We start from the raw sequence: 121,896 nt of genomic DNA, 5'->3' as shown, positions 1-121,896 counted from the left end.
ACATCTGTCATGTAACTGTATAATTTAACTGCAACAAAATTTGGATACATCTGTTTTCCATTTTAATTGGTTTGCGAGGACAGAGTTACGCTTTTTGTTAGTAATTATGCAAATACACTGGAGAAGGCAATGGCACCCCACTCCAGTGCTCTTGCCTGGAAAACCCCATGGAAGGAGGAGCCTGGTGGGCTGCAGTCCATGGGGTCGCTAAGAGTCCGACACGACTGAGTGACTTCACTTTCACTTTTCACTTTCATGCTTTGGAGAGGAAATGGCAACCCACTCCAGTGTTCTTGCCTGGAGAATCCCAGGGAAGGGGAAGCCTGATGGGCTGCCGATTATGGGGTCACATAGAGTTGGACACGACTCAGGTGACTAGCAGCAGCATGCAAATACACAGGAAGGAAAACAGATTTAACTGCAAATTCATGTATTTTTGAACTTCTCTAAATACATATGTACACAGCAAAGCCATCACCATCACATTAGGATTTTATCTTTCATAATCTAGTCCACCTAAAAATGAAGTAGGCTTACAATTTCTCATCTTAAAGAAATGATTTGTGTTTATAGTTTCAAATTTACTATTTTCTTTAGGTTGAATCCATTTAAGAAAGTAGATACACCTCTTCAACTCTGTTTATTGGTTCTCTGAGGTGAACAATCATGAAATTAGCATCTAGATAAACTGGCTAAAGACCTAAGCCCCTATAAAAACAATGGGAGCAGTGTTAAAATTTCATAACTGCAGAAACTTTTCCCCTAGGGAACACATTTAAATCAACACACAATATCACTGCATCACAAATGGAGTTGCTGAAATCATGAAATCATTTCTGAAGGTCCAACAGCAATATGCTGAACAGAGTTTCAAGGCATCACCCATAATTCATCAGCCTGATCTCATTTCCAGGAAACTGGAAGTTGTGATAGGCTGTAAATTCTGGCTCCTTGGACTCGATCAGGATCTCAGCTGTCTCAGCCTCGTCCTCCATTCCTGCCAAGGGGAGCCATGCCTGGGCACCCGTAGTGAAGGCGGGGTGTGTAGCGGTGGAGACAGGAGCCCCAGCAAGCAGGGGGAGAGGGCCCTCCACCAAGCTCTCCCCGGCCTGTGTGCCCCTCTGCCGGTGTGCGCATCTACTGACTGGCTTTCTTTTCTGAGGGGAGACCTGTGAAAACCAACGGGAAAATGCTTCAGATTGAAAATTAAAGGTTCACTTCTCTTATTCTGGCTTAGGGCTAACATAAACTTTGAGGCTGGCAAGAAAAGAAATACTTTATTCATGAGCCCCCACAAGTTTACACTGAGGAATCAAAAGGTGGCAAACGGAGGGTTATTATTTTCAGCATTGACATATGCTTACTATTTCCCGAAATCACTTGTGGCCTCGTTCTAATCATGCCTGACGAGGAATGCTCTGTACTACTTCTCGTTCTTGCTGGCATTTTGGTGGCTCTGGCATTTGCTTATGAAAGTGAGTTATACATGTTATTATTAGGTTCAGTACTCAACCCACAAAGAGATAATTGCCAAATATACTACTTCAAAAATATGATACTGGGTGCATTATTGCCAAAGCCATAGAAAAGATCAGAGTTGGTAAGATGTAAATGAGTATCATGAAAACCAATGTGAAAAATTTGGAATTTTAGTAGAAGCAGGAAAAAATGCCACAAACGAGTGCTAGGGAAGACAAAATCAAAGAAGTTTACTCATGGCAACAGAATTATTGCCATGAATGCCAATATGAATGCCAAGTAATGGAGATTTCCTGATTGATGATAACGATTTAGTATGTTAAATGTTTTATATTTGCTGCCCTGCATTTGGCAATTTCAAATATATGTTAAACTAACATTTTAGTAACAGGAAGATAAGAAGTTACTTTTTCATGTTTAAGAAATATTATTCTGAGAACTGTGGTCACTACATAAAAAAATATCCACTGGAAACCACAAATCTTATAGAAGAAAACATAGGCAGAACTTCTTTGACATAAATCATAGCAATGTTTTTCGGATCTGTCTAAGGCAAAGGAACAAAAGCAAAAATAAGCAAAGACTTAATTAAATTGAAAAGCATTTGCACAGCAAAGAAAACTATCAACAAAATGAAAAGACAAGCTACTGAGTGGGAGGAAAATACTTGCAAATGATTTGAATAACACGGGGCTAAAGCTAACAAATATAAATAGCTCATATAACTCAACATTAACAGAAAACAATTGAAAATGGACACAAGACCTGAATAGACTTTTTTCCAAAGAAGCAGACGTTTGACCAATAGGCACATGAAAAGATACATCATTAATCATCAGAGAAATGAAAGTCAAAACCACAGTGAGAAATCAGCTCACATCTGCCCAAATGACTGTCATCAAAGAGACCACAGATAACCAATGTTGGCAAGGAAGTGGGGAAATGGTAAACCTTGGACACTGTTGGTGGGAATGCTAGTTGGTATAGCCGCTGTGGAAAACAGCATAGAAGTTCCTCAAAAAAACTAAAAATAGAACTAAATATGATCCAGCAATTCTACTCCTGGGTACATAGCCAAAGAAAACAGAAGCACTGATTCAAAGCGATATATGTATCTCAAAGTTCATTGCTTATAAAGATCAATGTTTGTCTAGGAATATATTTACCACTTGTATTTTCATATGTTCCTGTACATGTAAATGTACTTTTGCATTCTATTTAGTATTCTTGTAGCAAAATCACTTAGTTTACTGATAGGTTTTGACCTTTAGAGTATTAAAGGTGAAGTGGCATTTTTCCTACAATTCTTTTCTAACACTCTAGAAACAGGCATAACATTATCTGCCTCTAAATTTCAATCAATTCTTCTCTATTCACTAAGAAAGTAAAATATTTTATAAAAGAAAAATATTGCTTTGTTCATTGGTATTGAAAATTGTACAATGCATAGTCTCTAAGTTTCTGCTGTTTCTTACATTTCTTGAGTAGTTTTTACTGTTTACACTGGTTTTGTTATCTCTTCATACAACTGGGAACTGTAAAAAGTCCAACTAATCCAAGCCATTTACCAATGTAAAATCACCTGTAATGTTTAAATATAAAGACAGTTACAAAAAGACACAAACTGAAAAATATAGATTCTGACTTTCAGGACAGACCATTAGAATTTACTTAAATACAATAAGTGCAAAGTGTGATACTATTACATTTTACTTAATATGGCTTAGCGGTTACAATGTGGGGGCGTGTCTGTGTCCCAGCCAGTCACCAGCCACGGGGGGTTCGACAACTCATGTGATCTCTCTGCTCCTCAGTCTGCACATTCGCAAAACAGGACAACGGCAGTCCTCATTTCACACAGTTGCTGTAAGGTTTCGATGAGATAATAAACATAAAGCACCTACAGTAGTTTCTGGCATATAGTCAGTGTTATAGGGTGAACTGCGCCCTCTTCAAAGGATATGTTTAAGTCCTTGGCCTGTAAACATGTCCTTATTTGGGAATAGGGGCTTTGCAGATTAACATAAAGCTATACTGGATTAGCCTAATCCAATATGACTGGTGTCCTTATATATATAAGAAGGGGAAAATTTAGACACAGACACAAAGGGAAGACAGCCACATGAAGATAGAGACAGATTCAGGTTATGCTGCCCCAACCAGGGAACATCTGGGATGACTAAAAGCTGAAAGCAGCAAGGAAGGACGCCTCCCCGCCCCGGGCAGACTCTGAAGGGAGCTTGACCCTGGCAACACCTAGATTTTGGACTTCTAGTTCTGAGAATAAATTATGTGAGAGCATAAGTTTTTGATGTGATAAGACACCTAGTTTGTGGTATTTTGTTATGGTTGCCCTAGGAAACAAATTCAGCCATTATTCTATTAATTACTTATTACTTGACATTGGTAAAGGCCAGTTAGAATGGCTGGGCTTTGATCTTCTGTATTGTAAAGAAATAATGATGTTTGCTTACAACACAATCTTGCATGCTTACATTCATGCGGTTCCAAATATGTAAGAACTGAACTCCAGTTTATTAGACAAAGTTTAACTCTACACCATATGAGAATTTTGGAAGGTACAGAAGTGATTGGCATACAACACAGTCAAAAACCATAGCCTTATAACATTTCAGAAAGGAGTCAACAATGTGTTTTCAAGGTTATACTAACTCTACTGCGCCATAATTGTTTTGGAAACATGGAAATCATTTTGCATACCATTCTGATAATGGATAAAATGAGATTGAAATATTCTTTGTAAAATCACACGTTTAAACAGAAACTATAACCCATTAACATCTGTGGACTTCAAAGTAGAAAAATGCCATTACTTAATGCTATGCAGAGAGAAAGCCAGGAAACTCTCAAAGATTTGAAAACCTTTATTTAAATCTTTAGTTCTAAAAGATTTGCTTTTCAGTGAGTCCCCAAAGCATTCTAAAATAACCACGGCTGTACCTGAGAGCAAGGCTGGGGGTCAACTGAGCCGATGACTCTCCCAGGTGTACTAAATACCTGCTGACCCGATGCTCGGCCAGGGAGCCCTTCCCCTCTTCAGAGAGCCCAGCTCTGGACCTCCGCCAGCCAGACTCCCTTTCACTATGTGAGCCTGCCTCCCTTTAGAACAAGCCCCAGCACCCGCAAGCAGATTCTCTGCCAGGCAACCCTGGGTCTGCTTCCAGGCCCCATGTGGTCCTCTTCTGTTTGTAGGGTGGTGAGGGGTATATGGATGAAGTTGGGATTTGTCCGCTAGGCTGTTCTCAAATTCACACTCCAGACCCCTCCCTGGGGGAAGGTGAGAGGGCTCGGGTGGGGGCACTGCCCAGGTCTTTCCATGCGTGTTCTGGCACAGAGCTGATTGAAATCTGAGGGTCCTAAAGTTGACATTGGCCTTCCAGCTTCATTTATCAATAGGAAGATCAACTATACTTTGGGATTCCCTGGTGGCTCAGATGGTAGACTCTGCCTGTAATGTGGGAGACCTGGGTTCGATCCCTGGGTCAGGAAGATCCCCTGGAGGAGGGCATGACAACCCACTTCAGTATTCTAGCCTGGAGAATCCCATGGACGGAGGAGCCTGGCCAACTACAGTCCACGGGTCACAAAGAGTCGGACACAACTGAGCGACTTCACTTTCACTTTCTTTTGCACCCACTATACCTTTGAAAAATCAAAAATTACACATACTGCTCTATGTGTGAAAATCAGAGTCACCATTTCAGGTTAAATTATAATAAGAGGAATCACAAAGGAAGATGCTAAGATAAAAATATCCTACATATATTGGGGTCAGAAAAATAGATTTGTCATGAGTTGTAGGAAATTAATAAAAACCGAGAACTAGGACAATCTATAAAGCATATATACTAATTAACATTAATTTAAATATCCATATTTTTAAAAGGATCTTTTTTATTTAAAAATAAAATATTTAAAGTATTTATTATATGAGTAAAACTTAGAGCAATTTTCAGAAATAGTTTCTGTTTACAGATTATCAAAATCAGAGTCTCATTTTTCTACTCAATTTTGTTCCCACTGCTTGAATTTTGGTATTTCTGGCCCCAAACACAGGCCATATTGACTAGCACTATATTCTTGAATAGTGGAGAATAAATATATCAGTCATAAAATGAGACAATGGAAATATCTTTATAATAAAAAGATTTTTAAACCTATATTTTAAAAACAATACCACAAAATTATTTTTAAGAATTCTGAGCAATTGTGTTGGATCTACAAAGCAAAAGGAGCTTTCCAATTAAATGAAACAAAAACTAACAAGAATCCCTACTGAAATTAATTAATGGTACATGCAATGTCTGTGACAGCGTGATTTCAGAGCTTCTGCCAAGTCTCATGACCTGGCTTGACCTTGGAAATAGCATCAGCTTTGGAAACTAGAAGAGGAGCAGGTAGATTTTTAAGTAAGGAGTTTCTCTCTATGATGGTGCTGTAGTCAGGATCAGTCCTTTCCCCTGCTAAGCCACAGTTAGCTGCAGAGCTGTGTTGGTATGGAGGTCAGGTTTCAAATGGTAATATCCCTTCAGTTTCCACTGACTGCTCATGACACATTTATTACACACTTATTCTTACATGGGCTTCCCTGGTGGCTCAGTCTGCCTACAATGTGAGAGACCCGGGTTCGATCCCTGGGTTGCGAAGATCCCCTGGAGGAGGGCATGGCAACCCACTCCAGTATTCTTGCCTGGAGAATCCGCATGGACAGAGGAGCCTGGTGGGCTACAGTCCATGCGGTTGCAAAGAGTCGGACACAACTGAGCGACTAAGCACATTCTTGCATAGTTAGTACTATGTCTGTTACCTGTGACCATCTAAGTGTCAAATGAGAGGCACAGATAATACACGCTATGACTTCCTAGGAAGAGGAGATTATCGAGGGTTAGGTACTAGTCCCATAAACTATCCGATTATATCTATCATATATCTATATCTATCATATATCTATCATTTTAGAAAATTTTTAATATAGTGAGAGAGGTAGGTTTTCAAGGGCACTATAGGATGTGATTCAAAGCACAGGTTTTGAAGTCTTAATATACCTGAAATCTAATTCCAGGGCTAAATCTTCCTAATCAGTTTCCTCATCTGTAAAATGGTCACTTTATAGCATTGCTGTGAAGATTAAAACAATGTTTTAAAAGTACTCAGGTTGCTACATAATAAAGCCTAATTTTTTATTGTAATTTTGCATCTGTAGACCATGTCACACAACATGCTTTACATCACAAAGCTCTATATTTTTTAACAAATAGACAAAAATCAGTAGGTCTCACACACTGACTATAAAACTATATATTTGCTTATTATTTAGTTTCTGAAGGTCATCATAATTCATTCCTGTTTTATATAGTTATTAGGTTCTATGATATTGGTCCAAGATGAATACAATAGTGATGTATAAATGGCTTTATGATATTATTGAATTTTCTACTGTATAATTTGCTGTCTAGTGATTAAACTCCAACTCAAGAGAAGATATCTTCAATATTCATTCCAGATCAATATAATATAAAATGGGAAATTATAATTGGGTGGCAACTCAGCTATTGTATAATAATGGATTTCAAAAACATAGAGATTATGCAACAACCATTAAAGTTAATAGCATGCCTTTCAATTAAAAGCTCTCCATTAAGACTTGAACCCAAGAACTTTATTAAAGCCAGTGGTTATATTAGTAGTAGAAAAGAAAAAAGAAAGTACTATAGTCTTTTGATAAATATGTAGATATTTTATTAGAGAGTTCTCACTTTTTATCTTTCTTCTCCATAATGCTACTGTCAGCTGTGGCCTTTGCCACTCCCACTGCTTCTGTGTACAGTTGTCAAGGTTGTGTACTGCACAACTGTGGGAAGCTCCATTTATGTAGACTACCATGAAAAGCCCCTGGACTTGTGAAGTTCCCAACAGGAGAAACTACATATGGTATCCCTGGCCCCCTACTTCCACTCCATACTGGACTCCTTGTACTAGAAACTAGAATTCTGTGACCTCAGATATGAACTAAAGGAGAAAACATTTCAAGCATGGCCTAAAACTGGAATATGGCTCATTTTCAGCTTTTCTAGATAGATTCCAATATCTGGATAATAACAACTTAAAGAGCTACAGGTGTGTGTCACGTGGGATTTTTAAGCATGTAGCAGACATGGCTGACTTCTGCTTGCATGTGATGAGAACAGAAGTGGGATTATGATTATAACCCAGTTTATGCAGCCCACTTCTGGGTGGCCTCACGAGAGCAGAGAATCAAGCAACAGAATGTCTAGCAGGTTCTGAAAAGAAAGAGGAGCGTGATAAACCAGAGAAAAATAAAACAAAAGAGTATTCTTATTTGTGAGCACTTTGCAAGTGACTTTTTACTGTTTTCCAGCACACTTGAGTGGGTGTTGTGGGCAACTCTGGCCTAAACTTGGAGTCTGACATTTAGTCATTAGGGAACACGGCCCTGAGCTTTTGGTTTCCTCTGTCTGCCAGTGACACTTGAAACGTCTGTCTAGCAACCTCAACATGAAAGAGTGATGTGCGTCTGAACTTTGCAGCAGAATCACGGAACTTTGCTGTTGTTGTTGTTATAACAGAGCCCTGCTGGAATCTCTAACCCCAGATGGAATACTGACTCTGAGACAGAATAGGAACAGAAGTCAGGACTGAGAGCCATGCATTTCTGCACTCCAGCATTTTCTTTTTCTAAAGGAGTTTGATTTAACTCCAGGCGCATCACATTAGAGTTGTGTATGCAACACAACTTTATAGGGGATCCTCCCCAAGTCCAAGTGAATGCATGTCGAGTAAACATCCCCCCAAAGATCCTATTTAAATGTAAACATGAAAGAATGCTCAATCCAGCTGTGGTCTTACCATTTGCCTTGTGCTGCACATCTGGCGGAAACTGGTCAGGGGCATACCACTGGTAGTCTGGCTGTGTGGAACAATAAAACATTATTATAGCAACATGGGCTGCAAACCAAACACAGCGGCACATTAAAGATATAGCTATCCTATGTGGCTTTATTACCCAGGCAATGCAAAAGTAGTTGCATCCCAAACCTGTTGTCCTCTTATCTCCGTGATCACTGTTACTATCTCCCTACCCACCCCCTCCTAAATCCACTTAGTGTTCAGTCAGAATTTGGGATTCTGACTTTTTTTTTTTTTTTTGAAACAGATGTGTTTTGAATATGTGCAGAAGTATAAACACATTTGTAAAAACTTACTATAGCCCACAAATGAAACAAAAGAATTTATCATCAACAAATGCTCTTTTTTAAAACCCTCGCACAGGAGGTAACAGGAAGACCAAGACAAAAATGTACAAGTTGAATGTTTTCCAGTGGTCCAAGGAAGAAAGCTCAGCCAGGAGGACATGGCTTAAAGAGGCTCAGGATGCTGAAGCAGGGAAAACTTTCCTTTTGTCCTGTTCCTCTGCAGAAACTGTTCTAAGTTGCTTAGACAGTTTAGACTAGAGGCAGTGAGAAGACAGCGCACACTGGGATTCTTCTCTCGGGATTTCTCCTAGGTGTACGCCAATTAAGAACAGCTAGACATTGAACCTCAGGAAAACTGTCAAATGAATTGTGTTGAAATAAATATAAACTATGGGCTTCCCAGGTGGATCAAGTAGTATAGAATCTGCTTGCCAATTCAGGAGATGCAGGAGATATGGGTTTGATCCCTGGGTTGGGAAGATCCCCTGGAAGAGGAAATGGCAACCCACTCCAGTGTTCTTGCTGGGAAAATTACATGGACAGAGGAGGCTGGTGGCTACAGCCCATGGGGTTGCAAAGGGTCGGACATGACTGAGCGCAGACAAACAAAATATAAACTATAGACCTGAATTTCAAAATATAGGTCCAAGGCCAGAATATTTGCATTTACCCACTTAGAACAGAGTGGTCTCAGCTTTACCCACCCAGGAGGCTGGTCTGTCTTCCTGCTCCTCTACCTCTCTCGCCAAGACATAGTGAATATAAAGCTTTTGTTCTATTATTCAATTACCACCTGAAAATAACTCAGGAACATTTTTTCTAACAACCAGCCAATAGGGAGCATTTTACAGGCTGCCAGACCACTAAAAGTAGCCTAAAATTTTAATTCCTGACAAGACGCTAAGAAATACTGGATCTGGGGCAGACTGACTCCTCTTTACCCTCACTCAGACACCTAGGCTCTTGGCTCCTTTTGGTACATGAAAAAACTAAAAGAGGATATGAGATCATCTCTGTTTTTCATCTCCTCATTTATTTTTAGATGTCTCAAATAACACTGGATAAGTGACGTGAGCCTCAGTTTTATATTCTAGGACAGCTGCCAAAAGAAGATGAATATATCATAATTTTACAAACACTACTGCATGGACTTTAATTCAGGCTTAGAAATAAGCATGAAACATGAAATATTCTTTTAAAATGAACTCTAGGAGTTTCTGTAATTTTTATCCTTATACTGACATTTTGTCTAACTGAATACTGCTTGAAAATGTAGCCATTACATGACTTGGAGTCTGGTTTCAAATACAGACCTTTATCTGGTGACAATTTGATGTGATCTGGACTGCCTTATTGCTTATAATTGATAGAAAAAAACTCAAGTTGGTGAATTTCTGCCTTCTTGAAGATTTGAAGTAAACAGTCATTTTTACTTCCAGGCAAATTTGAATGACTCATTGGTTTTCTAGTTAACCTTCCACAAGAGCATTTCCCCCCAATTCCCTAACCTGTAGACAACTAAACTCCTTAGTAAATTTTTATCTCTTTATGTTTCCCAAAATATTAATTTCCTTCTATATTCTGAAAAAAAAAATTTAGAATGATAGCTGTGTTTGGAGATTCCCAGAAGTGTTTCTAACGAAAAGAAAAAAGTAAGTAAACAGGTAAAGAAAAAAAATGGAGGGGAGAGAGCAGACAGAAGCAGCAATCAACAGCAACACAAAAAGAACCAAATTCTCATCTGTGCACTGTGTCACACCAGGGTCAAATAAGATGCTCATTAAATTCTGACATCCTGCTGCCACCCAAAGAGTAATTATCTCCTCTCTTGGAAAAGGGCTTTTGAGTCACACTCAAATACAAAAGTGTGAGAAGTTTCAGGCAACTCTGCACTCCTTGACTGTTCTCCTAGGAAAATCCCAGTTAAAGTTTCAGATTCTTTGCATAATCAGAAATATGGTTAATAATAACTAAGGGAAAAGAGACTGTCTGAGCCAATCCAAAATGAAGAAAAATGCATAATTTATTTCCTGCATAATGATTCTATGTAGGTGAAATAGAGAATAGAGACAAATTTCCAGATCATGGGGGAGGGTGGGTGGAATACTGCCATTGAGAAGGAAAGGGAGGGTGTTTTGGATCTGACTTATTCAGGTTGACTGTTCAAATCAATTCCACTCACAAATAATTGCCTCACTGTTCACTTCATTTTGCCTGGGTAGACACAGCCATAGAAAGCAACTTAAGTGGGTCACTTTTTCTTGAATCCTTTAAGAATACCCTTTCAATTGGAAAATGTCAAAGACTATTTTGCACAGATGTAACCATATTCACAGTAGTTGAATATAAGTTTACAACTGAAAAAGGCATCTCCAAGACTGTTTTGTTATATTCATTTTGCTTTTCTTTATACACAGAAATGTCTTCTTTGGTAGAGTCAGGTGTGTCATTAAAAATGACCCATATCAAATGGTATGTTTGTTCATGGAATTTTAGCTCAATTTGATATCTTTCAGTGAATGTATTCATTTCTATATGTCCTGTAGATGCAGGGTTCCAAAGATACTTAGAGTGTACATTGACCACTGTAACTGTGCAAATCAAAGGCTAAGATAAATAAGGCTCTTTATGTAGAAAATAGTATGTGCCAGTATTCCAGAGACAGACATCATTTCTACCAAAAGAGAATATTAGCTCTTATTAGAGACATAAGCACTTAATTGTTGGAATGAAAGCTCCTACTTACTGGGTGCTTCTGTGGGTCCTGCACCGTCCCAGGGCCCATCAGTAGGTATGGATTCCTCAAGTGGAAATTCCAGCTGCAGTTACAGCTTGGGAAATACATCTGAGGAGAAGAGTGCTGTTAGTTCACCGAAAGCAGATGCCCCCTGCGGAGACACACTGACCCTTGCTTTATACAACCCCGAGGTTTGGTTGAAACCTTAAGGTTTAGCCTAAATCTGGCATAATCCAAATTCAAGATAGGAGGTCTGTCAATGCAGATACAGAGATAGATGAAGCCACAGGCCAATTATTCAAAGTGAAACTATAGTTATTTTTCCATGTTGAAGATACTAAAAATACTTGAAAATGTATATAGAGTTAACTTTACGTTTCTGAGTTATCGTCACAGAGTCCTCACTTAAGAAGAACCAATATTTAAGTCATAAAACAAATTTTCTTAAACTGCAGCCAGAGACTCCAATGACATAACTAATGTCCAGAGAGGAAATTAGGAATTAAGAGAAATAATATTCATTCCTAAGTCTACTAGAGAATCAATGGAATGGAATGCTCTAATGCCCAAGAAGATATTCTTTCTCAAAAGAAGGCAGAAGAAGTCTTTCATGTAGATTTCCACTGTTGGTGTAAGCAACTGTATGAACTATCAAGGAAATATATTTCTCAGGTGTTTGTAGTCTATGAAGAAACTTCTATCTGTATGAACACACGCTAAGGTGTGTGATCCTGTTGAAACATATTCTGTAAAGCATGTGCTTTTCTTGAGTGTTAGGGTCGAGAGGCCTTGGTGCCTAAGTACTATCTCTCCACTGACATTTTAGTTGATAATGAAAAGCTTGAGTTGTCCTAGGCCCTCTGTAGCAGAACAAGAATTTGCCTTTAATTGGGACCCCTTTAACTAGGGAATAAATGTGAGTAAAACTCAGACTCGGCATTTCTAACATGACAAGAAAGTTGTGAGTAAGGATCAACATACCTGTTTTACTTGTCTCTCTAGTTTTTCTTTCTCCATCTGACAAGCTTTTATCTGTGGACAAGATGAAAGCATTTGTGTATCAGAAAGAGCAGATGTCTTAAAGCAACTCCTGGCCCAGTTGGCAGGGATCTGCTCAGAAATTCAGGGGGTGAAGCCCTGATAACAATAATGCCAATAAAAATAATTGAGTTTTGGATTTTCCAGGCATAAATTGGTTCTATTGTGAAATATCCAAATGAAGTTTGCAAAGTTGGATATTTTAAGATTGTTATTCCCAATTATTGGGACCACTGCAATTCTGTTTTAGGTTGATGTATTTAGCTCTAAGTGTGAATGCAGATATAGACATAGATGTGGGTATAGAAATAGCTTCTACTGCTTATTAAATGTAATTGTACAGTCAACTGTATAGTCAAAAGCTTCCACAATAAATTTTAGAAGTTGCATATGCACTTAATACATGCCAGACACTGATCTAAGTGCTTTACACTTAAAAACTCACATTCAAGCCTCCAATACCCCTAAATGACACTTAAAATTTTTATTCCTATTTTACAGAAGAGGTCACTGAGGTATGAGATGCTGAGTAACTTGTTCAAAGTCACACTGTTATACTTCATCTGGCAGAGTCACCTCCCCTGAGTTCTCCCAACATCTGATACATCTAAGGAAAGCTGGTTTTTCTTGCACTCCTTAGTCATGCTGTTGTCATCCCTGAAGTGAAAGTGTTAGCCACTCAGTTATGTCCGATTCTTTGCGAGTTCATCGACTAAAGCCCACCAGGCTCCTCTATCCCTGGAAATTTCCAGGCAAGAATATTGGAATGGATAGCCATTCTCTTCTTGAGAGGACCTTCCCAACCCAGGGACTGAACCCAGGTCTCTTGCACTGCAGGTGGATACTTTACCATCTGAGCCCTATGATACCTTTCCAAGTCCCACCTATAGAATTCTCTCCTTTCAGTTCAGTTCAGTTCAGTTCAGTCTCTCAGTCATGTCCAACTCTTTGTGACCCCATGGACTGCAGCACGCCAGCCCTCCCTGTCCATCACCAACACCTGGAGTCTACTCAAACCCATGTCCATTGAGTTGGTGATGCCATCCAGCCATCTCATCCTCTGTCATCCCCTTCTCCTCCTGCCCTCAATCTTTCCCAGCATCAGGGTCTTTTCAAATGAGTCAGTTCTTCATATCAGGTGGCCAAAGTATTGGGGTTTCAGCTTCAGCATCAGTCCTTCCAATGAACACCCAGGACTGCTCTCCTTTAGGATGGACTGGTTGGATCTCCTTGCAGTCGAAGGGACTCTCAAGAGTTTTCTCCAACACCACAGTTCAAAAGCATCAACTCTTCTGTGCTCAGCTTTCTTTCTAGTCTAACTCTCACATCCATACATGACTACTGGAAAAACCACAGCTTTGACTAGATGGACTTTGTCGGCAAAGTAATGTCGCTGCTTTTTAATATTCTATCTAGGTTGGTCATAGCTTTTCCTCTGAGGAGCAAGCATCTTTTAATTTCATGGCTGTAGTCACCATCTGCAGTGACTTTGGAGCCCCCCAAAATAAACTCTGTCACTGTTTCCATTGTTTCCCCATCTATTTGCCATGAAGTGATGGGACTGGATGCCATGATCTTAGTTTTCTGAATGTTGAGTTTAAATCCAAAGTTTTCACTCTCCTCTTTCACTTTCATCAAGAGACTCTTTAGTTCTTCTTTGCTTTCTGCCATAAGGCTGGTGTCATCTGCATATCTGAGGATATTGATATTTCTCCCGGCAATCTTGATTCCAGCTTGTGCTTCTTCCAGCCCAGCGTTTCTCATGATGTACTCTGCATATAAGTTAAATCAGTAGGGTGACAATATACAGCCTTGACATACTCCTTTCCAAATTTGGAACCAGTCTGTTTTTTCATGTCCTGTTCTAACTGTTGCTTCCTGACCTGCATACAGGTTTCTCAAGAGGCAGGTAAGGTGGCCTGATATTCCCATGTTTTTAACAATTTTCCACAGTTGTTGTGATCCACACAGTCAAAGGCTTTGGCATAGTCAATAAAGCAGGAATAGATGTTTTTCTGGAACTCTCTTGCTTTGTCTATGACCCAGTGGATGTTGGCAATTTGATCTCTGGTTCCTCTGCCTTCTCTAAATCCATCTTGAACATCTGGAAGTTCTTGGTTTATGTACTGTTGAAGCCTGGCTTGGAGAATTTTGAGCATTACTTTGCTAGCATGTGAGATCAGCTGTTGTGTGGTAGTTTGAATGTTCTTTGGGATTGTCTTTCTTTGGGATTGGAATGAAAAATGACCTTTTCCAGTCCTGTGGCCATTGTTGAGTTTTCCAAATTTTCTGGCATATTGAGTGCAGCACTTTCACAGCATCATCTTTTAGGATTTGAAGTAGCTCAACTGGAATTCCATCACCTCTGCTAGCTTTGTTCATAGTGATGGTTCCTAAGGCCCACTTGACTTTGCATTCCAGGATGTCTGGCTCTAGGTGAGTGATCATACAATCATGATTATCTGGGTTGTGAAGATCTTTTTTGTATAGTTCTGTATATTCTTGCTGCTTCTTAATATCTTCTGCTTCTGTTAGGTCCATACCACTTCTGTCCTTTATTGAGTCCATCTTTGTATGAAATATTCCCTTGGTATCTCTAATTTTCTTGAAGAGATCTCTATTCTTCCCCATTCTATTGTTTTCCTCTATTTCTTTGCATTGATCTCTGAGGTGAGGAAGGCTTTCTTATCTCTCCTTGCTATTCTTTGGAACTCTGCCTTCAAATGTGTATATCTTTCCTTTTCTCCTTTGCCTTTCACTTCTCTTTTCTCAGCTACTTGTAAGGCCTCCTCAAACAGCCATTTTGCCTTTTTGCATTTCTTTTTTTGGGGGATGGTCTTGATCCCTGCCTCCTGTACAATATCATGAACCTCTGTCCATAGTTCATCAGGCACTCTGCCTATCAGATCTAGTCCCTTGATTCTATTTCTCACTTCCACTGTGTAATTGTAAGGGATTTGATATAGGTCATACCTGAATGGTCTAGTGGGTTTCCCTACTTTCCTAAATTTAAGTCTGAATTTGGCAATAAGGAGTACATGATCTGAGCCACAGTCAGCTCCCAGTCTTGTTTTTGCTGACCTTATTGAGCTTCTCCATCTTTGGCTGTAAAGCATGTAATCAATCTGATTTCAGTATTGACCATCTGGTAATGTCCATATGTAGAGTCTTCTCTTGTGTTGTTGGAAGAGGGTGTTTGCTATGACCAGTATGTTCTCTTGGCAAAACTCTATTAGTCTTTGCCCTGCTTCATTCTCTACTCCAAGGCCAAACTTGCCTGTTACTTCAGGTACTTCTTGACTTCCTACTTTTGCATTTCAGTCCCCTATAATGAAAGGACATTTTTTTGGGTGTTAGTTCTAGAAGGTCTTGTATGTCTTCATAGGACCACTCAACGTCAGCTTCTTCAGCATTGCTGGTTGGGGCATAGACTTGGCTTACTGTGATATTGAATGGTTTGCCTTGGAAATGAACAGAGGTCATTCTCTCGTTTTTGAGATTGCATCCAAGTACTGCATTTTGGACTCTTTTGTTGACTATGATGGCTACTCCATTTCTTCTAAGGTATTCTTGCCCACAGCAGTAGATATAATGGTCATCTGAGTTAAATTCACTCATTCCATTCCATTTTAGTTTGCTGATTTCTAAGATGTCGATGTTCACTCTTGCCATCTCCTGTTTGACCACTTCCAATTTGCCTTAATTCATGGACCTAACCTTCCAGGTTCCTATGCAATATTGCTCTTTACAGCATCGGACTTTACTTCCATCACTTTACTTCCATCCACAACTGGGTGGTGTTGTTGCTTTGGCTCCATGTGTTCATTCTTCGTGGATTTATTTCTCCACTGATCCCCAGGAGCATACTGGGCACCTACCAACCTGGGGGAGTTCATCTTTCAATGTCCTCTCTTTTTCCCTTTTCATACTGTTCATGGGGTTCTCAAGGCAAGAATACTGAAGTGGCTTGCCATTCCCTTCTCCAGTGGACCACGTTTTGTCAGAACTCTCCACCATGACCCATCCGTCTTGGGTGGCCCTACAGGGCATGGCTCCTAGTTACACAGAGTTAGACAAGGCTGTGGTCCATGTGATCAGATTGGTTAGTTTTCTGTGACTGTGGTTTTCATTCTGTCTGCCCTCTGATGGAGAAGGATAAGAGGCTTATGGAAGCTTTCTGATGGGAGAGACTGACTGAGGGGGAAACTGGGTCTTGTTCTGATGGGCGGGGCCATGCTCAGTAAATGTTTAATCCACAGCCCTGCCCATCAACAGAAAATTGAATTAAAGATTCTCTCCTTTGGTCCTCCCATATAGGGTCTTACATTTATTACATGGCTTTTTGTACTCCAGTGTGTACTATATTCAGTCAATTCTCATGATTCAAAGCAGTTATATTCTTCTTATTTATTTATTTATTTTTTAGTTATATTCTATAAAGTAACCATGAACACTGAAGTAGTAAACACTGAATCATTGCTCCCAGGGAAATGCAGGCTTAGGTTCCTACCAGCCTCTGGTCATGCCATTTTTGTTAATCAATCAATACATAATCTTGTTTTATGTGTGTTTCTGTTAAAGATACCTTATTTGGTGTTCAGTCACTCAGTCGTGTCTGACTCTTTGTGACCCCATGGACTGCAGCATGCCAGGCTTCCCTGTCCTTCACCATCTCCTGGAGCTTGCTCAAACTCATATCCACTGAGTCAGTGATGTCATCCAACATCTCATCCTCTGTCATCCCCTTCTCCTCCCGCCTTCAATCTTTCCCAGCATCAGGGTCTTTTCCAATGAGTCAACTCTTCACATCAGGTGGCCAAAGTATTGGAGCTTCAGCTTCAGCATCAGTCCTTCTGAAGAATATTCAGGGTTGATTTCCTTCGGTATTGACTACTGTCAATACTTGCAGTCCAAGGGATTCTCAAGAGTCTTCCCAGCACCACAGTTCAAAGGCATCAATTCTTCGGCACTCAGACTTTTTTATTGTCCAGCTCTCACATCTGTACATGACTTCTGGAAAAACCATAGCTTTGACTATATGGACCTTTGTAGGCAAATTAATGTCTCTGCTTTTTCATATGCTGCCTGGGTTTGTCATTGCTTTTCTTCCAAGGAGCAAGGGTCTTTTAATTTCATGGTTGCATGAAATTTGCAGTGAGTTTGGAGGTGAAGAAAATAAAGTCTGTCACTGTTCCCATTGTTTCACCATCTACTTGCCATGAAATTTAGTAAGTATTATAGATCCATAAACAGTAGCACTATATTCATCCCTGAATGAAGCTTATCTGACACATATCTTCTCCATTAGGCAGTTTGCAGCCTTTCTGCACTTAGGAACACTGGATAGCACTTCAGCACTAGCTTGAGGGCCATTAAAAAATGAAATCGCCAACAAAAAGCTCAGAAATGTGAAAAATGTGGCACTAAATAGACCATGAAAAGAACACTTTTTACAGTATGAGAGCTGAAAGAAGAAGGCAGCATCACCTTTTGGACTTCCGCTGGGAATAAGTGTGTTAAGAGGCTCAAGTATTTTGCTGCTCTGTGCAAGTTCACAAATGAACTTAAACGTGGTCCAAGAATTGATTTTGGGGTGACAAATATATTTTAGTGAGTAGGTGAATTCACAAAATTGGAACCTGCAAATGATGAGGATGGACTCTATGAGTTCCCCTCACTATACTGTGGGCCTTTTCATAGCATGGATTATTTTTTAGTTCCTTCACAGCATATAGCAGAATGCCTTGCTGAAAGAAAGCATCAAAATTAGAGATCATGAGGCACTGAATGTGGCAGGCTAATTATAAAACTAAATGGAACTATCACAAATTCTTCCTTCCAATAAACTATTTATGAAATACCTGTGAGCCATGACTTGGGCTGGATGCTTTTGAATAGATTTTGTTTTTTTTCACTTAATCCTGAGAATAACCTTGTGAAGTCATGAGGCAAGCATCATATTTTACAGGTGAGTACGGTGGTGGTAAAGAACCTGCCTGCTAATGCAGGAGACTGAAGGGACTCGGATTTGATCCTTGGGTTGGGAAGATTCCCTGGAGGAAAGCATGGCAACCCACTCTAGTATTCTTGCCTCGAGAAGACATGGACAGAGGAGCCTGGCGGGCTACAGTCCACAGGGTCACAAAGAATCAGACACAACTGAAGCGACTTAGCACATATATGGCGAGAGAAGTTAAGCAACTTATTTTAGAGATAGAAGTTTTGGAGTTATATGAAACATTTTAGAGATCATCCAATTCAATTTTATCATTTTACAGATGGAGAAAAGGAAGTACAGAAAAAAGTTCAATAATTACTCAAGGTCCTCACCAACTGTTAAAGCAGGCATGAACATCAGACTTTTTTATCCTTAGATTTCTCCTAAGTATCTTTCACTTTGCCACACTGACTATTTTTTACCAGTCATTGCCTTAAATGATAGGAGGCAGCGATAGGAGGTGATAGGAGGAATCACCGTCCTCAGTGATAGGAGGAAATACACTCTGGTATGTAAGCAACTAGTATCAGATTGATTTGACCTAAAAATTCCTTTGGTCAAGTGGTCCATTTGGACCACAGGTGATATACTACTCAAATAAGTACTCTATTATATTATGGCATTTAATCTGCTGTTAATACATTTAACACAGATTGTTACACCATCTATGACTTGTTGTGAATTCTATCATACTTTTACCCAAATAAACGAGAAGAATAAAGGCTTGCAGTATCATTATAAAGAAAATTTCAGTAATTTAGCATATTACTAAGATCCTCCTTTAGTTCATAAGCATAGTTATACACCACTGTGATTAGACAACACATTCATTTTGTTGATATCAAACAAAAATTACAGATGATACAGAAAATTACTGTGGATTATAGTCTATAACATAAATAGATGATTGTGTGTTTCTAGCTGTACTAGAGTTTCTATAATGGGAAGAACATTGCCAATTTAGGTAAATACTTATCATCAATCTTATTTAATGTAGTAGAATGAATAAAATTAAAATATGGCAGGAAGTAAAATGATCTGTGCAGTGACAAGTTCAAAGAAATTAAGACAGTTCTGCATGTAAGACATAAAAATTGAGAGCAATTTTCTAAGAACAATCAGAACATTTTTCACCCATTGTTGTAAAAGTAGGTTGCATGAATTACTTCCGGAAAAAGCATTTTATTATGTTTTTACCATTATTTTATTCCTTCCAATTTCTTAGAAAGGAAACGGTTGTTCCAAATAATTTTCCATGTGAAATTAGGAATTTAAAGCTAATCCTTAAAAAAGATGTCAAAGAAGAAACTGAATTTAATTCACAATCTACTTTGTATTAGGAAGAAGAGTATGACAAAAAGTTTAAAACCTCCTCTGAGACTAAGAATCTTGAGCTTATGGAGCTGTCAAGCATGTCTCACAACGATTTCGTATTTATTGAAACACATTGCATAATTCTGCAAATTAAAAATTTGATGGTTCCTTTTCTTTTCTTAAGCCTAAATTGTGTTAGCTATATTTCCCTCATTAACGTCAATATTTACCCATTATGGCAACTTCTTGAATTTACGTTTAATAAATTTATTGCACTTAATTTTAACATGCTTATAGTTAATATTCTGTTCTAATAAAGTGGCTTACATTATCTGGCTTCCTTGAGAGTGCTCTGGTTACATTAAATCTGGGAACCCACTGAACAAAATTCTTAGTCTCACTAGATATATATAAATGACATTCATTATGCATGTTTTTGGAAGATAGGAACATTCCAATGTAGTCCTTCAAAGAAAAATGGTAAGAATTTAGAAACAACTTCAATGTATTGGAGTGTTTCAGTTTTGAATTTAAGTGCTATTTAGTTCCAACTCTCATTCTACCAAGATAAATATTATGAGAAAAAAGATCAAAAGAATTGGATTTTGTAAAAGACTTTGGAATCCAATTTCTTGGATAACTCCTTAATACACTTAAGTTAAAAGGAATCTCCAGTCATTTTCATCTCTTTACAAAATTGTTTACAAATGATTTCATCCCAGATGCTAATCTCTCAAAAAAAAAAAAGGCCATTAACAGAAGTCAAAATGTCTTGATTTTTTAATGAGAAAATAAATATAAATACATATGTGCTGGCAAAGCTTATTTGAACTTATACCTGAGAATTCAGCCTGTTCAACTGGGATTGAGAAGTCTGAATAATTTGCTGTAGCTCCTCTTTTTCTTGATTAAGTCTTTCTCGGTCTGATCGCTCCTTTTTGAAGTCTTCTTCATATATTTGCACCTAGGAAATATTAACATGCTGTTACAAGTAGCTTCCTTTTCTCTTAAGCTATTTAAATGAGTTCAGAAGAGATGCTGTCTGGGTTTGTCCAATCTGAGACATGGATGTCCTCTTTTCATGAGTATTTCTTTATGGTGGGACTCCATCTTGATACATGTGACTATAATTTTGTCTTTTAGTTTGTTTAGAATGGCATTTGCTCACCTTTTTTCTCACTGAGCACATATCAGTAATTCATAAGTAAATTCATGGATATTTTGAAAAAACTTCCCCTCACCAACATTTCTATTGCATATTACATGACCGTGAGGAAACCTTGACCTCCCGACTCCATCAACGTGAAGTGTCATTGTTTTGGAGCAAATCATTCATCTCTAAAACAAGGCTTTGACATATAAATATTGCTTGAAATTCTTAAGTCAGTTTACTGACAATAGCTAAGCGAAGCCACTGAATACCGACATGTCAAAGTTTCTAAACAGAAATTATAAGTTGAGCACAAGTTAAAAATGAAAGGCTCATGTATGTGGGAAAGCAAGGGATTTTGTTAAAGGACATTCACCAGAGTTGCCCTTTATAAGTAACTCTGGGCGTTTATCATAAAAAGAGGAACATTTTAGTGGGATGCCTCTTGAGAGGTACTCCAAATATTGTAGAAAAGTAATCAAAACAACTCTGCCCCAGAACAGATTTAATTATTGTTTGTTTTAATTGGCATAGTGTTGATTGGTGGCTTGGAGACTAGAATGTGGAGTTATGAAAACAAATGAAGCTTAAGGAATGAAGCAAAGGAATTTCTCTAAAACTAGATTTAAATTATAACTTACATGAGAACCTACTAGTTAGATGTTTGTCTATTAATGCTAAATCACATTGCACCATCATTACCAACAGTGCAACACATTTTAACTAAAGGATTATCAAGTTTAAGTTAATAATAATAGAACAAAGTGTAATAGGCAAGAAAGGAAAAAAAGAAACATTTTATATAGCTCTATATGCAGATATACATATTTAATTTCAAGCCTTTCTTCATTGAAAGCATTGCAAAGGAACTATACGCAGCCAAGCTGACATTTTGTTTTCTGGTGTTGGTTTTATTTTTTGGTTGAGAGTGGCGATCCAAAGGCACAGATACAGTTTAATCCAGGTAGAATTAATAAACAATTACCAGAGGCAACTGAAGTGTGAGAAGCCCATTGATTAGAACAGAACACACTTATAGCAATGTCATCACTTAGGTGGCCAGTTCAAGCTCAGCTTCTTTGTGAACTTAAATCCTCTAGAGTTTCACGCAGCACTTGGTGGTGTAATGATTGTAGGTACCCAGTTAGAAATGTGCACAGTTAAAATGTGAATGCAGAAAGCTAGCAAAAGGGCCATACAAAAATGAAGGAGATGAATTCTGGTCTACTCTTGGGGGTTACAAAAAAAAGAATACTTGCCACTGTCTCTATCAAATACAAACTAAACCATTACTGTAAACACTTCATGTAAGAGCAACTCTCCTGCATGGAATTTACATTATGTGAGAGCAATGAAGATGACTCAAGTGTCTGAACATAAGCAGTCCCTTTTTCAGAGGAATCCTGGCTTGTGCCAATGATACTTCAGGGGTTGAGAATCTGGCAGAGTTTTAACACTCTGACTATACCCTTATTCTCTCCATGGGCTTATTTTTAAGCTGTATATTTGATCGTGGATGTAATGAAGCACAGTATTCAAATGGAGTTGATAGAAGAAAAAAATCCAACTTTATGTCAAATGCTCTGGATATTTTAGATTTATAAATAGGTTACATCCTATGAAGTAATAAGAGTAACGTAAATAACAATATCACAGTTGCTCAATTCTTCGATGTATTGCATCAAGATTCCTTGTAATTGGCACTTGCTCAGAGCCAAACAGCCAACAAGTTACTCCCAGGGACATCAGAAAATAATACATTTCCACTCTTTGTTCTATGACATCCTGCTCCGCAACCTGCCATTGTTAATATATCACCAACAATGTGTGCCTCGAGGATTGGAATTCCTGTATTTCCTGTATTTATCAATATCACCTTGAACTGTTCCAGCCCTTTACCTATATTAGTTTTTTACTAATATTTTTACCTATATTTTTTACTAATATTTTTACCTGTATTCATTTTACCTCTCATAGGAAAAGAGACGTGATATGCTCGAGTGGCCCCTTGGCTAAGCCAGTTCCAGCTGGATGAACTAAGTTTAGGCTCCAGTAGCTAGGCAGTGCTACGTCCCATAGCCCTGTGCGGCTGATGCATGCATGAGCTTATTAGAGCATCCTTGACTCCTGTTGTGTACTTGGCAACCGTGAGTGAAGCAGGGTGGGTGGGAAGGAGGAAGCCGGAACTCATCAGTAAATTCCTAGGCAGTGCCATCCATATGTGGGAGTAGATAAACAGACTTGCCTCTTGTGTGATCAGTGCAGACTATTCCCTTTAAAACTGCCCTCATTGTTTCAAAGCCTGGAAGGTCTGCAGCTACAGAGGAACAGCCCAGCTGCTACCATTTTCTGAAAAGGTCCAGAGTTTGGGTTAATAGCATCTTCGAAATAAATTGTGTCTGCATGAAAATCTCTGGAACCAGTGCTAATAGAATTTCACTAAAAGGTTAATTAGCATGCCCTTCTTTTAAGTTGTGTGCTCTTGGGCAAGCCATTCAACCCATCTGAAATTCAATTTTCTCTTTTATAAAGTGTGAGAGTTGGACTAGCTGATCTAAATTTTCCCATAAAGATTTAAAATTAGGTAATTATAATTAAATACATGCAAAAACCTTTGACGCCGTGTGAAAAGCAGGACCTCTAGAAATGTCCAAAGCAGCACAGGAGAAACAGGCCCTAAGTTCTCCGCAAGACTGCTCCCCGTTCAGCTTCTCACCTGCTGTTTGAGAACTTCCATTTCTGTTTGCATCTCCTCGCGGCTGCACTCCACTTCAGACTTCCCCGAACAGTCCTCAAGAGACGGAGAGCACTCCATTCTCAGGGCATCCTGCAGAGCCTGTGTTAAAGATAAGCACACTGCTGACCTCAGAGTTGCCACATACGTATTTCTCTGCAATTATCACAATCATTTCAAATGCACTCACAACGTAGAATTTCATTTTTAAGGCCTCATTAAATAACATTATTCTGATTTTCTAGCATATATGCATTTTTTCCAGAATCTCTTTTCTCCATGATGGTGTTAATGTTATTCAACTCTCATTGTTACTTAAGAAGGTTTTTGATATTACAGACCCTCCCTCCCACCTGGCTAATCATGATTGGAAAACAGATGTATATAGTCTTTCTCTAGAGTCTCTGCTTCAGTCAGATACATGCTCCGTCAATAAAGCTCAAATTTTAGGAAGCATCAAAATCACCTGGAGAGGCAGCAAATATGCCCATTCCTGGGCATTGTCCCCAAGGATCCTGAATCAGTATATCTGGGGATAGGAACTGTTACCATTAGATCTGTGGCACTGTTCTGCTCTGCATTCCTTCAGCATACCGTGCCCTGGCCTAGCTACAGTTATATTTATTCTCCAATAAAACATCCATTAACCCAACACAGGGTAGAGAGTTGTTGTTTAGTCACTAAGACGTGTCTGACTCTGTGTGACTCCATGCACTGTAGCCTGCCACGTTTCTCATCCATGGGATTTCCTGGGCAAGAATCCTGGAGTTGGTTGCCACTGGCTTCTCCAGAGGATCTTCCCGACCCAGGAATCAAATCCATGTCTCCTGCACTGGCCAGGTGGATTCTTCACCACCAAGCCACCGGGGGAGCCCACAGGGGGAGAGTGCTCTGCTTTCCTGACATTCAGTACAATTTGGTGTTTTCACCATGGGGTGAGGAAGAGGAAGAAATAAAAGACTCTTAGATTTGCCAACAAGATCATCATCCTTACTCATAAATCCATGGTACTTTTACATATGCTACACTTTGTCAGATTATATAAAAGATACTGTCTCTATTCTGAAGACCTTTGCCTTGCGATGAGTTAAATAAAACGGCTGCCAAAAATGGTGACAGAACATACCTCATCTTGCCGTGGTATCAAAGCCCACAGACAATACGACTACTTGCTCCTTATCAAATGAGTCCTCTATACAAATAGAAAAAGTTCACTTCCAAAGCTACAAGACTTTACTTCCTCTGTATCTCTTTAGTTGCTTCAGTGATGTTCATTTGATGATTCTACCAGTAACTCACTTCCCTGCATTAGTATGTAATATGGTTGTAAGGTTAGAAAAGCAAAGTAAATTTATGGTGTTAAATGTATATATAGTTAAGACTAGAAACTTCCTAATAGGATGTCATCTAGTCTATGGATACTGTCTAGCATGATGTAAATATCATTTTTCAGGAGGTTGTGAGAAAAACAAGAACTTCTTTCTTCCTCCAGGAATACTTAAAACACCAGAAGTTGTTTAATAATTTATGTTTTGTTAGAATTTATTGCTAATCTATATAGTTCTAGGAATTATCATAATAGTCATATTTTAAAAAAAAGTGTTAGTAGTATCAGAATCTAGGTGGGGTGAGTGAAGTGAGTCAAGGCAATCAAATATGCTGGCTCCACATCCTATGGCTATAAATAGACTTTTTGTAGGTCTTGTAATATTTGAATTTCCTGATCTACCTTTCATGCTATTCAGACTTCTAGAAATTTTGCAAATGAATCATAAATGAAAGGTGAGCTTAGTAGATATTTATTTCATCTTGGGGTTTTCCAGCTTCCTTGAATGAACACCTGTAACCTATTCTAGAACAGCAGTTTACCATCAGCACAGATAAGATATACTAAGCACATTGATGGTGAGATGGCAGAACATCACTTCTGCCCATGGGTCGCACTGGTTGACTAGCCCCAGGTAATTTTTCTCACTTAGATTAAACATCTGGTTTCTCTTGTCCAGAACTTTATGAAAACAATACGCTTAGGTATCTCCTTCAAAGCAAAAAAGTAGAACTGAGTATAAGTAGTTGTGTGAACTTGTGAAAACCATCTGCTAATTGCTAAGCTGACATGCTATGAATTTCTGCTGGGAGACTGGGTCAGCAGGCAGTAAGTGTGAGCAAGCAGGGTGGGCCCCAAACTCCATCCTGTGATGAATGGTATGCACAATTAGATACCCAAATCATCATTTTTTAAGTAACTTCTATTTATTACAGTGGTAAAGAGAAAAGAAAAATCTATAGTATAAAACAGAATAATTTCTTACATTTCATTAGACACTAAATGAGAAAAAAATCTCTTTGTACTAAATGAAAAAAAAAGAGAAAAAAAATCTTTATAGCTCATCACTTTTTATCTGTGTTTTACAAGTGACAGTTGAAGGTACAGACGTGGGGGATAAAGTCTCTTCTCGTGTGAAGTGCACTTTTATTTTTTCTTACTACTCATAAGTAAGAGTAAAGTGCTGGGCCTATTAAAGCATAGATGCCAGGATCACAACTGGCTATTGAATATATTACATCATCAGCAAATTACATTAGTTAGTTAATTCATCCACTCAACAAATATTTAAGAACATGTTATGAATGGTATTATTTCCTTCATTTCTCTTTCTGTTTTCTCATTGTTAGTGTATAGGAATGCAAGGGATTTCTGTGTGTTAATTTTATATCCTGCAACTTTACTATACTTATTGATTAACTCTAGTAATTTTCCGGTAGAGTGTTTAGGGTTTTCTATGTAGAGGATCATGTCATCTGCAAACAGTGAGAGTTTCACTTCTTTTCCTATCTGGATTCCCTCTATTTCTTTTTCTGTTCTGATTGCTGTGGCCAAAACTTCCAAAACTATGTTGAATAGTAGTGGTGAGAGTGGGCACCTTTGTCTTATTCCTGATTTTAGGGGAAATGCTTTCAATTTTTCACCATTGAGGATAATGTTTGCTGTGGGTTTGTCATATATAGCTTTTATTATGTTGAGGTATGTTCCTTCTATTCCTGCTTTCTGGAGAGTTTTTATCATAAATGGGCAATCCCTATCAAGCTACCAACTGTATTCTTCAAAGAACTAGAACAAATAATTTCACAATTTGTATGGAAATACAAAAAACCTCGAACAGCCAAAGCAATCTTGACAAAGAAGAATGGAACTGGAGGAATCAACCTGCCTGACTTCAGGCTCTACTATAGAGCCACAGTCATCAAGACAGTATGGTACTGGCACAAAGACAGAAATATAGATCAATGGAACAGAATAGAAAGCCCAGAGATAAATCTACGTACCTATGGACACTGTATCTTTGACAAAGGAGGCAAGGATATACAATGGACAAAAGACAACCTCTTTAACAAGTGGTGCTGGGAAAACTGGTCAACCACTTGTAAAAGAATGAAACTAGAACACTTTCTAACACCATACACAAAAATAAACTCAAAATGGATTAAAGATCTAAATGTAAGACCAGAAACTATAAAACTCCTAGAGGAGAACATAGGCAAAACACTCTCCGACATAAATCACAGCAGGATCCTCTATGACCCACCTCCCAGAATATTGGAAATAAAAGCAAAACTAAACAAATGGGATCTAATGAAACTTAAAAGCTTTTGCACAACAAAGGAAACTATAAGCAAGGTGAAAAGACAGCCTTTGGGATGGGAGAAAATAATAGCAAATGAAGAAACAGACAAAGGATTAATCTCAAAAATATATAAACAACTCCTGCAGCTCAATTCCAGAAAAATAAATGACCCAACCAAAAAATGGGCCAAAGATCTACATAGACATTTCTCCAAAGAAGATACACAGATGGCTAACAAACACATGAAAAGATGCTCAACATCACTATTATCAGAGAAATGTAAATCAAAACCTCAATGAGGTACCATTACACGCCAGTTAGAATGGCTGCTATCCAAAAGTCTATAAGCAATAAATGCTGGAGAGGGTGTGGAGAAAAGGGAACCCTCTTACACTGTTGGTGGGAATGCAAACTAGTACAGCCACTATGGAGTACAGTGTGGAGATTCTGTAAAAAATTGGAAATAGAACTGCCATATGACCCAGCAATCCCACTCCTGGGCATGCACACAGAGGAAACCAGATCTGAAAGAGACACATGCACCCCAGTGTTCATCGCAGCACTGTTTATAATAGCCAGGACATGGAAGCAACCTAGATGCCCATCAGCAGATGAATGGATAAGGAAGCTGTGGTACATATACACAATGGAATATTACTCAGTCATTAAAAAGAATTCATTTGAATCAGTTCTAATGAGATGGATAAAACTGGAACCCATTATACAGAGTGAAGTAAGCCAGAAAGATAAACACGAATACAGTATAGTAATGCATATATATGGAATTTAAGAAGATGGTAATGATATCCCTATATGCAAGACAGAAAAAGAGACACAGATGTACAGAACAGACTTTTAGACTCTGTGGGAGAAGGCGAGGGTGGGATGTTCTGAGAGAAAGCATGAAACAAGTATACTATCAAGGGTGAAACAGATCACCAGCCCAGGTTGGATGCATGAGACAAGTGCTCGGGGCTGGTGCACTGGGAAGACCCAGAGGGATGGGATGGGGAGGGAGGTGGGAGGGGGATCGGGATGGGGAACACATGTAAATCCATGGCTGATTCATGTCAATGTATGGCAAAAACCATTACAATATTGTAAAGTAATTAGCCTCCAACTAATAAAAACAAATGAAAAAGAAAAAAAAGAACATATTATGAGCAAGGCCCTGTTCTAGGCACTTCAAATACAGCAGTGAACAAAAGAGAGAAACTCAGGGCCCCATTATGACTATTGTCCTTGTGAGTCTCCTTCTTCAAATAAATAGGTATTGATAGTAAATTTATATAATTGCATTCTTACAAAGATGAATATGTTAATATTAATATGAATTTTTTTTGACCTAAAGCTTTCAGTTTTTTTCCCTCTGACTTTAAGAGAAATTAAGCATCTCAGTGGGCTACTAAAAGTATTGTGAGTACTCCACACTGGGTCTACCATGCCTAAGAGAGATGTCTGCCCTGAAAAAATCCTGCCCACATGGAGCTTATAATCAAGACTGGGAGATAGCAAGCAAATATGATAATAAACATGAGACATTTTGCATATATTAAATAGCAATGAATTCCAAGGAAAAATTAAAACAGGAAACTTTAGAGGTGTAATACGTAATTTTAGTTAGGATAACCAGAAAAATCCTCTTTGAGAAGATGACATTTGTATCAAGCTCTGAATTTTACTCAAATTAATTTTTCTCATTGAGATTTCAGGATTATAATCCTGAGCTATAAAGTTTTTACTTATTAAAAGTTTTTTTTTCTGTTGACTATAAAAGCAGATACACAAAAATTAAGGCTACATATGAGCTTCTTGAGTTAAAAACAGAGTTCTTGACTGTTCTAATTTATACAGGCTTTATATCCTTATGTCCACATTTAGAGAAACAGAGAACTAATAAGCGATGATGTACCAAAAGTGGGAGACATTTCAAATATAATCTCAATTAAGGCCAGCTCCTCTATTTCATTTGCAGAGAATTTCCAGCAGAGAATAAGAGAGAAAATCCATTTGCCCTGAATCTGTATCTCCATTGATTTTCTCTCTTAAAGGATAGAGAAATACACTGTTTATGAAGTCAACCTCCAATTTCTCACTTTATCCTGAATAACAGCTTGCCTCATAAATAGATCAAATAGAGCATCACATTTGTAAAGCATCCTATCAACTGTATAGGCACATAGTTAACACTCTGGGAATCTTTAAGTTATACCTCTGAAAACTATTTAACTGCAAGATGGCACAGTCCAAAACGCAAGCACCAAGCATGTGTTTAAGGCCAATCACCTACTCATTTTAGAAGATAATTTCTGTTACTTTGGCCAAGAAATAACCTAGCTTGAGAGATGAATATTTCAACTCCTACAGGTATTTCTATGGTCCATGTATGAAAAAGTCAACAGCAAAGGGTTTAATTTTTTTCCCCCAAACAAGTCAGCAATTCCTTCCCACAGAAAATTAAGGTTTAGTCCATGAAACAACACACAGACACACTCACTCACATGTCATTCTTTTGCAGCAATTCAAAGGTGGCCCCTTTGAATAGTTAAGTTGGAGAGAAAGCATTAAAATCACCTGCATTTTCTTAATAGGTCTATCCCCACTCTCCCCCCTAAAAGGCTTATTCTCAGAAAAGTCGCCATTCTTGGATTTGGCATTTAGCCTGCTTCCATGTAGTCTGCTTCACACCTAGCAGCTCCACTGTGATGATTTTAAAGTGCAGTCTGTTTCCTCAGGAAACTTTTGTGGTTGACCAAGACATACACTACTCTTCGCAAACACCCACTTGCTTTATGTGGTTCTTTGAACTACCAAAAAAGAAATTCTTACTCTTTTTAATAATATCTCCTTATCTTTTTCATGACAATCTTTGCAGGGACACGAATTCCCCAAAAAATCCTTAGCCAAGCATAGCTGAACGAGGAATTTGGAGAGATTTATAAAATTACAGAGACCTTTTGTGCAAGCCCCCCAAGACTGTGAGCTGCCTTGCAGCGTGAGTGGATTTCACTGTGAGTCTCAGCCCAGAATGTACTCCTTATACAGAAACCTCACATCTGACCTCTCCAGCTTCACCTGGCTTGATACCTTATTGAGGCGTTTTATTTCACATTCATAATGTTGCTTCTTGTGGTTCATGAGAGCATTTTTTTCCTTCAAAAGGTTATTCTCTATCTTCAATTCATGTAATTCTCCATTTAGGCTCTCCTTTTCCTTCTGAAATATAAAGCAAGAAAACAAATTCCAAACAATAAAATTCAGATGAGATGATTTTGTAGGACTACTTCTGAAATTAAAAAAACAAAACATACAAGACCTACTAGATTTTCATTTAACATCCCACTTGAGTAATAATCTCTGGGTGGGCTTCCCTCATGGTTCATCTGTAGAGAACCTGCCTGTGAATGCAGGTGACGCGGGTTTGATCCCTGGATCAGGAAGATCCACTAGAGAAGGAAATGGCAACCCACTTCAGTATTCTTGCCTGGGAAATCCCATGGACATAGGAGCCTGGAGGCCTACAGTCCGTGGGATCTTAAAAGGGTCAGATGTGACTTAGCAACTAAACAACAACAACTCTGGGTGGAAGTCAGGATTAGGATAGAAGAAATCTTTCTGTTATCCTTACTGCTACTAAGTTTTGTGACCCCAGAACAAGATATCAAAATCCCCACTCCTCACTTTTAAGGATCAAATGAGTCTGCAGAATAAGCTATTCCCTATGCACAGTTATAAGGTGGTGACGAAAGACTGATTCACTTAAAAATAACTGAAAGTTTTAAAAAGCAAAAAGTGTCACTGCAACAAAAAATATCAATATCTCAAAGCCCTGCTTCATTCTGGCCTGAAGAGAGACAGAAGAGGATAAAGGATTAAAACCTCAGGCAATAAGACCCTACATCACAGATAATTATTCAGAGTGCTATATTTTTGTGATGATTTCTTTTAAAATGTAGAGATCGGCTGGTCCAACTGCATCACTCCTCCACTTTTCAGATCGCCTTCAAGCAATCCAGCGTTTTAAGTACTTGAAGCAAGGCTAGTGGCTTAGACACCAGTTCTGAATTCAGACAACAGCTGTCTCCTATCTCCTAATTTTATATTCTGGGCAGTAAACTTTTTGTTGAGTGAATTGGATTCTTAATGAGATGAAAATTTTAACTTAGTAAAATAAATATTCTGGAGTTTAGGTAAATCTATATGTTAAAGTATATTGTTTTAATAGCTATTGTTTCCCAAAACAATGATTTAAGAAATCAACTTTAGGTGAGTTGTTTTCTTTAAAAGTGAAAACATTTCTATTTGCCTTTGTTTAACCAGAATAGATCTATATGTACACCTCGAAAATTCACCATTTTTTTTAATTTAGCATAGCTTAAGAGAAAATTATTTCAACTAGAAAATGATCCAAATGGCATAGGGGAAAAAAATAACCATGATTCTTGTGCTGGGTGTAGATGGAACAGAAAGGATCTTTTACATGGCAGAAAGGGAATTGCTAAACTTTGCTTTCTTTGGACACTGCCAAAGATATCCTTAGCAAGGTGGGAAATCTGAACAGACGTCATGTACTAATTTGTGAAACTGCCTTAAGACTTGTACATGTTGTAAAACACAACCACTTTATCACAATATCAGTCACAAGACTTCACCTGAGAAAATTAGCCTTATTCTTCTTTTTCCTGTCTGAAAAAATGAGAGGCCTTTAGGGCTCAAGGGCCTCCACCCTTTTCCTACAATATCCATGAAGTCCCATCAGTTCAGTGAAGTTCAGTTGCTCAGTCATGTCTGACTCTTTGTTACCCTATGGACTTCAGCACGCCAGGCTTCCCTGTCCATCATCAACTTCCCGAGCTTGCTCAAACATGTCCATTGAATCGGTGATGCCATCCAACCATCTTATCCTCTGCGGTCCCCTTCTCCTTCTGCCTTCAATTTTTCCCAGCATCAGGGTCTTTTCAAATGACTCAATTCTTCGCAATGGGTGGCCAAAGTATTGGAGTTTCAGCTTCAGCATCAGTCCTTCCAATGAATATTCAGGGCTGATTTCCTTTAGGGTTGACTGGTTGGGTCTCCTTGCAGTCCAAGGGACTCTCAAGAGTCTTCTCTAACACCACAGTTCAAAAGCATCAATTCTTTGGCGCTCATCTTTCTTTATAGTCCAACTCTCACATCCATACATGACTACTGGAAAAACTTTGACTAGACTGAACTTTGTCAGCAAAGTAATGTCTCTGCTTTTTTTTAAGTTTAATTTAATTTTTATTGAAGGATAATTGCTTTACAGAATTTTGCTGTTTTCTGTCAAACCTCAACATTAATCAGAGGACTGGAATGGGAAGGGAGATGAGAGGGAGCTTCAAAAGGGAGGCTATATCTCTGCTCTTTAATATGCTGTCTAGGTTGGCCATAGCTTTTCTTCCAGGCAGCAAGAGTCTTTTAATTTCATGGCTGCAATCATGATCTGCAGTGATTTTGGAGCCCCCCAAAATAAACTCTGTCACTGTTTCCATTGTTTCCCCATCTATTTGCCATGAAGTGATGGAACCAGATGCCATGATCTTAGTTTTCTGAATGTTGAGCTTAAATTCAAATTTTTCACTCTCCTCTTTCACTTTCATCAAGAGGCTCTTTAGTTCTTCTTTGCTTTCTGCCATAATGGTGGTATCATCTGTGTATCTGAAGTTATTGATATTTCTCCTGGCAATCTTGATTCCAGCTTGTGCTTCATCCAGCTCAGCATTTTGCATGATGTACTCTGCGTGTAAGTTAAATAGGCAGATGACAATATATAGCCTTGATGTACTCCTTTCCCTATTTGGAATCATCTGTTGTTCCACGTCCAGTTCTAACTGATGCTTCTTGACCTGCATACAGGGTTCTCAGAAGGCAGGTCAGGTGGTTTGGTGTTCCCATCTCTTGAAGAATTTTCCACAGTTTTCTGTGATCCACACAGTCAAAGGCTTTGGCATAGTCAATAAAACAGAAATAGTCGCTTTTCTGGAACTCTCTTGCTTTGTCTATGATCCAACGGATGTTGGCAATTTGATTTCTGGTTCCTCTGCCTTTTCTAAATCCAGCTTGAACATCTGGAAGTTCAAGTTTCACACACTATTGAAGCCTGGCTTGGAGAATTTTGAGCATTACTTTGCTAGCGTGTGAGATGAGTGCAACTGTGTGGCACTTTGAATGTTCTTTGGCATTGCCTTTCTTTGGGACTGGAATGAAAACTGAACTTGGATTCCAGTCCTATAGCCACTGCTGTGTTTTCCAAATTTTCTGGCATATTGAGTGCAACACTTTCACAGCATCATCTTTTAGGATTTGAAATAGCTCAAGTGGAATTCCATCACCTTTACTAGCTTTGTTCGCAGTCCCATAACTGTCAAGTCCCATAACTAAACATAAAACCAGGAGTCCACATTAAGAAAAGGCATCATCTCAATGCCACCTTCTAGTTCTCAGGAGGATTAAAGGACCCTTCCAATCTGGAGACTGGGTTCAAGTCCCATTTTCCCATGTGCTACTTATAGACATTGACAAGCTGTCTAAACTCTACACCTCAACCTTCTCATTTCTGAAATGACAAACATAAGATTGTCCTCACAGATGGGCGGCCAATGTTAAATGAGATGAGGAGGGTGAGACACTTTTCAAAAATGTTATCTTTTTAGGGTGACAAAAGTCATACTTATTTGTAAAGGTTCTTGTAAGCTGAAAAGCAGCTGTACAAAGATTTGTCATATTACCAACAATAGCAATAAAAATAAATCAGTATGAGTAAAAGCAAAAGAGCAAAATGAATTTTTTTTCTAGGCTGCAATGCCCTAGAAAAACACCCCCAAATCTGTGGCTTGGTTCTCCCGGCGGATGGAGCCTCCTGAACGCAAAGGAGGAAGCGAATAGGGCACATCCCGCCTTCCGATTTAGAGACGTGGCCCCTGGTTTTGGGCCCTGCGTACCCGGTACCCCCTGGCCCATCGGAGGCAGGGCCCCGCCCTCCTGGGGGCGGGGATTCGCTCCCGAGCCCCGCCCACCTCCGCACGCCGCAGCGACTCGCTGGTCCAGCAGCGCGGCCGGCTGCTCTCGCTCGGGCTCTGCAGCCGCTCCTTCTCCAGTGTTCCCAGGAATCTTTCTGCGGAATCCAGTTTCGATTTCAGCTCTGCGACCTGCAGGCAGGAGTGGTTCACAGACAGCTGCAGACACGTGGTCCGAAGCCCACCAACCCCTGTATTTTTTTCCCAACCTAACACCGCGGGACAGAACTGGCTGACTCCTGGGCGTCCCCTAGGGAGGGGCTGCTCTTCCCACCGCCCCAAACCAAGATCAGGTCTTTTGCTTTTAAAAAAATGCTTCCTCTACAAGAGAAAAAAGCAAACACCAAAACAGCTTGTAGACTCCTTTCTCCAGACTACGCCCCTTTGGAGGGAATAAACCCTTAGACCTTACGGGAGCCATCGAGGCTTGCCATTCTCTTTTCAACTGGCAAGGTGTGCCTTGCGTGATCTGAAGAAGGCAGTGAAGGGTGGAGATCAGTGAACATGCTTACATTACAGAAAAACAGATACGGCCTTTAACTCCTCAGTAACCTGCAGCGCTTGACCTGCTGTGCAGTGCGTGCCAAGTCTCTTGACCTGCTATTAAATTCCAAATTAGGTGTCTGGGTTGCAGGGGTCCAGCGAGAGAAGCCTTAGGAACAAGCACTTCATCAAAGATGGAGAGTGTGACCATTTTTAACCCTGGGTCTTCACGCAGCTGCAAGCCCTTTGGGAAGGTAACTAAATGTTTTCTCTGGGATCATGTGACTTAAACTTTGGAGACCCAAAAGCTGCCCCTCTGAGTATTATTATATAAGGTGGCTTGGCCATGGCCTGGTGTAGTGAAAACCATCTTGCTTTTTCTAAGTGTAATACTTTGAGTATCAAAATGAGGAAGAAAAGAGCCATTCTGCTGTATTTCTCACTTGTGGTCAAATTTCTTAATTCTGAATTATTCAGGGAGTTTACTTTCTCTTCTCTCTCTTTTGAAACATGAAATTATTTTAAATAATAAGTTGACTTTTCCTCTTTAAATGTATATTAAAAAAAAAATTATTTCTCACCAAAGCAAAAGTTTCTTGTCTGAAAACATGCTTTAGAGAGAAGAGGGTTTGCCCCATTTTCCCTCACTCACTGTTAGCATTCTTTCCTTATCTGTGGGAAACAGCTTATGCTATAAAGAATTAGAGAACTAGCCTTGTATAAAACAGTATGAACTTTAAGCCATCTCTCACCTCACAAATAACTTTGTGCTTTTATGGCTGCTAGTAACAGAGCCAGGATGCTCTGTGAGCTCTGATAAATGTGCCTAAGAATTTAGAGATACTGCTGGAGGCTATTTTTAGTATCTTTATTTTTACATTCTCAAGACAATTCACTGACACCTTTGCTTCCTTCATTAATCTTCAGTACCAAGAAGCCAGGAATACACTCAGCACCCTCCCCCTTATCATTTTTCAACAGAAGGCTGGCTAGTCACACATCTCCTGTAGTTGAAATCAATGAAAATCTTCACATACTTGGCTCACTCAGATTATTGATTTAAAGCAAATACCAAACAGAGAGGTGTTTACCTTTCTTTCATATAACTCTTTCATGCTTCTAAATTGCTGATCCCATTGCTGGTTAACTTCCAGGAGCTGAAATTATTAGAATTTGGTAAATCAACAAAGGATTCTGCCCAGTTGGAAATTTAGTCAAAATGAAATCACTTTTTGAGGTAAGATTTTGGAAGTCATTGGTGAAGACAGTATTCTTTCCACCAAGTTCTGGTAGATCTGGGATGAGTTAACACATTCACCTTTCATAATTGGCTCACATGTGAAAAACTAGTACATCTTAGGTATATCTTGACTAGTCAGCCGAACAATTTATTAGAAACTTTTAACTTTGCATACTTATTTGAATTTTCATCTTCTTTGTTCAATCCAACCAGAACCTGATACAAATTGCATTAATGGTTTTCTGTAATATTTATTCATATTTGAAGTCTTTTATCAAATCTTTCCATATTTTTCTATGTGCTTACCTTGACTATTATAATGTAATATTTCTTATATCTTTTAAAGACAGAATTTATATTAAAAATTCCAAGTCTCATTAGCTGATAATCATTTGCTTGCAATGATGTGTTTTTTTTTAAAAAATCAGTACATAATTTGTATAATATACTCAACTAATATATAATATCACTTTTTTGAAAGCTTAGATTATTCGAGGAATAATAGTTTTGTCATAAGACAATTTTAGAAGCAATTTAGGCTGTGAACAACTTGTAACTTTGTTTCAAACTTCAAAACTATGTGCTAAATAGATGAAAGGAAAAGCATTATGACCTCTTTTTAGTTTTCTAGTCAGGGAAGTCTACAGCTTTCCACATTAAAAGAAATTCCAACAGCTATAAATATAGGACAGACATGGAGAAGATAGATATAATGACTAAAAAGGTAACAAAACTTTCTCTTCATTACAAAACAAACTATCTAATCCAGAGTGGCAGTAGCTAGGTAACTCTTATGCTAGAAATAGATATAACTTTTTAGATAAGACTATATAATATTATTTTATAAAGATCCCTGAGCTCCTGTCATTTTAGGGACTAACATTTCTATGCTCTGGTAGCATTACTTTGCTGAAGTTCAGTACTTTTCCAGAAGAGCACACTATTTTATGCAGTATCAAAGGGTGGAGGGCACCATAGAAGAGAACAGAAAGGCTGTAATGTAGAAAATTGTTAGGAAGCACTAACAAGAGGCTTCCTGTGTGCTGTTTTGGATCTGTCAGGAACCCTCTGGCCCTTATTGATTCCTGAATATTCAGGAATTAAGAGGAGAGGCACGCCTTTCCCAGGGCTGAGGAATCCAGGCATTTCTCATTACAGTGATAAGTACCCTCTTCTTTTTTATGAGCCAAATAGTAAAAGGTGATTGTTTGCAACTTTCTCTCTTTGATGGGGATCATCTTATGTTTTATAAGTCTGGAATTTTAATCTTTATCTTTGCTGAGAATAACCACCTTGTAAGACAGTATATATGCCCACGCCATGTTGATTCAAACACCTTTGCTCCATCAGAGCTTTGGTCCCCGTGTCTTTCTTTTCTCTCTCTCTATTTCTGGCTAATTCCTTGGAGCGCGGAGGCCCGCTGAGCTCACTTTCTTGCCCGGGCTTCTAAGACCCTCTCGAGAAGGCGCGCTGTGCCTTCACCCACTCGAGAGGGCGCCCGGTGCCCACGTGCAGCAGCGCGAGCCCTGAGAACAGGGCTCTATTGGCTTTCCGCGTAAACCAGGGGAGAGCAGCCTCTCTCTCTCTCTTACTCTCCAGGCCACCAGGTTCCGGTCCATTAAAGGACCAACAAGCGCTATCAGCCTCTTTCTCTCTTACTCTCCAGACCACCAGGTTCCGGTCCATTAAAGGACCAACAAGCGCTATCAGCCTCTTTCTCTCTCTTACTCTCCAGACCACCAGGTTCCGGTCCATTAAAGGACCAACAGAAAATGATTTAGAAAAGGAAGCACCAAATTGACTACATAGTGCCAAAATTGTTATTTTTTTTTACCTTTTCCTCTGTCAAGGAGACTAAAGAAGTTCTAATATTCATTAAACTCAGAAAAACAGAACTCAAAATAATATCCATTACATACCTAATGACGTTTTAAAACAAACTTCTTTTGTGATAATGCTGCTTAACCCCTGTTGGTCAGATGCCAACTCATGATGTCATCGTACCCAAGTCAACTACACAATAAGGCCTTTGACAGTTTGAGTTTCAAGGTGTGTCAAGTTGCAGAGCATTAACAGCCCAGATGATAGACTCACCTGGCCCATGTGGAAGAGACATCTAATTACAAAACTTAAATTACAATTATTGAATGTATGGGTCTGTCATTTTTTATCCGTTCGCACAAGCATTGAGAGACCGAGTCAGAGATCTGTAGGTGAGTGAGAAAGAGGCATTTGCTCTCAGTGTAACGCAGCCGCCCATCCCGGGGATGCAGACTGTGACCAGCAGTAAAAGCGAAAGGCACGAGGGGCCTCTTTCATTGTCAGCATCAACCCATGGCCCATGTTGCTTCAACTAATATTGCAAAATTACCTCTTTTCTCTGCTTTTCCAGACATCTTATCTTTTGTTCAAGAGAATTTAGGTTCTTTCTTCTTGACGATTGAGCACACTTAAAAAAAAAAAAAAGAGCAAAGCAGAATAGTCTATCAAGTAAACAGGAGAAATGCTGCCTTTCATAAGCTCTCATTTGTAATTTATAAAAATTTTGCTAAAATATTATCTTCTTCATAGAGAACTGTTGATGAAAAAGCTTTATATTTTAGAAACTCTTTTATATGAATTAACTACTTAGACAATTATTGAATAAATTACAAATGTATCTATATGAGGTAAGCAAGAAATTAGAATTTTATGAATTTGAATTTCAATCATTTCCCCCCCAAAATGAATATAATGTACAGAATATGATGTATATAGAAATCAGGTAAGTTTCATAGATACATGTTAGGTATTTACCTGGTAAAATTTAAAAAAAAAAATTCATTTACATAGACATGCCCATGATTTGGAGTGGCCCTGACAAAAATCAGAGGCGTGATGGAACCAAGGAAAGGAGACTAACACAGTACGTTACACGGAGACAAACTGATTCTGAAGCAATAATGATACATTAACTACTTCAGTGACCATCATATGATTATCTTAGAGAGGTGGGCATAGGTTATCTGGTATTGTGTAATTTTAACCAGCCCTATGTATAAAGCTGCTAGGTGACAAATTTAGATGAATAATAAATCATTGGCATGGTGAAAAATTAATCACTTTTATTTTTAAGAAAATATTATTCATTTAAAGAAAGCACAAACATTCTGGAAACTGCCTACCATCTGTCTAAAGCGATCACCAGCAAAGTTCACTAAAGTATTGTTTTCTCTGTTCTAACTCAATAGTCTTAAAACCATGGCATGGCTGAATCACAAAGTAATACAATGAATTAGATGATGAGGGTAGTCTGGAAATCTGCCGTTTAGTTTCACGCTCAATAATTATTGTGGGCCAAGAAATTGCTTAAGGGTATTCGTGAACAATAAGAAATATTTTCAAAACATGTTGGCCTTTGCCAGAAATTTTACCAGAAATGTTGTTTTGTAATCATCTTGGAATTTCAAGGACTTCTTTCATTAGAAATGATTTATAAAATTATTTTTCTATCCTTGCTAACTTTTGTCTCCATGCTTTAGGGTTCCGTGGTGTTTTACACCTCTATAGATGCTATTCTTAGTTTTTTTAGTTACTTCCTATTCAGACCCATGTGTAACTAATACTGCATTTAGAAAGAGGTCAACAAAAATCAGAATGATTATACCTGCTTCTTGACCTCAAACTGGGTTAGCCCACTGCCAGAAGTGGAATCAGTTTCCAGGTGACAAGTATGTTGAGTCCTGAAATTGAGATTTCTGTTTTTTTAGGAAGACTTCTAAGGGGTGGAACTTATTCTGGATCAGAACAGACTAAAAATTAGTCATAGCTGATTTGGAAAATGCTGTGAAGCAACCCTACTTAGTGTGTGCTGGGCTTGGCGAAGCAGAGATGCAGAAAGACTGGATTCTAGACTAGCGGTTCTTTCACCACTAGGGTGCATTCACCTGGGGGCTTGCTAAACATAGGGCACCCAGAACACCGATCAGAATTTCTGAAAGGGAGCTATAGCACTCTATCTTCTTTTTAATAGATTTTACTTTTTAGAGAAGTTTCAGGTTCACAGTAAAATTGAGTGGGGAGTATAGAGATTTCCCATATACCTATTGCCCCAACACATGGGTAGCTCTCCCCATTGTCGGCAGCCTCTACCAGAGTGGTATATTTGTTAATAGATGAGCCTGGCTTGACGCAGCATTATCACCCAAATCCACAGTTTACATTACGATCCCCTCTTGCTGTTGTACATTCTGAGGATGTAGATGAATATGTAATGACATGTGTCTATCATTATAAGATCCTGTAGAATGGTTTCACTGTCTTAAAAATTCTCTGTGCTTCACCTACTTATCCCACCTCTATTTTTAATAAATACCACTGATTTTCATGATTCTTATTAAAGTTCAAGTTTCCTCCATTCCACACCATGGTTCAGAACTTGAATTTGGGGTCCTCAAAAAGTCTTTTTTCTATTTATGACAAAGACAAAAAAAATTCTGTGACCAACAGACATTTGTATACCCTGCCTTCTGAGAATTTAGATCGAGAGTAATCAGATAGTTTGCATTTTTTCCATATACAATTTTCTCTGAAAAATTATGAAGTAGTTTGACTCTTGATTTTCTTTTAAAAGTTATTTTTAAATAATTCTTTATAAAATTCTTTATAAAATGACTTAGTAAATATATTAAATCTGAAAGACAGATAAAGCACAGCAATAGGTATGACTTATAAGTCATAAATATATCACTAAGACTTTCTGTGGAGATTAATCAACATTTTACCACCATTCATATGACCTAGATGTGTATCAAAGTGAAACAAAACAGTCAAATACAAAGTTTTGAAGAAACTTTTCACTTGTTTGTGCTGTGCTTCTTATTTGCTAATAAAGGCATAGAAAGATTTTTAGGTCACTGGGCCTTCTAAGGGCTCATTTAAAGAAAAATTACTCCCTATAAAATGTAATCTATGTACAAAGTATTCAGACCTTGCTTTCTCATTCACCCTAATGCCCAGATCAGCTTTTAAGAGATTCAAGTTCTGGGACTGCTAAATTAAATACCTGAATGGATGAAAGAGTCTGTTTCCTATTATATCTTAGTTATCATTAAAAAATACTTTAAGAAAGCACCTTTGATTAGTATCTGTTGCAGTAAACAGTAAAAGAGCAAAGAATGTGATATTAATTGCATGTATATAAGTATTTTACCACAGGTACTCTACTGCTGTAATAGATTTTATTTCTAAGCACACCAATATAATATTCTCTTAAATTTTACATTAAACCAAATTCCTTTTTAAGTCAAGAGCAAAATATGAAACATAGAATTGAAAAGCTGAAAGGACAGGATTTTATTTTTCACTTAAAAAAAAAAAAGAAATGTAGCTCAGAGGTGTCAAAGAAAATGCAACCAGTTACCTAGATATTTTTTCTTTATTGAAATATATAGAGCATATCTTACCTAAAGAAAGCAAACTAGCCACTTCTATTCTTATTAATCTTTGCATAATTAGCCATTAGCAATGCTGTTGATGCTATGTATGGTCCATTCATCTCCCAGAAATGTGTTCTTACCTCTGCACGATCCGTAGAACTTTCTGCACTGCTCATTCTAGCTGTGCTCTGTAAGAAATGTGCCACAGAAGCTGTTTTTCCTGGAGGCTTGGAGAGCAGAAAGAAAAAAAGAAGAAAATGTTGTGTTTTAAAGTGAGAGCAAAATATATGCAATTTAAAAACTACTACAAAAATAGTTAACTCGTGACAGAAAACAATAGCAACAATTTTTCACTGAAAATGTACAGAAGTGACTCTGAATGTGAATTATACAAAATAGGGCTAAAGGCAACTGTGACGATAACTTTTCTTCTCTTCCAGCTCGGGGTTTCCCGGGATGTCTCAAGCTGGCGGGCTGTGACTAACACACAAGGCAGGTTGCCTAGCTATGGTATGTAAATCGCTTTTCCTCCCTTACTGGCAGCTTCTCTCACTGCAGGAGGAAGTTACCACAGACTAGCCTAGGCACATCGGTCTTTCCTCAGTAGCTGAGCTGCCATAACTTCACTGTATTTCCCAGATCAATTAAGTAACTGTTGACTTTTTGACAACTCGGGGTACTTGCTTCCCTAAGGGCTGGATTTTCTGGCAATGTCTTATGTGTATCAGCTTAACTGTGTGAACTTTAATGTCATGCATAATTCTGTAAGTGCTACTAATTCTTATGGAACTAGAAAAGAAAATAATTCATTACAAAGTTATTGGGTATTGTTTGTAAAATAAATCTTCTATATTGGCAGGAAGTTTAAACTTGGTTCTCAAGTGTAAAGTCTCAAGACTGTTTTTTCTGTAGTTGGTCCACATTTTCTCCATAACTCCAGGGAAGTAAAATCTTTTTTTCCACTAACATTCAGCTGTAATGAGTTGGCTTGTAGTTTTACAGGGCACTGAGGTATGGAGCACTTGACAGGTAAAAGCAAGGGAAGCAGATGCTCTGAGCTACACACCGGGGCCGTGACGGAGCAGAGGACCTTATTCTTGACTGGAGGAAAGGGGACGAAGGGAGAGGCAAGAATATAGAAAGGAAAGAATGTGTGGTTGAAAGGAGAAAAGAATTTAGTTACTTAGTTTACATTTTTCTTTAGACCTCTCTATTCGATATCAACATATATGTAGGGTCAATCCTAACACTCCTGAAATCCAAACTCTTTAACAGGGAATGGATGGGTGGCTAGGATTTGATTCTCTGTTGCCTCCGTTAGCTCTTCATCTTTAGCTCTCCAACTCTGGTTCTTGTGTTCCCGCCACACTGAGTTCCCTCTGCTTCCTGAGCTGGCCACACCCCTGATATCTGTGGCTCTCTCCATCTGGAATGTGTGTGTGTGTACTTTCTGCTGGTTTCTTGGTCTGTTTAGGGGGTACACTTGAGTGAAATAGAATGATATTTCCTTAAGGCAATATCCAAAAATACAAGCAGGAAAGAAGTTGTTCAGAGTTCTAAAGGTAAAACGAGTCACGTGTGATTTGATTTTAGGGAATACAAGCAGGGGTTTCCTGGAGACTGATACTTCATTAACTGTCAAATCCACTCATCAGAAAAAAAAAAAAAGACAATAACATAAAAAAGTATTCTTTTCTCTCCCAACTCCTCCTCCCAAATACACACGTTCTCAAAGCATAGTTACATATGGTCAGAGTTCCTTTCAGCCTTATCTGTGTTTTCAGTAAGACTAACCCAGTGCATGAGGTAGCACTGACCTAAAGAAGTGGTTAGAAGGAACATGTGTTTGCCAGCCGTTGCTGTCTGTAGGTCCTCTCTGTATGGATATCCTGTTGAACATTTGTTGTTGTAGCCCATCAGGGTGTGAGTGATTCTACTGAATGGAAATCCCGTATTTTTGCATTTTTCATTATATTATTTTTTGCCTCTCCTGCCATGGCAGTTTAACAACAAATGGATTTTCTATTAGATCCAGAGAGCCATGTGGTGATTTATGAATAAATAATAACTCTTCAGGAGTGCCCCAAGTTTGGTGGGAGAAAAAAAGGAATGTGCGTTAGTACAGTCCCAGGAATAAACTGGATATTTTCTGCTATACGTGCTGTCTTCGCCTCACCTCCGCTGCCTCACGCATGCTATATATGTTCAGTGTCTGACTTTCAGTCAAACTTTGTTCCCTGAGAAGCCTTAGTAGCCGCGATAACTTTCAGAGAAATGGACATGTCACTCCATGTATCTAAAGCAAGTTTGAGGAGTTCTCATTTCTCAAGTGACTAAAATAATATTAATATCTAGAGGAAAACAACAAACATAGGGAAATACGGTGAAGTGAAGGACCAAGGCCTACCAGTAGTGGTCAGGAACTGTCACTCTGGTTGATGATAACTCCCTCAAAATCAGTCCAAGAGAAATCATCACATTTCTATAAATGCTTGGAGAGATTCTTTGGTATGTGAAATAAACATGGATTTTTCTTCACTATCCTTTTAGAATGGGGGTTGAAAAGCTTCCTTTGCTTTCTGGATTTATTTGCATGAATTTTAAGTGAATGTGCTATCTAAGTGGGCTTCCCGGATAGCACAGTTGGTAAAGAATCCACCTGCAATGCAAGAGACTCTAGTTCTATTCCTGGGTTGGGAAGATCCACTGGAGAAGGGACAGGCTACCCACTCTAAGCAGGAGTACTTACCTACTCTAAGTTGTCTAACTAGGAGACAGAGTATCTAGTGGTGACTAAAACATCTGCCCCTAGAAAGCAGTCATCTGGATTCATATTTCAGCTCTGCCATTCACTGCTTATAAATTTGGGAATGATGCTTAAGGCCCTTAAGTCTCCAATCCCACATAGTAAGCTAGGGATAGTAGAGATTCCTCTTCCTAGGGTTGCTGTTCATAATAACACATGTAAGAGCTTAGATTTTAATAATAATATGGCCTTAAGGATAGGGCCCATCAGTCATATACATATCACTTACTATGCACATGGCACTAAGGGGGTCCCAAAGGAAAACAGAAGTTCCTACTTTCAATGAAACATGTATGTATATGAGCATGCTTTGAAGAATTCAGAGAGAGCTCATTCTGAGCTTTCATAGTTATTGCAGGAGTTGGAATTTTTGCTGGGCCTTGAAGGATGGATTGGATGTTCATAGATGGTGAGAGCTGAGATATATTTACTGTTAAGGGGAACAACTTAGAGGAAACAGAGATGGACAAGCTTAAGTATGAAGGATTCTTATAAGCCCAGTGTAACTAGAGAGGGGCTCATGTGCTCTGCCTAAAGTTGATTTGGATCAAATTGGGAAAAGCTTTTAATTTCAGACTAAGAAATTTTAACTTTATTACATAGGCCATGGGGTACTACTGAAGACCTCTGAGCAAAGGAATTACATAAGCAAAGTCACTTTTTAGTAAAAATAAACCTGGATATGCACATCATGTATTATACGGGTTAGACTGACAACTCTAATGCCACTTAATAGATATTATCAAAAGTAATATCCAAAATATTTAACAGCTCATGATAATCAAACTACTGAATAATCAGTTCACCTGGGGCATGTAGAATGAACCACAGCTCTGAACTCCAAACGCCTATATTAATTGTCTGCTCATCATCCTTGTTTGGATGCTTAATAGATACCTCCTTCACCACTTGTATGAAAGTTATTTCCTGATCTTCTCCCACAAAACTTGTCTTCCCCATCACAATCAGTGACAACTTTCATGCCCTGGACTAAGAATCTTGGAGTCATCCTTGACTTACCTTTTTCCTCACAGCTTTACCCAATTCATCTGGATATTTTTTAGGGTCTCTGAAAATACATCCAGAAAGGAAAGCAGCATGTTGCCGGCAAAAGCCAAGGGTTTTCCCAGTTTAAGGCAAGAATGAAATAAACATGCCTTTTTATAAATGTTCAAAATGGAAATGTCAATAATTGCTTCCTGATTTTGTTCACATGAAAATTCTTAAAAGAGCACCAAGTAGTGACTGATATCTGTCCCTGCATCGAATCCTGGTCCACCCTGTACTAGTTACATGACCTGCATTACTGCAATAACCTAACAGCTTCCTTGCTTCCACTCTTGCTCCTTTCCCATCTTTTATCAGTCCAGTAGCCACTGCAAGTTTTTAAAATATGTCATTTCATGTCACTCCTCTGCTCAGAACCTTTCGGTGGCTCCTATTTCACTCAGAGTGAATATAGTTACAGTGGCCCGCAGGGTCCTCCCTGCTCTTGCCTGTGCTCCCCTGACCTCTTTCTCAGGATCCTCCTGTTTGCTTACTCCACCCTGTCCTGGCCACACTGCTGGCCCAGGAACCTGTCATGTACACACCCTGTTCTGTCTGCTCAGAGCTGTCTTTCTCTTAGGTAACCCCATGGCACATCCCCTCCCCTTCAATGGGTAATTACTTCAATGCCATCTTTTTATTGAGATCTTACCTGGCCTCCTGTTTAAAATTGCTCTCCATCTCAGCCCTTTCCTGCTATATTTTTTCCATAGCACTGTATGTCATACCGTATATGTTTTTATTGTCTGCTGTGTTTATTCCATATTTCTTAAACCTAAAATAGTGCCAACTATTTTAGGGCCTGTGCAAGTCCATGCAGTGCTCAGACACATGTAAAGCCTTCTCCCCATCCCGAACTAAATCTGCAATGATGATGAAATGGGTACCTACTCAAGAGTTTAAAAAAGATCTCAGGGTCAGGAACGTCAACTTCTTGGCCTATAAACTAGTAAATGACCTCTGTTTCATCCCCCAGACCTGGGCTTGGACTAGATGAGTCCCCGAGAGGCATGTCCCCAATCCCACATCCTCTTGGGGGATACAGGCTTGTAGCCCGCCAGCTTGGAGTTTAAAGCCCTTCTTCCGTGCGGTACATATATGTCTGTTTCTACCACACACTTCTAGTTTTTAGTGCATCTCGGTTACATGATAGGGCAAATTGGACTTTGCCGACTATTCTCTAGTCTTTATAAAACGGCAGACTTTATGAAACTTCCAGTCTAAAGGTTTCTCAACACTGCCCAAAGCAGTAACCCATCTAATTCATTCTGACCACCAGCCCCTTTGAAGGCTTCTCTGGTTTGCCAGAGGAGTTAGTTACCTCCTCCTTTGTGATCCCAGGTTGCTGTGTGAGGCATCAATTTCTGCACTTATAAAATCGTCATTTTATGTACCTTTCTCTCTCAAGGCTATAAGCTTCTTGAAGGTAGAGTCAATATCATTTTAGCCTTGGGAACTAACATAGTATCTTTAGAGCACAGGCTAGTGTTATACACATTAAAAAAAAAATCTGTTTATGTGTAAATCTTTATTTTGTAGGAAATTATAGTATACCGCTACTTCTTAGAACACAGTCCAGAGGAGAAAGACCACAGGGATAAACAAAGATATATATTTTGTCTCCAAATAAGAAAGGATCAAGTAGGAGTATCTACCCATTTTAAAAAAGCTGTTCTGTTTGAATGTATTTTATTTTTACTCATTTTATAGGTAAATATTTCACCTTTATTTTGTTTAAATGATCAATATTTATTTCTCTCCATACAAACCCCATATTTTTTTCTCCCAATCATAGTTAGTATTTAATAGATACATAATATCAATGATTATACATGCTATGGGGGATTTTTTAAAAAGGTATAAGTGTGGTTTTCAATAATATTTGCTATATTTGTATAGTGCTTTATTATATCTTATAAGTTAATCTCCTTGATAGTAACTGGTGATTCCCCCAAATATACATGGTTCTTTGTTTCATGTAACAAATCCTTTTTTGCTCAGTGAGAAATACCTTTTGTCACAGGGCTGAACAAGTTTGTCATTGAATGCAAAAGGAAAAACAGTCCCTATTCAGCCTTTGGATTTCAAAATAGACTTTTCAAACTCTAGAGGCCACCCTGAAAACTGAAGCTTTGAATTGCAAGGCTAGTATTTCTAGTAATATATTTTTAAAAATTTAAGATTTTTGAAATGTCTCAAAAAGCAACATGGATTGATGGATGAAAGAAGCAGTAGGTAGATGGATAGATACATGATAAACAAGTAGAGTGAAATGTTTAATGGTGAAATCTATGAGTGTATATCACAAAATCTTCTCAACTTGGCTATATATTTGAAGTTTCATAACAAAATGTTTGAGAAAAAAACAGAATTAAGGCATAAAATCTAATACCATAAATGATAAAGAGGGAAGATGAAAGATGGTATAACCTAATGCTTCACCTCTTCCACACTCCCCACTCCCACCCCCACCCAGGGGATAGTAGATAAAGGCCCTGAGGAAGAATGGGATCAGGGTCCCAACAAAACCTGAATGTTGTGCCTCCTCTTGGGGAAGCTGAGCCCAACTCTTTTAGGAGCTCACCCATCATCCATCGAACTGCCCAGACTGAACATCATAGGGCAGAGAGGCCTTACCCCCTGAGTTAAACCTGGGGAAGGGGCAAGTCTTGAAGAGAATTTCTGCAGCCTCAAGGCACACAGCTGGGACTTCGTCTAGGTAGGGGGGTCCTTAGACACCTCAACCCCAGAGTGTTGTGAAAGCACAGTCAGAAATGTCCTGCATTCCTGAGAATGATATAAAAATGGTTGACTAGGGTTTTGTGGATTTAAGAATGCTTTGCTGTCAGATTGAGGAAAATGCAGTATTTATCACATGAATCTGGGGACAAGAGATGAGAAGAGGGACCTAGAAGCTTCAGTGATTGCCAGTGAAGATGTAAGCCAATGAAAAGACCATAAGGATTAGATTATACTGGTGCTAATGGCAGTGTAAGATGATGGATTATTGCAACTTGATGCTTTCCTCCTAAAATTGCCAAAACAGCATAAGACATCCAGATAAATTTGAGTTTTAGATGCAGAGTAGTTTTTTAAAAAGTATTTCCCATGAAATATTTTGTTGTTTTTATGAAATTTAAATTTAACTAGACATCCTATGGGCTTCCCAGGTGGCGCTAGTGGTAAAGAACCCACCTGTCAATGAAAGAGATGTAAGAACCTGGGTTTGATCCCTGGGTGGGAAGATCCCCGGGAGGAGGGTATGGCAGCCCACTCCAGTGTTGTTGTCTAGAGAATCCCAGGGACAGAGGAGAATCCCAGGTGGGCTACAGTCCATGGGTCGCAAGGAGTTGGACACGACTGAAACGACTTAGCATGCATGCAGACATTCTATATTTTTATTTACCACATCTGGCAACTCTACTCCAGCTGGATTTCTTCACAAATCTGCTTCACAGATTGTAGGTGCTGCTATGGGAAGAAGAAGACAGAGGAGAGAATTCCTGCGTAGGACTGCACTGAAAATAGAAACCGTCTGAGCAAACACCAAAGTGGCTGAGATTTCCTGCAGTCAACTGGATTAAATTATTCTCCAAAAAGTGGGATGGGGGTCCCAGATCGAAACAAAACAGTTTAAAAAATAAAGAAAATCACAATTTTGCACATGTGAGTTCCGTGGATTGCAATATTTTATCTGCTTCAATTTGAACTTCATAATAGCCCTATAAGCCTGTCAAAAGAGGCATCTTTGATGTTAGTGAAATGAAGTATTAGTTGCTCAGTCATGTCCGACTCTTTGTGATCCCATGGACTAAAGCTCATCAAGCTCCACTTCCATGGGATTCTCCAGGCAAGAATACTGGAGTGGGTTGGCCTTCCCTTCTCCAGTGGATCTTCCCGGCCCAGGGATTGAACTTGGGTCTCCTGCACTGCAGGCAGATTCTTTACCATCTGAGCCACCAGGGAAGCCTGAGCTTCTTTGATGTTAAGAAGGATTACATTGAAGTTCAGAGATATGAAGTGCCCATTACATGATGAGTGGGTGGCTGAACCCATACCAGAACTCACCCCACTGGCTTATTCCCTGCAAAGAGCATTTTACCTATGAGAGGAGACATGAAAACGTGGCTAAAAACCACTGGACAAAACACAATTTACTTTGATGCAGGAGCCTGAGCCATTAAGAAATAAAATTCAGAAGTTTTGAGGGAATTTCTTATGGGGTATATATAAACCAGATTGACCTTTAAGATCATATCCCCAAAAGTCTTACTACTTTCTACCACTACTTACATAGAAAGTAGTTTCTATTGCCGATGAATGCTGGTCAGAAAAGAGAAATTTAGCCTTAGAATATTGTAAGCCTGCAATTGACTTTTAAAAAAATGTTCTCTGTTCTGCTAGGACTTTAATCTGTGATCACTCAGCATATTTGCAAATCATTTTTTTCTTGTAATTAACTTGACTTCACCTTCATTCATGTACTCATTCTTAAATATTTACAGGTTATAGACTGTGAACTGGGTATGTGTTAAGTACTAGATAATCAAAACAGACATGTCTTTCATGTATTTTCTGGTTTTTGAACATAAAATCTGAAGATTAGAGGGACCACTCCATTGGTGATGAAATCCTTTCTGCATCACTTCATAATCACCAAATGATTAGCCTGAAGACCTCAGGTGAAAGGTATTACTTTCTTCCTGAGACAATACATTTCAATAAGTCAAAGATTTTGATACTACTTTTAAATAGCAAAACCCATGAGTGAAGTGAGTGAGTGAAGTCACTCAGTCATGTCTGACTCTTTGTGACCCCATGGACTGTAGCCTACCAGACTTTTCAGTCCATGGGCTTTTCCAGGCAAGAGTACTGGAGTGGGTTGCCATTTCCTTCTCCAGGGGAATCTTCCCGACCCAGGGATCAAACCCTGGTCTCCTGCATTGTAGGCAGACGCTTTACCCTCTGAGCCACCGGGGAAGCAAAACCCATAGTTACATATAATAATTAAGAAAGGGGATGTACATATGAAGATGATGTAGGAATAATGGGAGACTATGGTGATGACTTGTGGAAACATAAGTGATCAAATAGTGCATATCAGGACTGTTTTGTCTGAAAATGAGCCTGACTCAAAGACAGTCTTTCAATATGATAGCCTGAAAAAATTTCAGATATTTGCTAACTGATCTTTAGTGATTTAAGGAAAATTTACTTTAAAAAGTAAATCTTCCTCACTGGAGGGGGAATAAAGGAATGATTCTACTTTTTGCTGCTTATCCAAGAATCCCAAGATATTTATACACTTTGTGGGTCAAGTCTCATTCTCCTCACAAGTACAAAAATGGTAAAAAGAGTCTTAAGATGCATTTCACCTAAAAGGTAGACATTAGAATGCTATGAGCCTTTTTCAGTGAGAGCTGAAAATGCCCATTTTGCTGGTACTTTCCCCACACCTATTAAAGAAATTGTTACTAATCAAACTAGAAATGGGAAGGCTTGCTTGAGGGGAGAAAAAAAGAGCACTTTTGAGGCACTGGATTCCCAAACCCAGCTTAGGTTTGGAAGTCCCTATGAGAGACCCAAATTTTGTCAGAAAGCTGTTGGGCTGGCCAAAATGTTAGTTTCCATAAGATCTTGTAAAAAAAAAAAAACAAAAAACAAACCTGTACAACCTTTTTGGCCAACCCAATGAACAGATCTAGAACATAAAGAACACATAATCTGCTAAACAATTCTTAAACAAATGTGTTTATTCATGGAATCTTCCAAGCCTAGAATTTTGCTTCCTTTAGTAGTGTCACTAATTTACAAATTTCTGAATCAAGGGGCTGATGTTATTCTTCCTTTTGCATAACAGGAAAGACATCTTTTTTTTTTTTTTCCTCCAAGTGTGATTGCTGAAGTCATTTAAATCTAGGAGAAGACAATGATTCCAAAGGTGAAGGATAATACTTTTAGCTCCGAAAGTCTGTTCAGTGGAAACCCTGAGACTCTGAATTCTTTTTCTTCTCTTTGCAGGCTCCTGGATGCCTTATTTTTTTTAATGTTAAAATGACAAAGTCTATTTTAACTTCCAGCCAGATGTCGCCCTTCCCTTCCAGGCTTGGTGCCCTCCTTTACCAACACCCCCCAGGGTTGCCGCACTCCTCCTGGGGCTGCCAAAGTAGCCTGGATTGGAGCTTCTGGGATTACTATTTTCATGGAGGCAGAAGGAATCCTTTTGCACCTATCACTCACATCTTCCAGAGGACATCCTGCACCTTCCAGTCTTCTCCAACCCCATTGCTTGTGGAACCTTGGGCAAATCCTCCCAGTGATGGAAGAGAAAACTTTTGAGTAAGAAGGTGTCCTACTCAAAAGTGTCTCTTACTTATCAAACAAGAGGAGCCTGAGTTTATTGCCCCATTTCTCCTTTCCTATAGATAGCCATCTGTCCAACAAATGGATGCCTCTCAAATGGGAGGAGAGTTTTGTCCCTCTTCTTTTATAAGAGTTTTAATTCTTGTGTCTTAGAGTTTGATCTTAGCTTACAGACTTGTGTCTCTGTTTTCCTGCAGTGTCTGGTGTTATACCTTTTTACAAAAATAGAGTTCAAGGTGAACATACACAGCAAGATCTTCTTGTCTGGACATATACCTGATACTTATGTATAGTGGAAGCTTTTAAAATCTTCAAAATGAATGGAAGGAGTCATTTGTCATATATTAGGCATGGTGATAGCTTGGGTCTCTGTCCACCAACCTGTTTAGTTTTGAGATTTGATTATACTTTTAGAATTATAAAGCTAAAAACTACTAGCTGAACTTAGAGATAAGAGAAGGAAAAATAGCTCATTTAAATGACTTCACCCAGGTTGCCTACTGTGAGCTTCAAACACCACAAAGTGCAGCAGCTGAGTTGAGACAGGCCTTCTTGTTGCCTAAGAACTTGCTGTTTTCCTAGCCAGCTATTCAGACATTTCCCAGGGAATAGTAGACAGCTGCTCCTACAACAATGCAACTTATTTTTCCTAACAGAAAAAAAAGATCAAAACATTCCACAGTTACCACGACTCAAAATTAAACAACGGGATTCAAAGAGGAAGCTAGTAATTGTATGAGAAAAAATGAGAAGACTTTGTGGCTCAAACTAATCTCACTATCATCATCATCATCACAAGAATTGTGTTTTACCGCTTTGGGCTTCCCAGGTGGCTCAGTGGTAAAGAATCTGCCTGCAAATACAGGAGATGCAGGAGATGTGGGTTTGATCCCTGGATTAGGAAGATGCCCTGGAGGAGGAAATGGCAACCCATTCCAATATTCTTGCCTGTAAAATTCCATGGACAGAGGAGCTTGGTGGACCACAGTCCTTGAGGTCACAAAGAGCTAGACACGACTAAGCACGTATGCATGCAAGCAATTTAGCCCTCTACGTTTACAAAATGCTTTCACATTTTCACTCACTTTATTCTTATCACATCCCAGCTTAGAGATGAGAGAACAAGATTTTGATAATGAAATAGCTTAACTTTTGAAAAAGGGAAACAAGGAAAGGGAAATTAATGTTTTTTCCTAACAAATGTGGTTACAGAAAATGTTTGTCAACTTACTGTAGTTTCCAAGAAGTTTTTCTCTCATAACCGTTTAAAGTGTCATAAGTGCATATTGGGGCACTTTAAAAGATTATACTCTCTGAGCCATTCAAAGCATTTTACCAAGACTTTTGGCCTTAGGAAGAGTGTCCAGAGCAAGAATTTGTCTCCAGTTACTGGGAAATGGCTCCTCAACTGGTACCAAAGTTATAAAAGCCAATTTTTAGTGCTGTGTTTTAGTTAAAATAAGAAAAGCAAAATAGAATCTAAACACATGACAATGATCTTAAGCAAATTCAGTTTTGGTAGATCTTAAAGTTCGAACACTTCTCCTTCCCATCCCAGGTTGAACCCTTGTTTCCAAGCATTACTGGAATATATTTGTTTGTCCAAGAAAGCATCTCAAGTCTTCTATCATTTTCTTTTGTATTTGAAGACACACAATTACAGGGTAATAAATCAATGTTCATATATTAATTTTGTCACTGTATTAAGACCATGTCTTAGTTTAATGTAAGTTCCATTTAATGTCCACTTTGGAATTGAGTAGTATTCTCACTTAGAAAATCATTTGTTCTTTGCCTACAAGACTTTCAATGCCTTCTGTTCACCAACTTTCTACTTTCAATTGTCTCAGAATATTAAAACCTGCTTTCATATAGATAGAGCTCCTCATATTCATCAATAATGTTTTTCTGTTTTCTCAAAGCAATGAGTTAGTCTTCTCTTTTTCTCTATAGTAATTCTCCCTCTTATTTTTGGCAAAGGTAGACCAAAAAGGGAACATGACATATGTCTCAGGACTTTTCATTAAATCATATTTCTTTATGATTAGAGACTTACTGAATCTTTTAAAAGATTATACTCTCTGAACCATTTGAAGCATTTTACCCATCTCATAAAGTCACAATGAAATACATTTCTTCCTAGAAAGGGAGTCTCCCTTACTGTTCGTATGCTTGCTCCATCCAGTGGGAAAATGAGAGATGCCTTTCACAGTTTCTCTGTCATTGACTCACCCTTGTCTTACCCCAAAAGAATTTTTCTTATACTTTTTTTCAGTTCCATCAATATATCAGTGAGAATGGAAAAATTTTTGTTTGTTTTGAGTTTAGGATTTCCTTCTGAGGAGTGCTACTGCAAATAGTAATCCAGCAGAGATTTCAGCTGGAAATTAAGGTGTTTACTTAAGGAATCAAATATTTGAAGATACTTCAGATGACAATTGAGAAGGAGATGCCAGAAGTCTGGGAAATGAAGAGACACTTCTGGGGATTGTTCCTGGGAGACCTTATCCTCAGAGAGAGAGAAAGTAAAGACACTGTAGCCTGGTGCAAGGGTGATGCCTCACACAGGAAAGAAGGGGTTGCTCTGACAACAGCATCGTTCCTGATAACACCTTGAGCTCAGGCCCAGTCACTTCAAATGATTCTTATTTGAGGAAGAGGTAATGAAAAGCAGGATGTATAGAGCAACCCAGACAGATTTGGGTTTAGGTCCAGAATGCAGTTCTATAGTAGAAATGCAGCTATAGTAGAAACCAGGAGAAATGTACTTAGCTTCACTGAACCTCAGTTTCCCCATTTGCAGAAGGATGAAAATCAAATAGATGGTCACACATATTTCTGGCAAACACTGGATGTGTAAAAGTAGTACTGGGGGCCCGTGTAGCTAAAGTTGGGAAAGAAAGGTCTTTCCATTGAAATGGAGAGAACCATAGTGTTTAGCTCCGTTTGGGCTCTGGAGAACACATCCAAATATTAGGCTTGTCCCCATGAGTGGTACCACAAAGTGCCCTGGGCGTGGTATAGCTAACATCTCGAAGCAGCAGTGATAGGTGGGCATCTGACAATCACTGCCAGTCGAAAGCTTTAAGAAGCTGAGCTTTTAAGTGTATATTCAATATCCCCCCTGTAGACTTTGAGATTATTTGTGAAGGATTCTTAGAGATAAGGTGATTATAAGTCTACTTTTCTCATAGTTCATGAAACCAAACATGTTGCATAACATGGGTACCTTCTAGAAAAACCTATGAGACTTTAGACACATTCATGTGACACTTTACACTCTATCCTCAGGAAGTCTGTGACTAGTAGGGAAGACACATCTATACATAAATGATTACCAAACCAAGGTGATAAAGCCTATGAATGAGGTTTAAAGAAGGTATTTATTTAGGACAGTGCAAAAGGGGACCAGAGAACTCTGTGAGACTGAAGAAGGAGGTACTATGGTTTCACAGTAATTCACACGAAAACACAGTTTGAAACACAGTTCATCCAAGGGGCAAGGAGGCAAGGGTTTCCATGAAGAATAAACAGCATGTGAAAAAGCACAGCATGTGAAACTGCATGGTCTGGTAAAGGATGGCAGGGTGGTGGGACATGCGTGCATCTTGGGAAGTGGGAAATGGAGAGTGGAGAAACAACAAACAGCTTTAACAGGAAAGATACTGAGTGCACCTTTGAACATGCTGAGTGAATTCGATATGAATCTGGAAAAGAACTACATGTTTAGTAAGTGTATGTGTTGGAAGTCATCAGCATATGTTCTGAAGTTTAGTGAGCCAACCACTACGTACAGATCCCTGGGTGATGCTAGTGTAACCCAGACAGGTGATGTGAGAGAGACCAGTGACGGCGAGTGAAATGAAAAGAGCAGAGGGAAAAGCAGGATGTTGAAGGACACATTTATGGATGTCAATGAAGTAAGACATTTTAAGAAAGTTAGTGAATAGTATTAAGTGCAAATGAAAGGACAAGTGAAAAATCAGATGCAAAATGGCCATGGATTTATCAAGGTAGAGCTTGTGAGTGGCATGACAAGTGGCTGGAAAAACTTGGATGTCATGATCAACGCTGGCTAGGATGTGAAAGAGTGAATTAGAACATTGCTCATAATATGAGGGGAGGAAGGGAGGGATTAATTAGGAGTTTGGGATTAATAGATACACAATGCTATATATAAAATAGATAAATAAGAAGGACCTACATTATGGCACATGGAACTATATTCAGTATCTTATAATGACCTATAATGGAAAAGAACCTGAAAAGAATATAGTCGTGTAACTTTGCTGGACACCTGAGACTAACACAACATTGTAAATCAAGTACACTTCAATAAAAGTTAATAAATAAAATAAAATCATACTTACTGGTGAACAAAGAACATTACCCATAAAGTAGTAGGAAGTCTCAATATTTAAAAGTTGAGGAGAATTAAGCTGGTAAGAAGTGATGGAGAGACTGAAGATTCAGGAGCCCAAACACGCGTTAGCGACTGGTCTTATAAAGTGGTCCTCACTGCTGCTCAGCTTTGCACCCCTCTGCCGCCTCTCTCAGTGGACATTTCATATGTGTGTGCACTCAGTCACTCAGTTGGGTCTGACTCTTTGGGACCCCATGGACTGTAGCCTGCCAGGTTCCTCTGCTCATGGAATTTTTCCAGGCAAGAATACTGGAGTGGGTTGCCATTTCCTTCGCCAATGGATCTTCCCACCCGAGGTATCGAACCCAGGTCTCCTGATTGCAGGCAGATTCTCTACCACTCGAGCCACCTGGGTATCTTCCCCTGTTTTAACCACTGGAATTCACCTTTACCCTCTCATTCTCTGTAGATGTCTTTCCCTTACATTTCACAAAGCGAACAAAACAAAACAAAAATCAGCCAGGTGCCTGCTCTCCTTCCCCTGGAAATGTATAGGAAGATGAGCAAATTTCATCAATATCTTAAAGAGAGATAGGGGAAACAATATCTTAAAGAGACAGAGAAGTTCCAGTTAAGTCCCCAGAAGAGAGGGAACTAATTACCAAGAGGCTGGCAATAGGCTGTGAAGTTCTCACCTGTAAGGAGGAATCTGGAAAACAAAGTGAGCAGAGTGGGCAGGGAAGTCGGTCATGAGCAAAGGAGTCTTAGGAGCTGATAAGCAGAGAATACGAGGATCAGGCTACTGGAGGGGATTCAAATTGTCATCATTAATTTCTTTTGGGGGTTAAACTAGATGGCCACTACAAAACAGCACACATTTCCATGAAGGAAGAAAGTCTTAACTGGGAGTTAGAGGTTTGTGTATGAGAGTGGGGGTGGGGATGAAAAGAGAAGGAAGGAAGGAAGGAAATGGAGAGAAAAGCCTTTTTGGCCCCTCATCATTAGCAGAAAGTCATCTCTCACTTTGATTCTTTTTCAGGGAGAAATGGAAAGAATGTACACAATACTATTTGTTCATTAAGTGAATGAAAGAGGTACAGAAGGATCCACAACAAATTACTAAGTGAAAAAAGTGACAGTGTGTGTGTGTGTGTGTGTCAGAGAGTGTGAATGTGAGTGTGTGAGTGTGTGTGTCAGAGAGTGTGAATGTGAGTGTGTGTGTCAGAGTGTGAATGTGAGTGTGAATGTGAGTGTGTGTGTCAGAGTGTGGATGTGAGTGTGTGTGTGTGTGTATGTCAGAGAGAGAGAGAGAGGGCCAGAAGAGACACACAGATCTCAACGCTAAGTGAGGCTCTCTAGGAGCAGTGGGCATGGAGGGGATTTCAGAGGCTGATCCGTGTTTGGTGAGGCCTGAGGCTTATACTACCAGAATCTCTTTAAGAGAAAAAGACACAAATCTGTCAATGCAAATTAGTTATGAAAGAAAATATTTGTTTAGGGGAATCCAAGCTCCATTAGCTCTACAATAAATCTCTCTATACATGATTTCTATAGTTTTCTCTATGCTTAGTGTAGCTTTTCCACAACCATCATGGATCATTTAGAACTAAGAAACCAAAGCAGAAGTTATGTAAATATTTTTAATGTCAGCCACATTCTCTAATTTACTTACATTAGATTTATTTTGAAATGATCATTACAGACGGTTTCTAACTGGAAGGACTGCAGAGATTAAGACCTTGTGATGTCATTTATGGTTTATTTCTAGAAAGGTATCTGCAAAATTCCTAGTTTGAGGTTACCCTTGAATTCTATTTGTTACATAAAGCACCATAGATAACTATCCTGAAACAAGAGAAAATTCAAAGAACTTATCTAATCAGGAAAATCGTGTTTTTTTCCTTAAAAAAAAAAAATGGGATGAATTGTGCTCATTGTAGTAACCCAGTGTGAGTTTATATGCATTAGGTTAGCTCCTCCCAGTAGAAGAGCTATTGCTGCATTAACCACGCTTTCTAATGGCGTGAGCTCCTCCTCCCCTTCCTGTAATGACGGTCCCCTGATATCACACTTTAAACTGGAAGGAGCTTCTGTGGAGGGTTTTTTTTAGTAACAGGAAGTGACTGTTTAAGAGAGGTTTGCACGGGTTCACTTTGTCCTCTCAGCCGTCAAGGAAGTGCCTTACTGGAAACGGTCCGGGGACTGTCCCGGTGCGTTCCCCTAGGTGACCACGCTGCTGAAGGGTGTATTGAGAAGCAGCAGAAGGCTTTCCTTACCTTCACAGAACAGGGGTTTCTGTGACTCGACGTGGCCGCCGGGCTGACCCCTCTGGGATCGGAAGTGTTCCTCTCGATCAGACCGAGGATCTTATTATCCAGCTCCGCGCTCTCACACCTGCCCCCGGGGACACGGAAAGCCGCAGTTTACAAGGCGATCAGAGACGGTCATGTTCGCGAACGACAGGGAGGTGTCATTTACGTGTGATACCCCCACCCCTGCAATTTCCAGGGCTCTCATCTCATATTCACTAGCTGCTGCCATTAGAGAACTTTAAAGAGCATTGGAGTTTAATTTCCACTTACCCGCACATTTATTCTAAGTCACCTAGTAGGATACAAACGAGTTGAGGGATTTTCACCGGCGGATAACAATGACCAGAACTAAACACCCCCAGTAAGCCAGGCGCTCTACAATCATGTTCTTATTCAGTGGGTACAATTCATTACAGTAGTCGGCATTTACCTGCATTTTACCGCTGAGCAAACTTGGATTAGCAACTAACTTACTGATCCAACTCCAACACAGTGGCAGGGCCAAGATCACACTCAGATGTGTAGGATTCTATAGCTTGCTCTTGGCCATTTTTGCTCTATGTCTTCAATGAACTGACAACAAATCCCTAGGATTATTTGCCACCAAATGGAAATATCACATCAGAGTCAAAGGGTATCTGGAAGTTACCTTAAAAAGAAGCTAGTTCAACCTGCGTCATTTATCTGAGATCCAGAATGAATTGCTTATATTCCCATGACTATTAACTGATAACGTAAAAATTTAAATCAGATTCTCTGACTGTAGTCCATTTTTCTTTCTGTTGTATCATGCTGACATAATGGAGAAATCTTCTCATTAAAAACATAATTCAAGAGAAAAATGTATTCATTCTGTTATTTTTCTTTACTTTTTTTTTTTTTTTTTGCCTTCCTCATCATTTTTCATCCCCTGAAAACAACCCCTTGAATTGGGGTAGGAATTTTTTTTCAGGAATACTTCTCAAAGTTGTCTCCAAGTAAAATAAATAGGTGGGTGATCTAATCACATGTCGATGTGGCAGAGGTTACTTGGGCTGTCTGTCCAACACTCTACCTTCTTTGAGAGTGTCTTCCAGGTGGCGGCTCTGACAGCCTTGCTTGTTGATACTACTTGACCTCATTTCCCTGGATATAGCTGATTGGACCAAGATTAAACACCAGATTCCAGCTTGGCCCGTGAGATTCTCTTCTGTGTGCAGAGGGAGCTAAGAATGAAGCAGCTGGGTAGGGAAATGCAGAGCTGTGAGATGGAGAGAGTCTTTGCAATTTTCTGGTCTTGAATCAACCCTAAGGCATGACTGCCTTCCTACCCTTATATTCTTCTAATTACCCCATATCTTTTATAATGAATTATCTCTGTCTTTTCTTAAGCTAGCTTTTTGGTGTCTGTTATTTGTAGTAGGAAAAAAATCTCTGAATAATACACCTCAACCCTCATATTTCTATTTATACTTTCCTCAGGCTGTGGAATATCTGTGCCTCATGTCCCACATGTGATGTCACCAGAGACAACTACTGGGTGTACAGTAAATCTTTCATGGCCCAAAAGCTTATGCATGTGTAGTATCAAGTTTGGTAGCCTATCCCCAAGGTTTCCTGCAATCCTCTGAGAAGAGTTTCAAAATTCCTTTAATAAGTGCCCCAAATCCTTCAGGTTAATTAGATTACCAATTAATTAATTAGTCCAATGGAATTGGACTAGACTGAATGTTAAGCCTCTGAGGCAGCTTTTCTGACCTATTCTGAACCAGACTTGCCTGCCAAGAGGTCACAATACTTTCTGGTGTTACATTCCTTTGTGACAAACATGTTATTGAGCCCAAACCCCAGAGGGGATCATTTTGATACGACACTCTGTGACCTCCAAGACCCCACATGACGCAGCTCTTGTGTTGTTTCTGAGCTCGCATCACCCACTCCCCTCCGCCAGGCACACTTAGCCCATCACAGAACACACCAGCATGCTTCCCACACAGGAGCGTGGCGTTTGCACTTTCTTCCACACGTCGTGCTTCCCCCATGCCCTTCAGAGTCTGTCTCAAATGTTGATTTATTAAGAAAACCTCTGCTGATGAACTTATTTAAAATGGCTTTCTCATACCCATCACTACTGGCCTTTAATTCTAATTTTCTCCTTAGAATTTTTTATGATCTTGATTTCTTATTTGTTTACTGTTCTCCCCAGCCCCCATACAGGTTTAATATATGTCCCATGAAAGAAGGGCATTTGTCTGCTTTTATTTGCTGCCCTGTTTCTTGGCACATAGCATGACCTCCCTCCATAAATATTTGTTGTTGAATAAATATGACTGTGTGATGAAGTTTAATTCAAAACATTAACTCAAATCTAACAGTAAATTAGATGCTTATTTAAAATGTACACAAATAACCTCAAATTCAAAGAACTGGTAAGTTGGGACACAAAGGAAGCATTAATAGCAACTTTAAAACTCTGCTTTCCTCTATAGATCACTAAATAATTGCATGCAACAAAGTTATAGTCTTAATATGACATTATGACCCAAGGTTTGGAGTAGAGTAAAAAGAAGAAAAACACTCTACCAAACTTTTAAACACAAACAGAACAAAGCCTTCAAAACCTTGCATTTGTTTTACTGGGTATGTATTATCCTCACCCGGGATCTCTTCACTGATTCTGTAATACTTAGCTGATTAGGTCAGGGGTATGGCTCCAGATGTCTTTGCTCAGGGCCCTACCCCTTAATCATCCTGATTTTTTAATTAAACTTGAGCCCTAGTGAAGTTAGATACCTTGTCTTGAGGTCACTTGACTTATAAGGGGCAGGGTAAGAATGTGTTCTGAAACACATGACTTTTTAATCTACCTTTGAGTTGCTAGTGAATTGTCACTGCAGCAGGACCATAGAGGACCATGTTATTCCCAGATAATTGGGCTCAGGTTTTCCACTGTGAGGGGCATTTCTGCTTCAGTTCCAAAGAAAACAACCTATCATTGCCCGCACTGAAAGTTAGCTGACTTACAGAGTCGGGTATAGGAGAGGCTTGGGAGCCAAGCTATGAGGACCACGTGGTTCACTGATGGCCTTGTAGGTGGCTCCTTGTTTTTCTCAGTTGGGAATTATAGATCAGGACCCAGGATGAGATGCAGGGGTCTGTGAGTTACCCCAAATCAAATTAAGTACAAAACTGTATTATATCTGTTATATGCTCAATGTCTCTTTCTGAAGAGAGGGTCAAAATCTTTTTGACCTTCCTAAAAAGGTAATAATCACTGACCCATTTTAAGTTATTGCCATGAGTGGCCACTTTAAATTCAAATCTTAGACTTTCTTTGTCTAAGAGTACACTTTGATTTAAAAAATTTTTTTTTTTTAACCATGGAAAAACTATGAAAATTAAAAAAAAAATGACTCATTGAATTAAATACTATTAAGTAAATCTTTATTTGAGGTGGCCTCCTCCTGACATTTCAAGAGAAAAGAGAATTATAGAGGCAGTATTCTAGGGCTAAGAACTTCCCAAGATGACAGTGACAAAATTCTAAGAAGTCTAGTAAATCCCTGTTAGACCCTTGGCTTATTTGTTGCTGGCTTTAAACTTACATGGATATAAACTTCCTGTGGTACTGTTGCTCCTTCCTACCCTTCACTCAAAGAATAAATCCGCCTAGAAAGTTGATAGAAATGATTTTAATATGAATTATACTGACCAATAGGAAAATAAATTAGGCCAATGTTGACTATGAAGCTTATTTTACAAATAGTTTTCCCTAATTTATGTATGATTTCTGAACTGGTTTTCCCCTAGACTACCATTGAGAGGTAACAATCTGCCCAATAACCCAGCAATTGGAGGGATCAGAGAAAGAGGTGTATCAGAGAAAGTATATTTGGAGCCCTCAGGCTTTTATTACACATTCAAGGGTCTTCAGTGCAAACGCCTCCAAAAGAAATTATCTGATAAAGTGAAGTCTTTTTATGTCATTGTTTAATGGGCTCATTCAAGGATTATTTATTTATTTATGTATTTTTCAAGAATTATTAAATTATTTAAATTCTACTATTTGATTAGAGCCAAGACATTGTTAATTTGTAGAATCCTCTCTGGTAGAAAAGAATCTCAAAGTTTGTGGCTTACTGCCTCTTAGGGTATTACCATTTTTGTATCTAGTCTAGCATCTTATTCTAACATTGTTTTATTAAATTGACTGTAAATACCCAACTCTTCAAATGTTCTTTGAATGGAAAGCTCATTAATGAGTTGAATTAAAACTGTGGACATATGTTCATTTTATATTTGTAGAACAGTTGTGGTTTTAACTCTTTGTGCCTCGTACTGGATATCTATACTTTAAACCATGGAATTCCTAGTCCCCGAAAATGACTCCTGGTGAGCACACAACCCCAAAGCCCCAGACCTGGTTTTTATGGTAACATGCTATAGTTGCCTCAGTAGTACTCACAAGAAATATAAACCCCTAAGGAAAATGATTACACTCAATAGAGAAAACAGAAGCCACAAGCTTGGGAATAACCTGAAGATCATTTGATTTCTCTCCTGCATTTGGAAGACAGAGAAATGAGACTCAGAGGGGTTAAGTGGCATAGAGCAACGCCAAGGCGAGAATTAAGGACACCAGTGTTCTTTTTTCCTCAAATGTCCACATTTCCTCCCAGCCTGCCACCAAGGTCGCATGTTATGCTTTGATCTTAAATCATAAGCCAAGTCTTTTTAGGGAAGATTCTGGAGAACAAAGCATATTTTCAAATATAAGACAAGGATAAATCAATAGCATATTCTTCTATAATGGAAAAGCTTCCAGATGTTCAAAGACCAGGACTGCAACCTCTGGAGACACAGAATGAGCAGTGTTGTCTGAAACACCACAGTCAAGCAATGACTTTTAGGTTTTACTTTTTGTTACTGTGATTAGTAGTCCGAGTGTGCTCCTGGCTATTTGGGGGAGAAACAAATTACTCAATAAAGAAATTACTCCCTGTAAATGTGTTTTAGATCCATACGGCATGGTATCTAAATTATTTTAGTAATTGGGAGCTCTAACAGTTGCGGCTTAAGGAGGTTATAGAAGAGAAAAGTAGCTCACAAAATTTTCAAAGTAGCATTGGCCTCAGGCAAGAATGAATATTTCAAGAGTTTAACCCAAGGCTATAGCTCAGAGGTTAAAGCATCTACCTCCAATGTGGGAGACCCGGGTTCGATCCCTGGGTTGGGAAGATCCCCTGGAGAAGGAAATGGTAACCCACTCCAGTATTCTTGCCTGAAGAATCCCATGGACGGAGGAGCCCTGGTAGGCCACAGTCCATGGGGTCGCAAAGAGTCGGACACGACTGAGCGACTTCACTTCACTATGTGGCTTAATAATTTTAAAAAGTGTCTAAACGTGTGTGGTCTTTGCATGTCTGGAAAGTGAGCCCAGAGAACGGCACTGTTGCTTATACCCCTGAGCTCTGGGACTGCCCTCAGTCTGCATTCTTGGCTGGAAACCTGTCTACTGCACCAATGTTTTTGTGATGTGCCAAGTCACTGAGCTGATGCCACAGCCCTCTGCCAAAACTCTTGTGGCGGTGCTCTGGGGGAGCGTGTGGGCAGGGGAGTCAGATTGGACCAGAGATAAAGTGCGGCTGCAGGTGCTGTTCAGACCGCGAAAGGTTACAGGTGAGCACAGTTCTGGAGAAACCACATCCTCTTACAACTATCCTGCGGCGATGAGGTTTGGTTTCCTTATTGGGACTGCTCTGAGCTAGTGAAACATTCTCGTTCACAAAGGCAGAGTGACAGGTTGAGACAGGATACAGCGTCGATGAATATACACTGTTTCAATAAGAGATACTGTGATACATGCAAGTCTTGGCCTTTTTTTTCTGGCTAAATGTTAGCCATCCTGTAGTTCTCACCTTAAGTATGGGAGAGTGACATAAAATGTTCCAACTATATGTTTCCATACCAACCTGTATTTGCTACATTAGGCTGCTAATTAAACTTGATTGTAATTGCGTGTTTGCTCTGTTAGATTAGAAACCCCTGAAGGCAGGCACGCATTTAGTTTGCTGATATCACTGTGCCTCCGGAGCCTCACAATGGTCACTAAATGTTTGACAAGAGAACAAGTAGTGGGGAACAACTAGGACTGAGGTCAACAAGGATACCAAGGAATCCTGAAGGTGGGGATGCTTGTATTACAACATCATGGGGAGGTTGCTCATCAATTCTCTCTAGACGCTTTCTCTCCATGGAGTCCATGTGATTTCTTCCCTCCTCATCTCAGTACTTCTGCCTGTGGGAGAAGGAGCTGACGAAGTCCTAACAGCTATGAAGACTATAAGAGGGGACCTTTCTGCTGCAAGCCATAGAGCTTCAGGCATCAGCAAGCAGGGTGCATGCCTGCTAACATGCTTCAGTCATGTTCAACTGTTTGCCACCCTGTGGACTGTAGCCTTCCAGGCTCGGTCCATGGGATTTTCCAGGCAAGAGTACTGGAGTGGGTTGCCATGCCCTCCTCCAGTGGATCTTTCCAATCCAGGGATCAAACCTAGGTCTTATATCTCCTGCACCGGCAGGCGGGTTCGTTTTGGCTTCCCTGGTGGATCAGATTGTAAAGCCACCTGCAAAGAAGGAGACTCTGGTTTGATCCCTGGGTTGAGAACATCCCCTGGAGAAGGGAATGGCAACCCACTCCAGTATTCTTGCCTGGAGAATCCCATGGACAGAGGAGCCTGGAGGGCTACAGTCTGTGGGGTTGCACAGAGTGGGGCATGCCTGAGTGGCTAATACACACACAGTGCCGCCTGGGAAGCCCCCAGCAAGCAGGGTCCTGGAGGGAATTCAGAGTTGAGGGGTCCTTCCCAATTCCCTGGAATCCAACCTGTCGTCAGGTAGATGCTTGAGAAGTATACTTAAGGATAAAATCTTGTCCAAGAGCAAGTAGTAAGCATGATTCTCTCCTCTGCTAATAAGCTCTGAGTTTTTAAGAGAAAAATGACCCCATTTTTAGATCTTAGATCTGCTGGATAGGCTGTCATTGGAATACCAGGGTTTGTTACAATGTGAGTTCCTCTATAGGGACTGGCAGAAGAGCAAAGAAGTCATCTATGCTACCAATTGTTACAGGGTTGAAAATACACAAAATAACACCCTTTAATAGGGCTACAGGAAGGACATAGCTTGAGAATTTTATGGGTCCATAGGAGTAGATTCCTTGGTGTTTTTGTTATTATTGTTGTTTTAATATGACATACTACCATGAAAGTTTTTTTTTTATTTACATAAAATTCCATTCTTTTGAAGAAGCAGAGAGTATAAAAAGTGAATACTCTTAAAGATTCAGGTCATAGAAAACATAATTCTCAACCAGCATTATAAATAAGTTAAACCTCTGTTTTTATGTCAAGAAAACCTTGGCACTTACTCTAACATTTGTATCATGTGGTTAATGCTTTTGCACACTGTCTGCAGAGGAAATATGCTCATATTGATTTATTGAAAACAAAATTGAACTAGCTATACATGCAGAGCAAAATTATAAATTTTATTGTGAATGTGGAACAATGGCAGAGTATGCCACCCCAATATGTCACTTCAACATAAGGCTTATTTTGAACAAAAGATACTTGAAAAACAGCAGATACAAAAATCATTCTGATCTCTCCTCTTTCTTCCTGCAAACAGGAGATAAAATTCACTTGTGAAAGATGCCCTCCCTAAACTAGGAAGAAAGAAGCAATTTTTATTATAAAGGATGGGAAATTAAGAAGAGGAATCCGTATGAACAGACCTCACTAAAATAATTCTTATCTTCCTTTAGCCTCATCATATGTTACAGTTACTTTTCCACAATTGTCTTTCTCTGATCAGTTTAGTATAAAAGTATTTAGATTTTGCCACTTCTTCAGGTCTTCATTTCCTAAGAGGGCTCCCATGTCACAGAAAATTTGTGAGCTTGTCTCTTATTAAGGTATTTTTTTCTTACAGAGCCCAGACAAAAATTTTCCTCCTCTACACTGTTCTTGGAAATAAGCATTTCAGCAGGAACATTATATATTTCATAATCGTGTCTATATAAAAAAAAGCAAAGTAGAAAATTAGATCAGGTTATATTCATATGAATATAACCACATTTTGGTGTCAACTATAGTTTTCCTTTAATTTGTCAAAATGTATTGCTCTGATCTCTATATAATACCAAGTTATGACATTATCTAGGAGGATTGGAAGACTAAATTTTAAGTCATGTCCAATAATTATAATAGTTTCACCAGTATCTCATTGCTATTTAATATTGAATGTGTGGATTTAGGTAAAAATATCATCAAATAAAACAATATGATCTTAAAATTATTCTCTTAATCTGTATTGTTAAAGTTGAATTTCATTGGGACAAATATTTGAAAGGACTTTTTTTCTTAAGGAACAGCCATTGGCAAAATAATTTTATTCAAAGTATTTTAAATTATTGCAAAGGAGGTGAGTGATACTTCTAATAACTATATCTGAAGTATTGAATAATTTAGACACCATATTCTTGAGAGCTATATATAATTTTTATAATAGGAGAAATAGTTTACCTTTCTATTTAATTGTTCATTAAGTAATATTTATTTAAACTATATCGGTTTAAATGTGAATTTTTTACACCTGAGTTGGAGTTTCAAGACGTGACTACAGTTCTTGATTTTAATTCACCAGCAGTTTTGAAGTTTGCAGCAGCACATATGAAGGTTCAGAGCCAAGTGAAGACTGACTGCCAAGTGAGGCAGTTTCCAAGTTGAATCCAAACTTGATCCATCTATAGATGGTGAGCAAATAATGGACTAAATTATGGAGACATTTATTCTGCATGAAAGTTTGGGGAGATTTTGAATTTGCTAACAGCTTTACCAAAAGCCACTAACATATGACAATTTTGATGTTATCTTGTGATCACGTGTCTCAATTCTTTTGATTAGCTGATAAAATGGAAGCCACTTTTTTCTGTTGTATCGCTTGTGTTAGTTTTGTTAGAGGTGGCACATGATACATGGAAATCATGAGTTATTACTACGTGTACAGTTGTTTAGTGGCTAAGTTGTGTCCGATTCCTTTGCGACTCTATGAATTCCAGTCTGCCAGGTCCTCTGTCCATGAGACTTCCCAGGCAAGATTACTGGAGTAGGTTGCCATTTCCTTCTCCAGGGGATCTTCCCGACCCACGGATTGAACCCACATCTCCTGCATTGGCAGGTGATTTCTTTACCACTGAGACACCAGGGAAGCTCATGTGTAGAGTAAAGCCTACATATTTAAAGAGAACTGCTTCTGAGAACTTTACACGGAGATATAAATAGGTTCACTTGCAGCTGCAAACATTGCATTGCATTGATTAAATGGTGCCTCTAGAGGGCAGTCTGCATTCAGTTCAGGCAGAAACTATAGTTTTCTGATGTTGCTCACATTTTCTGTTGATTGACTTTGAATTTCGAGTTCAAGAGAGAGAAATGTGTGGTGTGCACATTTGTACTAATTGTAGTTTGCTTCCCTTTTTTTTTTTTTTACTGAATTTAAAATTTAAAGGTAATTTTAAATTATTTTTTAATATGTTTTTAAAATTTGCAGTCATTGTTTATTTAGCATTTATATAATAGAGTTACACCAAATAGATTTCCTCCTATAGTGGTACATAAATTTTGTTAAAGACTGCAATGGTCTATATTCCTTCCTTCCTTCCTGTATTTCTTTCTTTCTTTCACAATGTTCATATGCAGGTGAAAATGATGAGCCTAAAATTTCTTTTTGTGCCAGAATTAGGAAATACTTAAAGAACTGGTTAGATATGGGACAATTTCAGTATCAAAATAAGTAATAATAAAATGCATTGTAACTCATTAAATAAAATAGAATTTGTTAATGTATACTGATAAAAATTTAGAAAGAGACATAAATAGGGACAGAAGAAATCTTTTCTTTACTTTAGAATAGTGACTAATAAATGTAGAAGAAATTATGGTATTAGAAAATCACTATTTGGCAGCCAGCACAGTAATAATTTAAATAGAAATCTCAATGGATGCTAAAACTTGTGCCTGAAATTTTGACGAGGAATGGGATCTTTGCATAATTTCACAGGATCTCCCTCCCCTAGTACTTAGTGAATACTAAAAGAAATACTGAAGAATAACTTTACATTGGAGAATCTTGGCAGATTCCACCTTAATGAAATGATCAAGATTAAAATCACCTGTAATGAGAAAAGTCCAGACATCTGATAAGAAGCCTTCGAAAACATAGCTTCACATCTGTGGTATTCCTGTGAAAATGTGTAAACTGTCAGGTCATGAAAATTAAGCAAAGACTGGAGAGCTGTCCCAGATTGAAAGAGGCTAAAAATCATGAAAACTACATGCAGTCTCTGATCCTGGGTTGCATCCTTCTTTTTTCTAGGAAGGACACGAACAGAATAATTGGCAAAAAATTGAATGAGCGAGTATTAGATGGTAGTATTTTAGCAGTGTTCATTTTCTGATTTTGATGTGAAGGGGATCAGAATACACCACCCTAAAATATGCTACTTTGATACGAGGATTGTTACGATCTCCCTGAAAGCAGGGCATCAATTTCCTTTTGTGAAGGTAGCATAAATTTGGTCCTTTTTCTGTACCAGGATGAGAAGAACACCTCGTCTCTGGAGCTGAAGCACCAGCAGGCACAATGAGTCTGCGTAAATAAACCTTACATAAAATACGCCGTTCATCTCCTAGTTACTGCCCTACAACTTATTGTCCCCTGAAGCCAAACCTTATGCTGTTTGCTGAGAAGGGTACAGAAGTTCTTGAATCTGTTTCTTTGAATTTCATTTCTTTTCTGTGAACTCCCATGCAAATAAAAATATTAATAAGTGTGTATTCCTTTTCTTCTGTTAATCAGTCTTTGTCAGCTAAATTAGCAGGCCCCCTGACACCGAACCCGAGAAGGTAAAGACAGTTTTTTCTTTCTTGTGCTTACATGGGAGAATGTCCTTGGTTATAGGAGATGGACACTAAACAATCTAGTAGTAATTTATTTCTGAGTAATTCAGTAAAAATATAAAATGTTGTTATACTTAGAAATTCTAGAGAGTTTGAAATCTGATTTGACACAAATTATCTCATATTCAATACAGAAATCATCTTATGAAAATGAAATTAGCATTTCATTATGGCACAGAAACTAAGACACAGGCCAATAAATCTCTGAGATTTGGGAAATTAGTGCAAACCAGAACAGAGCAAAGATGATTTAGTGTCTTGCTTTGCTTTTCTAAAAGAATGTGGAAGAGAGTTTGTGTGAATCAAATGACTTTGATATTCTCTTCTAGCCCAAGGATTCCAAAAATTAAATGAGCTATTTTCACGATAATATTTAAAGCCCAGATAGGAAAATACACAACATAAACCAACAGAACTCCCAAATCTTGAATGTCTTCATCTTTACTCTGTAGTATCTGACATCTCATATCCCTGTGGACTTCTCATAGTAAACTTATTGAAAATTGTTCAAATTCTCAGATTGTAGAAGACTGCTTTTGGAGAGGTAGGTTAGTGCCAAAATTGATTCCCAGGCGGCTCAGTGATAAAGAACCGCCTGCCAATGCAGGAGATGTAGCTCAGTCCCTGGGTCGGGGAGATCCCCTGGAGGAGGAAATGCCAACCTCCTCCAGTATCTTGCCTGGGAAATCCCACGGACAGAAGAGCCTGGTGGGCTACAGTTCATGGGGCCGCAAAGAGTTGGACACGACTGAGCATACACGCGCAGTATGCACAATGGAACAAAAACCCAAACTCAGAGAGGCTTTTTTCTCATTTACGTCAACAAATATTTCTTTTTTCTTTATGTAATAAAGTCCACTAACTTTTAAAAGCCTATGTCCTCATGATTTTGAATGAGATTCCAAAAGAAAGAAATGTGCATAAAAGATTTTTATTCTTTTATTAGTTACCTTTATAAAACACAATGATATGACTTTGAGCATGGAAGAATATCACAGGGATTTAAAATGGATTTTTATCACAGCATTATTTTTAGTTACAAAAGCTATAAAATAAAACTACTGTTGACCTTGCCTATTTCTGATTATAGAGAATGGATCATTTATCCTTGAGTGAAATGGAAAAAGAAACACTGGCTTCTCTTTGTTACAAAACATCAAACCATTTATTCAGTGGAAATTATCAAGGGTCATGACAATGTGAGGAAACCAGCAAAGTGAAACAGTTATTTGGTATAAAATTGCTTTTTGTTCTTCAAAAGTCTTTACAGGATTGACATAAAAATAACTCAGGTGCTGGTATAAATGTAACTATACAAAGACTAGAGGAGGAATTCCTAAAACTGGGTAAGTTGGAATATCTGACAGAAGAAGCAAATCTCACATTTAACTGGCATTTCCAAGATCAAGTGAAAAAAAAAAATCATCTCTAAGGGCCAGGTAGCATTCTATAGTGAAAACAAGACCAGCAGGTGGGTGAGCTGACATTGTTCTTAGGAGTGGTGACACAATAGATGGGAAAGAGTGGCATGCTACTAAAAAATGACATTCACCCGTGCTCAGCTGACGTGCTGAAATACGTCCAAACACAAAGTGCCCTGATGGTGATGGGGTATGTACTGAGGCGGGCACTGCGCTCGGCGCGGCAGATGCTGGATCCCATTCACCTCACAGAAAGCCTCCTTGAGCAGGGAACTGCTTCTGCTGCCTTTCAGGCGAGAAAACTGAGGTTCACAGACATGAGGTAACCTGCTCAAGGCAAGTTCTTCTCACTGCATTTCTTTGAGCAGAGCTTTTGTGTAGATTGCCCAAAGTAAAGAACTAGAACATATCAACTGTTCTAATACTGGAAGAGACAGATCTTTTAAATAAGTAGTTCTTTTTTCTTTAGTAAGGACTTATTAAAAAAGTAAGAGAAAAAGGGCCATGAACAATGTTCAGTTTTTAAAAGCTAAAAATTAGGAACTAGTTCAGGAAGTAATTGTGTGTGCTTGACAGTGTAATGGAGATCATAACACAATTAAATTCAGAATGCCAGTGAAATTTGAAAAACCAAAGCATTAGTCAGGCTTATTTTTTAAAGATGGGATTATAAATAGCCAGTATTTAGTTCTGAAGATGGAAAAATTAATAATTAATGGTGTTAAAATTAGTAATTAATAATTGCTTAAATATTCATTCATATCAAATATAAGTATGCATATCTAGGAAAATTTTCTGAAATAAGTATTTTTATAATTTTATAATACTAACACAGCTTTAATATAGAAAATTTAGGACAAAATCTTGGTAAATTTACCCTTTTCCTTTATATGCACATATATATTTTTGTAAATTGGGACTAGGGGTAATAAAGTATTTTATTTTTTCTAGTCAGAATATTAAAGGCCTTTCCTTTACTAAGAGATTCATGGGTAGAATAGAAATTCAGTGTAAAACATTCAAGAACAAACATGAACACACTTGGCTTAAAGTATTAGGTTTAATGAACTTTAATAAAATATAATGCACTTAAGGACATCAAATACTGGAAAAAAACAGTTAGAAAGTAGTGGGCCTATCAGTACATTGTACTGATATATGATGAAAATAGGTGAAGAAGAACTAAAGAGCCTCTTGATGAAAATGAAAGAGGAAAGTGAAAAAATTGGCTTGAAGCTCAACATTCAGAACACTAAGATCATGGCATCCGGTCCCATCACTTCATGGCAAATAGATGGGGAAATAGTGGAAACAGTGGCTAACTTTATTTTTCTGGGCTCCAAAATCACTGCAGATGGTGATTGCAGTCATGAAATTAAAAGATGCTTACTCCTTGGAAGGAAAGTTTATGACCAAACCTAGATAGCAATATTAAAAGCAGAAACATTACTTTGCCAAAACAAAAGGTCCATCCTAGTCAAGATATGGTTTTCCATGGTCATGTATGGATGTGAGGAGTTTGGACTATAAAGAAAGCTGAGTGCCGAAAAATTGATGCTTTTGAACTGTGGTGTTGGAAAAGACTCTTGAGAGTCCCTTGGACTGCAAGGAGATCCAACCAGTCCGTCCTAAAGGAGATCAGTCCTGGGTGTTCATTGGAAGGACTGATGCTGAAGCTGAAACTCCAATACTTTGGCCACCTGATGCAAAGAACTGACTCATTTGAAAAGATCCAGATGCTGGAAAAGATTGAGGGCAGGAGGAGAAGGGGACGACAGAGGATGAGATGGTTGGATGGTATCACTGACTTGATGGACATGGGTTTGGGTGAACTCTGGGAGTTGGTGATGGACAGGGAGGCCTGGCGTGCTGCGGTTCATGGGGTCGCAAAGATTTGGACACGACTGAGCGACTGAACTGACTGACTGACTGACTCATCAAGTAGATGGCTGTTCCGAGTTAAGAAACTTGATTTTTGACTTAACTGTTACAGATTTTGAGTCTTCTTTAACATCTAGGTCCAAGCTTAAGTATACATAGGATCTATTTTAAGCCTAGCTATGATAGTGGGACTCACCCAAGAATTCTGAAGGAATATGGGGCAAATTTAGGATTTTCCCTCAATATATGTTAGCCACCAGAGACACAAGGATTGCTAATACTATTTTTTTTTTTAAAGTTTCTTTCTTTATTTTTTTTTTATTTTTTTTATTATTATTATTATTTTTTTTTCCAGTGGGTTTTGTCATACATTGATATGAATCAGCCATGGATTTACATGTATTCCCAATCCCGATCCCCCCTCCCACCTCCCTCTCCACCCGATTCCTCTGGGTCTTCCCAGTTCACCAGGCCTATTTTAATAAGAATAGCCATATAAGAATTTCAAAGACCTTGTCAGTGAGTAGTATAATTTATAATATAGTTTCAATAACATGAATGTAACAAGCCATGGAAAGAAAAGTTTCTGTAAGGATAGCTCTTGCTTGATTGATTAAATACACACATAAAATCTCTTCACTAAGATTATATGCAAAGGCGATTTTAAAAATTGAGTACATGTAAAAATGTTTTGTCATGTTTTAAAAAATAGATTCTAGAAAAGAACTAAAGGATGTAAGATTATAGACATTCTGGGTAAGCATAGGGATCTGGTTTCTCTTAGGATCTGGGCTAAAAAAGATTTCATTTGGGTTTTCTTGTAAACTACAGGAAAGAAAAGATAAACAATAACAATGACAGTACTTTTCAAACCAAAATGCTAAAACAAAAGGAATGAATTATGGGAAAGATACAGAAATTTAAGAGAATAGGCTGAAAAGTAGTACATCACCTTCATTGTAGAGAATCACATTCAGAGAAACTATAACCCAAAACACAGGAATTTGAAGTGTTTGTGCTAGTCACTCAGTCGTGTCCGACTCTGAACCCATGGACTATAGCCCGCCAGGCTCCTCTGTCCATGGGATTTTCCAGGCAAGAATACTGGAGTGGATAACCATTCCCTTCTCCAGGGGATCTTCCCAACCCAGGGATAGAACCTGGTCTCCTGCATTGCAGGAAGATTCTTTACCATCTGAGCCACCAGGGAAGCCCCGAGAATTTGATATCTGTGGCCTAAATTTTTAGTTACAAAGAGGTTTACATGGTATAAAAAGCATTGATGATTTTTTGCCTATGAAATCATCCTCACAGTGCTACAGAGGTAAAAAAGTGAAATAAAAATGACGTGATTTTATCATTTATCCATTCAACAAATAACTATTGAACATCTGTTATATGCCAGACACTCTTTCTAGTGGTTGGCACAGTATGTACAAGAGCAGAAAAGAAAAAAAAAAAAAATGCCCACACTTGTGGAGCTTAGATTCTAGGAATTCTTTAAAATGGCAACTTATCCTGCCTCCAAACAAACTGTAGAGAATTTGCTATCAAGTTCATTAATAAACATGGCTGAGAAGACCCAGTGAGGGCCAAATATACTGATCAAGAAGATTAATTGCCTTAAGATTATCAAGAGTTCAGTATACCTGCTTAAAAAACATGAGTTTTCAGGGCTTCCCTGGTACCTCAGTTGGTAAAGAATCTGCCTGCAGTGAAGGAGACTGAGGCTAGATCCCTGGATTGGGAGGATCCCCTGGAGAAGGAAATGGCAACCCACTCCAGTATTCTTGCCTGGAGAATCCCACGAACAGAGGAGCCTGGGGGACTACAGTCCATAGGGTCGCAAGAGTCAGACACGACTTAGCAACTAAACCACCACCACCATATCTGCTTAAAAAACATGAGAAGGTCCAGAGAGAGTATTAACAAAATCGTGGAATATATTATGAGAAGAACCCATCCTCTCAAAAGTGACATCAGCTCTGTGATCCTAGAGTTTTTCCTCATAAAAGAACTCATACAGATCTGAGGTATTGAAACAACAACAAAAAAGAATTATGGAGTATACTAAGAAAGAGATTATCTTTAACATGTAATATTTTTAAAGAGGTCTTTTGAAAAGGGTACAGACCTTCTATGATGGCTAGAGATACAAAGTTGGAAAAAAGAAAGTTCAGTGAAACTCGAAAACAAATAAAAAACTTGAGGGAACCCAGATGCCACACAACAGGCCCAGTTGAGAGCACTGTGCCAGGACCAGGGAGAGGAGATGGTTCAAACTCAAAACAACCAAAAAGAAGAAGAAAATCTAGAGGCAATCCAGAGAAAATGAAACCTGAGAAGCAATCAAGGAGATGGCCATTGGCACAACCTTAAGGACCCAGTAAGTGATGAATGCAAAAGCCAGGAAAAGAGGAATAAAATCTTTGTAACATCCGTAGGATACTGAGCTCAGAGATACATAGAAGAAGCTCATTGTTACTTTGACAGCAGTTTTCACTGAAAAGTAAAAGAAGTTAGGCATGGGCCCTACAAGAAAGGAGTCGTGCTATTTGTGTCGCCTGGAAATACCCCTGCCTGGTAGAAGTCAGTGGGCAAGGAAAACAAGGCGTCCAGGTGCCCAGGCCACAAGTCAAGGTCAGTGGATTAGAAAAGGAAGTGGCAACTGGGAACCACTGATTGAAGATTTCAACCATGACAAGTGGAGAGATGTGAGACTACACTAATAACTGAACTGATTTTTATCTTCCAAATTCCCCTACGCTGAACTGGAACTCCTTGGGTGTACCAAGCTGCAGTGGCTGGGGAAGAATGTCCTGAGAAGACGAGCGGACCTTGTGAAGCCCAAGTCACAGCATCTGGAGGGGAAACGTCCTTCTGGCACCCTCAGATAAGACAGGAAGCTTGCTTCATTCTTGTGAGGTGACAGAGCAGGTACTTTGCAGGGCCGCTCAGTGACAGAAGCCGTGTGGGTGGCGGGGTCAGGGCACCGGGCAGGCACAGGAGGGCGGGGGTGAGGACCCATCCTCCCCGTGCCAAGCTGAGCACCCAGTGTGGGGCTGCACACACTCAGAAGGGAGAGCCCCTGCTTCTCAACCACACAGAGGCGCCCTCTGGGCCAGCGGTGCCCTGCTCACCCTGCCTCCTCCTAAACCATCGTCACAGGCCAAGCCCTCACCTGGCAATCGGGCTGGCACTTGGCATTTCTTCTGTCTGTGTGTCGAGACGTGGCAACCACTTGGAGTCGGTTTTTTTACTGCCCCCTAATGGACAGACACACTAAAGGACACTCCTCTTGCCCTTGTTCTCACCCAAATAGGTGACACCTTGGACTGCAAGGAGATCGAACCAGCCCATCCTAAAGGAAATCAGCCCTGAATATTCATTGGAAGGACTGATGCTGAAGCTGAAGCTCCAGTCCTTTGGCCACCTCATGCAAAGAGCCAACTCATTGGAAAAGACCCTGATGCTGGGAAAGATTGAAGGCGGGAGAAGGGCACGACAGAGGATGAGATGGTTGGATGGCATCACCAACTCAATGGACATGAGTTTGAGCAAACTCCGGGAGATGCTGAAGGCCAGGGAAGCCTGACATGCTGCAGTCCACGGGCTGGCAAAGAACTGAACACAGCTGAGTGACTGGAGAACAGCAAGAACCACCGCTGAGAGTATTAAACAACTGGTTTACCGGGACAGTGCAGAGCAGGGTTCCGATGAAGGGGAACCCTTCGCTATACAAATTACAAATTCCCTTTGCATAATCTCAAATTAAGAAGAGGACACTTCTCCCACAGAGTCCAAAAGTCCAGAGAGATCGGGTGGAGAGGGAGGTGGGAGGGGGGATCAGGATGGGGAATACATGTAAATCCAGGGCTGATACATGTCAATGTATGGCAAAAACCACTACAATATTGTAAAGTAATTAGCCTCCAACTAATAAAAATAAATGAAAAGGAAAAAAGAGGACACTTTAGAATCCAAGATTTCTCAAAAACCTCACAGTAGGGGCCTCAACTGTCTTTATATAGACCCAGTTTCTCAAAACTGTACCTAGTTAGAACTTGCTAGGCTCAGGGGGGTTTCCAGACTTCTGAGCCACGTTTTTCATCTTTACACAGAGTTCTGGCAGTTGGCAGCTACCAGATTGCCGGCAGTCTCTGGATGCCAAAGGGGATCCCTGAACACACACGCCCTGACCAGCAGGCTCCCAGCTCCTGTGGTGCTGTAGTAACCACCACCAACTGCTGATTAAAAAACATCCTTTTCCTATGACTGAACAATCCAGTTCAAAGAGAGCTGTGGCTGACGCTGACTGTGTGGTTGATTTAATGATCAGGGAATTACTGCCAGTCAAACTAGCCTGTTGTCTACCTTTTTTCTCTCAACAGATTTGTATTTGTTTGTTTTTGTTGTTATTCCCTCGGAGAGCCTTTTTTTCCTTTTCATCCAGCAGATTTCTGGAACCCCCTGCCCAGCTGGCCATTTTAAGACCTCTGCTCAGACTCCATTTAGAGAAAAAAACAAAACAAAACAAAACAACAGCACTGGAAAATAGTGTACCTTTAGGTGGAACTAAACCCAGAGGGAAGTAATACAAAGTGAAACTAGTTCTTTGGATCTGCAATGTGAGAGTGAAAGTAAAGGTCACTTTTTGGTAAGAGGCTCTGAATGTTAGTAAAAGCAGAACTATGTGCTGGGGAAAAGAGTAGGAGTTGAAGGTCAAGGGGGAAATTTGGTGGCTGCAATAACTAGGGTTAATTTATGAATGGGCTCCAAGCTACGTCAGTGGCCACTTCTGACGAGCTTGACTGAATAGAGGGCAAGAGAGGAAGTTTTGGGGTGTGAGGAAAGTCCAGAAAACACGCTAATCAAATGTTCCACAAAAGGGAGCAATTGGGTAGCCACACCGATGCTTTATTTAGTGCTTGGAGGGATCAGAGGAGGACTCAGCACAGAAACCATGAGGCCGTGCTGCCGGCCCCTTCTCAGAGCAGCAGGCTCCGGGGCACCACATCTGGCTGTCAGGCCTTGTTGGGTGCCTCCTGTGTGTGAAAGGAGTTTCTAAAGCATTGTTCATATGGTTCAAAGAGCAAAACACAAAAGTAGAAACAAAAAGCCCGAAACAAAGAGCAATAAGCTTTCTAAGAGGAAAAGATAGTCAAGGATTTTTACCATGTGCATCGTGATTTTTGCCTTGGAAAATTTAGAGCCAGAGTTTATCACTGCCTTAGGCAACACACACACATCTTTCTCTGAGTTGCTTTCCCAAGTCTATGTCCCCAGGGAAAAAGCCCTGCAACTGGAATCTGGAGATCTGTATTCTAGATGTACCTCTGCCAATACCTAGCTGGGATTTAGGCAAGCACTTAGCTCGTGCTGTGTCTAGTGACCAATGCACCCACTCATTTATTCAGTGCCTTATACTGTGAACCTACCTTGTGCATGATAATCTCATTTTCTTCATATGCAAATTAAAGGAACTACCCTAGATCAATTCAGCATTGGGATCATATAGTTAATTTTAGATGTCACCTTTTTTGGAGAACTGTGATAAAAATCTACGTCCTCTGATATGGTACATACACTTGTTCTGCATTTATCAAAGTTTTAGCCTATGTATTTTCAAATAATAGCCCATTTTATTTTTTCTTTATTGGATATTTTCACACTGTAAAAGTATATTCACTTTAACAAGCCAACAACAGAAAAGATTAAAAAATAATAATCTTACTCTTCTCTCAGTTCCACTTTACTGTGATAATTAGTATTAGCACCAATATTTCACATTTTTCTCTATGCTCATGTAAATATGTATATGCTGCTAATATGAATTATATTTAATTATATTTGATTAACTTAATTATTTACTAATTATAATTATACATAATGATATTTCTTTCCCTTTTTTAAAAAAATAAAAATAAAGTCACACATTACTCTGTCAATTATTTGGTCATTTTGTATTTTTCTGAACATTTCTCCAGGTTCATACATATTTTTATAGCCAATTAATATTGAAAATTATAAAGGGGCCAAATTTATTTATTTCTCTATGATGGAATATCAAGTTGTTTCTAATGGTTTTTTCTTTTAAGTGTCACAATAATCAGTGCAGTAAAAGAAATACTTGTCTAGATACATTCTTACACACTGGTACTTTATTTACACAGAATAGACTTATCAAGGTTACGTTGTTGAGTATAAAAGTTTAAACTTCTAATAACACTTCTAGATTATTTCCAAATTGGTTACAGCAATTTTCATTTCTATCAGCTACAGATAAGAATTCTTAGTTTCCTACTACTGACATTGGCTCTAGATACATTAATACCTCTGCCAACAATGAGTGTTCCATTGTTATTTTAATTTGTATTTTCCTAATTATCAATGATGTTGATCATATTTCAATATATTTGTTTTTATTTGCTTGTTCTCTTCTTAATTGTTAGTCTTGTTTATTGACTGACTTTTCGTTGTGGGTATCTTTTCACTTTCCCGTATGTTGTATTTCTTTGTCTAGTCATCATTTTAACAGCAAGAGGTGTTATAGAAAATAGTACAAATCAAGGTAAGTGGGGTCAGAACTATGGAGTGTTGGCCTGGGAAGGTAGGAATTGCAACTTTATATAGATTAATCAAAGGCAGGACTTACTGAGAAGGTGACATTTGAGCAAGCCTTGCAGGAAGTATAAGAGTGAGCCATGATGTGGTTTACTTGGGAAGCAATATTTCGTTCTCTATTGAGGTAACTAGTTCCAAAACTCTGAGGCTACAGCTTGCCTGGGGTGTACAATGAACACCAAGGAGGAAGGCATGCCTGGAGTAGAGGGAGCTTGAAGGGGGAGTGGCAGTCAATAATACTAGCGGTATAAGAGAGCCAGCTCGTGGAGGTGTGTGGGTATGAACAAAACCTCGAGTTTTACTCCAAGGATATGAGGATTTTGAGCAAAGGAGTAATAGGATGTGACTTATATTTTGGAAAGATCACTGGTTGCTGGGTTTAGAGTTGCCTGCAGGGAGGCAAGGATAAATGCATGGAGACTAAGAAAGCTAGTCAGCATCTAGCAGAGATGGCGTTAACAGTTCCTCTTTACTGAGATAGAAGACTGACCGAGGAGAAAATTTGGGTAGTTTGAGAAATGAGAAGTCTACAAATTATTCACTTTTGTCAGAGGCACTATATCATAGTCACATTACTTAGTGTTCTGAGTGTTTAAATACAAATTTACTTAAAGGTGTTGAAATGATAGACTTGGATATGATCTGGATTTTTTTTCTTGTAGTAAGTCCCTGAGTTGGACTATAAAGAAAGCTGAGCACCGATGAATTGATGCTTTTGAACTGTGGTGTTGGAGACAACTCTTGAGAGTCCCTTGGACTGCAAGGAGATCCAACCAGTCCTACCTAAAGGAGATCAGTCCTGGGTGTTCATTGGAAGGACTGATGCTGAAGCTGAAGCTCCAATACTTTGGCCACCTGATGCAAAGAACTGACTCACCAGAAAAGACCCTGCTGCTGGGAGAGATTGAAGGCCGGAGGAGGAGAAGGGGATGATAGAGGATGAGATGGTTGGATGGCATCACTGACTCAATGGACATGAGTTTGAGTAAACTCCGGGAGTTGGTGATGGACAGGGAGGCCTGGCATACTGCAGTCCATGGGGTTGCAAAGAGTCAGACACAACTGAGTGACTGAACTGAACTGAAGCCCCTTACAGTACAGAGCTAACTAATTTTATATATATGCGGGTTGCTTCTTAACATTTTACTTCAAAATAGAAAGAAATTTAAGCATTGACTCCAAAGGGCAAAGAGCTAAGAGCAGGAAAGTGGTTAGGTAGAGGAAAATCTTCTCACTGGAAAAATGGAGAGCCACACTAGTGAGACTGGAGTTTTGTTTTGTTTTGTTTTAATTTTTTTGCTGTTTGTTTGTTGGTGTTATTAAATACCCACAACTGAAAAGATGAAGAGATCATGGAATTTCCGAGAATTATTCATAAGAGCAGAGTAAAACATTCTTAAGATCAGTTTAAAAAAAAATCAATGGTGTATGACTGACAACATAAAGAAGATATTAAGCTTTGACAGCAGGAACTTCTAAATCACAAAGATAAATTGATTTACAAGTCTCAGGAAAATAAAAGATTTATTGACATTAAATCTATTCAAGTTTGTAGAAACCAATTAGCATATACTAATACAGATCTGCCTCGATTTACAGTGGGACTTCATGTCAATAAACCCTTCATAAAAAACGGTTGAAAATACATTTAATATACCGAACTGCCTACCTTAAAGGTGTGCAGAACACATATATTACTCTACAGTTGAATCAAATCATCTAACATCTAACAGAAAGCTTATTTTAAGGAATACTTGAAGTGAAATACAGAATGATTGTATAGGGAATTGGTTGTTTATCCTCATGATCACGTTGCTGACTGGGAGCTGCACTTAACACCACTACCCAGCCTCACAAGACTATGTGGTACCACATATTGTTCCTGCTGCTGCTGCTAAGTCGCTTCAGTTGTGTCCGACTCTGTGCGACCCCATAGACGGCAGCCCATCAGGCCCCCCATCCCTGGGATTCTCCAGGCAAGAACACTGGAGTGGGTTGCCATTGCCTTCTCCACCACATGTTGTTAGGCAAGGAAAAGATCAAAACTCAAAATTCAATGTACAGTTTCTACTGAGTGCATATTGCTCTTGCATCATCATAAATTAAATTATAAGTTAAATCATCATAAGTTGGAGACCTCTGTGCATGATTTATTAAATGTCAATTAATTAAGCAACTAATTCTATGTAGATGCTATATTTCTTTAAATCTCTCTACCCTACTTCAAAAGTCTAGTTATTTTTAAATGTTCTATTTAACTTCTCTAACACTGAGTTAAAATTTCAATATTCTAGCAAATTACAGAACCTGAGGAAAGGGTTATGGGACACCCCCTCTGCACCAAATTGAAAACCAGACAGTCAGAAGTATAGCTGGCCCCTGTGACTGGAATTCAAAGTAAGACCAGCCTTGTGAGACTGAGCCCTTCACCTGTGGGGTCAGTTCCAACTCCAGCTATCTCGGGTCAGATTGATTTGAATTGTTGGACACTCAGTTGGTGTTGGAGAATTGGTTATGGAAAAAGTCATTCATTTGGTGTCAGAAAACAGTGTCACTAAAGGGGCATAAGTGCTGCTTATATAAACACAAGCAGTGTTACACCCAGAAGGAATACTGAGTCCAGAGAAAATAGCAAAGCTCCAAATTGGCCTTGTGAGTTCAGATCAGGAAAGTTACGGGACGTGCTGGTGCTCAATCAGGTTTGCCTCTGCGACCCTGTGGACTATAGCCTGCCAAGCTCCTCTGTCCCTGAGATTTTTCAGGCAAGAATACATGAGTGGGTTCCCGTTTCCTCCTCCAGGGGATCCTCCTGACCCAGCGTTCCAACTCGTGTTTCCTTTGTCTTCTGAGCCGCTGGGGAAAGGAAAGTATGCAACGTCTTACCTGTACTCATGTGTGGCTCTGAAGCTCTATGAAATAATTGCAGGAGAATCAAGGCCCTCTGTACTTTGATCCCAAATGGGGTGAGATAAAGATCACTTACATAATTTATTACGTGATTTTAATTCACTCACTCAACAAATACTTATTCAAACTTATGATAGGCCAAGTACTGTCCTCGATGCTTCTTATATTTCTTATTGTAAGAAAAATGTCAGTGACACATTTGGGAGTATTAGATAGACTTATACTTAATTTTACATGACTGCTTCTAAGAATAGAGGAAATTATTGACATTTAAAATATTTTTAAGGCAAAACATTTTATGTAACAAACCTAAGTTGGTTGTTTAAATAGATCTGAAGGATGACTGAATGTTTACTATGTGTCAGAAGCTCTATATGTATTATCTTATTTAATCCTCACAACAGTTATTATCCCCATCAGAAAGATGAGAAAATGAAGATTTTTAGAGAGATAAGTAACTTACCTAAAAAATGTGATTTGAACTCAAGCAGTCTAACTCAAGAAACCACACTGTTAACCACAAACCTGCCTTTAAAAGGTGTCAGTGAGATAGTGGATGCTCTTTGTCAATAAATAAGAATGTCTACCAGCTGAGCTCAAAAGGATAGGTAGGAGTTTCCCTGAGCCATTGATGAGGTGTCTCCTCATCCTCTAATAAATTACACCATATAATAAAGAAGGATTACCACTGCATGGAGAGTGTGGGGCAAGCTGAGGCAGCAGTATTGACACATACACAGTACGTGCGTAAAACAGATCGCTAATGGAATCTGCTGTGTAACACAGGGAGCTGAGTTGGGTGCTCTGTGACGGCCTGGAGAGGTGAGACGGGGGGTGAGGGAGGCTCGAGAGAGAGGGGGTGTATGTATACGTATATCTTATTCATGTTGCTCTACAGCAGAAACTAAACAACACTGCAAAGCAATTACACTCCAATTAAAAATAAATTTAAAAAGATCGCCACTATATGGAGATGAACTAAATCCTTGGACTCTAGAATATTTCTAATAGTCTTAAACTGAACCAGGTTTGATAGTCATATTTTTGATGATAAAAGTCCATGTGTTTCTTTAGGGCAATATTTGTTAATACATTGCCTGGAATTCTAGCTTCCTGTTATATTTTAGCAGTTGCCCAATCCAAATTCTTTCATGCCTCCTCCAAAGTTCTCACAGGTTGACAAGAAGGGCAAGTAAAACCCATGATAGGTATCTGTAGCACAAATAAGTGTCTCAGCCTGCTCAAACTTTCCTAAGAAAATGCTGCATACGAGGTGGCTTCAACAACAGAAATGTTATTTTTCACAGTTCTGGAGGTTGGAAAGTTCAAAATCAAGGTGCCAGTGAAGTAAGTTTAATTCTGAGGCCTCTTCTCTTGACTTGCAGATTGTGCCATATTGCTGGGTGCTCACTGATCTCTGCTTTGTGTGTCTGTGGAGAGAGAACTCAGGCCAGTTCTCTGATGTCTCTTCCCCTGAGGACACCAATCCTACTGCAGTAGTACTCCACCCTTATGGCTTCATGTGTGCGGTGTGCTGAGTTGCTTTGGTTGTGTCTGACTCTGTGCGACCCTGTGGACTAGTAGCCCGCCAGGCTCCTCTGTCCGTGGGATTCTCCAGGCAAGAATACTGGAGCGGGTTGCCATGCCCTCCTCCAGGGGATCTTCCCGACCCAGGGATCGAACCTGCATCTTTTACATCTCCTGCATCGGCAGGCAGGTACACTACCACTAGTGCCCCCTGGGAAGCCCCTTATGACTTCATTTAACCTTAATTATTCCCTAAGGGCCCTATCTCCAAATACAGTCACACTGGTTTAGGGATTCAACATAGGAACTTGGGGAAAACACAATTCAGTCCATAGCAATAGGGGTCAGAGAATACTACAAATTTTAGCCTCAAACAAACGGAGCTAGGTTTGGGGACCATGCCAGAACAGGATCCGGTGAAGGATGGGTTGAAAAGAGGAGCACTGGGGTCTAGTGGTGACGAACATCAATAAAATCTTCCCAAGGAAAAAAGGCCTCATTATTTAGAAAACAAGTACATGACAGCATCAATTTGTTTATATTGCCTCTCCTATATGATCTGAATTTCAGAATAGTCATATAGTTTTTGGGGAAACTTTTTAAATAGAATTATTCTACAAAATCAAGAAGAAATGGTAGAATGTTCTATGGCTATTTTAAAATCATAATGATAAGTGAAGGATCTAGACAAGTATCAGAGGTTGATAGTAATCCAAACAAGAGATGAGCAAGCAATTATTTTCTGGTAGAAGTGTGTGATGTCACCTATAAAGTAAAGTAATCTTGCCAAATGGAATTGTTAGTTGCTCACTCGTGTCCAACTCTTTGCAACCTCATAGACTGTAACCCACCGGGTCCCTCTATCAATGGGAATTTTCAGGCAAGAATATTGGAGTGGGCTGCCATTCCCTACTCCAGGGGATCTTCCCAACTCAGGGATTGAATCCAGGTCTCCTGCACTGCAGGCAGTTTCTTTACCATCTGAGTCAAATGAATAAATAAAATCTGATTCTGACCAAGCCTTTAGAGCTACAGAGCAATTTATATACATTGGACAGAGGAACATCTGTAAATACAGTGGACAGAGGAACATCTATTATGCAATCAACATGATTGCTACTGGCAAACGGTACAAATGACCCAGTTCCTTCAAGAGACAACAACAGTAAAACAAAACAACAAAACTGCAAGGAAAATTAAAGAAGAGAAAGATAGAGGAAGCTATAGACCAAAAGATAATTAAGAACTATAAAAAGCAAATTAAAAAGTTGAGCCTAGTTCAATAAACTGTAAGTAGAAACAAGTTAATTGGGAAAAAATCTGAACACTGGATATTTTGTGATGTTAAGGAGTTGTTAATATTGTTAAATATCCATTTGAATGCAGAGTTCCAAAGAATAGCAAGGAGAAATAAGAAAGCCTTCCTCAGAGATCAATGCAAAGAAATAGAGGAAAGCAATAGAATGAGAAAGACTAGAGATCTCTTTAAGAAAATTAAAGATACCAAGGGAACACTTCCTGCAAAGATGGGCTCAATAAAGGACAGAAATGGTATGGACCTAACAGAAGCAGAAGCTACTAAGAAGAGGTGGCAAGAATACACAGAACTACACACAAAAAAGACCTTCATGACCCAGATAACCATGATAATCACTCACCTAGAGCCAGACATCCTGGAATGTGAAGTCAAGTGGGCCTTAGGAAGCATCACTATGAACAAAGCTAGTGGAGGTGATGAAATTCCAGTTGAGCTATTTCAAATCCTGAAAGATGATGCTGTGAAAGTGCTGAACCCAATATGCCCGCAAATTTGGAAAACTCAGCAGTGGCGACAGGACTGGAAAAGGTCAGTTTTCATTCCAATACCAAAGAAAAGCAATGCCAAGGAATGCTCAAACTACTGTACAATTGCACTCATCTCACACGCTAGTAAAGTAATGCTCAAAATTCTCCAAGCCAGGCTTCAACAGTACATAAACCATGAACTTCCAGGTGTTCAAGCTGGATTTAGAAAAGGCAGAGAAATCAGAGGTCAGGTTGCCAACATCCGTTGGATCATTGAAAAAGCAAGAGAGTTCCAGAAAAACATCTATTTCTGCTTTATTGACTATGCCAAAGCCTTTGACTGTGTGGATCACAACAAACTGTGGAAAATTCTTCAAGAGATGGGAATACCAGATCACGTGACCTGCCTCCTGAGAAATGTGTATGCAGGTCAAAAACCAACAGTTCGAACTGGAAATGAAACAACAGACTGGTTCCAAATAGGAAAAGGAGTACCTCAAGGCTGTATATTGTCACCCTGCTTATTTAACTTATATGCAGAGTACATCATGAGAAACACTGGGCTGGATGAAGCACAAGCTGGAATCAAGATTGCCGGGAGAAATATCAATAACCTCAGATATGCAGATGACACCACCCTTATGGCAGAAAGCAAAGAAGAACTAAAGAGCCTCTTGATGCAAGTGAAAGAGGAGAGTGAAAAAGTTGGCTTAAAGCTCAACATTCAGAAAATTAAGATCACGGCATCTGGTCCCATCACTTCATGGTAAATATATGGGGAAACAGTGGAAAACAGTGGCTGACTTTATTTTTCCGGGCTCCAAAATCACTGATGATGGTAACTGCAGCCATGAAATTAAAAGATGCTTGCTCCTTGGGAGAAAAGCAATGACCAACCTAGACAGCATATTAAAAAGCAGAGACATTACTTTGCCAACAAAGGTCCATCTAGTCAAAGCTATGGTTTTTCCAGTAGTCATGTATGGATATGAGAGTTGGAGTATAAAGAAAGCTGGGTGCCAAAGAATTGATGCTTTTGAACTGTTGTGTTGGAGAAGACTCTTGAGCATCTTTGAACTGAAAGGAAATCAAACCACTCAATCCTAAAGGCAATCAGTCCTGAATATTCATTGGAAGGACAGATGCTGAAGCTGAAGCTCCAGTACTTTGGCTGCCTGATGTAAGCAACTGACTCATTGGAAAAGACCCTGATGTTGGGAAAGATTGAGGGCAGGAGGAGAAGGGGATGACAGAGGATGAGATGGTTGGATGGCATTACCAACTCAATGAACATGAGCTTGAGCAAGCTCTGAGATTGGTGATGGACAGGGAAGCCTGGTCTGCTACAGTACATGGGGTTGCAAAGAGTCAGATGTGACTGAGTGACTGAACTGAATAAAGAGATTTTGGGTGTCTTTTTTAAAAGAAGTCTTATTTTTCAGAAATTCACAGATGAAATGATATCTTCAATTCTCTTCAAAATAATCCAAAGTTGGGGGTTAGGCATGGATAGAATTTGAAATAAGATTTCCCATGTATTGAATATTATAAAAACTGCTATGATGATTAAGGGCTTCAATATAATGCTTTCTCTGCTTTTGTATATATTAGGAAATATTCATAATATATTTTTAAAAGGAATGTATCAGAATTTTGAGAGAAAAAAAAAGGAGGGGAAAGTCCTATTCCAAATGAGAAAATACTCAGAATGTGTCTGAGAACTGGTTTCTGGGCACCCAAAGATCAAAAGTTCACCATCAAGAAGTGTGAAGAGGCTGACGCTTTCTACTTGCAGGCTAACAGTTTAGCCTGTCAGTGTTACATGGATATGGAAGCAATGAGACTTCTATTTCAGAAACAAAAGACTTGAGTGCTCACAGAAATATCCGCTCACAGAGTATCAGTGCTTTTGATAAATTGGGCTAATCCCTCAAGCCCAGTTCTCAGAGTGAGATGCAGAGGTGGACTTGTGACCAAGTTTATTGCACCTCAGAGGAGGAGCCCTGATCTTAGAAAAGTGAATATTTTATACTGGACAGTAAATATGCCTGTCTCCGCTTTTAAGAGAGACACTATAATCTAAAACTATAAGCAATTGTGCCCTTTAGTTCAGAGAAGACATTGCTTTGGTCTTCTAAGAATTTTTTAAAATGAAAAGCTTGGAAAGGTAGCCCAGAACAAAGGCAGTCAGTGCCTCTGCTTGTAAGATATGCATGAATGTCAGAGCCTCATGGAGAAATGTCTCCTGGCAGTGACGGCCTTTAGAAGGCACCATTGTGAAGAGGCTGAGACTTGGAAGAGGGAAGCATTCTGTGGAGTCTAGTGGTGAAGGAACATAAGAAAGAAAGCTGTGTAATTCAACCCTATAAAAACAAAACCAGAAGATACATCAACTTTGACAACATAAACTAGCAAAAAAAAAAAAAAAAAAAGTATTTATCTTATCAGCAAAGGGTCCCCTTGAGCTAAGAAAACTAGTAAGACATTCTCAGCAAGTCTATATATAGACAACTATTATTCCCAGTCCATGAAATAATTATAAAATAGCAGTTGACAACCATTAAAAACTACAAGAAGAAAAACAGAAAGTAAGAATCAACAGATTTTAGCTGATCAAAATATTCTGTAAAAAGTCAAACATGAAGTTCAGGAAAACTGTAATAAAACAGCTATTCCAACAAGCATTAAACATCTCTAAATAAGCATTTTGAGATATAAAGTGAGTGAAGTCGGTCAGTTGTGTCTGACTTTTTGCGACCCCATGGACTGTAGTCTACCAGGCTTCTCCGTCCATGGGATTTTCCAGGCAAGAATACTGGAGTGGGTTGCCGTTTCCTTCTCCAGGAGATCTTCCTGACCCAGGGATTGAACCCCGGTCTCCTGAATTGTAGGCAGGTGCTTTACCGTCTGAGCCACCAGGAAATGGCAACCCACTCGAGTATTCTTTTCCGGAGAATCCCAAGGATGGAGGAGCCTGGTGGGCTACAGTCCACAGGGTGGCAAAGAGTCGGACACGACTGTGTGACTTCACTTTCACTTTCTTCTTTTAGATATAAAAGGGGACCTTAAATCATGAATTCAAGAAAACCCAGAACAGAAGTGAGCAAAATCACAATGTAAGGTGATATATGACCATATTCAGGAAAGAAAATTGGAAAAAAAAGATAAAAATTATCTCATAGGTAAAGGCCAAATTTCATGGTATCCCAGAAGGGATAGATCTGACTACAAGTCTCATAAGAGATTTTAAGTAGAGGGACAAAAATATAATGAAATAAGTAGTATGCAAAAGAAAGTGCTCGATATAAAACAGTGAAAAAAAATTCAGTACGTATTTGATTTTTCTGAACAAGAAAAATAAAACAATGAAATAAAACGAGCATTGAATCTATAATCAAAGTAAAAAAATGAAGTCTTAATCTTATTGTTGAAAGGTTCCCCCCACTACCATATACCTTCGAAATTACAAGATAGAGTCTAGTAAGACTGTTCAGTTTTTAAGAATCAGTCCTCTGGGGAAAAAGGAAATACCAAGAAACTAGTTTCTTGACTGAAACAAAAGAAGCAAGACAAAAATGACACAGCATTTAAAAAACAATAAGGAAAATATGAGTAAAGAATCGTATATCCAACTAAGCTGTTTTACATGTATCAAAACTAAAGGAAAATCTGGCAAAAGAACTGCTGATGAATATTAAAATGGTAGATCTAAGAATATACTCAAAACTAAAACAAAAGTGAGAACAAGTGTGGAAAAGTATTATCTAAATATGGGTTCTGACAAAATAAAAGTAATTTTAAAAGTTATAGGAGAAGGAAAAAAGTAAAAATTAGAATAAGTTCATTGTGCATAGACTATAGATAGGAGTCAAAGAGTATCATTTAAATCTAACAAACCAGGGAGGAGAAACCTAACTAAGGGGGAAAAGAGATCAAGAGAATTTTAAGAGTTATTAGCAAAGAGTTAGGCACCTACTGGAATCAAAATACAAACTTTTCTAAATGCAAAAGTAATACTAAAAATAAGCAAGGAAGACAGATCAAGTGGGGAAAGAAACACAGTATCTAAAGTTAATATTACTATTAAGTAATAAGACAGAACTGAGAACAAACATACTGATCATACCGACAAAGGTCAATGGGTTTAACTCGGCTGTTTCATGAACAAGATTTTGATCACGGCTTACAAAGCAAAACCCATCTCTGTGCTGAGTAGAAAAGACACTCCAAAACCAAATGATCCTGAGAGGCTCACAGTAAGGGTTTGGGCTAAGAGACAAATAAAAACAACAGTAGAGTGCTGGGGTTGATTTCAGCAAGGTAGAATTTGGGTGCCAATCATTAAAAGAGACAAGTTAATACTGATATAAATACACTTGATGACATAACAAGTCTCTGGCCATTGAATTGAAGATGTCAGAAAGCATTAAGCCTCAGTATCTAAACACCAAGACTCACTTATGGAATTATTCTCAAAATGGATCTTGACTTACTTACTCTCTTTCAGTAATGGGCTATATAGGTATACCTATATAGGTATATAGCACATATGAATTTCACTTTTTTTCTTAAATCCCTGTTAAAATACCAAGAAACAAACTCTTTAAACCATCATTAATCCACAGAACACAGAGAACTGGGAGAGAAGAAAACTTAGATAAATTTTTTTTCAATCAGTTTTTGGTAAAAGAAAAGCAGAAGTTGTAACTAAACGACTGGAGCAGAGCAAGTTAAAACCCACGTCTTTAGACAGAGACACTGCCAAGAAGTGAGACAAATTTGCTACCATAGAATCTCTGAGAGGCTGAGCATTTGAAAGGGGTGAAAAAAGTGTTGAAAGAAGGGAACTGATTAGCTCTCTGATTTTGGAGCATTTGAATCCCTGAGGTCTGTTTTCAGGAGAACCTGGGCAGCCAGGCAACTATCTTAATACCCACGCATGGCCAAAGGCTGATTCTTTTAGGAAGATGAAACCCAAAGTGTCTGGATTCAGGGACAAGAGGCCCAGAAGAAGTCTGGGGTGGGGACGAAGGGTTGCATGAAAATCTACATAGTAAATGAACTGTAAATAGTCTGAGAGCTGTTCCCTCCCTTTTGCTCTAAATAGTACAGCCATTCGTATATCTCAAGACTACTAGTTGGAAAAACCCTTACTAGAAAAACTGAACAGCCAGGAAAGGCCAATGACTAGAAGTTCTGAGGTAGTAAAGAAGGTTCTAGGAAAAAGACTGTATGGTTGGTCAAGAGTAGCAATCCAGACTGGAGAGAAGGACAGAGAACTCAAGACGTGAGGATGTTAGGTCGAAAGTAACTAATGGCATTGACTATGGGTAGGTTTTCTCAGTTTGTGAGAGAGGCTTCTAGAAGGACGACCAACTGAAGTGGCGGAGCAGCTTTAACTCCAGTAAGGGATGGTATTCTTAGGAAAGACATTTTGACTGGAGTGAAGTACTTGGTTCAACAGTGAATAATAGCTGGAGGATAATAACAATGTAGAAAAATTACTCTATTACTGGAGGGAAAGTGTTATTTCGCTTGAGTGCATATCAAAAGTTTTAAGTTTTTCTCTACTTTCACTCAATATTCCACTTTTAGGAATTTACCCTAAGAAAATAAAAGTGAATGTGTCCAAAGATTTAAATATAAGCCTGTCTGTTGCAGCGCTGTTCCTGAAAGTAAAAGATTAAATACAACCGGAATGTTTCAAATAGGAAATCAGTTAAATCAGTAGTGATATGGCTTAATAATTGGATACTGTAGAGATGAATATTTACTCAGGAAGATATACCTACTTAAAATTTTTCATAAGCAACTTTTTCTCTATAGTCCCATTTTTAATGAAAAAAGATAAAAAAAGAAGTAGAGAGAGATCTGAAAACTTGAATTAGTAGACATTTTGAGAGTTAGTACTAAACCTGAGTTTTCCTTTCTTTCTTTTCATCTGTATTTGCAAACACTAAAGCCGTCTGCATAACTGCAGCAACTTTTAAAGTTGACACACACAGAAAAAACTGATTTATAACTCATGTTTTAATGTTATAGTTAGAAAATAGAAAGTATTTTCAAAAAGAAAGAGAGACAAGAAGAATAAGAAGATGGCATGGCAGCAGGTTAATTTCTAACGATCAGAGAAGGTTTCTGCTTAGCAGAGGAGTAATCTTTCAGGCTAAATTAGTCTCCACTCACTCAGTCATTCAATAAATATTTCAGGGCATTTACCACATTTACTCACGATGATCAGCTCTTTTCCTATAAAGAGCAACTAAGCTTCAGGCAGGTAAGACAGAAGTTATTGGAAATAACCAAGAATCATATGCTGAAGTTAATATTTCTGTGTAGTTTGTGATCTACTTTAAATTTAGATGAAAGAGTGAAAGGACCATCCAAACTGCATAAAGTACTAAGTAGTATAAATTTGATTATGAATAAGGGCACCCCAAGAGTGTCATAGTCAAATAACAAGAACAGTGTAGAGTGGGAAACTCATCTAAGTTTTTTTTTGCTATTATTTACATTTCCTTTCCTGTTTATATTCTAAAATAAAGTGTACAGAGTAAAATACAAAATTTTTAAAAGACAAATAATCCAAACGATTGGAGTCTTAAATATTATTTCACTCTAATTTTTTCTGCAATAATTGAAAACAATGAGCTGGTAATGTAAGGAAAATAATGGAACTTACATAGTTAGAACAATGTAAGTAATTGGGTTTGGAAAGCAGATATCTCCAGCTTAGAAATATATCCTAGATGTAAAACGGAAAATTGATTCTATACTGCAGTTGCCTTGGAAAGTGAGGTGATGCAACTTAAGTAAATACAATCCTTCCTTAACAAAGCAATGTATTCAGAATATAAAGTGAGCACAGCATTTCAATATAAAAATTAGCAAATGACATAAATGACTAAGAGCAGGGAAAAAAATTTATTTCAAACAAATTCTGAACATAACTTCCCTACTTTCTATAGTAAACCTAGGTTTGAACAGGGATGTATGTAGTATTTGAAATATTAATAGAAGCCTACCAGGAATGAAAAGACTCAATTCACTAAGGGTGTTAAGCTTAATGGACAAAAGAACCTGGTGGGTTACAGTCCCTGGGACTGCAAAGAGTTGGACACGACTGAGCAACTTTCATTTCATTAAACTTAAATTTTCATTTATATGAAGGAATAAAAGAGAAAGACCCAAACCAAAACCAAATCAAAATTTCCAAACTCAAGTCTCTTCATTTTTCTGTGTTCTTTCCTCACTTAGTGTTTTGATACAACTCCCTGTCAGGGCAGCATAAAGAGAGTTGTCAATTTGTTGCTTCTAAATTGCCCTGAAAACTGGAATTTTGCTAACACAATATCTTCCGTCCTGTTGCTTGCCTTTGAACTGTGTCAAATTCAAGCCATGAAAACTAAGTGTACTGCCTTAGAAGGGTCCAGGTATTTAATAACCACATTGGAGGACAAGCCATTAACTTAAACTCGGAAGCCTTCTGCAAAAAAAAAGGGCAACTCTTAAGAGCTGCCACACACAGAAAGTACAGACTTTTAACTCATTCAGCTGGCTGTATGTTTTTTGTGGCCTGACTGGGGCCTAGTTAGACTTCCAAGAGAGCTCTATGCCTCCACAATTAATACCAAAAATGTTTCTGCTGAGGTAAATTCTGGCAGATTCAATCTCCAGAGACAAAACTTCATGCTAAAGGTTTTTCCTAGATAACTGACAAGTAGCTCCTTTGGAGAATTCTAACTTGGTATTTTTTCCAACAGTATTTCCCCAAACACCTCCTAGCATATAGCAAGAACTTTAGGAATGATTGTTGCACTGAATCAAACAAAAAGTTATGTAGGCATGAAGTATTAAAAACATTCAGAACAAAAGATATACTGTGGATGTCTTCTTGGGCGTTTTGTTTAAGCTAGGCCTTAGTAAGTGGAAGGTCTATGTTCATCCCATGGGTGCTGTTTGCACGGAAAAAAAAAAAAAACCTTTTCCGAAATATGCTTTACAGAGTCTGACTGAAAACACAAGTTTTCTAAAAGCCCCCTGTCTTAAGTCACTGTGAATGTATCCATCCAATAGAAGTTAATTTTATGCAATATATTACACATAAACACATGCTCAAGATGCCACTTTCTCATTTTGGAAAGAGAAGAGATTTAATTAGACTGTTGTCTAGAAGCACAATGTAACTTTGATGTTTATTAGTTTGAAGAAATATAATTTCTGAAAAACTGACAGATTTGTCTCATGAATTTTAATACTGAAACTATTTAAATTAAAGTATGACTAAGAGTTAGCAAAATTTATGAGAAAAAAATAGATGGTGATCTGTGAGGTTCAGTGAGTCTTTAAAATACTTACTCAGCACTTCAAAATTCATTTCTCTTTTATCTGACGAACCAATTTGAATGGATAGAAAATTTGTGTGTCTGAGCAAGCAGATGATACCATTAACTTCTCTCTTCACCATGTGGATAGCAACTGTATAACTGGGCTTTTATTCTGCCCTTCCAGAACAGTTTAATTTACAGTCAGGTAAGAAGTAGGTTAAAAACAGAGGCCAAAAGAATTGTAAAAATGCTGATAATATCATAAAAATGATCGTGTTAGCTCTTGCTTACCACATAGTCTTGCTCCAACCAAAACATCTGCCTATCACCCCATAAACGTCCCTACACTACTCTTCCCTTTATAAGCAAAAAATGAAGCTTTTAAGGGACCTTTAATAGTCAGCAGCTGTTTGGCTGCCAAATACTACATCTGGAGGGGAGTGTACTATTCATGTGGCAAAAAAGCCTGTTGTTTAGTTTTCGTTAAGCCCACCAGTGTTTTACATAAAGACATTTAAATGCTTCAAATGGGGAAAGACACAGGAGGTCCTTAACCAGTATAGTGTTCAAAACCAGTACATTGTTCCCAGAAGACAATGAATAACAGAGATTGTAGTTGACCGTGTTCAATACATAGGATGAACAAGTGCTAACATGAATGGGTTTCATGCCAGTTAAAGGGCGTACGTCATGGGAATTTAACATTCATTTTACTCTACTGAGATTACCTCTACTTGAGTCTATAATGAATCATAATAGTTTTTCTTGCTAGGTAATAATTATAATTTTCTGAATACATTATTTAAAAAAATACTTACATTTCTTAAAATGAACATTAGAACAAGGGAAAAAAAATCTGCTTTAGAAAAATTCAAACAGGAGCTGGTCTTAGAACATCAAAACCAGGATGACCCCAGGATCATCATATGTTGAGTGGGTTGTTTTGTTTTTTTTTTTTTTTTGACATGGACCATTTCTTTCCAAGTCTTTATTGAGTTTGTTACAGTATTGCTTCTGATTTATGTTTTAGTTTTTCGGCCTTGAGGCATGTGGGACCTTAGTTCTCTGACCAGGGATCAAACCTGTACTCCTTGCATTGGAAGATGAAGTGTTAACCACTGGACCACCAGGGAAGTCCCCTGGGTTGCTTTTTAAATAATGTGACTTGAGATTCTGTTAACAGGAAATATAAAAACCACAAAATATTAATTTACTGTGATAGTGTCTCACTGGGATCAAAGTTATTTCCTCTGCCCCTTTACTTTAAAAAGAAGCTTGGTATGACAACCATGATACTAGTGTATCACCTTCATGAGGTGGCAAATTTTACCCTTGCAGAACCTAAAATGGTTTAGGAGAGAAGTAGGGGAAGATGACCAGCACTCACTATTTGGTTCCCACCCTGTGGTCACTCACAGCCCTTCTTTCTTCTGTCTTTCTCACCCTAAGATGAAGGCATGGACTGCAGCCTTTATCCACCTATCCTTCTTCTGGACCCCAAGTCACATACACTAAAAACATTAACCTGAAAATCATCTCCTGAGCATTTTAAATTACAGTCAAAGGACCTATCTCTCTCATTATCTTAGAAAAACAAAAATTTTACTACTGTAGGAAAAAAAATATGTTAACTACGAAATTCTGAGTAATTTTCATCATAGGTAAATGGAGAGAATCTAAACATTAATTTGAGTTGCTGAGGAGAGGAGACAATAGAATGGGACTCAGGAGCTTACAGTCTTTATAATTCTCCACATGGAAGAAAATGGTGTGTGTGTGGGAGAGGGGGAGAGGAGGGTAATCCCTACCTTTTTGCATCATGGTTACACAGAAGGAAAAGCTTTGTAGGGTATATAAAGATACATAGGGTATACATATCTTCAAAACACAGAAACAATAGATTTGTCTGCCTTCCTTCCTTCCTTTTATCCTCTCTTCTTTTTTCCTTTCCTTTCTTTCACTCATTTTCTTTTAAACTGGTAAAATTTGCCAAATATTGACCTTTGCTACCAAAGGAGAATGGGGTATCATCTTTCCTAGAAATCATTCAATGTCATATTTTGTCTTCTACGCTTCTGTAATATCTACAGTATCTTAGAGGTTGTCAATAAAATCAGTTAATCCTCAAACTACTTCTGTGAAGTGAATTCCTATTTTACTTACACATTTTATAACAACTTATATGAAATTGATCAATGCCTATTGTAGACCTACTGCTAAAGTGGGTTATATTGTTGTATGCCAATTTCTTTTCCTTGAGGTAGATACATCTTTTTAAGAAGACAAGACTTATACATACAGCACAAATTATAGAATAATAAAGAGTAGCACATAGTAAAATGTTTGTTATATAATTAAAGGCTAAAATGCTTGTTATTGATACTGAATACAATTGGTAGAGAGGAATGGAGAAATCAGCATTTCTGCATATATTCAAACTTCTGGTCGTCCCCTCTGTCAATTTCAGACACTGTGACCAGATTAGCTGATTGTGAACCCTTGTTCAGAAATCTTAATGGCTTCCCTTGTGCACAGTTGTGTTTTCACAGTGGAAGTATGCATGAGCTTCTTCTAAGGAAAAAATTTCATAATCTAAGAATCCTGAGACTATGTCTCCAGATCCACACGTTATAAGAATCCAAGTTTGAGTACCCCTGAGTTGAGAACCTGAGGGTAATTATTTCTTTAAATTACCCTTCACTTGAAAGAAGTTGTCTTCATAGAGAGAGAAATATTGGCCTGTATAATTAACCCTCAGCTATTTAGTCTCTCACTCAAGATGTAGTTTGTATTCCATACTGGATGTGGAAGTCAAACTGAAGTGCTCACGGGTCCAATACAAATCCTTAATTTATCTACACGACTTTTTTGTATACTTTCTGCCTTCAGCCTGGAATATTCTTTCATTTTTCTCTTTTTCCATCTATCCCCCTATTTTTTTTTTTTTTTTGCCAGAAATTAGGTCAAATAAATCCTTCACATATATCTTAATGCTCATTAATAGGATTCTCACCTTCCTGTCATATCTCAGGGCAGATTATTTGTGCCTCTTTTATGAGACAAAACATTCAACATACATTATACTTAGGGGTGTGTGTTTATGCGTGGTATTTTACTTTTAAATTGCAGACAGCTAGAGGAAAAGGACTGGATCCAATTCACCATCTAGAAGCAGCTGGCACAACATCTTGTGCCAAATAAGTTGAAGAAATAACTATATGAGTCAATGAATAAAATGAAGCTTGAGGAAAGCCAGAAATGATCATAGAATATAGTAAGTGACTGAAGAAGGAGCTTTTTGGTAAGGGGATTAGTAAATTTCTCACCCTATACCTGAGTTAAGGATTTAACAACTCAGGAGAGAAGATATAGCTACTCTTCATCTTATTAACGAAATAGGTTGCTTCCTAGGAGAAAATGTGTGCTCTTCAAGAGAAGTTATCTTAAGATCCAAACTTGTCAAGGGAAATTTACCAAACATGTTAAAAAAAATCAAATGTGTTCAAATGCTCCATGCTGTTATCCACAATGTCAGCTTTCTTATCAACTAAAGAGTTGATACCTGTATCTGGATATCTGTATCCAGATAAGTTCCAGGGCTTCCTTGGTGGCTCAGATGGTAAAGAATCAGCCTGCAATGCAGGAGACCCCAATTCAATACCTGGGTTGGGAAGATCCCCTGGAGAAGGGAATGGCAACCCACTCCAGTGTTCTTGCCTGGGATATCCCATGGACAGAGGAGCCTGGCAGTCTAAAGTTCATGGGGGTCGCAAAGAGTCAGACATGACTGAGTGACTAACACCAGATAAATTCTCATCTACCCTTAGTAGACTTAAACCTTTTGTCTGAAAGCTGAAGTGCTCCAACTAGAATATTTCTATTAGAGGCATACATTCTTTAAATAAAGTATCTGCAATTACCTTTCAGAATCTTCTGACTGATTGGTGAACATGACCAGTTTCTCGTGTTTCTCGTTTTTATTTAAGAGTGGTCCACATGGAATCTAAAAGAAAAAAAATGAAGGACTTGAGACTTGCCCATATCTCAAGGGAAGATAAATATATCCGTCGGTGGAGGAGACACCACCTATTAAACGCATATTTCTCAAAAGCCATGTTTTTATTCTCATGTCTTGTTTTCAGCACTGCCAGTTATGAGAAGACAGACTGAACTTGCCTTCTGTCTAGTTTCCATCAGAGGTAAAATACTGGGTGTAAACATAAGGACCCAGTCTCCCAGTTAAGGAAGAATCTCATGACAGGGAGAAATTGTCCAGGAGCAAGTGAAGAAAGCTGAACATTCCAATGCACGAGTCATAAACTGTTAATGTTGTCAGACTGACATGTTTGTAGTTCAATTAGCCACAGTCTATGAATGAGTTTTCCAGGATTGCCTAATGACCCAATGACACCAAGAGCTTTCTTCTCAGAACCACATTCATTCCAACTTTTCCTCCCATAGGAGTTAGTGATTATTTCCATGATTTTCAGGGTACAAAGAATTAGTAATGTGATTGTTAAAAAAGAGGTAGGAAATTTAGAGATGTATGTAAGGCACAAAGTTTTTTCCATTTTCCACTTTTTTTTTTTTTCTTATTTAATATTAATTGTAACTTAAGCACCAAACTGGCCAAACATTATACAGACACCATAGTCCCTTGTGGGGATTAAAGTAGATTCTTGAGACTGAAGCATTGGAAGACTTGTGTATGTTTTAAAAGCCAGTTCCTGCAGGCACTTAACACATTTGAAATGCATCTGGAAACCACTAATTGCTGTGATCCCATTAGAAAAGTTAGGCAGTTCAGGTCTGTGGGAAACATGAAGCCCCTTTGTTTGAGTTTTATGAGTTTCTATTTAAGTGTAACAACAACCAAAAAAACGTTTGTTTGTTAAAATGCTCCAAGAAGGATTTGTTTTAGGTATTGGCAAGCTGTCTTTACATAGTGTGGGAGGGTGGCTTTGAATTTTATTTTGTTTTCAGCTGTGACAGCTGTTTAAAAGTCATCCATTACCACCAGGGTAGCCAGTTACTAGATGAAAGCAAATGCCTTTCAGGGCTGCTGTAGGATAGCACAGCTATCTTTTATCTATATAAAATTGTGAAATTGCCCTGTTTCTTCATGTGGCATTCTGGAAATGCCATAGAATTCTGCAAATGCTCGAAAAGGCACGCAAGTGATAACGCTGCCTGACAAAGCATGACTGGCAAAAAAGAAAAAAAAAAAAAAAAATACAAGCTAAGTTAGGAAAAAAAAAAGGTGCACTCAGTAATTTCTGGAAGAGGAGGTTTTTAAAAGTTAATTCATTAATAAATTACAATTGAACTAAGGTTTAAAAAATATCCTCGATGGTTTCATTATTTCTAAAATTACTTTTTTAAAAATGTTAATTTCCCAGCAGACCTGAAATGGCACATGGAGTCCAAGTATTAGAGAATCATAGAATTTGAGACATTGGAGAATACTGAGAATTATGACACCATCATTTTTTACAGAGGAAACAGTAGCTCAACGAGGACAAATAATTTGGCTAATTAATGACTGACCTAGGATTAGATGTTAAACCATTCAACCTCTAGTCCACGAATTTCTATTGTTGTCCCACAACTGAACATTACACAGGTATAAGCCACATGTTTTTTGAGATAGGTGAGATCTAGTGTTAATGTCAAAATATTTAAAAAGATATATATATATATATATATATATATATATGAAACCTCATTAAAAAACATTTCTTAGGCAAGGACATTGTATTATTTGAACTCTGGTAGTAAAAAAAGAAAACCCCAAAACACCTGTAGAGAGGCAATTTCCAGACTTAAAATGTTATAGTTTAAAACTCACAGATAATACCTCCAAGGCACTAGAAACAGATGAAACAGATAGTCTCAAATGTGTGATTTACTGAACACTGTATTTTCTCCTAAAGAGCCTTATCACAGGCTGGAATTTTACACTTCTTATGCTTCTACCCAGGAAGTCAAAATATCAGAGAGTGATAATCAGAAAAGTCAATTATGGGAATAATAATAATTTCCAATAATTTATCCATTTCTCCCATGGCGGGTATTTTTCTATTGGAACAAAAACAATCAGAGAAGACACTCAGCAATTAAACGGATTCTCTTTTGAGTGGAAACAAATTAACCAAGTCAACCCTGAAGAAACAGGGTCTTTTTCAGTATCAGTGCCTCCCTTTTTTTCAGTTGTAGAGAAAATGAACCACTTGAGAAGTCTCACAAGACTTAGCAAACATGAGTGTGCCTCTCTGCACTTCACTAATTACAAGTCACGGTGGCATTACACCATAAGATAAGGAATTCTACTGACGTTCTTGCTCCTTTAATTTTTCACAAAATCAGCCTGGAAGGGAGAGCATGGACTTCCTGGATTTGAACTGGCTAATGTGGAGACATGAGAACAGGCAGGAACAAGGCATTAGTTACATAGAACTAGGAGACACTGTCTTCAGAACTCCCCATTCTAGAGCAGCACACCTCATCCTACTGCAGCTCAGCTGAGGTTCATTCATTCTTATAAAATGTGTAACTCAAACTTTTTGCTTTGCTAAACATGTTCAATATTTGAGGCAGATCCTAACTGGGATAACTAAATCAGACATAGAGCATGGTGAGCTTTCATTAAAGAGAATTGTACCTCTCGAATAGTGAAAAGATAAAGAAAAGATAGGATACCTCTTAACCTTGGTCTTGGCCCATTCAAGGTGAATTTCTCAGATAGCTTGTCCTGAAGTACTTAAAATAGAAGCCAGTCAAGTTTATGTTGCTGATTATGATGTCTGCTTGCTATACTCTTTTATTTCTGTTAACTTTCAGGTAGAAATGAACAGATCTTTCCTTTCTTTCATACCTGTGACATTTGTCTCTACCCTGCAGGGACATCTGAGAAGCCAGGGTTTCTCCCAGATACTTTGACATATGTGGTCCATGAGATACAGAATCTTTGTACACTATCATTCTTGATGAGAAGTGTAACCATAATATGACTGCTCCCTGCCAACAAAGCTACTATGCATTAAATACTAAGACTGCGCTTCTGAAATTACTTCTAGAATCCATGGCACATTCTTTTGGGAATTTTTGAAAAAGGCCTAAATTATTTTGGCCTTTTAAAGTTAGGTAAATAAGGTGAAGACAGTAAAACTAAGTAATATCAGTGGTTTAAATATATAGGGTGAAAAATAATAGTTTGTAAACTTTTTTTTTTAACTTTTAAAATTTTAAAAACTTTTTTTTTCTTTTTTTGCATCTACAGGAACAGAGTATAGCATAGTGAAGAACACACTCGGAAACGAGACTGCCCAAGTGCAATCCTTTCCCCTCTGATGACTAGTTGACCGAGATGTTACCACTTTTGTATGTCTCTGTTTCCTCTTAGGTAAGGTGGGGATAATAATAGTATCTGCCTCACTAGGGCTGTAATGAGGCTAAAATATGTTGATACATGTAATATTTATACAGTAGTGCCTGGTGTGTAGCTAGCACACTATACTTGTTTATGGGTGTCATTGTAACAGAATCTTAGAAGGAAGGAGGCAAATAATTGTGATCATTTCACCCCCTTGACTCATGGTGGGTGGAAGGATCTCATATTGGGAGACTTTGGGTATGGGGATTGGTATAGATGATATCTTCTAAGGTTCATTTTGACTCTAAGATTCTCTTTTCTAAGATTCCAAGTAAATAGGTGTTTGCTTTCAAAGAATTCATCATCCTGTTGAGAAAATAGGATGCTAAATCTTAGAGGCCCAAATCTAGGTGTTTCTTATTTTCATATCCCCAGGATCCTACCTGGTACTTATATTACAGTGAGGATCAAATATTTTAATGGTAGAATTAAGAAGGATACCTAATTGTATAAAAGATGTGTGAAATGTGAAAATGTGACAGAGATGTGAAAATAAAAAATAACTGATATTGACAAGTAAAAGTTTGAGGATAATAGATTTTACCATGGCCAACAGCAGCTGATGAGATGTTTTTGGTGGATTATTTGTATTTATTTTTACCAAGAAATTTGAAAACAAAAGAACTTAAATTTTTACTTAAAGTTGTTTTATACTTTTGTTTTCCAGGGGGAAAATTAGTATAAGGCACGTGTAATTTCTGGAAACCAAAAGATTTACAATTAAAGACCACGGAAGTTAGAGCCTAACTGGCTGACAGCATCCCCTAGGCTAAAACAAAAAACATTTGTTTACATCATCTGGTTAATTTCTTCTTCCTCTTCTCTTCCTCGACCAGTTTTTCCTCTTTTCGAGGAGTTCCTTACTGCTCAAGAAACAGCTGCTGCTTTCTGTGTAAGCAAACCAAAAGATGTCTTGGATACTTGGATGGATTTCAGTACCTCAGTGAAGATCATAAACTGTTTGATTGTTTAAGCAGAAGTTTACAGAATTCACAGTTCCAAAATAACCCAACTTTAGAGGATAAACTTACTTTTGGAAGTAAACCAAGTTTTATGAATGTTTTGCCATTTGTGGTGACAGCTTTTAATACACTTGGCTTTTTTAAAGTCAGGTTCAAGGACTAGGGTGTGAGCATTACTAGTCATAGTCAACTATGCAGAAATGGGTTTTACAGACCTTGAAAATATCACATTAAAAAGTTGCCAAAGAATTCTTCTACCATTGTATAAGTTTGTTTTGTTGATCAAGACTATGCTATAGCATTGAAATGTGTCAAAATAAATGTGCAATTAAAGGCATGAAAGTTTTACTTAAAACAGAATCTGAAGCTGACAAGTGATTTTTTATCAACATAAAACACTCTGCCCTCTGGGGTATACAATTTAGAACTCATAATACTTAACCAGAAAATCTGTTTCATTCCAGAGGCCACCTTAACTAAATTCAAAATTAAATGTTAACTAGGTTCAATACATTTAGGATGAAATGTCCTAGGCAAGTGCTAAACCATCATGAAAATTATTATCCTTATATCTATATCTGATAAATAATATTTTATGACTGCTGAAAAACATACATACACATATGTACGCTCATACTTAGATATATTAAATCAGTTATATTGATTTTAAAAGAAATGTTATATTTTAGTCTAATATACATAAATGCTTTCTTATCATCACCTAAGAGACTTACAGGTACTCAGTAGATCAAAAATTTGGTTAAAACTGAGACTCATGAAGAATAATACATTAATGGTCTACTGGTGGTATTCCACATGGACACTCAGGCCCACAACAAACCCTCCGTGAATTCTAGTTTTAGTGTCTTTACAAGGGAACTAGACTTGTAAGCCATTTCAATGCTATCTGAAAATAGAGTGCTTTTAGATCTTTATGATGTTTTCCCAATCTTTTAAATTTGCTTCACCCACATTTAATTTAAATTTGGCAAGTTACCTTCATTGGATGTTTCCAAGGTACTCAAATTAGCTTGCTCTGAACAATTCTTTTATCTCTTTTTGTACTCATGAATCATCAGTTTATACAAATTTTATTTAAATTATGTAATTACAGAAAAGAACTGGTCACACATTGCTTGGGGGAACAAATAAGACCACTCTTGGAAAATGTGCCACTCAACTTTTAGAGGCAGAAATAAGTGAATGTCCTTAGCTTTGAGCAGGCAGTATGCCTCGAGGGCCAGTCTACATTTTAGAGAGAACAGACAGCGTGGTGAGTCCATGCCGAGCTGGCTAAGCAGAATCCGGAAAAAGAGCAATGGCTTCAGTCAGGAGTGGGAAAATGCCTGCAGGGTCAGGAAGCTAAGATAAATTGGTGACGTTAGGTGGTGGAAGGGCCTGTGGAGAACAAGCAAATGAATGTCCTGCCTAAAGGCTTTAAAATTCATTAAAAAACACACACACGCACAAAAGCAAAGTGAACAAACAAAAAACAATGCTCTTAAAAAATATTTCTGTTGAATTTCAGCAACTATTAGGTCTATTTTTCATAGCCATTTATAATTTTCAAAGCATCAGTTTATTTGTTCCCAATATGCAGATAATCATGCATACTTTTTGAGATCCTTGCAACTATTAGTAAGAAAGAAACATAAGAAAAACACTAGATTAGAAAGCAGAATTTGAAGGAACTTTTATTATTTTTTTCTGTCCCCAATTCCTAAGTTAACTAGATGTAAAATTTTAAGCATTTTAATTATTTTGTCTAGATTTCGGTCTTCTTTTGCAGAATCAGGGCCCAACTGGGCCTCTAGTGTCCCTTGAATTCTAAAGTTCTGTGATGATCACTGCCAAATACGTGCTGCCAGCACTGGGGACGGCGACCAGAATCACTGCTGGGTCAGCCTCAGTGGGAAGGAGACACGGGTGCCGCTCCTCTGTGTGTGCGCTCAGCCACCCAGGCGTGTTCAACTCTGTGACCCCAGGGATGGTAGCCTGCCAGTCTCCTCCGTCCTTGGGATCTCCCAGGCAAGAATCCTAGAGTGGGTTGCCATCTCCTTCTCCAGGGCATCTCCCCAGCCCAGGACTGAATCCTGCATTGACAGGTAGACTCTTTACCACGCGGCACCTGGGAAGCCAGTCTTCTGTGTTTGGTTCTCTTTAAAAGAGAATTAAGTGACTTGTACAAAACTCAAGAACAAACTGGGGAAAGAAGGGGCCAAATAAACTTCTCTTTAGACTTACCATTCTATTACATTGGCTGGTAAGAAATTATTTCAAGTATTTTATAGCTTCTTACCAATGTTTGCAAACCACTGATAATATTTCACCTGGACCACTAAAGTTGCATCCTAACTAGTTTGCTTCATCCCAGTTTCGGCTCCCTTCAGTCTGCTCTCTCAGTTGTAGACTTCTACTGCACAAACTCCTTTAACATGATTTTTATACCTGTATGCATCTCTCCTTTGGAGCATTTATCATAATTTTAATTTCACTGTTTTGGTGTGTGAGCGAGTACCTATTTAAGGCCATTCTTCTCCACTAGACTGTACATTCTGTATTTTTTCATCTGTTTTGCATACCCTGAATTCCCAGTGTCTGGTACAGTGTCTGTAATATGTTAAATGCACCACACTACTGAATGAATTGAAGAATATTAATTATGCCAGCAATTAGTTTTACATGGAACTGTAACATTTTTAATACAAAATCTTGAATAAGATTTCCTAATAATATCTTGTGTGTGTGTGTGTGAGTCACTCAGTCATGTCTGACTCTGCAATTCCATGGACTGTAGCCCACCAGACCTCTGTCCAAGAGGTTCTCCAGGCAAGCGTACAAACTTAGTTTAGTCTAACTCACTCTTGAAAACTTTTTCTGTTCAAGAAGTTTTATCCCCAGAGCTCCCTATTAAAACAATTTTATATTGAAAAAGGAAAAGGAATTCTCTTAGCCTGGAAAAGGGACTATAAAGCATATCAGGTGTTTAAAAAATCAACCTAAATTTATAAGCAAACAGCTAAGATTTCACTGAAATATTTCACAAAATTTCTATGCTAAGTAAGACATAAGCTTAAGGCTTTTAAAGAATACAATAATGCCATTCAAAAAAATAAACATTTGTTCTAGGTTTTCATTCATTTGTTTTCTCTGGTAAGAAAGATTCCCGTATCTAAACAAGTATTTAAGGCCCTTTGATGGTAGATGTGGAAGAAATTGGAAGAGAGGAAAATTACACATTACTGTCATTTACAGTAATGACGAGGGAAATTAAAAATAAGAAAGAGATTTTGGGGTACCCATTGTTTAGCTAAACCAAAAAAAAAAAAAAAGCAACTTAAAAGAAGGGCTGTGTTGTTTTTTTTTCCAACTTCATATTTCTGAGAAAGGTGCCAAATCAGGGGACTTTTATCATCTATTTCCTTCTAAGAAGCCTTTTTTGTTTTATGGCAGTAAAGTAAAATTCTTCACAACCACAGATTCTCTACTGTTCAAGCACTTCAGGGTACCCACACTACTTCTATACGAAAAACTAACATTTGCGGACTGAAATTGGAAAAGTTCTTGAATCAGAAGTCAAGAGACCAAGATTCTGTCACCAAGGCTGTCACTAAACTCGCTCATCCCTGCATAAGTTGGTCCCTCAAATTTGAAGGGATTGGATAGCATAATGGCTAAAAGCTTTTCCAACACTTAGGTGCTGTGGTCATCCTAGAATGACATGTATTGCAATATCACTTGTGACACATAATTCTTAAAGGCTTGCTGAAATGTGACCAATGGCCAATTCTTACCCCACAGAGAGGAATGTGTTGTCCATAGAATGACCATTCATTCCACAGCAAGACAAACATGTGCTTACTCTGGGTCTTTATCCAGTTCTGTCTGAGGAATTATTCTCAAACTTTGGATTTCTGTTGAACTTCATTGAGGCCCCCTAATTTATAAATTCACCTTTCTTAACACGTATATTCTTTACCAGCTGAGCCTATTACAAAAAATATTGGATTAAGTAAGTGTCAAAAGATGTGAGTTCCAGTCCATCTCTAACACTCAACAAACTTTGTGACTCTTAGCAAATTAAACTCTCTGAACCCCAGTATCCTCATCTGTGAAGTAACAGTAATACTTCCTATCTTCAAGTGGAAAAACATAGAGGTTAGGCAAGAGGTTACTCTTGAAAGCATTGCCAGTTTGCCTCCACTACAAGATTTGCCCTGACTTGTCTGGTGAATAGTAAGTTCTAAATAAATACTGTAGAATTTAAATATGCTTTAACATTCAGAACTCACTAGAAAACTGGTAGAGAAAGTGATTCTAATGTGACATGAATGTTTTATGTACAATACTATTTATGAAGGCTGATTTTTTGTTGACAATCTTGAAAGTGGGAGATTAAAGATGTATTGTTTTATGGCAATATGCACCAAATTTTTAGCAATAGAAGCCATATCAGTGACTATACTTTAAAAAGAATAATAATAACATGTTATTATTATCATTATTATTAACATCAAGGAATTGGGATAAGTCTAAATATCCATGACTACATATAAATTACCTTGGAATTTTTAAGTCCAGGTAATTACCAGATTAACAAATGTATATATAAAGAACTAGGCTATCTCAATATGACTCAAATGAAAATAAATTACTGTTTAACAAAAATACATGTATAATAAAAATTAATAATCACTAAGCTCAGTACTGAGATTTTAATAAATACTTTCTGATTTAATAAGAAGCTGAGATGAAACCTGACCCCTGGACACAGGATTTCAAATAGAGAATCTATCCTTTCATTTTCACTATGAAATTCAAGATCCTTTCAGACTAATTATACAGTCTATGTTATAGCCTTATCTAATGTTAATGTTAATGGTTTTATTTTTTGATATTCTTTCTTGTTTTTAAATATGCAACAGAATAATCTCTAATTAGAAATCTATGTTATTTTTAACACACATTTAAGTAGGATTAAATTTGTCTACATGAAACATTTTGAGATTAAGAATCTTCCTACTCACATTTTTCAATTATAAATCAAATTTGATTTTTTTTATATTCTTCCAATATTTTATGTTCCTCTCTACAAGAAAAATTCAAAAGGGGAGCATATTTTCCAATAGTTTAGACTGAACAGTTTTTTGCATGTTTTAATAACTACAGTTGTTTGCCTTTTGTAGTTAAAAAAAAAGTAAGCTTTCTTCCCAGAATACTTTTGAACCCTTTTCTCCTAGTAAAGAGTTGGTTAAAAAGTGATAATGTATTCCTTAAAACTGAAGGAAAAAACAGCGAATATGGCAAACTACTGAGAATCTACTGATATATTCTGTAAGCATACAATCTGTCATCTGGACATAACTATTTACCAATATTTATTCACATTAAAAGGAAACATTTCACCATCTTTGTAATTTAAGATATATTTTAAAACTGTGAAAAAAGTAATTTACTTTCAAATGTATTTTATGAATTACTTCACTTAATATCTTTCTTCTTGCAGAATTTACTGCGTCAGATTAGCAAAAGCATAGAACAATTAACTTTGATTACATACCATAATAATCTACTAACTGTGGACTAACTGCCCCAGTGTGACTCTTTATCTGTCCCCCAAGGTTTTTTACATTCTTAGATCAATCAAGGGATCCATTTGTTGGAACTGTGCTTTGCAGTCACTAAAATAATTTTCACTCATATGTTGTTTTTATTTTAAAACCTGGGAATGCTTCATGTTGGCAGTGTTTTCAAATAAAATGGATTTTTTACTCATTCTCTGGGCAATTTCAGTAGAAAGACATATTTAAAATTCTTTCCTCTTGCTTAAAGACTTGAGGACATATGTGTGTAAAATATGTTTTCTTTTATTTTAAATCCTTCTTCCTTCATGAAAACAATATTTGAAATATCTAAACTGTCACAACTCCAAACATATGGCAGAACAACTGTGACTAACAGGTTTTCCTCTGAGATCTCTTCATTATCTAATCTTAATGAGGAGGCAATGTTTACGAATTGATAGCTAAAGCACTTAAGAGTAAAACATTAAAAAGCAATTTTTAAAAGCTAACAGTTAAAATAAGGCCTCAGGCTTTATCCTTGGCAGGAAGTATTCAGTTGACAAAGAACTTAGTAAGCATCTTCATCCCCTCCTCCCCCTACCCCCTCACTATGTAGGCAAAGACGCTTAACCCCAGTGGAAGGAGGTGGTCAAGGAGTCAGGACCTTGCTGATGAGGCATCTAGGATGGTGCCTGTCTCTTCAATGATCCTCAGGTCCCTCTGACATCTGTGTTTTGGGTTCCTTTAGCAGGAGGAACTGAGTTTAATACTAAATTTCCTATGTTTAAGAAATACTATTTCTTTCCTATTCATGCCTCATTTGTCTTATTAAAATTGGGAAATTATTCAGTGGCTAAAAATTTCAATGGACAAATTATACAGGAAGCCAATGATGTACTAATTACAATGTAAACTTAGTGAAGAGTGAGGGAAACCAGCTGAGAGGGAGGCAGAGAGGAGAGAGAGATCAAAAGATGGAAAGAGTCAGAGAGAGATGTAAAGAAAGTGAAAAAGAAAGGAGAAAATGGGAGGATTTGTTTCTCTTCATTTTCTGGATTTTAAAAACGTATTACAATTCTTATTAAAAAAAAGCAGATTCCAAAATTTGAGGAGAATATTTCTGAAAATAGCCTGTGTTAACACTGATTCATTTTACAAATGCTTGTCACTCATAACGTTAAGATCCTGTGCAGGCCTTCGGCTGTGAGAGCAAGTCCTTGGATGCTTTGCCATTTAAAAAAGGTCTTTCCAAGTTTCTGCAACAGGGCATTGCCTGAGATTCCCAAGAATGAAGTCCTGTAGTATTTCACAGTAAAAAATTTTGTGACTAAACCAGACACTGCTAGATCAGTGAAAAAATCATCACTCTGTCGTAGTCATCTTGAGTACATTTGTTCACTGTTAGCTTTTAGAATGAATGTTCCTGGGATGTCAATCTGATTGCTGACATTAAAATTATACCTATGAAAGTCTGTTTTCCAATCTCCTTTGGAAAATTTGACTAAATAAATCAACCCAATAACTTTATATTTAGAACTTTTTATGCTTTCCATCAACATGATGCTACATGAATCATACATGAAACGTATAATGAAGGCTATCCACCACAGTGACACACACTGCCTGGATCCTTGCACTGATTACAGCATACTCAAGATTGCTGAACCCTGCAATATCACCTAAGAGGACAAACGTAGTAAAACTAACCATGAGTGCCTAAATTTAGTTATTATTTAAAGATTTGTTAGAAATAGTAAATAGGATACCATCACTTAGTTAAATGTGTCATTTCAGAAGCTTCTCTTATCTGACATGCACCGAAGGACTAAAGGGTGAAAGCTGTAAAAATTTTAAAGGAGAACATCACACAATGGTACATTTTATAAATTCTATCTCATTTCCCACTGGAATACACGAAACCAGATCTTAACTGCTAATATTACCAAACTCAAAAATCAATCATACATACCATTTTAACATGAGAGCTCTGGGCATTTTCAAAAGAAATTAAGTTACAGCAAACTTGGATAAGTAAGCGAAATGAAAGTAAAGGCAGGAGGCTACGTTACTTACCTTGTTCTATACTGAAAGTTCTTCTCAGGTCTAGGTGAGTGTACTACAAGGTCTAACAGAGACGTGGAGAGGGTGTCTTTATGACAGCCTTTGAATCAAACAGTAACCAAGTGGTTTAAGTAGAAACATATATTTTGAAAGGTTAATCCACCCATACACAGGGAAACCCCTGTTTTAAGAAAGTCACTCTGCTGCCAAGAGGCTATTAATATTCACCTCTCAGATACAAACACAACCTACAGATAAAAGATTCACAACCTATGTGAAAATACCACAGAGGATTCCCTCTGAGTCGGTATGTTGTAATGGAAACACAAGAAAACAATATACCTCTTCAGGCACTGGGGGTACTACAGGAAATCCACCTGCCCACTTAATGGAAAAGTTATATCAGCTTAATAGGGCCACAACACATAAACATCAATGTAGAATTAGTATAATTTACTGTAAGGACCACATAGGTCACACACTCATTTCTAGGAATGTTCCTCTGTTTCATCTTCCTATTTCTTTCCCTGAGACAGCTAGCACCCAGGTTAACATTTAAATACTCATTCTTTAAAGTAATTTAGAAATAAGCCCACTCCCTTTAAAAAAAAAGGAGTTGCTGAGTGTTTTCTTAGAGGGGAAATTGTATTTATGGCCTCTATGTTGCTTCACTGGCATTACAGGATAGGAATTATGCATATTTTTTCTCATCAAACAAGAAAATAATTTATATTATTATTAGCAGTGGCTAACCTCTCCAAAGTAATAAAAAATTTATATGAGTTCAGAAATGAAATCATTGTGGATAAAATACCCAACAGGCATCATTCGTGGTTATTTATATCATTTGATTATGTTGATGTATTAATTTATCTGGTAGTCATGGTGAGAGTAAGTAACAGCCAATAGCATGTAGGCAACACACTTGAGAAGTCAGATTGTATCAGAGTTTGACTGTTGGTATATTTCAGCTTTTATCACAACAGGTATTATACTTCAGAAAAACAGACTGACATCATGAGAAGATCCCACTTCCACAATTCCACTTCTACAAACACACTTTAGAAAGTCAATGAATTCCAAAGAGGACTTTGACTTTTATTTTATGACAAAAATGGTAAAAATATCAATTTTGAGTGGCAAAATCATGAGTGTTCATTGTGTTTTTTTTTTGCTTTTTTCCCCTGTATTTTCAAAAAATTTCAGAAGAAAAAATCTATAATGCAATGTAGATTGCATATACCATCAACTTAAAAAAAATCTAAACAGAAACTAAGAAGTAGGCAATCTGTCTTTAATCTGAGTTACTAAAGTAAACATATTTGTTATGAAAATACCAACATTGTTATTTTAAGATCTCCTAAATTCTTTATAACATGTCTTCTAAGAGGTCTTTTGAATTAACCCAAAATTACATTTACCCAGTCAGTTTCTTTCCATGTGAGTAATTACTTAGTATTTCACAAGAGCATGCCAAATTAGTGTAATACCAAAACAGTAAGGAGACATTTATCAGCCGACAGCAATAAGGTGGAAAGTCAAGTTATTCTTATAGACTGGAAGTTTTAGATCTGATATTTTCGTTTTCTGAAATTTAAAACTACAGCGTGCTATACAAATGCATACACAATTGCTGCTATTAAAACTTTGAAGTGTTCCCGGAATGAGTCTCAGGACAAACCTTGGGATGATCCTATAAATTAAAGTATCTGGAGAGAACATAGCAGTTTCTTTCATAATTTATTGAAGATTAAGCAAGATTATTTCCAATTAAATCTATGGTCTAGAGGACTTCCCTGGTCGTCTAGTGTTTAAGAATCTTCCTGCCAATGCAGGGGACATGGATTTGATCCATGTAGGTGTAGGAAATGTAGGAAGATTCCACATGCCTCAGGGCAACTAAGCACATAAGCTGCAACTGAGCCTGAGTGCCAAAACTAAATAAATTTTTTTAAAAATTGAAAAAAACACACAAAACTATGAGATAGACAATGGGGGCGGTGGTGCTAGTCAATGGAAGATGGAGTAGACATCATTTTCATTTACTTCATGAAAATGTTGGAGAAGGGAGAATCTCTAAAACACAAGGACAGATCTTACCTTGACCTCCCACCACTCTGACTGTAAAAGGGAAGCTGGATGCTTCCTAGAATCCGGTCCTGAAGTAAAGGTATTACTGGTTCATTAAAGCACTGTATTGCTTCTGGTACACATCTAAGCCAGTTAACAACTGCAAGCAAAAGCTGGCGATCTGCCAACCAAATGATTTTTACTGTTCACAAAAGAGCATTTTTTTTTTTCTTTGTTTTTTTTTTTTTTTCAAAAGAGCATTTTGTTTAGAGATTTACCTTTGGGGAAAAATAAGGAAATGAGCTAGACTAGTACCAAAAGTGATTGATCCAAAATTAATTTCACATGGTTTGCGGGCACAAGTGTACGAGGGAAAAGGGGAGAAATGGAGATAATGAGACTTGGTTAAGAAAGACAAGGTCATTGAGAATTGAGTTTGGGAAAAGAAAAGTCACATTCAGTATTTCATCCTTTGTCCAGAAGTAATACGAAGAGTATTAAAGAGGCTAAGGAAAGGAAGTTTCCCAGCTTTAGGTTCGAGAAAGGGCAAGGCCAATCTGTCTTTCAAGATGAGCTGCATGTGTCACTCAATAATCAGGCTCCCATGGACCTCAGCTGCGCCTCCTATGCAGCCGTCCACAGGCGTCCTCAGGAAGACAAAGTGTTTCCACATGCTTGCTCTCTGGCGTGATTCCAGACTTCTTTCCCTCTCTACCACTTTCTCAGGTTCCTTTTCCTCTCAACTTCTTAATTTCCCAGATTCTTAATGGTAAGATTGGCGATTGAATGGAGACAATTCATGAAGGTACCACCGTTGAGAAACTCACTTCTGAAGGCTTCATTGTCATAAGGTTTTTAAGAAATGTGGTAAAACCAACCCAGCAATGTTTGTCCCATTAAAATACAGTGTCCTTGGGAGTTGCTCAAACTAGATTCTGTCTGTTGGGTGAGAGCTTTCTGCAGGTTGGGGACTTTTGATAGTCCTCCAGAGTCCTTCAAGAGGGGAGGCCATGGCCTTTTGCCAAACTTTGGTCATCGTTTCCCTTAGAGATTCAAACCAGAAAGTGTATTTCCATTACAACTTCAGGACGTCACCTGCGATATTACTTACAGGATGGGGACGGTTGTGCCAGGAGCCTCAGCTGGATGGCTGTCAAACCAAAAGAGGAATATCATGACTTCTGCTCGACTGTCTCCTAGCGTAGTTTATGAAGAATAAACGTTAGTATTAATTTGGGCTTTTGTATCTCTGTTCATTCTTTTCCTGATGCCAGTTGTCTCACTGTTTACACTCTTCGCCCTGTTCACTGAACCCCAGGTAGGCAAGGCGTGAGCTAAGAGGCTGGAAGGAGACTAGAGGAGCTGTAGGACCAGCCAGACTCGTTTATTCTCACTTGGAACAGCCACAGCACAACCTAACACAACACAACCTCTCTCCTGACTGGCGCAGCAGCCACAGCAGTGTTCCCTCCTGGCTGAGGCCGCAGCCGCAACAGTAAACACGCCATATTCTTTCCTCTCATGGCTGATCGAAGGGGCGCAGCCGTGAGGCAGCAGTAATTCCCGCCATTTTATGGGTGGAGCTAATATGTCAATAATCACCCAAGGCAACTCCTAACCATAGTGCTATAAGCGATCTCAGCCGTTACATAATTATTTACGAGATGTGGGGGGAGAGAGCCTGAACATGCCATCTTTGCTGATTTGTTCTCTCCCTACAGCTTTCTACTTCTACAAGATGGCGTTTTTTCCTCTCAAATTCCCATAACAACCAGGATTAGAGCTGACTTCTCTATTTGATAGAATTTCACCTGGGTAAAAACTGACACAGAAAACAAACAATTTTTGTCATCACTTGGTAAAATTGATACTTGTCCATAAAGCTCTAGGAACAATTATACTCATGGTATAGTGGTAAAATTTGGTTTTTGTACATTCTTTTTTTTCCCCAATAAAACTATCATTTTAAGAAACTGAGTAGTTCCATACATTTTCACTGAGTTCTTCCGCATTACCATGTGCATGTATGTGTGTGTGTTTGCATGCTGTTAAAAAAAAACAAAAAACTCCAGTATAGATAACAAAGGGTTGAACAGCAAATAATGTAAATCATTAAAATATCACAGATCTACTTTTTCATAAGGATGAGATTCAACTTAAAAAAAATATTCTGCCAAAAAGAAGATATATCAGGCAAACAATTGGGTGGGAGAAGAGACATAAATCTCATTTCTAAAGAGAAAGAAAGAATGGATATGAATCATGGATCTAGATAAATCAGAAATGCAGCTGTTTGGAACCTAAGTCTCCTTATTGCTCTATGCCAGGCCTAAAGATGTGATGATCTTTAAAGAGCAACCTCAGGTGTTGACAGTGCAGAGACATCTCAAGGGAACTCATTGACACTCAACCCCTTAGATTTTCACCCTCAGCGAAACTGTATCCCTTCTGTTTTTGATACTGATGAATAAAATTTCTCATCCAAATTCAGGAATCATACCTGTTTTCAACATTAAACTTGCTTTGATCATTCCTATCTTAACAGGAATTACCACCCAAAGAGCATTCACTTAGCAGTCAGGCATTTTGGACCAGATTTTATAAGACCAACAGTGAATATACATTCTCCATCTGTGCTAAAGTTGAGTTTGGGTATTGGAAGGCCTACACATCCTACTGAAGAGACATTTTTCTTATAGCAGTTTATTGTTTTTAATTGAAAATCTAAAACAGAAAAATAATTTCTGATCATAGCTCTGATTTCCATCTTCTGTGACCCTCATTTAAAGCCAATTGTTTTCATGTGCTCTTCAGATCTTAACTCCAAATCTGTAGCGTCATGGGGTTCACACACTTGGGAATAGACAGGAACTTTAAAGCTGTAGAAACAGTTCCTAAAACGGGTATTTCAAGGAAAAGTCATTTACTTTGCTAAAGTTTGGGAGGGACCATAAGTGTTTTATCCCATAGGACTCAGAAGGTTATATAACAAATGTAAGACTTTACCTTCAGTACTTTGAAACTCACAAAATAATTTTGAATCTTGTATTGGAAATAATTTTGTACACAAAAGAATGAAATGTTAAGATCTGTTTATAGACAGAAGTTTAATTTAAGTCAATGCATTATTCTGTGGCATTCATCCTAACAACCTCACTACAAATTGCACTCATTTAACCCCTGGAGATCTCAGTTCCTTTACCTAAAAATGAGATTGAACCAGATGATGCCTGAAAATTCCGCTCGGGTCAAAGATACTATAATTTGATATCACCCTAAATAGTAAACAATACATTTTTTACATTTCCATTTTATGCTTTTTAAATTCTCTTGTATAGTTGAGGAAAAAAATTACAAAAATTTAACCCTCCTATTGTTGTGCAATGTGTCTACTCTGAGTTGATTCTACTCATGGAATTATATTAACTCTTTCAGCTCTTAAACCAAAGTATCAAAGACAGAAGAGTTGAACTCCCAGCACAATTAAAAAGCTATATACTGGAATGCATAACCTACTGCCAAGGAGTAACTAGGCCTTGGGAAAAACTTAGCATGTCCTTCATTGTTCTGTAAAAATGTTTAACAGTAAAGGAAAGCACTTCACTTTGAAAGATATTTTCTCTGTTTTACAAAGACGCTAATTTGAGAAAGTCAAGAGTAAACAAGGGCTCAAAATAATAATTTTTCCTTTAATTTTTAAATTACAAATGTCAAACATATGCCTTATGCAAAGTTTAAGAGTATAAAATTACATTAAAGAAAGAAAAAAATGGAGAGGTAACTCCTGATACAAGGCTGTGATTTCCAAATATAACTGCGTTTTTAGATAATTTAGGCCATGTTCCTCCAATTTTTTTCTTCTTGGTACATGTAACAGTTGGTGTCATTATTGAGCATAATATTTTGTTATTGAATGAAATCAACCAGTATTACTATTGACAATAATATTTTTTGATTGGGTAAAGTAGGAATTGAACTTTTTGCAGTTCAATAAATTATATTTTCTTCTTCATATACTAAAATGGACATAGATAATTAACAAAATTATAAATTAAAGATATTTTCATGGTCATTCTCTCTGGTTTTTAAAATTGTGCATAATGAGCCATGTAATATGAAAATAAACACACAGAGACAGAGAACATTACTGAGATTAAGCCAAGTTTATAAGAAAAATTATCTTGGGTAATTTGATAACTTATCTTTGTTGTGTTGCATGATAATTAAATATAAATGGAAGCAGTTTACAGTTATGAGTTCGATGAGGATAATTGGGATAATGACTAGTAGTAATTTCAGATCATCAGTTACGTCCCACATACTTTACAAACATTTAACGTGAGGTCTTTGGACCATCAAAAAGCTTGTAAGAAAGGCAAAATCTCAGGCTCCATTCCAAACTTACTAAATGAAAATCTGCATTTTAACAAGATATCCAGGTAGGGATGAGAGGGAATCTTATTAATGAATGGTAAAATCTGAGATGATGAAAGTGAAAGACGAGAGTGAAAAAGTTGGCTTAAAAGTCAACATTCAGAAAATGAAGATCATGGTATCCAGTCCCATCATTTCATGGTAAATAGATGGGGAAACAATGGGAACAGTGAGAGACTTTATTTGTTTGGGATCCAAAAATCACTGCAGATGGTGACTGCATCCATAAAATTGAAAGATGCTTGCTCCTTGGATGAAAAATAGACAGCATATTAAAAAGCAGAGACATTACTTTGCCAATAAAGGTCTGTCTCAGCAAAGCTATGGTTTTTCCAGTAGTCATGTATGGATGTGAGAGTTGGACTATAAAAAAAGCTGAGCATCAAAGAATTGATGCTTTAGAACTGTGGTGTTGGACAAGACTCTTGAGAGTCCCTTGGACAGCAAGGAGATCCAACCAGTCCATCTTAAAGGAAATCAGTCCTGAATATTTATTGGAAGGATTGATGCTGAAGCAGAAACTCCAATACTTTGGCCACCTGATATGAAGAACTGACTCACTGGAAAAGACTCTGATGCTGGGAAAGACTGAAGGCAGGAGGAGAAGCCGACGACAGAGGATGAGATGGTTGGATGTCGTCATCGACTCATTGAACCTGAGTTTGAGCAAGTTCTGGGAGTTCGTGATGGACAGGGAGGCCTGGTGTGCTGCAGTCCATGGGATCGCAAAGAGTCAGACATGACTGAGCAACTGAACTGAACTGAAAGTCTGAGAAACAACACGTTATCTCATTTATTCTTTTCAGTAACTAGCCCCCTGTTGGCTTCCCTGATGGCTCAGTGGTAAAGAATCCACCCTAGATGCAGGAAAATCTGGTTCAATCCCTGGTTCAAGAAGATCCCCCAGAGAAGAAAATGACACCCACCCCCCCGCCCCAGTATTCTTGCCTGGGAAATCCCATGGGGAGAGGAGCCTGAACGACTAAGCACACACACATGTATGGGAAGATGCAAGAGCCTGGACTCTCTGAAATCTTTCCTTTGGTGTGCACCTCAGCCATCTCAGGCCACTGTCCTGTTTTTTCTATCTTGAATCCCCTCCAATTGGAATGGGAAGTTGAAGCCATGAGAATCCTAGTCACTGTACTCTGAATCACTTGTTCCTGGGAGTTAAGGTCATTCTACACGGTGTTCATGTCTCGGATCATGAGCCACCGCAGCAATCTCTCAGCTCTCGGTGTTTCTCATCCTCCGAGACATCCATACTGTCTTGTGTCACTGGTAAAGTCTAACAAGACTCAGTCTTCTCCTTAGGCTCTTAGAGATACATACTCTCTGAATTTCTCTGGTTTATGGTGAAATACCTTATGCCCATAATTCAAAGCTTGCTTGATTACAAGTCACATGGTAATAGCCACCTCCATAAAGAATCTGGGATCGATTAGTGAAACAGAGCAACAGGTCTGCAATCATCAAATCAAGAAGCATACCCACATAGGTGTATGTCACTTCTCAGGAAACAGAGCTTCATGGATGTTGGGTGACAAGTGATGACAGCTCGACAATTTCATAAGAGAAATACTGAGTTTTCCTTAAGTTATTGAAGCAACACAATATCACGTAAATTTTATTCTCTATCTGACCGAGCCAATTTTGAACTATGCATTTATCTGCTTATTGCAATTCCGATTTCAATGTCATCTCATTAGTATTTCATTGGCTTCCCAGGTGACTCAGTGGTAAAGAATTTGCTTGCCAATGCAGGAGATGCAGGAGATGCGGATTCAATCCCTGGGTTGGGAATAACCCTGGAGGAGAAAATGGCAACCCACTCCAGCATTCTTGCCTGGAGAATCCCAAGGGCAAAGGAGCCCGGTGGGAACTAGGTCCCCCCTGTGACTTGTGTGACTTGTAATCAAAGTTCTACAAAAAGGAGAGCAAACAGGCTTAGAAATGATACAATTTGCTTCGTACCTGTTAAATCAGCAAAGCAAGCTACACAGTCCAGATGCAGGGTGCAGAGAAATAGACTCTACGCTACCGTCGGGAGAAGAAAGGCGACTTTTCAGTTTCTCCCAACAAGAGGAGGGACATGTATCCTAGAGGCCCCATCTCCTGCCTCATTAAGACCAGCAGCCCCCCGAAGCCTGACTGCCTTCCCCGACTGGCTGCTGACCACCCACATACACGAGTCTCACTGACACAAAAATTGCCTGTCTGAGCCCAGGACACTGCACAGAAATGTGAGTTAAACAATTAGCCATTTTATTCCATCACTAAGTTTTAGAGTAACTTGCTTCACAGCAAAAACTGACAGACTGGCCTATGAGGTACTAAAGAATGAACACTAACATTAAAATTTAATTCTGGTTTTACTTTTGTCTTTTGAGAAACATGAAAGGGTATCCAACTCACAACTCACAGCCCCACTTCTGAGAAAAATAAACGAAAGAGCACAAACCGTCCCCTATCCTTCGCTCTCTAATCCCTCAAGCAGAGCTGGAGCCCCTCTTGCCTCATTCTGAAACCACTCCTCAAAATTCTGTCGAAGGCCCTGCCCACGCACGCTCCTCACTTCCTGTCTCTCAAAAAATCACCCTTCATGAGTGGGGGAGCAGTGACTGCGGACCTGCCCGGCCTGCTCAGCGGCGCCCCAGGGCCCAGCAGCCTGCCTCCCGTCCTCGCCTGCTCCCAGAGACAGCTGTGGCCCAGGCTTCCTGGAAAAGCTGGGCTCCTTCCTCACTCTGACAGCTTTTCTTACAGAGAACCTCTTTAAAATCTTTCCAAAAAACCACCACATCTCCACATATGGAGATGATGTGTGGAAGGAGCCTGGGAGTGGGAGTCTCATCCACACCTTCATGTGGGGGCTGGTTAGACTCTCTGCTGGACATATGGCCACGCTCATCCCTCAAGAGCATACCCAGACTAAGAACTTGATTGGGGAAAAAAGGGTGAGGTGAGGCTATGAGCAAACAGAATTTGCAAATAGAAGATAGCTTTTTAAGGTGGCTCAGATGGTAGTGTCTGCCTGCAAAGCCAGAGACCTGGGTTCTATCCCTGGGTCGGGAAGATGCCCTGGAGAAGGAAATGGCAACCCACTCCAGTATTCTTGCCTGGAAAATTCCATGGACGGAGGAACCTGGTAGGCTACAGTCCATGGGGTCACAAAGAGTCGAACTCGACTGAACAACTTCACTTTTAAATAAAAATGCAAAAAAAAATGCATTAAAAAATGCATAATGTCTTCAAATGGGTAAGTATCTCCCAAACAAGTGGAAATTAGAAAGCAGTGGTTATAGTAGTTGCCAGAACTTTAATGGAAATGTCTCAGTGTAGATTCACCTTTAGCTGCTAGCATTGCTAGACAGTATTAATACTACCATGTAGTACTGGTACTCCCGGAGTGCCGTACAGGTGAGCTGGGGGGGTTGGGGGTTTCCGTGGTAGCCTGGGAGGTCTGACTTGCCAATTAGTACAGGAAAAAACCCAGTCAACACAATGAAGCAGGATATTAAGTTACTGGAGAAGTTCAGGAACAAGAACCAACGGATAAACAAGCCAAAGTATTCAGATAGGGAACTGGGTCAGAGTCCGTTATCATGATTTGGAATCAGCCATGAAGGTCAGGAGTAAGAAAAACTATTGTAATCCAAACCTCATTGAGATGAGACGCTAAACTTTCTTACTTGGTTCTTTCCTTCCTCAAATGGATCTGTATCTGTGAGTGGAAAGTTGTGCAGAGCTAAACGAATGTTCCTGCCCACTGTTAGGAAAGCCCCAGGGGGAGACTGAGGTGAGGCCTTAAGCTTGCTGGGCATGAGCAGCGGAAGGTGGAAAAGGTCAAAGCCTCAAGTGAAATCATCCAATTCCCAGGTCCTTTCTTTGGGTACACCTCATCATAGTCATGGAACAGAAGTGCTGGAGATTAAAGGTCTTATCCTGGACTGAATTCTTTTTCTGACTCTTTATTTGATGGTTATAAGTACATGGCAAAACTAAGTTGGCCAAAACTGATGAAGAATAAAGGTAAACATAAATGAAGCAGTTAAATAGAGTTGAAAATATTTGGAAGGGATCAATGAAATAATTGTTTAATTATTAGAAATCATATATATGTACTTTTTAGAAATTATATTTATGTGTTATATATGTATATATATTTTCTAACAATTATATATAACATATATATGCGTTCCCAGGTGGCACAGTGGCAGAGTCTGCCTGTCAAGGCAGGAGATGCAAGAGACACTGGTTCCATCCCTTGGTCAGGAAGACTCCTGGAGAAGGAAATGGCAAACCACTGCAGTATTCTTGCCTCAGAAATCCCATGGATAGAGGAGCCTGGTGGGTTACAAAGTCCATGGGGTCTCAAAGAGCTGGACATGACTGAGCATGCATGCACAGAAAGCATACATACATATATGAAATGAGAATCACAGTCTATCGCTGACTTGGAGAAATTCTCTCAGTATGATTTCATTCATTTGACATTTTTTAGTAATCTTGACCAGTGAAAGGATGACTCGAGATAATGCATGTGGCTAGTTGAACAGAAGCACTAAATTGTATTGAGTCAGAGTCTGGAAAGTTTATTAAAACAACTTCCAGGGGAAGGTCATTTTAGGTAGGGTAGATTCTAGTGTTAGCACATGGACACTTTTCTTTAGGCAGGATTGTTGCCTAGCTGTTTGAAAGATGCTCTTCGACTGTTAGTCTGAGAATTTGGATTTGTAGTCAAGTTTAGTTATACTTAGAGGGTAGAGCTAAAATATGTTGTTCAGGAATATCTGTATATCGTTAGTAATCATCTATATAGCCTGTCTGGGGAAGAAGTGTGCTATTTTTGTTCCTATTTTAATCATCTTGAAGACAGTAAATATTATGTTGTTAGGATAGATTTCCGCAGTAAAATCTCATGAAGCATTCTACTTTCTCAGCTCAGATTTTAGCTTGAGCACACACTCCTTAAATTCTATAGTAATTGTTGTTACTATAGTTGATACTCAGTGCTTGCAAAATCTTGAAGGTAGCAGTGCTGTGACTTGAAAGCTGTTGCGTCAAGTAATTTGAGAGAGCAGAGGAGCTGAAGCAATGAAACATTAAAAAGGCTGTATTTTCAGAGTAGTCATATGCTGTATATGACAATACAATGAATACCATCTCCAGTGAGTTTAACTATGCCAAAAGGGTGTAACTACAAATTGCTACTCACATCTTTGAGGAGGAATGTGCATTCTTGCTTTCACTGATGAATATTTTGCATTGATCTTATTGCTTGACTCCCGACTGTCCACCAGGCCTAGACCTACTGTTTCTTGTTCACCTCTGGCCTCTGTTCTCTCCAGGGGTGAACATCCTCTTGTGGAGTTCACACACCATATCCTCAGCCTTTGCCTTTGGGTCCCCTGGATCTGGTTTTTCACTCTATAGCATCCACATCACTTTCCATGTCTCTGCAAGATAGCACTGTAACTTCTTCTTTTTTTTTTTTAATTTTTTTTCTTTTAATTTTAATTGGA

At 38.4% G+C, this 121,896-nt stretch overlaps 1 protein-coding gene and 1 long non-coding RNA gene across 2 annotated transcripts; one reads left to right on the top strand and one right to left on the bottom strand.

Annotated features, from left to right (window-relative positions):
- Positions 1–338: 338 nt before the first annotated feature.
- On the bottom strand, positions 339–109,800 carry TNIP3 (TNFAIP3 interacting protein 3). The gene is made up of 14 exons (XM_043438578.1): positions 109,779–109,800; positions 97,772–97,854; positions 58,344–58,461; positions 41,629–41,715; positions 38,443–38,520; positions 35,923–35,988; positions 34,349–34,480; positions 30,399–30,527; positions 23,668–23,787; positions 20,640–20,765; positions 12,433–12,483; positions 11,461–11,559; positions 8,368–8,428; positions 339–1,169 (listed from the first exon to the last, which is right to left on the bottom strand). The coding sequence occupies exons 1-14, from the start codon at positions 109,779–109,781 to the stop codon at positions 1,138–1,140; spliced, it is 1,185 nt and encodes a 394-aa protein (XP_043294513.1). The 5' UTR covers positions 109,782–109,800; the 3' UTR covers positions 339–1,137.
- LOC122422233 lies at positions 34,385–48,988 on the top strand. The gene is made up of 3 exons (XR_006263752.1): positions 34,385–35,085; positions 41,929–41,998; positions 48,800–48,988. It is a non-coding gene; the product is annotated as an uncharacterized LOC122422233 (long non-coding RNA).
- Positions 109,801–121,896: the final 12,096 nt, after the last annotated feature.

This window comes from Cervus canadensis, chromosome 19 (assembly GCF_019320065.1).
Source record: "Cervus canadensis isolate Bull #8, Minnesota chromosome 19, ASM1932006v1, whole genome shotgun sequence".
In the NCBI taxonomy this organism is placed as follows: domain Eukaryota; kingdom Metazoa; phylum Chordata; class Mammalia; order Artiodactyla; family Cervidae; genus Cervus; species Cervus canadensis.
This window is presented reverse-complemented; position numbering and strand designations above follow the sequence as displayed.

Excerpts from the sequence above, each read along its gene's own strand:
- TNIP3 (XM_043438578.1), bottom strand. Across the intron at positions 38,521-41,628 it reads GTTCTACGGATCGTGCAGAG|TGTGCTCAATCGTCAAGAAG; the intron begins GTAAGAACACAT and ends TTTTTTTTTAAG. Across the intron at positions 8,429-11,460 it reads AGGACCCACAGAAGCACCCA|CCAGACTACCAGTGGTATGC; the intron begins GTAAGTAGGAGC and ends TGTTCCACACAG.